The sequence below is a fragment of the Nymphalis io genome, chromosome 5 (assembly GCF_905147045.1).
Source record: "Nymphalis io chromosome 5, ilAglIoxx1.1, whole genome shotgun sequence".
Taxonomy (NCBI): Eukaryota; Metazoa; Arthropoda; class Insecta; order Lepidoptera; family Nymphalidae; genus Nymphalis; species Nymphalis io.
The window spans coordinates 13,503,914-13,648,092 of record NC_065892.1 but is presented as its reverse complement, the minus strand read 5'-3'; the positions used below and the strand labels follow the sequence as shown (position 1 = coordinate 13,648,092).

Sequence of the window (144,179 nt, the reverse complement as noted above, 5' to 3'; positions counted from 1 at the left end):
TATTAAAAATAACACTGTCGAACTGTATTAAATTCTGCAAAGCTTAATTAATCCAGCCACGTGACTAAACTGCAATACCGTGTTTATTATACAATTACGCGATGGAAAAAATTCGTTCGTAGGATACATCGTATTGTCAATGTAACTAGCACAAGTAAAACGAAAGTTATCCGTTGTTCTACTTTTTTGACAATCTTTACGTATAATAATATATAGGAATTTTTTTTAATAAATAGGCTAGCGCTTGACTGTTATCAAACCTGATGGAAAGTGAAGATACAGTCTAAGATGGAGCGCGAGTGGATATAAGTATTACAAAACTAGTAAATTAACAAACAGTAAATAGTATTGTTGTGTTCCGGTTGGAAGGATGAGTAAGCCATTATAACTATAAGCACGATAGACAATATATTAGTTACCAAGGTTGGTGACGCTGAGGTCGGTGCTGACCACTTACCACCAGGTGGCCCCGCTTACCATTAGGTGGTCCATCTGCCCGTCCAGTTACCTATATTATAAAAAAAACTTTCGTCCTGACTGACTATCAAATTATTTCATATTTTTTAACATAAATACTGCATGAGATATAAACTGAATTAATGAAAAATAAAATAAACAAAGGTTCGACCAATAAAATGGTTACAGTGACTCATCTAAGATTTAAATAAATTTAAATTTTTTGTATAATAAAATGGTTACAGTGACTCATCTAAGATTTAAATAAATTTAAATTTTTTGTATACATTTAAGTGATGTATCTTCCATAAAAAGTTTTAGTGTATCTGTTATAGTTTGGGTAGCGTCCAAATGGAGAGCGCCTGGCCCGATAATATTCTGTCGATTACATGGATATAATATGCTATATTTCAAACAATATGCAATATGATGTCCTCCTGAACGATTTTAACCGCGGCGACTATTCCCGAGGGATCAACATGTACAATGTGCGCCCCAACTAGGAAAATCCCAGGTTCAATTTCAAGGGCTTTATGTGATTTCTAAGGCATATGAAATATGAAGAATTCAAAATTTTTGGAGGCTACTGAGATAATAACTTCTTATTAGCCCAGAATTGATCCTTTTAAAACTATAATATAAAATCATATTAATATTAAACAGAAAAATGAATAAAACTTATTTTTATTATTATGATATTACACGCAGACATCCTCTTAAATAAAAAAAGAACTCTTGGAACCTCAAAACGTTCATATCACAAAGCTTGCACTCACAAATCACAAACTCCTAAAAAGGTAAATGATAAAATGTTCATATAAAAGATATATAGGACACTTATAAAGTAAAGCATTAAATACCGAATTAAATACAGTAAAGAAAGTTTATTCACGGATTTAATCACTTATCCATGAGTAATCGATTTCAATCAAAGTGATTCAAGTTTCACCGAGCCTGAGATGCTTTTGAATGGAGACAATACGTTTTGTAATAGCGTTAGTGCTCCAATTCACAAAAGCATTCGTGCTTCGTCTTAGATGTCAGAGCAATAAACGTAAAATAAACTACATTTAATGCTCCAAGGGTACCGACCCTTTTTATTATATAATTTATATCTTCATATACTTTGTGTCCGTAATTGGTGTTTCCATTTCGTTCCTTTAGTAATCTTTATCAAATACTAATATTACAAAGAAATAAGATTAGATTTCTCGTATGTTGCCTTTAGATATTACTGACCAAATAAAAAAAAACTATATTCAAATCTTTTCTTTTTAGATGGAAGCTCTTTCTATTTATTTCCATTATAATTAATCTTTTTTTTTCATTTTTACTCTGATTTTCTCATATTTAAAGATATTACCTTGTCAATCGTAGCTTTATTTTATTTCATACATTTGTCATGTGTCTTTAGAACTTATACTACTCAACGCAGCTACAAAATTTAACAAAGCCTTCATTGATTTGCAAACAATAGACGACCATTAATTATATCAAGCTGAAAGAAACCGTCTTGCTGAAATATGGTGCGGTAATATATTTGGAAGTCTGTGCCTCTCACTTGCACGTAATACATTTTTGTACTTAAAAGTACAAAAATAAGTATAAATACTGTGTCTTACTTGCACGTATCCAATTTAAAAGTAGTACTTTTTTTCTTTACTAACAATTTAACATATAATAGAATAAATAATAGCAGTCTGAAGTTGATACACTTCGAGAAAAAGACAAAACATACTTGGCGGTATTCTATGGCGTAACAATACGAAGTATTGTTGTGTTTTGGTTGGAAGGATGAGTGAGTGAGTGATCAGTGTACTAAAGGCACAAGGGCTATAGCATATTATTGTTTAACTTTGGTGGCGCGTTGGCGATGTTAGGAAAGTTTAATATTATTTACAGCACCAATAGCCCAGTAATGGGACATTTGCAGGCTATTACTTTTATGGGTGGTAAAGTTTCAACTATACTTATTTCAATTTATTCTGCATGAAAATTAACTTTTCTTTTTTCACATATAGTATCGAATAGACGTGCCTTATCTTTTAATATTTTATTACAAATAACTTCGAGTGTAATATTTTAACAATTTAATTGATCTTTTTTGACTTAAATATTATATATACAAGTTCTTTATCCCTAATTATTATTCTGGTCCATGGAGCGTTTATTCATAGAAAACGCTTAGTCATAAACTTATTATTTATCCAGAATAGTCTGATTTCAAGCAAGAATGTTGAATTGAAACAAAACTTTAATTACAATGCGGAACTGCGGAAAGTATGACGTAGCGTGAATCTGTATGAAAACATCACTAATTAGGCTAAATGAACTCATTAGTTTGATATTCGCTTGGTGCAGTTTTCATCTGTGAACTTTTTAAAATTTCAATGTTTTATGATTTAACTGGTACCAGTCGTGATTTCGATTAAAGAAATTCTTAAGTGTGTCACGAGCGCAATGGTATGGTAGTTATTATTGTTAAGACTTTGTGGAAGCTCATCTTGATTGTATTCACTCAACCAGCTATTCCTTCAAGAATCTATATTGCTAAGTTCTGTTCCAATAATGGTGAAAAGTGAGAACCAGTGCATTGTTCTAAAGGGTGGCAGAGAGCTGCAAGGCTTCTGATGCTGCAGGTGTATATAGCCGGTGGTAGTCACTTTCCAGTACTTTTCCAGGCTCGTGAGGCGAATAACATCTGCGCCGAATAATTCATAATACTTCATGGCGACCACGATCGCTCTGACAAGAGTGTCACGACGAAGAAGAAGTCACTTTCCAATATGTGTTCCTCTTACATAAAAAAATAAATAAATTACAAAGATAAGACACTAGAGACACCTTAGATCGTTGGTCGATTGACGATTTTGCAAGAAATATTTTATACATAATTTTTCGAATATCATTGGACGGTAGTCATTTAACATTTGCTTATTAGCTATATTTATATGTTTCATATTGAAACTGTAAAGCTTATTAGCTATATTTATATGTTTCATATTGTAACGTTACATATATTAAACATTGCACTCATATTCGTTTTTCAATTAATTATCAATTTCAAAAGACCAAATACATATAATATCATTACAGCTGATTTGAGGCGTATGCGAAAGCTAATAATATTAATAAAACAAAACATTTAATAAGCATGATTAGTTTGCCTTACCCTGTTTATTATGATGAGGGCTGATTACGTCTGTCGATCACTTATTTGCGTTCGTGCTACGTTTTTACGACCGCCCAAGTGTCAATCGATATTCTTGTACAAACGTGTTTGGAACACATCAATGGCGGCCTTGGATCATGAACCAGTCTGAATCATCATAAATATATACAAATATGTATGTACTGTATGAAATGTTTGTCATAGTAAATAAGGGATAATTAATTATTTATTAGTGACACGCGGTCCATGAGTGTTGGAAAAAATGTCGCTATCTTTATAAGATAAATTTTAAAAACCTTTTTTAAAAACAAACTTTTTATTTCAAGGCGGATATCGTGGAGGTCTATAGTAATTATCAAGACAAATCTAATAAGTCAAACACGGTGAAAATATATCGAGTATATAATTAAGGAGTGCTTATTGCATACAAATTAGTAATTTTAGCCCATGCAAAGCTACGTCTTCACTACAAGAAACTTCCAAGCGTGTTTTTGATTTAATACACGCACACAAGGTTACCACCACCGATAAACATTGGCACTGTGCAATACACCACTAACATATTTAGCATCGTAAAATTCATAATACACTAAATATTCGTTGGGAATATTATAAGTTATTAGTCATAAAATATTTGATTGTGTGTGTGATGTGATTAAATTAACAAATCTAATAGAATTGTTAATTACACACCATCGAACATAATGTTAGTTTTGTTCGTTAATATAATTTGAATCATAAATGATTCAATATGATTGGCAATATGATTCGAATTAGAGTTTCTATTCTATTTATGTTTCTCTTCTCATTGGTATGGAGCATATCGTGTAAATCCTTACTTAGGTAAATAGTCCATATACATAATTTTTTACTTGGTGGTAGGGCTTTGTGCAAGCCCCTCTGTGTAGATACTACCCTCTCATAACATATACTACAGCAATACGTAGTATAGTTGTGTTCTGGTTAGAACGGTGAGTGAGCCAGTTTAACTATAGACACAAATACGTACTACGAACGTAACAGCTTAGTTCTAAAGGTTGGTAGCGCATTGGTGATATAAGGAATGGTTAATATTTCCAACGGTGCAAATGTATATGGTCGGTGGTAATCATCAGATGGCCCATCTGCCCACCCACCTACCTGTATTATAAAGAATAAATAGAAAAATAACTCATCACACATGAAGGATTCCTCACGATGTTTTTTTCTCGTGAACCACGAGATTTAATATAAACAAATTATTATCGTGAAAACTTAGTCACGCTTGTACGGATTTAAACTCGCAATTTTCAGTTTAATGAAATATAAAGAAAGCTACGCTCTCCATAATAATCTAAGAAATTAACTTATGTTAAAAAGTATATTCTAAATGCTCTATAAGTCTGTTACGATTCTACTGTAGATAGTACTACGGTTTTTAAGACGGGAAAACTGTATTGTATTAAAAAACTCAAAGCTTTAGTAATACAGACGCCAATCTTAATTCTTAAAGCGCCTTGTTCGCGCTAGCCGTAGGGTGCAGATCCAAGACCCGCTGAATTGCAGTTTTTGATATAATATTCAAATTCAGATTATATTGATATAAAATTCCAATTCTAAGTCGTCTATCTATACGCTCGTTCAGTAGAAATATCTCCAATAATAAATAATAATTTCAGTTTATTTCTTATTTCACATGAATATGTTGCTCTCATGCATCCTAAGACACCCAGGAAGTAGTGCTAACCAGCTATGACGGCTGATATGAAGGTGGGGTCACTTTTATAATCATTGTCATGATCATGTCGAACCCGTCGGTTTTAGTGGGTAAAAAATGAGTCCTTGATTACCTAGAGCCGCAAAGAATCCCCAGCATTTAATGCATGGCCAAAACATGTCAAAAGCAGCAACCGGTAAATAATGAAACTTCTTCAATGATTTTATTTACCTTAACTCATCAGTCACGTGTGGATCAAATCTGACGAATGAATATTATATGTATAATATATGTTATTTATAAAAAAATATATTTGTCTCTTATTTTTATATAAGTTATCACATTATCATTTTATTATGTTCCATTTTTGTATCATTACAATACAAAACCCACTTCGCGCGACACCGATTCGCACTTAACCAATTTATTTATTTCAATCTCAAGTTAATATTATGGCAGAGCGCGGTTTGAAGGGTGAACTATAAAATAAATTTAATAAATATAATAATTCCAACTTTTACAATGTATTGAAAAATATTCATAGGGTTATATATCGTTTCGTTATTTTCATCGTCAGCAAATAGTGTGGTTGGAATATGTATTCGTCTGATTCAAGATGAACCCGCTTGAACCTGGAGCTGAAAATTTCATTGAGGACATTCAAGTACTTGAATCTTATAATACATAAGTAAGATCGGGACTACTCAAAACTGCTTTGGGAGTTGGTTAAATAGATATTTCTGAATGTAGACTACAATATAGACTTTAATCTATTTAAATGATATATGGACCTCTTGGATTAATTTAATTTAATAAGGCTATCAACCCAAATAAGAGTGATAACATTTGCTATGTAATATCGATCTGTAGTATTTTTTTCAGTTGAGTTAACGACACCATGTATTGCTTACAATACTTTAGAAACCATCAATCCATGACTGATGGTTTCTATTTCATATTGTTTAAAAAAAAACTCGGTAATATCATTTTTAGCACGTAAAAAATGAACGCATCGTTAAGAAAGGAAGTTAGTGGTCGAACACGAGGTGAATTATAAACAAATATTAATCAAACACACGCACTAAACCTCAGGAGGGTTTCCCCGGATTTGGATCGCAATTTTCGGTTATTCTTCCTGACCTGGGCAATGTTGAGTTATATAACAGTTTTTAAAATAAATTGAACAATACGTAATCCTAATTTATAATTATAACGAACGATAATTCAATATAAATATTAATGCAAGCCATTTACGCTTATTGTGTAGACGCCTAACGGATAATATTACACTATATTTTACTTTTCTAATAGTATTATATTTTACAAGCTGCCCGCCCCGACTTCATACGTGTAAAATAAGGATTTCATCCCGTGCATTTTTAATAAATGAGGTATAAACATTCGCCAATCGATCTATTCGGCAATACAGTTAAGTGCTAAGGGCATATATATATGCATGAAGCTCAGTAAAACAAGCCTTCGTGGGACCTCTAATTATAAAAAAATAAAATGAAATATTGCCTATTTCACTCGCCGGTACTGTCCAGTACCTGTAAGTGAAAGGTTTTTTAAAATCGTCTTAGTAGGTTTTGAATTTATCCATTACAAACCAACATACAAATCAAATTTTACCTCTTTAAAATATTAGTAGATATACGCTTATTATATATAAGTGTACTTCACATTAATGAATATATTATTAAGAATACTTCAACTTTCTATTCAATGCGAACATTTGCATTCGGAATTCATAATCATAATAACTTTCTTAAAAACTTTAGCTACTTCAGGAAAATATTTCCTGCATTTTATTAAAGCATATATTTATTTTCAATTCTTAACGAATCCTCGTTAAAATCTCGACTTACACTTGAAATGTTTTTATCCTTGATGGAACGGAAGGTGATTTTTTTACGTGGCGCCCATTTGACTCAACATTGTTTAAAAATTAAGTACAATTCGGCTGTGATTTTGACTCGAAATCAGACTAGATAGTAAAATTGTATTATAAATTTATGAATTTACAAGATATTTTATATTTTTTATTTTAAAATTTACTGGAATAAAATTTCAAATAAATTATAAATTGTTTAATTTTTGACTTTGGAACTATAATTAATTTTAACTGGAGAGTAAAAACCTTTTTGTATCTATCTTGACGCAGTGATTAGAAGACGAATTAAAGGGACGAACTAAATCTCTTTAGAGGTAACATCAAAGTATAAATGTATGAGAAAATGATGATGATTTTAAATACACGTTTTAAAGGCTAACTATCTCAAGGCTTTGTCTTTGTTAGAAAATAAACAGCAAAGCTATTTTCTATAGCAAATAACTCATGCTCGATACGCTTGTAAAATGTTGAAAACTGACTTATCACCTGATATGCTATTTTGAAGCTTATATCTTTTAAATATTTTTATAATTGTATTCAATGTTGCATATCAATACATAGGTTATAATATAGGTCACTTTCTGACATTTCACGATCTAGTTCAGTTTAGTTTAGTTAGTTAGTTAGTTTAGTTAAGTGGTCTTACATATTTGGTTTTAATTTCTTAAAGATTAGCTCCACTGATTTTTTTATAGCATATGGGCCACCTGATGGTTTTGGCTTCCAACACCCATAGACATTGACATCGTTAGAAATGTTAATAAACTAACCTTGGGAACTAAGATGTTATGTCCCTTGTGCCTGTAATTACACTGTAATGTACCTGTGAGTGTAATTACAGTACAAGGCAAAACAGCAATACTTGGTATTGACCAAGTATTGCTGTTTTGCGGTAGAATGTTTGATCAGTGGTTGGTATCTACCCAGACGAGCTTGCACAAAGCTCTACCACCAGTAACCTTCTTCCTTCATACCAAATTTTATGAAAATCAGTTCAGTGGTTTCGTTTCGGACAGTTACTATCGAATTTAAAGTATATTTATTAAAACTTATATATGAAAATCATTTAAATATGTTTTTTAATTTTTTATATCTTATGCTTTTTTATCTATAACTACTGGTAGTATTGTAATTAATTAAAATAGTGGTGCAGTAAGTATGGAGTTAATATGTATAGAGTTACATATTTTTCTTTATCTAAGAAGATTTGTAAGGTAATTGTCTAACAAACTACCCAAAATAAGGGGTAAAATTAAGGTCAAACGTATTTTATGTAGACAAGGCAGCATAGCTAAGGTCAAAAGCACCTCTGGCAAGATTTGTACTTTTGCTACCCAAGGTACTAATTTTCTAGGAAGAGAAACGGCACAATCACTTTATAATTATAAAAATTTGATAGAAGTTCAGTACCGTTTTATCGATCACCATCAAAGTTGTAACTCATCACTAGATGGCGCTAATGCGTATACACTTTTTACCGCTTAACCGAGATCAACCAAAAGAACAATTTATACAAGATCGTTGCTTGTAGCTGACATATAATAGCTGTGTAATAGTGTGAACGTGACTTTACAAAGGAACGTGTCACATTCGCTTCGCTTCATTTGGCGTCGTCGATTCCTAAATGTTTGTGACAGCGTAACGATTTGTTTGAAGCCAAAACTATTATACGTCTAAGTTAGGAAGATGATTGTTGCGATCGGTTTGACAAATTACTTTTCGAATTCTTTTACTGTCAAAGAACGTCTAAATCGGAGAAAAATTTAAAGGAGAAAATATTTTCGTGTTTTCTTTTAATAATAATTTCATTTAAAATATATTTTAATTTTGATAAATATATCACACTGGTTGCCCGTCCCGACTACTTATAATGAGACAATTTTTAGAAGTATATATTTGACAACTCGTTACGAGGTTCCCAGAAATTAAAATTGGTTAAATGCTTACTCCTAACCCGCTCAAACAAGTTTACCTGCAACAAGGTAAGAAACTAAAATATTCCCGTTCTCGTTTACGGCGCTAACTTAAGCTAACGCTAATGTGCGTCACACTTTGAAGTGAATTAAATCAAAGAACAAGTTACATCGTTAACTAGCGATAAACTATTTTGTACAGTTATTTTAATGATCATTAAATTATTATAAAAAATATATCTGATGAGTGGGTGGTACCTACCCAGACGAGCTTGCACAAAACTCTACGACGAGCTTGCACTAAACTTATCCGTGTAGTGACGGAGAAAGAATACATTTCACTGCCCCTCTCTTTCCCATGGGTGTCGTAAGAGGCGACTAAGGGATATCTGAGCGACCATCTGCTCATCTTGTGGTAGGATGTTAAACATCCGCCTGGCTTGTTACCACCGTACGCATGGTGAAAAACTCGTGAAGTGGCTTGCAGCCGCGTTTCGAGGTCAGCCAGCGTACAGCCAGAGCCCGAGCGAGTATTGCCGCGATGGGTGTTGGTCCAATGGAGACGGCTGTTGAACCAATGCCGGGGGAAACTGTATTGACCTGCCGGACAGGGAGACCCGAAGAAACGGCTGTTCCGCTGGCCACCCGTGGCATAGTACAGGGGCCCGAGCGTGCCTAACCAGCTCGCGAGGCTGCCCCACCAGGCCACGCATAATCTCGGGGTGGACCGTCGTGCCGGTTGGTAACCGGAAGGTGGGGTCCCGGCGGCCACTTCCGGGGGGGTTCGGGGGCCCTTCCGTCCGGCGGGTCAGTGTATTTTTCCTTTTGGCAACCACTTGGGGAAACACGCCTCCACACTTTGCCCATCCCCATCGTGGCAATACGTCACTCGCTTCACGTCTCTTTTCCATTTTTTTTCCCAAATGGTAGCGCAACAAAACAGAAATAACGGTCGTACAGCGGTGCACACCCCCACCATACCCTCGCTGTTTGAGGTCGAGTTCTCTAACATCCGTGGACTCCACACTAACCTCAACGCTGTCCACCACCATCTCGAGACAGCACGGCCAGCAATGTTGTTTCTCACGGAGACACAAATACTCCGTCCTGCCGATACCAGCTACCTTAATTATCCCGGCTACACGCTTGAAGAATCCTTCAAAGCGAAAGCCGGAGTATGCTTGTTCGTCAGGACGGATGTTTGCTGTCACCGACTGCGCTGCTTGGAGGACCCCTCCTTCTCCATGTTGGTGGTACGTGTGGACCTGGTTCGTTAGAGTCGAGTCTAAGTGTGCCTCTACAGAACCCACAATGGTGACTTGGAGACAAGCCGATTATTTGACCATCTTAGTCGGGTGGCAGATGCTGCGCAAGAGCAATTTCCTAACGCGGAATTGGTGTTTTTGGGGGATTTTAATGCTCACCACGAATCATGGTTGAAATCCCTCAAAACTGCTGAAAGGACAGCTCATGCTTTTACTCTCACACATGACTTGACCCAACTGGTTGATCAGCCCACCAGGATCCCAGACATTGATGGGCAAGCACCTTCTCTACTGGACCTTATGCTGACTTCTCCCCGGTGGAATATCAGATTGGGGTTCAGGCTCCTCTTGGCTCTTCGGATCACAGCATTATATCTACCAGAGTGCCACAGACCAAGCTTATTCTACCGAATAATTTTCATTGACCGTGTTTTTTTACAAATGAGTTCGCCAATCGGTGTGTAATTTGTCGAGACACGAAGTTAACTGGCGACTCAGATGCGATTCCTTTGAGCCCTGACAGTTCCATTTAGTTATCACGAAATGACAGCTATTCAGCGCTTTTAGCTTGAAATCTAAGGTGAAATAGAAATAATCTTAAATTAATTAATTGTCGTTGAATGAAACGCAATTAGTCACATATTCATGTGTCGTGTAACATTAATCCTTAATCAAACCGTTCTTACTTTGACATCTTTAACCTAAGAATAAGAAAACAGTTAGAAATGATATATTTTAATCAGCAATGCTATTTTGTAAGAACTCACTTCTTTATTCTCCCAGAAAATGTTGACCGCTGACTTGTGCTGATATACTATTTTAATGGCTGTATTCTTGAAATGTTTTGATTATTATGGTCATTGTCGCATATCACTTTTTGACATTTCAAGACGGATTTCTGTGATGAATTTCGAGTTTTCTCTTACAGAATATCTTGTTCACTCGAGCTTTTTTTATAATGTAGGTTGGCGGACAAGCATATGGGCCACCTGATGGTAAGTGGTCACCAACGCCCATAGGCATTGGCATTGTAAGAAATGTTAACTATCGCTTACATCGCCAACGCGCCACCAACCTTGGGAACTAAGATGTTATGTCCCTTGTACCTGTAGTTACACTGACTCACTCACCCTTCAAACCGGAACGCAACAATATCAAGTACTGCTGTTTTGCGGTAGAATATCAGATGAGTGGATGGTACCTACCCAGACGGGCTTGCACAAAGCCCTACCACCAGTAGCTTACAGCTAATTAAAGAAAATAATGTAAAAAAAATATTTAATTAGAATAAATTAAATAATAATATTACAAAATCATTGCACTAACATCGCATCACGTTACACTGAAATTTTCTTTTACTTAAATTATTTTAATTGCCTTGCTATAGATATTTCCTTATTTCTGACTCGATTACTCCTAAAGCTTTCTTTTCTGGAAGGCTTTTTTATATTCACTTTCACGAATTTCTAAGTCGTCTCATTAGAAAAAATTCAGTTAGGATTATATTTTATGCTCGGAATTAATTGAGCGTACTCAATATTGGTAATATTTTTATTATATTATTTTAAAAAAACAGTAGTAGACAATTTTTTACCTGATGACAAGTGTTAACCTTTGCCAAAGGTCACTGGCACTGCAGGAAGTTTAACCCGCTTCATTCAGTCATCATAATCTCTATCTCTCTCATCTACCTACTTTGTATTATCGCCTCACAGTCGAATAAATGGGCAGTCCACCAAGAGGACTCCGCACAAATTCCTACCACTATTAAAAATAACCTTTTCCTTTTCTAGATGACACATCTATTTGTCTGTTCTGTTCTAAGTTCTAATCCATCCCGTATTAACAGAAATCTAGATAAAACAACATAATTTGAATATACGTTTGTAATAGAAGCTGATTTACGTACGTAACATAAACTTGATTTATTTTATTATTATTTTTGTTTACAATTACAAGTGATTTAAAAATTATCGATTGTTCTTTTTTTAATATGGAGAACGTGACGTCATACTTCATTATTCGCCCATAAGACTAGTAGAACTAATCTCAGTCATCATATACAGGATTGTAGCATGAGAGCCTATTTGAATAAAGAATTTTCGATATATTTTTTTTTTACCTTTGTTCAAGATTTATATGCACTGACGGATTTAAAAGGCCAATATCCGCTTGCGCACACAAACATATTAAAATACTTGAAATAACAGACAAATGAATATTTGCGACCCGAAAATTATGAAAATTTACAAGTTATAGGTATTTAAATGTAAAATTTATATTTTACTACGAATACTTATTTTTATTTTATGAAATTATTCAAATTTTTTATTTATTAAAAAAAATTCTACATGTTTCTGGAACATACCAGAATATGAATGTTCTCAATTAATGTTTGGAACAAAAAATGGGAGCATTGCCTAACTGCCGATTTCACAGTGTAGTGGACAGTTGTATCGGAGCCAGAATTACACATTTGGAAATAGCTAGTACGTAACATCTGTGCCAAAACAAAACAAAATATCCCGCGATCTTCCATTAAATCTACGTGTTCGTAAAGCTGGAACAACACGTCTCTTAATAAAATATATAATGTTAATTCGCATTTCACAAAAAATAAACTCACGCACTCGGCGCTTAAGTGTTAACTTATTGAAATATAAGTCTAATTTAAGTTAAGCGTTCAGCTCTTCGGGGTTCAATATAATATCAATTGAGCAGAACTAATTAATGTTATATTATGTTATTCTTAATCGCTTGCCGTGAAAACCTTGTTATTGCAGACACAGATACACACGTTAAACTTATAACAATCCCCTTTTGTACCAATAGTTAATAAATTAAAATATAAAAGAGTATAGTGAAAAATAATATGGTTTATTTTGAATATATTTAAAAATAATAATAAAAATAAAAGACACCGACGAGGTGTAAGCAATAAGTTATATAGCAAGTTTCTCGGTCTACCCACTAACCAATCAAAACGCCAGAAACTCATGTTGCCTGAAGCTCTCAATATTATCACAAATAATAATATATTTTTTTATATATATGTCCGGGATGGCAAATGACTACTCCACCTGATGGTAAGTGGTACTAGAGTCCAAACGCGACGACGGCCAGTACAGTCGGGAAGAATGTTCTGTACTAGCCGTCACCGCCTTGCCGGCCCGCAAGATGCCTCTTCACGCCTCGTTTGAAGGAACCCGGGTTGTAAGAGGAGGGGAACACGTGAGCTGGTAAGGAATTCCATTTTTTGGTAGTGCGACAAAGAAAGGAGTTGCCAAATTTCTTTGTGCGCGATGGAATTGATGTCACAGTTAGGCGGTGACATCAAGAACCAACTCGCGTGGACTTAAGAAGGAAGGGGGAAGCAGGAATTAGAGAGAATAATTCCTCAGAGCACTCGCCGTGATACAGTCGATAGGAAGCGCTCAGTGCTGCTATCTCGCGACGCAATTGTAAAGGTTCAAGGGTGTTTGTGACCTTTACGTCGCCAATAATGCGTACTGCACGTCACTGCAACCGGTCCAAGGCCTCCAGTAGGTATTTAGCGGAGCCATTCCAAAGGTGCGAACAATATTCAACGCAAGACCGTACCTGTGTTTTGTATAACAGGCACAGTTGTTGTGGCGTGAAAAAACGCCGCACCTTGTTCAGAACTCCGAGTTTCCGTGAAGCTGTTTTTATAATAGCCTCGATGTAATCCCTTGGACTAAGGTCGCAGCGAACGTCCATCCCCAGCATGGCGATTTTGCTTTGTATCATCAGCGGTGTGCCACAGAGGGAGGGATGAGGGTAAAATGGTGACTTTTTCACTGTGAGAGCGCACACCTGTGTTTTCTTGGCATTAAACTCAACAAGATTATCAGAACCCCATTTGGCGATGAGCTCTAATGTCCTATCGAGCTCAATCAAGTTTTCACAAATAATTAAATTAAATATACATAGCAGAATAATAATAAATAAAAATTAAAATGTAACGGAATATGACCAAATTAATAAATAATTCTGTTAAAAAAATCATTCAAGGTGACAATTTATTTTACATTTTATTTCTTTTAATGGCAAAAGAAATAAATAAATATCCTGCAAAAAAAAACTTCAAACAACGCTTTGTATACAGTTATGTTATATCCACATGACGATAGCAGTTGTTTTGAAAGTGAAATTGAGGGTAGCTTTAAGTTCATTAGTAATTTAATCTACACAATACCAACCCCTTTAATATATCTAATGATATATTATCGTTTCAAGTTAGGTGACGCTTGACTTTGAAATAGATCTATCACTTTTAAATTTAAATCGATTTTAATAAAAGTTAATACGACTTAGTAGACATTACAGTTTGAAAACAACAGAAATATGCTTTAATATGAATTTTACCTTTAAATGTTTATAATTAATTTTAATTATTTTTGTATTACTAATATTTTACTATTATTTGCTCTATGTCAATATGTTGTGTTACTATGGAAACTTTAGTTTATTTTTTATATGTTTTTACTATCTATAATAATAGTGATAATAATATGACTGCCTCGTTGGTCTAGTGGCTTGATGTAAGGCCGTAGATCCGGAGGTCCTGGATTCAATTCCCAGATCGGGCCAATAAAAAACTATTGGGTTTTTCTGTCAGAAAATTCTCAGTAGCAGCCCGGAGTCTGGAAGTTGGAAGTGTGTACACTCCCGTGCCTCGGAAAGCACGTTAAGCCGTTTTTCCTGTGCCTGAACTCTATCCGGTCGGATAGCCGTCCCATCGGATTATGAGAGTTAGGGAATAGAGAGTGCACCTGTGTTTGCGCACACACTTGTGCACTATAATATCTCCTGCGTGGCTAATCTCTCTTGAGATTAGCCAACCACGCAGGAGCCACACACACGACCGTCTGATCCCAAACTAAGCAGAGCTTGTACTATGGAAACCAGACAACTGATATACATATGCTACTTTTATTTTGTAAATACATACTTATACAGATAATTACACCCAGACTCAGGACAAACAGACATGTTCGTGCAAACAAATGTCTGTCCTAGGTGGGAATCGAACTCACAACCTTCGGCGTGAAAGGCAATCTACCAATCACGCCAACCAACTCGTCATAGCAATTTTTTTTTTTTTATAGAATAGGAAGGTGGACGAGCATATGGGCCACCTGATGGATAGTGGTCACCAAACGCCCTTAGACATTGGCATTGTAAGAAATGTCAACCATCACTTATAGCCAATGCGCCACCAACCTTGAGAACTAAGATTTTATGTCCCTTGTGCCTGTAATTACACTGGCTCACTCACCCTTCAAACAGGAACACAACAATATCAAGTACTGCTGTTTTGCGGTAGAATATCTGATAAGTGGGTGGTACCTACCCAGACGAGCTTGCACAAAGCCCTACCACCAGTAAATGTTTTGAATATAATATTCACGCAGACTCAAATAAGCCATTCGGCAATTTAATCGGTTGTTTCCGCCAAATACCTACGAAATGAAACATAAAACGGAGCATTATTAAAAGTACGTGTTATGTTGTTTCTTTATTATGTATACAAGCTTATAAGCATACAATTTCATACTATACAAAGTAAGAGGAATCATAAAAATCACGCGGATAAAAATGAACCAACCAACTAGTTTACATTGAAGACAATGATAAAAATAAATACATGATTTTTTTTTTATTTCAACTGCAAATGTATCAAATCGCTATGATGATACATAAATTACTAAAGCTATTTTCGAGGTGATCACATCACTTACAATCCGGTGTCCAATTTTCTCGTCAGTGTTCCTAATTAATAACAATATAAAAAACAAATCACCGTTATTAACAACAAAATACAAATAACTCTACACCCAATAATAGTTAATAAAAGATTAAATTCTATTCACATCCGCTGGTTTTGGATTAATAAGACATTTGTTTTCATTGATAGAAATAAATACTCCAATGTATTCATGATCGAAACAAGCTGGATCCGAGTATCTGCTAGTCGGAATGTTTACACAAATCACGGTTTATTTCTATAATTCTACGTTAGTTGTAGGCGTATAACGATTCCGTAAGTCTGATTTGTGTCGATTTCAAACAATAATATATTTCGTACGGATGATTCATTGAACCATTGAGAGACCGATTTATAGCCCGTTTCAATGAGCGATTTTAAAACGATTTTTTTTTTCTAAATAACACGAAAATAATCGAGTATCAAGATTGCTTCCGCTATAATTTAATTTAACATTGAAATATATTTCAAATATTTAGTAATTCTATTTTATTTATGACTATTTTCTATTTACTTAAAATACGTCAGTTAGATTGTAAATTATAACGTGTTTTGTGAATTATAATTTCAAATATTATGAATGCAATGATAATAATATATTTTTTTATAGAAGAGGAAGGCAGACGAGCATTTGGGCCACCTGATGGTAAGTGATCACCAACGCTCTTAGACATTGGCATTGTAAGAAATGTCAACCATCGCTTACATATCCAATGCGCCACCAACCTTGGGAACTAAGATTTTATGTCCCTTGTGCCTGTAATTACACTGGCTCACTCACCCTTCAAACCGGAACACAACAATATCAAGTATTGCTGTTTTGCGGTTTTAGTTACTGATTATAGAAATATTAAACAATTAAATTGCGTTTAATTTACCGTAAAGTTTATTATCATTATCACATCGCGGAGATTTAAGCAGAAATTAATAAGGTAAATCCCCGAAGCATCTATTGCACCAAATATTGATACTGTAAAGTCATAACGACATTTTCCTATCTTATAAAGCTGACTCTCATAAAACAAACTATAAGAACTGAAAAGTATCATCAAATCTCAACAATAGTTTTAGTATTATTGAGCAAAAGAATAAACTTTTTTGGCATAATAGCAATATATAAAAGGCTTGAATATACAATAATGTGCAATGGTTACAAGAATGTTAGCAGCATTTCCCCTTTGAATCGCAATAAATTTTCTCTATTTAATTTATATTAGTATGATTCGACAAATACTTATTCGAAGCTTAATATATAATAAATAATACGCGAAACTGACCCGAAAATTATAATTGTTTGTTTAAAGTCTTGCTCATGCTACGCGAACGTTTCCTAACGTTTTCACAATAAATAGGTCAATGACTTGAAAATACATGACGCAAGAAAATTAAGGATTATTAAAAAATAAAACTTTGTTTTCAATAATCGATATAGTAGACGTGTAAATTAAAAATTGAAAACGAAACGATTTTATTCTCTGGAAAAAATATAATATACTGTTAATCACAAGGCTAGCACCTAAGACCTTTACGTCTCATCTTACGGACAAAGTTCTTGTTCCACCACGCTGATGCATGTGTCAATACAAATATGGTAGAATTTCATCTAACACGTGCAGGTTTTCTTACGATGTTTTCGCTTTATCTATCAAGCAAGAAATTAATTATAAATACAAACTAAACAAATGAAAACTCTAGAGAAATCTCGCTTGGGTTTGAACAGACAATCTTAGGTAATGATTCGTCTACATTATCCAGTGAGTCAACTCGGGTATTTCTAAGATTTATTTAATTAATTTACAATATAAAAAGGTCTTAATATTGATGAAATACCGTATCTTAAAGAAAACAGTAGCAGCCAGTGAATGTCCCACTGCTGGGCTAAGGCCTCCTCTCCCTTTTCGAGCAGAATATTAAGAGCTTATTCCTTTATTTAAAGAAAGACTTCAAATATAATACACTAAAGCATATCAATTACCACCATCATTGGTATCCACCGCCCATAGACATTGTATAAGAAATATTTACTTATTTTTATTTTGGACAACCAACAGAAGGTACATTAGATAGACAGTTAAATAGAGATTGAAAAGGTTTTTTGACAAATGTTCTATTAATTATAGGTAATCACTTAATTCGTAAAAGCATCACATTACACATAGTCATCAAATAACGTTAATAGTTAAAAATTACAAGTCCATAAAAATACAAATACATTAACATCATTAAAATTATTAAAAATATTTTGAAATTATTAGTAAATTTACGATTGAATATTTATATGAACTTACATAATAATTTAGAGAACAAAATAAAAAAAATTTATACAACAAAAAAAATGTCATAATGTCATTAACCATACCTTACAGGGCCAACGCGCCACCATCCTTGAGAACGAACATGTTATGTAGTTAAACTGGCTCACACACTACTCCAACCGGAACACATCACATACAAAAACAGTACAACACGACATACGAGGTATTGTTGTTTGACGGTTGTATAAAAATACATAAACCTGTCCAATTCTTACATTTAGAATTCATTGATTTGGTCACCTGACAAAATATAACAGTCGTCTATAATATCAGAGATATAATTGCTGAGTGGGAAGTATTAAGGATACCAGTAAAATTTTATGACGCTGTTAAATTGTACAGAAATATAATTTACATCGTTAACGCCATTGTTTCCATTCAAAATAAACACAAATACTATATTTAGTTACAGGAATGTCACATCAATCAAAACAAATCGATATATTTAGCATCCAGTAGTGAAACTGATTTTAAATAAATTTGGTGGTGTTTTTAAAAAGAGAACATTCAATCACACAAATTGATGTAAACTACTCACTCTAATACTCTTGAAAATTCAAATAACACAATTGACAACAATAAACAAATCACAAATCGCGCCAATAATGAATTAATTACTTTATCTTTCTGTCCACAAACAAAATGGCGGTTTTAAAACAGCGTGCGGTTTTTTTTTTTTTAAGAACGCTATTGTCGTGGTCAAGGTATCTCCTAACTATACACATTATTTTGAAGAAAGCTCGTACAAGAACATTAGAATCGTAATTTTACAATTACAATTATCTGTGACATAATAGTATCGCTTGCCTATTATACATATATGCAATTACTAACTATTTGAACCGAAGTTCAGAACATAAGTTCTTCACTGTTCTTATAATTGTTTACTATTTTTGATTGTAATACATATTAAGTAATTATAAATTGTTAAATTAGTCTTGTTACTTCACGTCATTAGTGGAATAAATATTTGATCAATGTTTTAATTTTATGTTCATTTTTAAATTGTATCTTGTTTTGTTTTTGTAAAAAAAAATACTGGATGAGAATGTAGATTACACAAAGAAGAAATGGCAAAAACCTAAGCAGTGACGTTTCCATCAATTCAATTACATACACAATACCTACATCTTGCTTGAAAAACGACTAATACTATTTCCCAACTTTTTATCATGTATCATTATTTATCAAGGAATACGCTTTAATAAATATATATTTTAACTTGAGATTTAAATTGATTAGCATATAAAGCGGATTTGCGTGATGAGTAGTCTATCCGTGATGTTAGACGAAAAGTAAATTATATCACATCATAAACCAAATATGAACAAAAAAATTATGTTAAATTTTTGCTACCGAAAGACGAAAATCAACAAACACACTATGCTGCTTATAATATTATTAAGTAGTAACTTGTAACAGCTTTTTTGGTAAACTCAGATGTGACATGTTCAGAAAATATTCTAGCGCGAGTTGATGGCATGTTTAGCTGAAAGTCATTGGACATGAAGCCGAGATGGGCCAGTGGAACGCGTGAATCTTAACCGATGAACGTGGCTTCAAACCTGGGCAAGCACCACTGAATTTTCATGTACTTAATTTGTGATTATAATTCATCTCGTGCTTTACGGTGAAGGAAAACATCGTGAGGAAACCTGCATGTGTCTAATTTCACTGAAATTCGGCCACATATGTATTCCACCAACTCGCATTATAGCAGCGTGGTGGAATAAGCTCCAAAACCTTCTCCTCTAAAAGGAAAAGGAGGCCTTAGCCCAGCAGTGGGACATTCACATGCTGTTACTGTACTGTACATTGGACACATACTGGTGATAGAGCTTTGTGCAAGCTCGTCTGGGTAGGTACCACCCACTCATCAGATATTCTACCGCAAACCAGCAGTACTTGTTATTGTTGTGTTCCGGTTTGTAGGATGAGTGAGCCAGTGTAATTACAGGCACAAGGGACATAAAATCTTAGTTCCCAAGGTTGGTGGCGCATTGGCTATGTAAGCGATGGTTGACATTTCTTACAATGCCAATGTCTAAGGGCGTTTGGTGACCACTTACCATCAGGTGGCCCATATGCTCGTCCGCCTTCCTATTCTATAAAAAAAATAATTTTTATTCACCGCGCACGAGTCTTAAATAAAAAACGTACGAGTAAATTAAATAATTGAAATACCAATGTTACATCTCCAGATTTGTACTAGCGATCTATAATATATATATTAGTTAAAAGATAAAAATCAACGACGGGTATTGCGTTTATGATCGATAAGGAACACGATGTAAAATGTTTTATTACCCGACTCGCACAGGAAGACAAATAAATGATGTCATTTTGGTAACTTTTATTGTTTTTACACAGCGTTGCTTGAATTAAATATTTTTACACTCATGTGGAAACATGGATTCAAATCTTTTTATTACGAAGTCACGTGTAAGATATTTTAACTTATCTTTATATTTGTAATTCTTCTAAGCTCCTACTAAGCGGCTGGACCGATTTTGATGCAATTTTTTGTATAAGTTTGAGTAGGCACCTTGATTGCTTAGGTTTGCAAAAAATAATCTAAAACGTGTTGTTTTGTATGAACATCATAAAGAGATCACATATTTACTAGTAATTCAGTCTTATCCTACGGCCTGAATTATGTTCTATCTACATGAATTTCTCTAAAAAAAACAGAATTTGTTGTTACTATTATTACATGGATTTGTTCATATGTGGTTGAAAATGTCGGTAATAATCTCTGTTATGGTTAGAGCTTGTTACGTGGTGGTGGATCATATTTATTGATTTTATTATTATATTACTTTTAATCCTAATTAATATTATAAATTTAAAGGTAATTCTGTCTATTTGCTTGCTTGTCGCGATTTTACTTCTTAACTACTCAACCGAACATCACGAAATTTCACCTATTATCTACTTTACACCTTCACCTACTATGTCTCTCAACATTTGCGACAGTAGTATAATAATTGTAAAATTTTCACGAGTGGGATAGTCAGTGATTACGGAATAACACTGCAGAAAACAATCCTGTATATTAAACGTCGAGAATTTTTAATGAAACCTATTTTTTTAATCGTTTTTTTTTTTACTTTCTTTTTGTCCTAGAAATGCTCAGAAGAATAATGCACCCTTTCATTGTCATGTTGAATGCACAGCAATTAATGTTTTCATGAAACGCAAATTGTAGATTTTGGTTTGTTTTTTCTAGGGAATTCTTAGAAATATACCGAATATATGAGAATAGTGCTCACTCGATGTTCGTAGGTATTCAGAGAACATCACCCGTTCACCTTGGAATGATTCGTTGTTATATATTAATAGTACATTCTGTTATTTTAACCTGTTTATCCCGGAATAAGGGTGTATTCAGATTGTATCAAAACACATGAGATGCCTACATTAGATACAATATTTATTAACATAATATTTGTATAGAGCTCCTTAACCGCAAGGTCTATTAAATTATACGGCTGTTGGTCCCGAGTCGGGTCAATAAAGGTTATCGGATTTTTCATCAGAATTCCTCGATAACTGATAGTGTTTACTCTTTATACACCCTGTCTCGTGAATTCTCACCAGTATCGGATTACCGTCTCTCTCATCTCTATCTCATTATGAGAGTGTTTGCGCAAACACTTATGCCCTTTAATATTTCCTGCTCATTTGGAGAGTCGCTAGATTATTTTCATCATCATATATAAAGACATTAAACTTAATTATATGTCGAAATAATTATTGCTTTACAAATATGTAACGATTTCAAAGATGGTCATTATGTCACATTTTCAGGGTTGTGCCTAGACACTGACTTTGACTTCAATCATGCTATTTCCAGCCCGCTCCCAGTAATGTTTCACAATGAGCTTATTATCACATAAAACTGTGTTTCATTTCAAATTGCGTTTTCTTCCGAATTATTATACTTCAGAATTACTTATAGGATTCTTCTTTTAATTTAAAATTAATTCCGTCGTTATATTTAATGTAATTTCGAATTTGCTAAAAAATTAAAATCTAACTTGGAAGATAAGGTTGCATTCATTGCAAAGTTTTAACTTCGACTTGGTTAGCTAAAGCCGGATTCACACGAGTCCATAATAGCTCGAACTAAATATATGCATAGTGATATCAACATATCAAATAAATGAGAAATTAAAAGGCTTTAAAAACAACTAGAGAGCTTTTACTAGTTATTTTTTATAAACACCTAAATACTGATACACTACTTCTTTTGTGGAATGAATAGAAGAAGTAAAGTAGGAGAAAGAGTTTAGAAATTAAGATTTTTTTTAAAACAAGTTTTTTTTATAATATAGGCAGGCTAAAGAGATCTTTTATTTAGTACATAACATATATATAGCGAAATGAACTTCGTTCTAAGCGATCCCACGACGAATCTTTTTTTTTCAATATATGACAATGTCTCAAACATAGTTAATACGATATTAATAATACCTCGGTTCCAGACAAAGGATATTGCATGGAAAACCTTGCTTTGGAAACGGCTGATAATTTAATGGTCGTAAATTTCCCAATTTACTATCCAGTCAAAGGCTAAATTATACTAAACTCTCTTAGTGAATTACTCGGCTAATAAAATGAAAGGCATTCATTATTTTTTTCGTGGTAAGAATATTTAATCTTTATTTTTTACGTAATAAAGTCAAATTTGCGTTAATTAAATGTGAATTTTATTTTGTTCGATATAAAATAATTATAATCTAATTAATGACATATTTTATCATATTCTTAAATTGATTTAACTATTTCGGATTTACAAAAGGTGGGCAAACTTTCTACATTAGTACTTAGTACTGTATTGTTCGGGCAATTCAATGTCCCCGCACTGTTTATTATTCTGCTTAATAATTATAATGTTTTGTTTAACACGTGTCGATTTTCTTCTATTAGCAGACATTTTACCCTTTTCGCGGAGCCATGACATGAATCGTCATGAAGGAACTGTATTATTAGACCGGCTCAACCCCTAAACCGGCTTACTATGTAGAAACGGTCCTCCCAATGTGCAGTCTACAACGAGTTTTATTTATAGAACGCGACGTGAAAACTTTGAAAGCGTGATGCAGAATAGTCTTTATTTAAAAAAAAATAGATTGTGATATATTTGTTTAAAGAAGTAGTTGCTAAATTAACATTATAATTTTTTCTTAGCGACTTATAAATGTTATAATTTGTTTCTAGTAATTACAATTCTAAAGATTAGTTTTTTAATTAAGTAATATATGCAATGTAGAACACTTTTAATTACGATTATTTAAATATTAGTGTCGATAGCTTTTTATTACAAAGATAATTATAACTATGTCAACTGCTTTATGTATTTTCCGTGGCACGGAATTTCCAACTTCGAAACTACTGTATTTTTTAAATCAAAATGCCCAATGTTTTTCTACTGGACAGAAACGGGGTTTATATAATATCTAGGACATTGGTATCTGCGGCCTTATAAACTAGCTCTTTTATAGTTGTCATTAGGATCGTGTTTGAGCTCATTGGAATGATCTCAATGAATAAGTAATAGATACATATGTATATATAATTATACTATAAGTTATATAATATAATAAAACATGCTTAAAAAGTAACATAACATATACATTATAATATATGTACTTTTTACGTATATTTTCCGATGACTTTTTTTTCTATAAATACTTCTAAAGAACCTTGTGTCATACAACACAAGTAATGAGCTTTATAAGGAGGTCTATTAGCTGAGCTCCTTTGAGGCGATAATCAAAGAGTGTGAGTGCAAATCGGACTTTGTTATTTTTAATTTCAACTTCTTATTTATAAGCGAGACGAGTTTTAACTGGGTGGGAAAATTGTGTGAGCCCGTCTGGGTAATCACCCACTCATCAGATATTGTACCGCTAAACAGCAATACTTAGTACTTCCGGTTTGAAGGGCAATTGTTGTAATTACAGGCCAGTGTAGCTGTAGGACATAACATATTAATTCCCAAGATTGGTGGCACATTAGCGATGTATGGAATGGTTAATATTTCTTATCTCGCCAATGTTTATGGCGGTGGTAATCTCTTAGCATCATATGGCCCATTTGCCAGTCCTCGTATATTATATAGTATTTCCATTAATTATCAGATGAACTATCTTTTGAAGTTTTATTTAAATAAAAATGTCAAAATAAATTAGTGACATTTATAAAGACTTATTTGTAGACAGCAACGTTTTCATTTACAAAGGGACGACGACAAGATTCAGCTGATACTTAATTTCAATAAATCAAATTGCAGATGATTTGATTCCATTTCAAGTCTTTGCACATCGCCTTGAAAAAAAAAGTAGAGAATCATTCGGGCAAGGCCCTCGTAAAAATGCTTTTTAATATAATTATTAACGAAGCTGTCCTGTTTTAACGAGATTTTTTCATGGTTGGCATTTAAAAAGCTTAGCTAATTTTAGTGGACGAACAATTTACGGTTGCCTCTAAATGTAAATTTTATCACAGTTACCTAATGTTTAAGAACAGTTTACTTCACTTACTTTATAATATTTATATGCTTAGATATTCTTTTTTCGTTTTTATTCAATGTATTTTCTTGTTTAATAGGTACCCCGAAAATAAATAGTAGTTTTGGGACCTACCTTAGCTCCGCGAGTGCCCGAGCGGGACCTTTTACTCTCTACCACATTTTTTGTCTAAGATTCTAAATTATATTGTGTTGTATATTTTTTTAGTTTCTTAATTATTAAAATTAAGTATAAAACATTTTCATTCAAAGTATTAACTTATTGAAATCCAGACAAAGCTAATTATGATCATTTACTGTATATAATAAATTTATAATGCAAAAGATAAATGTAAATAATTGCAGAATAAGTTTTGACAATATATATAAATTCACTTATGAGAAATACCTATATATATTGTGTGCATAATATAACCGTTAACAATGTTTGTATCGGTTAAAAAAGTCGTAAATTGCATACGTACATATTTTGGTGGAAGCAGTCACACTTTCAACGAAGCAATTTAATGAATCAACGTAGAAAGCAAATAAATTGAGCTTCCGTAACGTTTCGTCTGGCTTTTAATTGTATTGATTTATCACTACTTGGACCACACTGGTTACTTCATTGTCAGTACTTTGTTTTAATTTAATTTATATGTTTGTTGATCAAAGTATTCTTGTAATTAAATTGACCCGTACCGTAACAGCCTGTGAATGTCCCACTGCTGGGCTAAAGGCCTCCTCTCCTCTTTTTGAGGAGAAGGTTTGGAGCTTATTCCACCACGCTGCTCCAATGCGGGTTGGTAGAATTCACATGTGGCAGAACTTCAGTGAAATTAGACACATGCAGGTTTCCTCACGATGTTTTCCTTCACCGTAAAGCACGAGATGAATTATAATCACAAATTAAGCACATGAAAATTCAGTGGTGCTTGCCCGGGTTTGAACCAACGATCATCGGTTAAGATTCACGCGTTCTTACCACAGGGCCATCTCGGCCAATTAAATTGACCAACTGCCAGAATTTCAGCAAATTCAATTCAACTTGCTATAAGAATTTAATCAGAAATTAGTTTGTCCTGGTGTTATCGACATAGCTAGCACAGATAAAAGATTGAAATAGTAGTTGCTTGCCGATTACCGTGAAAGCAGACAATTTATATAGTGGAAATCACGGATATATGGTGTACTCCTATGGACCCATAATCTAAAGGTGACAGGATTCGACTGGACACTGAAATTATTTTTCCTGTTATCTATGCTTACTATGATTTTTAATTTGAAACAAACTTTGACAACAGTTTAATTGTTACACAACCTTCGACACAAAACCCAATGTCTTCAGTACAAGCACCTGAAGGTGCAAGGTTAACACTAATACGATTTTCATATTTACATGTTTTTAATTTGTGTTTATAATTCATCTCGTGCTTGACGGTGAAGGAAAATATCTTGAGGAAACCTACGTGTGTCTTATTTCACTGAAATTTTGCCACGTGTATTCCCCCAACACGCATTGGAGCAGCGTGATGGAATAAGCTCCAAATCCTTCTCCTCAAAAAAGGAGTGGAGGCCTTAGCCCAATAGTGGCACATTCACAGGCTGTTACTTAATTTTAACTTTAGAAGTATGTCGACCAGAAGACGAAGTATTACCATGAACCACTACCTATATATTTGTCCACATAATATAGTATTACATAAGCTTACATAAAATATTTATGTAATAAAGTACAACATAAATTATAGTTTAGTTATATTTATATAAAAAAATAAAAAACAATATCTCAAAATATAATATATTTTTGTCTATCTACCTTTGTATTTAATAACTAAAGCTAATTTATATAAAAATCAGCGCACTAAAATATTATAAATAGTACAGGAAAAGGCCAAAATATAGTTTAATCATTAACGATTCAAATAAAGAAAACAATAAATATAAAGCAATTCGCTACAAATCTCGCAAACACAGAACACATAGACGGTTAAAGTCGAAAAATAATTAATAGGATAAAGTAAATAACGACCGAAAAATCGTTCAGTCAAGGAATAACAATTAAAACGAAAATAACTCACGCCGAAAACTCATCCACTTGAAACGATGTGAAATCGGTGCGATATAGCTCGTTACGTTTATATTCTTTACTTTTGAATAAATAATATATATAATATGAACTAAAGTTTTTATATTATATATAGACGTATAAGAATTATTTGTCAAAAATATTATAAATTTTACGGATTACGATACAAAAACTAAATATTGTCTCATAATTTCGTCTGTTTTCCTATTGGTTAACAAACAATTATATCAGCGTGATGTTTGATCTGAGCTTAGAGCATAAAACATGCAACATAGACGATATATTTATGATATTTATGACCTCTGTATCAATAACAATGGGAACATAGTTTTCCAAAGAAAGTTTTTAAATAGTTTTAGTTCATATTTCGAAATGTTTCAACATCAATTCTCAAAATGAAGCCAATCAGAAGATCTAATCATGACATGATGAGTAATTAAAGTCTCCATAAAACATTATCACGTTAAAATCGTAATTGTTTATAGATATAAGACTAATATTTATTTGCATATAAATTACTGTGGCGATTTCTTTGTTTAAGAACAGAAGTAATAAATTATCGAATGGGCAACGAACTTTGACTCTGATTTATCCTTGTATAAAAGTATCTATAAAAATTCGGAATTATTGCCATGCGGTTTGAATTAAGAATAATAAATTCTATGTTCTAATCCTAATCTCTGGCAAATGGTTATTAGTCTATATAACACACAAATCCTTTAAGGAAATGCCGTATATCATTTCTTTCCTAGTAGATCGTCTAGTAAATCTTGATTGCTCATATTAGCGTCTCCTAGAAAATTTGTTTTAGATTCGATACGAGAATTTTTTCTACTGGAGAGAGAACGTTTTCTAGCTACTGGTACTGTTTCAGTGAAAACCTGCTCAGTTAACATTTTAAAATTATTATTCAATTCTGTTAATGTCTCAGTTGGAATATCTCCGCTTCCATTTACGAACTGATTCAGTTTATCCACAGCTTGGAGTTGTTCTACTAATTTGTCGCCTGCGTACTTAGACTGACTAAATTGTTTCATATGAACATCAATAACTTTGCTGCTTTTCTCAATATCTTGTATAATATCTTTGCAATATTTTTCGATAGGTTTTGTTGCTGTCTTCTTATCAACGATACTTATCTCACGCTTTAGATGTACTTTATCGCCTTCATCGCCAGTACTGTAATTGTTTCCTGTATCAGAATATGAATTATCATAAAAGGAAACTGTAGAATTCCTCCTTCCTCTAGACTTTGGTCTTTCTATTGCAACTTCTTCAACAATTTGTTCTTCAATCGATTCCTCAGTAGACATTCTCCTTATAGCACTTGATTTCCTTGAACAAGGTTCTTCGTTATTCTTTATTTTGTTCATAAGATCCAGTTTCATAGCTTCCATTCTCTTTTGCATTTCCTCTGGTGTAGAATTTTTTAAGTTATCGTCAATGATTGTTAAATCAGCCATGCCGTCTTGTACGGTTTTTGCAAGTTCTATAATTCCATCGGAACTTTTAGAACCTTTTCTCATTGGATTAGGTGTAGTACGAGTACTTGTTGAAGAACGACTTGAAATGTATCTTGAGCGTGGTTCAGTAGAAGAACTAGTGTCTTCCTCGTGAGACAACGAACTACTGACATTACGTGAGTTTTCACATAACTTGGCAAGAATATTTTGTTCCGTTTGAATTATCTGAAAGATTATGTAACATAAAATTATAACAGAGGTTTTCTTATATAATAAGAATAAAATAAAATAAATTAAGATTTATTCTTATTAATAAAATTTTAGAAACAAAGCCAAGTAAATACCACTCTTGATTAATTTTAAAGAGTTTAATCAGTACTCAATGCAGGGCAGACATTTATATTCATTTTAATTTCATCTTACGCATGCAGACTTCCTCACGATGTTCTGCCTTTATCATTTCGAAAAATATATGTGGTTCATTTATGAATACGAAAATATTAACATGAAAAACACCAAGTTTCATTATTTGTTAATTAAATTTTCATACATTAGCTCTTTCATCATTTCGATGTGTCGCCTCTTTTCCTGTCTTACTAACAGGACGAGCTAAATTCATAAGCGATGGCACTTTAGTCGGTGATTTACCACCTCTACTGGCCGCAGTGCTGAGCATTTTTTCTTTTATCTGAAAAAGACTTAATTAAATTAAAATCATAAATATTATAAGTTTGAAAAATATTCATTGCTAATAATACTCATAAGATGTCAATATGCGTAAATCAGATTCAGTTTTAAGAACTGTAGTGGGAATATCAAAAAGATTATGGTTTTTAGGTAATCGATAACATTTCTCTCGTACATAAATACATATGTATGGAGGAGAAAAAACAGGGTTCTATGAAAATACGGTAAAAAGTTCAGGTGGTTTTAAGCAAAACAAAAACCTTTACTGAATATTCTCTGAGTATATTTTCACTGCCCAGTTTAAGAAGTATATTAGTAATATATATGATGTATGCATGTATTAACTTAACTTAACATTTATATGTTAAGTTAAAATCAAGTAACTAGTGTTACCATAAGTCTCTATTGTCATTGATCTCTAAGCTATAATTAAATATAGACCGCATTACAAAGTGAATATTTTTAAGTTTTTACTTTGTATGAAAAATAAGTATATTGTGTATATGTATAGTTTTTGCCCTAAAACAAGTTCGAAAAAAACGTAAACTTGCGTGACATCAAACGATTTGTTAAAAAAAAACTTATTTGATCTGTATTTCAAGCACAAACAAAGTCAGAAGAATTAACCCCAAATATATTTTTGGATCAAGATTGGTTGTTTGCTAGAAGTGACACCATGTTTCAGAATAAAGAAGTTATAAGCAGATTTTTAAATTTTTAAGACAACACTTTTTATCGGCAACAAGGTGTTAGATTCTTTAATAAAATCTCATCGACATTGTACTTATAACTTCGATGATAAAAAGGCGTCGTCGGTCTTCATGCGGGATATACTAAATTTAAAAATAAATACATTTCAAGCTTTATCCGTATCGAAACGCAAGTATTGAATTTCACTTCGGTTCTTTTTGCGAAATTGTACATTTTGGATTGTTAGTACCTTAACATTGGATTCTTTTTTGTAAAATTATTATGTGAAGCCGAAGCCGTGATGGCCCAGTGGTAAGAGCGCGTGAATCTTAACCGATGATCGTGGGTTCGAACCTGGGCAAGCACCACTGAATTTTCATGTACTTAATTTGTGATTATAATTCACCTCATGCATGACGGTGAAGGAAAACATCGTGAGGAAACCTGCATGTCTAATTTCAGTGAAATTCTGCCACATGTGTATTTCACCAACCCGCATTGAGCAGCCTAGTGGAATAATCTCCAAAACCTTCTCCTCAAAAAGGGATAAGAGCTTTAGCCCAGTAGTGGGACAATTTCGTGTTTAAAATGTGTATCGTTGTTCTGTGTATATATTTAGTATTCATAATCTAAAGTGCCTTCATATCGATTACAGTTACATTATCGCTTCCTACCTCTATAATAGTGGACAGCTTATCAGCATTGGTGATAGCTAGATCCAAGTCGTGTCTCGTGTCTTTATGTTTGTTTATCTCAGCTTGTAACTGGTGCTTGAAGTTCTTAGCCTCTAACGCTATTCTTCTTTGCAGCATGCTTATAGTTTCGTTCTGTTGCTGGACTTTCGCTGTTAAATCTGTTACTTGGGCTTGCAGTTTCTCGCGATCAAGAAGATTTCTAGAAAACAAAGTGTAATTTACAAAAAAAACTTATGTTGTTGGTTAAATTTCGTGACTAACGGTTGAACAACGTGCACACTTTGTTCAACCTATGATTATTACGATTTTCTTAGCAATAGAATTATTGTCAGACAATTACATTGAGCAAATATTACGGTGACCAACAAGCCCAATAAAATAAAGCATTGCTGTTGGGCTGCCGTTGCAGTGTAGTGCATTTGAGATGTTTGTGTTTACATCGATTGCTATACTGACATTATTGAAAGCGAATTATTGTACCGGATCCACGGTAGCACCGATAGTATTCTAAATGTGTTCGCTGAAAAGTTGAACTTTCCTATTTATATTACAGTATTTTATACTTACATTACATAATTATTAAGGTTAAGTAATTTGCCAACAACCGTTGGACCATGCATATAGTAGGCGTCCAAAACAAATTAACTTGAATCTTTATTTAAAATAAAATATGAACCTACAATTATACTGCAAATACTTAATTTACTAACGTAAAATACTTACCTGTCCTTACTCAAATCTAATAAATGCTGGTGGTCATCTCTCAGCTGTTGCAGCTGTATGTCTTTCTCTTTTAACTTCATCGACGCTTCCTTGAACTGCTGCTTCAGTTGCTTATATTTACTTTGCTGTATCCTCATCTCTTCATTGTGAGAGTTTAGCACCTGAGGTAGTTCTGCGTTGGAGTTTTCATATCTGATGAAGTTTTGTAACGTATACGTATAACATTTTCGTAATCTTATATTGTTGTGATTTGCAATACATTTAAATGTCGCATTAAATTTGTCAAAGCCAAGCAAGTTATCCAAACCGGTATAGTTACAAACAATTTATCGTATATTATAATAAGTCATGAATTTAGAAAATATTTCGATGAGCATTCAAAGCTTTTACCCACTCTTACATAAAAAAAACTTAAACGGACAGTACGGTCAGTAAGAAAAACGGCAATGTTTAGAATAAATGTTTTTTCATCTTTTTCTTATTTTAAAAACATCGCGTGAACACTGACATTTTATTTTCCCACGAAGAAAACAGAATATATAATTTTATTATTATTAAATTTTCAAAAATTATGAGTCAAGGTTATGTGATTTCTGAATTTTTAGTATAATAATCGCCGTTAGGCTCTTATGGACTATAAGAGACCTTTGATCCTTATAAAATTCGAACGGAATACAAATGAGGTTTAATAAAAAATGTCGACGCTTTAGCCCTGTAACTATTTAAATAAAACCCTTCCAGCATCCTCTCAAAACACCAGCTTATATATACTGTTTCATTTTTATTTTTAATTCATAACGTTTATTTACTATGTTACCTTATATATATTATATTAAGTAAGTAAAATTAATAATCTATTTCAATCGCAAGTTCATTATAAACATAAATATTACCTCTGTAGGGCTATTTCCTGTTTCTTTTGTAACGCACGAAGCACTTTGTTCTCATTACTTAGTTCCTATAACATACAACAAAAATACATTATAACGCTTTTTTAACAATGCATATTTTTTGTAGAAACTTAACTACAATATATTAAAAAAAATCATCCTGAATTATAATAATTTGTTACAGTTAAATAATTATATTTCACGATATAACCACAAAAACTAATTTAGTAAATTTCATTACCGAGTTACTCGTTATATATTAATCGATGTAATAATATAAGTTGGATAAATATAATTACGTTTTGTAAAATGAAATATATGAGTTTTTTATTCTATTCACCAGTTACTGCACAGTCGAACAGCAGTACTTTACATATATGTATATATATATATATGTTTATATATATATATATATATATATATATATATATGTTTATATATATATATACATAAAAAATCCGGGCTTGAAACCACGATCATCGGTTAAAATTCACGCGTTCTTACCACAGTGCCATCTCGGCTATACGCTACGGTGAGTAAGCCAGTGTAATTTTAGGGACAAGATGCATAACATGTTAGATGCCATGACTGGCAGCGAGTTGACTTTGTAAAAAGTAGTTTATATTTCTTGTCTGTCTATGGGCGAAATTGACCACATATCATCATGTAGACCTTTAGCTTGTTTGCCTATCTAAAATAATTAAACAATCATTTGAATACATTTCTTAATAAAACATTTATTTTTTAATTTAAATTCCTTTTGTAAAAGTAACGTCTATTATTTCCTCCAATAAGGTAAAAATAAAACAAAATGATTCGAATAAGCCGCTATGAAAACTAATTGGTTTAATAAGTTATACTAATAATGTTATTTGATACGAATAGAGCCTTACTTGTAAATGATAATGGGCGTCAGCAAGTTGGTTTTGTAATTGTTTGACTCTGTGCGTCTTTGCTGATAATACACGTTGGGTTACATATTTATCCCCCTTGTTAATAGATTGATTCGACATATCCAGTATTGGGTTCAGGCGTTTGCGTTTGTTAAGCAAATTGAGTCGAGAGTTGCTGCTGTACACGCTCTCTAGGGAATTTCTGTAATGAAAATTATCATTTATCGTGTAATCGTTAGATAACGTTCAAGCTAGTTTCAAGTATTTAGGTCGCGTCAAATAGCTTAATTAAAATAGCATGGAACTCCTATCATAATAGTGTATAACTTTATTTATTGTCTGTGAAATTTTTACTCTTTAAGATCATTTCCTAGGATTAAAAACATATTTTCAAGTAGCACAATATAATCGTGTAGTATGTTATATTTGTAAGCCAGAGTTTAGTCTCTGGGGCAAATTGTTATGTCCTGAGCTTAACCTTCTCACCATAATACAAACCTATATATATAGTTATTTGTAGCGATGGGTAACCCTGTTGGCGAGTCTCAACTCTAGCATTGGAACTAAATATACGTAGCAGTGGAACTAAATATACGTGAAAAGTAGATACGTATGATGACATAAATGAGAAAGTGTTGAATATGAATATAAATACAAATATGCGCAACCAACTTGTATTATTTAAAAAAAACAATCCAAAAAATATTTTTTTACTGGATCAAATAATCATTACCGAGCGTCAAATATTAAACCATCAATTTATCTACTTGTAATCATAACATGTAAGGGAAAACACTAATGGATAGATAATAGGAGTTATCAATATTTATATTTTCTGAAATGTGAGTTTTATTTTTAAATTAGAACAAACCTCTGGTCCCTACGTTTTTCTTCCGGCACGAGACTCAACACTGACATTATTTATACTAAAAAAAAAAATCCATTTTCTAAAAGAAAATAGACGTTCTCAAAATTGTTATAAATATTTCTACGATGTGTTGTGGGCTGTTGCTATGACAACCGAGTCGTAATCGATACCGTGTTCAAGTTATGCATACTCTTTGGATTTAATAGAAAAAAAGTCGACCATTTTTTTGCGAATTAGTATTTAATAACTTTATATCAACAAATAAATTATTTCAATTCTGGGTGGGTAACACCCACTCATCAGTTATTCTGCTGCTACGCAGCAATACTTATCGTTCCAAAACGTTTCATTCATCGGTTTGCAAACGTTACTACGTTACAAAGTAAATCCGTTACTTTTACAAAGATAATTTTATTCATCAAAATATTATTGTACTCTTAATAGACTGATAAATTTTATTAAAATATACTTAAATACATTAAATCATACCAAAATACTTTATTCAACTATTCTCATGCGAGCAAGTAGATTCTACCGACAAGAAACTCAGTAATTACTCATTTTCAACAATAAAGTTATAAGATAATTACAGGCACAAGGGACATAAAATCTTAGTTCCCAAGGTTGGTGGCGCATTGGCTATAAGCGATGGTTGACATTTCTTACAATGCCAATGTCTAAGGGCGTTTGGTGACCACTTACCATCAGGTGGCCCATATGCTCGTCCACCTTCCCATTCTATAAAAAAAAAAAAAAGATAGTTAAATACAATTAAATTATTATTTATCTTGCATGATCTTTTATAATATTACTATATTTTATAGAGTCAATTCTAAATAATTTTACTTTATATTCTCGAATGAACTTTGGGTTTAAGGTCCGTCGATGTCAAGCAGTCGCAGAAGTTTTAAAATAAAATGGGTAAATAAAACAATGTTAAAATAAAATATAATATACTTAATCAACAGTAACTGTACATAGTACCAACATACATTTATTTACATTTTTTATATATTTTCACAGATATTTAATTTTTTATTATCTATTTTTTTTTTTGGGCAAAATGTAGCAACATCGATGGCTACGAAGAATAAAGAAAAAGTAACAATTTTTTTTATATATATTTTTAAAACTAAAAACGTTAAACGTCTTTTAAAACAAAAATAACGAGGTAGTACAATATATCAACGACAATATATATCGTTATATATCCGCTATGTTCGTAAAGCTATATGCCTTCTTGCTCCAATAGTACGTACGTTGCAACGCTGCAACCTCCGCGTTGAGCGATCTAGATTGTCGGTTTTGTTTTGGGAACACAATGCTGTTTCCAATTGTCCATAGGTTTAGACATGACCAAAACCACTATGGTATGCACTATGGTAACCACTGAGGCATAGATGCCTATCCCTAAGCGAAATACTACTTGCAAATGGAGAGGAATGTCGATGACATAGGGGTGTACTCTTATGGCAGATAGTTTTACGATGGAAGAATGATAAAGTTTCCAAAAAAAGCAGCAACAGATGCACAGAACTCATTAGATGCAACATAGTGGACACGCACCTTTAGAAAGTGAAATTCGAATGTCATAAATAAACTTTTTGTAATGTCATACGTAATATACAATTATACATTATATATTGTATAAATAGATATATACACGTCATAATGTCTTGTCTATTAAAAAAATAAATCTATGAAAATATTACTGATTTTAATTAATGTTATTTGCTTTATTTTTTCCAATACATATTTTACCACTCCCACATATGGTTGATTAATTCCAGATTTAAATTTCTCTCTAAACGATATATCACGTACACGTACATTTACGTTATATTGGATTCTTTGATTCGCATTTTTTTAAAACAGATCCAAGGTTTATAATAAGTGAAATTTGTTTAAGGTCGCTAACCATGACAACACAATATATAAACTGGAACTTTTTTTGCTACCATAAAACCGATCAATTAAGATTAAAAAGAACACAAATCGACGTACTAGTATAGTAATCGCTCATTAACATCCCACAACTGACGAAAGTCCCTCTCCTTCTAAAGAAGAAGAGTTAGGGCATTACCCGACATGTGCAGATCTCCTCGAGATGTATAACCTTCACCACCGAACATGAGCTTAATTGAATCGTGTTGAGCAGAAATATTCCACACACACAGAAGCACTCATACATTTAAAAGATACATTTATATAGTTAAAATAACCATGTTACATAATGTTATAAAATGTTTTTTAAATAATTAGTGTTTCTGTTGGTTGGGAACATTTCTGCACAACACCGAGTATATTACACTTGTATGGCTACAGCTTTATGGACGATAAATTGTGTTCCAATCATAAAACTTTTTGGAAACTTGATCTGTAATGTATATACATTTTCGTTTTAACGTTTTGAATAACAAAAACTATATAAAAATTTGGTCAACATTCATCTCAATACAATTTTCTACAACATTTGATCCAATCAAAATTTTAAATAATTTATATTATATAATTATAATTTAGATGTTTAAAAAAACAGTTTAGATACACATATAGAATTTTTTCGTGTTTTTTATTTCGTAAAGAAAACTAGTCTGTTATGTAAGCGAAATCAAAACATGGGTACAATATTTTTTATAGTTATTCAATATGCATCTGAAGCTTTGAACAAATTTCACCCCGTGAAATAAGTTTTAGATAAAACATACATATAAGTAAAAACGATCGAGTTGGTGCCAAAAACAATCACTATAAATTATTTTTAAGGAACAATTGGATCAAACATTGGACTAAATATTTGCTCAAAATATTTTTCAAACGTTTTCATACTTTCGGTACACTATCTCTATTTTGTTTCTCCCACAGCCTATAATACAATGAAGATTTATTATTCATAAGGTCTGCATGTTTTCCTCTCTCGGATATTGAGCCATTCTCTAGAACAAATATTTCGTCAGCATCTGCAACGGTCGAGAGCCGGTGGGCGATACATATTGATGTCCTGCCGACTGTGGCCGCTTTTAGGGCTTGAAGGATCGCCTGAAATTTGTATAAAAAAATACTTTTTAAAAAGTGATGAGGAGATTCTTAATTGGTTGTTATTATATAATATGTTTAATATATTATTTTGATTACTAAGATTTTATGTGATAGAAAAAAAAAATCTAAGGAATAAAGATAAAATAAATCTGGTAATCTAGTATCGAATAACATCGATTATTTCGGAGGTAAAAAACATTTCGTCACTAGTCATGCGACACGCGAGTATTGCCAGACGTTTTTTACGTTTGTTAAATAGTTTTTGCAACACAGATACATTTTCATATTGCATAGATAGATATCGAAGTATCGGAGGGAGTGCTCATTTGTGTAAATTTTTGAAAGGAAACTTATCTGCTCTACGACCGCATTCCTCAAATGGAAATGAAGTCAGTTTTCTTTTACACTTAATAGGCAATTGTTTGACCGTCGACTTGCCCGATCTGAAGCATCGACACGGTCCAAGGTGTAGCACGCTTGTCTAAAAGAAATCTGTTCACTCTGGATTTAAAGACACCAACGTCGGACCTATCAGGAAATGCGGACTCGGGCAAAGCATTCCACAGTTTCGCAGCGCGAATGATGAATGTGGATCCAAAGCGCCTCGTAAGCAGGTCGCGTTTGCCTAGGCGGTCGATAGTAAAAGGGGGCGGAAGGAATCGGTTGGAAGGTCACGCACGTGCTCGGTGAGCGAGTCGAGGCTGGAGGTGGCCTCGTCGAACACGACGACGGGCGCGTCCTTGAGGATGGCGCGCGCGATGGCCACGCGCTGCTTCTCGCCGCCCGACAGCTTCAGGCCGCGCTCGCCCACCTGCGTCGCGTAGCCCTGCGCGGTGACAACATTTCGAAATTTAAAAGTGCTCATATAAAAAATACCCATCCTTTATTTTCATAATCTGAGCTTAAATAAAAATTTATATGTGTAAATTTGGAGAATAAAAATAAAAACTAAAAAAATGTGCGATGACGTCACATAAAAGGTTGAATGAGGTAGTGGTCTTTGCCCAACTTGCATTAGAAATAATTAATAAACGTGAAAAAATTGACAACTTCACTAATGTATTTTTACTGTAAACTCAAATACGACTGCTTTTATTTTTATCAAGTATCTATCCGGTATATTTAGAGATACAAATCACGATAAACCATATGATGAGAACTAAAAATTTAAGATGGCGCCAAATTCACAAGACAAATTAAATGACAACTGTATACATATATATAAATATGTTGAAAAAGTGAAATGTCAATTTCGGGCATGCTCGACTTCGACATAGACGTAAAAAGTAGTTCTTGCAGTGCCAATATTATTTTTTATGGTGAATGACCATTTACCATATGACAAAATGGACCTCTACCTTTATATAACATATGTTTTTTTTTTTTCAAAACATGTTTTGCTAGATACAACTCTCTTAATATGTTGTAAACATTTTTCTAATATTTTCGGTACTAAAAACAAGCTCTTAAATACTATAATATTATTCAACTCGTATATACCTTCGGCCAAGTGACGACAGATTCATGCAATTCGGCCATTTTGCTAGCCTTGTACACCTCCTCTTCGCTCTTGGAAAGATCTCCGTAATGCAGATTGTGTAGTATTGTGTCGTGAAATAAAACACAGTCCTGAAATTATGTATTTAGTATATAGAAAATAATAATAAACTGCTTTATATATATATAAAGCAATGCAGTATTATCATTGTGGTCATTAGTAAAACAAATGTTACATAGTGCTTCAATGTGTTATTAACGTCGGTCCCACCGCTGGACAAATGCCTTAAAATAATGCTTGCCCAGGTTGTAACCCATAACCAATATTGGAGTAAAAATTCAAACACTTAAAATATATTTCAAAAGATTTATTAATAAAGTTTAATTAATAAAAATTAAATTAATTATCTCAGTTAGTTATTAATTTTTAAAATTTATTTGTAAGTAACGCACAAAGTACACAACTGTTTCGTACGAAAGTCTGCCTTCAAATGATCATTGTGACCTTAAATTTATAATTTTATGAGACCTGATTAGGGGGCGGAGCTACTGAGTTTAATGATTCTATTTTGAATAAAGTATTTTGTTTTGATTTGATTTTACAATAAATATCGTTTCTAGAACAGAGATATTATCGAGTAAATAGAGTTTTACGTTTTTTTAAATTTAGTTATACATACTTGTGGTACAATAGCGATGGCCTTTCTCAGACTAGCAAGGTCTACGTCTTTGATATCTTGCCCCCCGATCTTGATGTGTCCGGATTGAGGCTCGAAGAATCTGAATAGGAGACGCACCATCGTCGATTTGCTAAAAATGTTTAATAATATATTATTAAAGCACTTAATGCTGAATGTTCTAGAACATTCGTAGATAGGAAAAAGTTACATCTAAACGAACAATAATTAGCAAATACTACTTTATGTAAAACTGTTGTTCATATATACCAAATGTATATAACACTAATATCGTCATCAAAGAAAAAATATTCAAAAACATCTTTCGCCTATTGTTTTCGGAAGCTTGGTTTTTAAGAATCAATGAGAATGACACAGAATAATTATAATTATTTATATTGAAGCATAGTAATGCTATGCTTTAACAATATAAAAAGGGCACTTTAACATTTCAGTTTTTAACCTCTCTGCGACTGCCTCTTTAGTCTAATACTAGCTGGGGTAAATTAAAAAATTCCTGGGTTCAAAATCCAGCTGGTTGGGCTTGTGCCGTCAGCACATCGCCTTTTTAGTTGTAATCCATATTTGGCATGATGACGTAATCATAACAATTTTAGCGTGTAGGAGGCTATCTTGAGATACTGAGGCGTATATTATTCACAGACGGATTCAGGTATGAGGCTAGCCAATAGTCAAAGACCGAAGAAAATATATATTTTTATTTAAGACACGTCACAATTGTTTGAGTACCCTGTACGACTGAATCACATCACATGATGACGGCACAGGCTAATAATACGTTATTAGGTATTGTGTCAAAAAAATCTCAGTAGCCGCTTGGATTTTTTTATTATAATACGACTGGCAAATGAGTCAACTGGTGGTAAGTGGTCACCACCACCCATAGACATTGGAACATTAAAAAATGTTAAATTAGATTAGATTGTCAATGTCAACTTGGGAACTAAGATAGCATGTTATTTGTGCCCGTTGTTACACTGGCTCACTAACCCTTTAAACTCAAACAAAACAATACTAAATATTGCATTTTGGCTGTAGATTATATATTGTACATAAACGGGCTCGCACAATGCACTACCAAGGTATTTTTTTTTATTGAATAGGTAGGCGGACTAGAATATGGGCCACCTGATGGTAAATGGTCACCAACGCCCATACACATCGGCATTGTAAGAAATGTTAACCATCGCTTACATCACCAATGCGCCACCAACCTTGGGAACTACGATGTTATGTCCCATGTGCCTGTAATTACACTGGCTCACTCAACCTTCAAACCGGAACACAACAATACCAAGTACTGCTGTTTTGCGGTAGAATATCTGATGAGTGGGTGGTACCTACCCAGACGAGCACAAAGCCTTACAACCAGTCGCCAGCACTGTTTAAATTCCCGTGCTTCGAAAAGAACATAACACCGCTTGAACTATATCCGGTAGTTGTAAGCAGTTTGCTCACAAGCTCCGCAATAGAATATCTCATACTAAATTAGCTAATTTTTTGGTCGACACTATTATAATAATAATATCCTGGGACTTTATTCACACACGGCCATCTGATCCCAAATTAAGCAGAGCTCGTACTATGGAAACCAGACAACTGATATACTACATATACTACTTTTCTTTCGTAAATACATACTTATATAGATTATTACACCCAGACTCAGGACAAATAGCCATGTTCATGCAGACAAATGTCTGTCCTGGGTGAGAATCGAACCCACAACCTTTGGCATGAATGGCAGTTTTTACCGTACAGTGACAGTGAAAGAATACATTTCACTGCCCCTCTCGTTCCCATGGGTGTCGTAAGAGGCGACTAAGGGATATCTGAGCGACCATCAGCTCATCTGGTGGTAGGATGTTAAACATCCGCCTGGCTTGTTACCACCGTACGCATGGTGAAAAACTCGTGAAGTGGCTTGCAGCCGCGTTTCGAGATCAGCCAGCGTACAGCCAGTGCCCGAGCGAGTATTGCCGCGATGGGTGTTGGTCCAATGGAGACGGTTGTTGAACCAATGCCGGGGGAAACTGTATTGACCTGCCGGACAGGGAGACCCGAAGAAAAGGCTGTTCCGCTGGCCGCCCGTGGCATAGTACAGGGGCCCGAGCGTGCCTAACCAGCTCGCGAGGCTGCCCCACCAGGCCACGCATAATCTCGGGGTGGACCGTCGTGCCGGTTGGTGACCGGAAGGTGGGGTCCCGGCGGCCACTTCCGGGGGGGTTTGGGGGCCCTTCCGCCCGGCGGGTCAGTGTATTTTTCCTTTTGGCAACCACTTGGGGAAACACGCCTCCACACTTTGCCCATCCCTATCGTGGCAATACGTCGCTCGCTTCACGTCTCTTTTCCATTTTTTTTTCCCAAATGATAGCGCAACAAAACAGAAATAACGGTCGTAACGCGCAAGAGCAATTTCCTAAAGCGGAATTGGTGTTTTTAGGGGATTTTACTCATGGATGATGCTCACCACGATTCATCGTTGAAATCCCTCAAAACTGATCATACTGGAAGGACTGCTCATGCTTTTGCTCTCACACATGATTTGACCCAACTGGTTGATCAGCCCACCAGGATCCCAGACATTGATTGGCAAGCACCTTCTCTACTGGACCTTCTGCTGACTTCTCACCCGGTGGAATATCAGGTTGTGGTTCAGGCTCCTCTTGCCTCTTCGGATCACAGCCTTATATCTACCAGAGTGCCAAGCTGCCGCCACTAGCGGTATGCAAACGTCGCGTTTGGCACTATAAGTCGGCAGATTGGGACGCTATGCGCGATTACTATGCGTCGGTTCCTTGGAAGGAACATTGCTTCAGTGGGAATGACCCGACAGCTAGTGCCGCTGCTGTTGCTGACGAGATCATGTTGGGAATGGAATACTACATTCCTAGCTCAGATCTCGTCAGTAGGGGTACGCGTAACCGTTGGTTCACTCGTGAATGTGCCGATGCTGTATCATCTAAGCAGGCGGCATATCGCAAGTGGATCAACGGCTGCATTAGCGGGGCATCTAACATTGACTTACTGAAAGCAAACTACAATAAAAATTCCAAGTCCTGTAGAAAGGCATACACGAGAGCGGATGCAAAGCGCATTGTACAGATTGGTCATGACCTTGCTTCGCATCCTAGGGGCTCCCGTAGCTTCTGGCGTCTGACCAAGTCTGTGCAAAACAATTTCTGCCAACCTTCGCTGCCACCGCTCAGAAATCCGGACGGATCGCTAGCTTACAGTCCGCAAGAGCAAGCTGATCTCCTGGCTAAACTCTTTGCCGATAATCGATGATTGTAGTGCGCTGCCACCTACAATACCTTCATGTGGCCATACGATGCCTGACATCAAAATCAGGCAACGTGATGTGCGTGCGGAGCTGCAATCACTTGATGTACGGAAAGCTAGCGGTCCCGATGTAATACCAGCCATAGTGCTGAAAAAGTGCGCAGCGGAGCTGTCTCCTGTGTTAACGCGCCTGTTCCAACTTTCTCTTTCTTCCTTGGCTTGGAGAAGAGCTAATGTGCAAGCGCTTCCCAAAAAAGGGGATCGGTCTGACCCGGCAAATTATCGGCCAATTGCTATCACCTCAGTACTTTGTAAGGTGATGGAACGGATTTTAAACAACCAACTGATCCATTACCTAGAAGATCACTGTCTAATTAATGATCGTCAGTACGGGTTTCGACCAAAACGGTCCACAGGTGATCTTCTAGCGTACGTAACGCACCTCTGGGGTGAAGCTATCGACAAGCATGGAGAATCGTTGGCTGTCAGCCTCGATATCTCCAAGGCTTTCGACAGTATCTGGCACAGAAATCTTCTCTCCAAGCTACCGGCATATGATCTGCCTGCTCAGCTATGCACTGGATTGCCAGCTTCCTACACAAGCGTAGCCTTCGTGTTTTAGTTGATGGTTGCGCTTTACAATTCTATGTAGTGAATGCTGGGATCCCCCAGGGATCTGTGCTATCTCCCACACTCTTTCTTTTGCATATCAATGATATGCTCTCCCTTGGGAACATACATTGCTATGCAGATGATAGTACAGTGCATGGTGGATACCACGGACGCGCAGTGGCTGGGCGGGCGGAAACTGAGGAGAGGCGGGAGAATCTTGTCATTGAACTCGATAGGACGTTAGAGCTCATCGCCAAATGGGGTTCTGATAATCTTGTTGAGTTTAATGCCAAGAAAACACAGGTATGCGCTCTCACAGCGAAAAAGCCACCATTTTACTCTCATCCCTCCCTCTATGGCACACCGCTGATGATACAAAGCAAAATCGCCATGCTGGGGATGGACGTTCGCTGCGACCTTAGTCCAAGGGATTAATTCGAGGCTATGATAAAAACAGTTTCACGGAAACTCGGAGTTCTGAACAAGGTGCGGCGTTTTTTCACGCCACAACAACTGTGCCTGTTATACAAATCACAGGTACGGTCTTGCGTTGAATATTGCTCGCACCTTTGGGATGGCTCCGCTAAATACCTACTGGAGGCCTTGGACCGGTTGCAGCGACGTGCAATATGCATTATTGGCGACGTAAAGGTCACAAACACCCTTGAACCTTTACAATTGCGTCGTGAGATAGCAGCACTGAGCGCTTTCTATCGACTGTATCACGGCGAGTGCTCTGAGGAATTATTCTCTCTAATTCCTGCTTCCCCCTTCCTTCTTAAGCTAGTGCAGAACGTTTTTCCCGTCTGTTCTGGCCGTCGTCGCGTTTGGACTCTACTACCACTTACTATCAGGTGGAGTAGAGTCATTTGCACTCCCGGCGAATATAAAAAAAAAGGCAAGTAACTACCAACCACGCCAACCGGCTCGTCAAATTTATTATCAATATCCAACTCACCCACTTCCCGATCCTCCAACAATTCCTATCTTCTTACCCGCCGGTATACTGAAGGTCAGGTTGTTCAGAATCGGTTTTCCATTTATATATTTGAAGCTGACATCTTTAAACTCAATGGAAGCGGTTTTCGCGTCCACGTTAAGCTTCGGGGCTCGGTCTTTTTCCTGCAAAGTATGAAATAATTTTATATTTTAGAAACTAAATAGTCATTAGAATTTTTAAAGTATTATTTATATCAATTAATTAATATGATTAAAATAATAATGTCCTCCAGACCGATTGCAGCCACGGCGGCCAATCTCAAGAGAGATTAGCCAACTATGCAGGAGATATTTTAGTGCACAAATGTGTGCGCGAACACAGGTGCACTCTCTATTCCCTAACTCTCATAACACACGACTGGAAATAGTTCAGGCGCAGGAACAACGGCTTTACGTGCTTTCCGAGGCACGGGAGTGTCCACACTTCTGACTTCCAATGTCCGGGCTGCTACTGAGAATTTTCTGACAGAAAAACCCAATAACTTTTTATTGGCCCGATCTGGGAATTGAACCCAGGACCTCCGGGCCTGCGGCCTTACATCAAGCCACTAGACCAACGAGGCAGTCAGTTAATATGATTAATATTATTTCAATATACTATGTTAATAATTCGATCATCCGAACCGAACCGAAACAGAATGTGAATGTCCCACTGCTGGGCTAAAGGCCACCTCTCCTCATTTAGAGGAGAAGGTTCTTCGATCATTAAAAAATAATTTTGATACCACATAAAATTAACAAGTTTTTATAAAGGTTAAAAACAATCATTTACTTTATATAAAGAAACTTCTTCGATAAAGTAAATGCTGTGTTTTTATTCCAAAAGATCTGGACGTGATATTTTATTTCATGTATCACAAACTTAAAATGAACGGCCCGTACCGCGACGGAGGAGGTGAGCGTCATGAGCGTGAACATGGTGTGCATGTCCTGCAGCGCCTGCCGCACCTCGCGGTACACCGAGCCCAGGAAGCCCAGCGGCACCGACAGCTGGAACACCAGCGCGTTCACCATCACCAGGTCACCCACCGACATGCCACCTGCGGACACGCAAAACCTTACTTTTATTCATTATAAGCAGGCAGGCGAGATAGGCCACCCGATGGTTAGTGCTCATCTCCGATCGCAAGAGCTTAATGTTGAACATTTTTCATATTGTCGATATGATACCAACCGAGGGATGTAGTAATGAGTAGGCAATACTAGTACGAGCCCAAGCGGGATTGTACAAAGCTATCAGTTCACAGGTTCAGGGCCAGCCAACTTTTCTCATATATTATAATTTTAGTGTGTGTTCTCACTCTGCTTTAGTTATACTCTTTTATAAGCTATGGTAATCTTCCGTTAACTTTGTTTTATAGAATAGGTTGGCGGACGAGCATATGGGCCACCTGATGGTAAGTGGTCACCAACGCCCATAGACATTGGCATTGTAAGAAATGTTAACCATCGCTTAAATCACCAATGCGCCACCAACCTTGGGAACTAAGATGTTATGTCCCTTGTGCCTATAATTACATTGGCTCACTCACCCTTACACTTACTTACAATGTATTATATACTTTATATTAAAGTCTATTTATATATATATCGGCTTATCTACAATAAACTAAGTATTAAATTAAAAAGTAGTACAGTAACAGCCTGTGAATGTGCCACTGCTGGGCTTAGGCCTCCTCTCCCTTTTTCGAGAAGGTATGGAGCTTATTCCACCACGCTGCTCCAATGCGGCTTGATGGAATACACATGTGGCAGAATTTCCATGAAATCAGACACATGCAGGTTTCGTCACAATGTTTTCCTTCACCGTCAAGCACGAGATGAATTATAAACACAAATTAAGCACATGAAAATTCAGTGTTGCTTGCCCGGGTTTGAACCCACGATTATCGGTTAAGATTCACGCATTTTAACCACTAGGCCATCTCGGCTATTTAAAAAATAAATGTGAAAAATACAAACTAACCAAACGTTTTAATTTTATACAATGTTATAGTATGAGCTTACAGGCAGGCGTCTCATGTGATGGAAAGTGACTACCACTGCCCATGGACATTGCATCACCGGAGGGTTTTCAGGTGTGTTGCCGGCCTTTTAGGATTGAGTATGCTCTTTTTTTGAACATTCCTATGTTATATCAGATCGGAGAACCCACTGGCAAAAGCTATTATATTGTAGGCTAGTTATTATGTTCTAAATACTATTGTTACAATGTTTTCGTTACCTTGAGCGATTTTATTGGCCGCCATTATCATTATAAAGCTGAGTCCCGTACTGAATATAGCGTGTTGGCCGAAGTTCAGTAATGCCAAACTAGACGCTGTTTTCAGAGATGCATCCTCGTACTTTTTCAAACTCTCATCGTACTTCTTCAGTTCGTAAGCTTCGTTATTGAAATACTGGAAAAAATAATAACAATGTCAAATCAGATTACTTCCTATTAGGATAAAAATATTAAACATGTAAAAAAACAACTTGAAATCAATCGTTGTAATCACCAACAAATTATTATAACGTCAAATAACAATACGTCAAATTTGATTCCAGTTGGTAGTACCGCAACGGTACGGAATTCGAGCACAAGCGGAGCGCACGGGGGGGGGGGGGGTGATATATAGACACGACCCGCAACCTCTGAGGCGAACTAAAGCCAGCTAACGCTGTGGTTTTAGAGGGTCTCAATCATTGTTACAGGTAAGTGGACGGGCTAATGGGTCACCTGATGTTAAGTGGTCACCACCGCCCAGGTATTGGCTACGTAAGAAACATAAACCACTTCTCACACCCGAACACTCACCCTTCAAACCGGAACGCAACAATACTATGTATCCACCCAAAAGAGCTTGCACAAAGCCCTCCCACCTAGTAAGCGCATATAGCCCGGTCCCCACGTCGGCCCGGTTACCTGTCCGGTTTCCACTGCGGAAACAATAAGTACCTTGACGGTCTCGTAGTTGATGAGCGAGTCGACGGCCTTGTTCCCGGCCTCGTTCTCCGCGCGGTTCATGTGCACGCGGAACTGCGTGCGCCACTGCGTCACGCCCAGCGTGAACGCCGCGTACACCAGCACGCAGCTCACCGACACGCCTGCGGGGGAGGGGGGACTACGTCAACGACGCCGGGGCCTCTTCTTTCGAATGTCAAATCAGTAATGTCAGAAAGGGACAAATATGTGTTTAACTAAACAGTCGCCAAACAACGTTAGAGAGAATTGCTAAGATCTACTTAAAATACAAATTAAACGAGTTGAAATTTAATAAAGATAAACACTTTAGTATATCTATTTAAACATAAGATTTTTGCTTATTTTATCTAACAAATGTGTATGGAATTATTTAACTATAAATAATATTATTTTCATAACATATAACATATTGAAATTGTAATCATTAAATATATTCCAAAAAAGAAAATATGTTTTACTTCATGTGATATATAACACAAACCTGCAAAGGCGAGTCCTCCCTTGATACCCAGAATCATGGATACCAGAGTCAATTCAAATATGGTGGGCACGATATTGAACACCATGGCCGATAACACGAAGTTTATTGCTCTAGAACCTCGGTCTATAGTCTGAAATATAATTTAAAAAAAAAACTATACAATAAACAGAATAAATATCCATACTGACCATATTTATAAACTAATCGAATTAGACTATACTGAAAGGCTTGCTATCTCTTTTTATCTTACACGTAAGAAAGTAAGAGTAATATTTTTGTACAAACTAGTTTAGTTGGTTGTATGGCTTTTTGCAAGCCTATCTGGATAGGTTTTTTTTATAGAATAGGAAGGCGGACGAGCATATGGGCCACCTGATGGTAAGTGGTCACCAAGCGCCCTTAGATATTGGCATTGTAAGAAATGTCACTTACATAACCAATGCGCCACCAACCTTGGGAACTAAGATTTTATGTCCCTTGTGCCTGTAATTAGGTATCACCCACCCATCATATATTCCACCCACCAAGCAGCAATGCTTTGTATTTAATAGATTGAGCCAATGTAACTACAGTCACAAAGGACATAACATCTAGGTGCCCAAGGTTGGTGGCACATTGGCGATGTAAGAAACAGTTTTTTTTTTCTTATAATGCTAGTGTTTATGGATGGTAGTGACCACTTTACATCAGGTGGCCCACTTGCAAGTCTGCATAAATAATACAATAAAAAAATGTTATTAGGATACACTAATTTATACACTAATTTAATATGATTTTTGCAATTATTTATTCACTTTAAATGTTATATTAGCAACCAATTTATAATTTCAATGTCTAAAGTTTATATAAGGTATCACAATATCACAAACTGAATGATGTAATTTTAATTATTTATGATTAAGTCATTGTCATAGTCATCATCATCATTATTCAATTAAATTATCTAGTATTATATTTAAAGCTAAATAGTTTGTTTGAGCGCGCTTTTCTCTGGATGTACATTCCATGCCCGTTTATTAAGAATAATACTAAGAAAAGTCATAAACTATAGAAGATCTCGCTATAACCAATGGGGGGTCGTAACATTTAACGCGAGGTAAACCGCGTGCAGTAGCTAGTTAATACTTAGTCATAGGATATACAATACCTTAGATAAAGCACCAGTCTGCCTGCCTAAATGAAAACTGAGATCCAAGTTGTGTAGATGTGTGAATACATTGCAGGCTAACTTCCTTATCGAATGCTGAGCGACTTTCGCAAACACCGCATTCCTCAATTCATTGAAACCTGCAGCTGTGGCTCGAGCTATGCCATCTGAAAATAATAACAGATGTTTGTTTAACCTATAGGCGTATAGACGTATCAGTTGGTCGATGTGAGCGGATGTCCTCACAATCAGACATTATCTGTGGGCGATATGAGGGTACGGGTAACAGATAACATATCCAGAATCACTCAAACGATTTGCTAATCACTTTTAACACAATTATAATAACGAGTCGTAAGACAGTTTCTAGACATGTTGTCTATACGGCGGCTAGCACTGAAGTGTCATGTCGCCAACTGTCGCCAACTCGCACAGACCCATCTAGACTCCGTCGAAGCGTTACGAAGCACTGACAACGCTTGCGGCTCATTGACAAAACAACTCCCGTATTGTTGACATCACCGACAAATCTATCTTCTTCTTCTTCTTGTGCCTCTCTACTACTGGAGGTTGGCCGTCAACTCAGCGAATTTTTCGCGGTCTCGCGCCAAGCGAAAAATTTTTTCCACGCTGGTGATCTTCGTCCATTCACGGATGTTGCGCAACCAGGACTTTTTTCTTCTTCCAGCGCGTCGTTTGCCCTCTACTTTGCCCATCATTATAATTTGGAGCAGTTGGTATCGCTCGTGTCTCAAGGCGTGGCGCAAATACTCGGTTTTTCTCTTCTTGACGGTTTGCAGTAACTTTCGGCTACTGGCGACGCGCTGGAGTACTCTCACGTTTGAAATTTTCTGTGTCCAGCTAATACGGAGTATTCTGCGGTAACACCACATTTCAAAAGCTTCTAGACGTTTCTGGGTGTCAGCTTGCAAAGTCCATGCTTCACTACCGTATAACACTACTAGCCAGACATAGCAATGGAGTATTCTTATTCTGAGCTTTATGGATAGTTTACGACTGCACAAAACCTTCTCCAACCTTTTAAGGCTTGCTCGGGCAATTTCAATCAGGGTGTGAATTTCTTGCCTACAGTCCCGTTCTTCATTTACCCAAGCACCGAGGTATTTGTACATACGCACCCGTTCTAGGTATTTACCTTCCACCTGAATTTTCGGCTTTAGATCCTTATCCGCCGACACCACCAGAAACTTGGTCTTGCTAATATTCATGCTTAACCCTGCCTTCACACTGCACTCGTTAACCCTGTTTACCAATGTCCGTAAGTCGTTTTCTGAAGAGGCTATAAGTACGGTATCATAGGCGTATCGTAGGTTATTCACGACTTGACTGTTAATCTTGACGCCTACCTCTAACCCCTCCAGAGCTTCAGATATTACAGCTTCCGAGTAATGTTAAAAAGCAGGAGAGACAATATACACAATTGACGGACACCACGGCGAATTTCAATTTGATCGGTCTCCGAATGCTCAACTCTCACAGTTGTTTAACCGACAAATCTATGGCAGTTGTTTATTATTCAAAAGTTATTACGGACAACTTTTTAGGAAACTTTCACGGCCAATGTCAAATTGAAACTAAGCTGTATGCAGCAAAAAATTGACAAATATACATTTTCGAGTACAACGACGCGATTAACGTGTAACGGTGAATGCGACTGTGTATACGTACGCACCAGCAAGGAGGGTCAAAATATCAAAATTACTTAATAGAATTTTATTGTTATTTAGAAGTTTATTGATAATATAGTAACTACATTGTCTAACTATTTCATTGGCAATGCTGGACACAATAAATTAAAAAACAAAGTTATGCTTTTTTTTAAATAAAAAATCTACAAGTAACTTAATTTTTTTATAGAGGTCCGGCGAGAAGAGCAATCAAATACAGTTGATTATTATTTTACATGCTGTTTTTGAATTTATTATATACAATTAATGATTTTATTCTCATTTATTATATTCCTGTATGTACCATGTTGTGAAGCATACGGACGAAATATGTTTGGCTGCGTATTCGGGTAGATGGCAGTGACAGTGTTATCATATGTAAGTACTGACACTTCTTTGATAAGTATATACTTACACACTAGAGATACTCAATAAAATTATTCTAATATTATAAAGAGATAAGTGGTGTTTATTTGTTTTTTTTTCCGGTGATAGATAAGCGTGTAACCATTTTACTGCTTGGAATAAGTGAACAAAATACCGACAACTTTATATGTAAATATGAAGTTTCTGACATTTGAGTTACATTTAAAACATTTTACTCGGTTTTAGTAATGAAAAAAAAAATGTTACATTTATTTCCTTACATTAATTTGCTTTTCACTTCATATATTTTTTTAAAACAGTAAAAATTTTTTTGACGTAATCGATAAGCGCAAGTCACGATGCAAACTAATAAGCCAGTGCAAGAAGATATTGAAATCAACAGACCAGTTAAAATTTTCTACGCAAATGGCACATAGCAGGCACAGGTACAGGGTACAGGGTACATACTTGGATAGGTACTACCCACATATAACATATTATACTACCAATAAGCAATGCGTATTATTGTTGCCTTTCGGTTTGAAGAGTTGGTGAACCAGTGTGATAACAAGCCAAAGGCCTAGTGGCGCATTGGCGATGTAAGGAATGGTTAAAAAATGCTTAGGGCGCCAATATCTATGGGCCATGGTGACCACTTATCATCAGGTGGCGCATTTGCCCATCCGCCTACAAAAACTAAAATATAAACTTTGAACATTTTGATTAAGTCAGGTGCTAAAGAGGTATTAAAACAATATTCTATACTTACAGCCCACTAATAAGCTAAAGGCAGATGTACCCAAAGCCTGAGGCACAGTTGCCATCCCTAATAAAGCGTCACCAGCTGGTGATGTCGTCAAATGATTTACTTCATCCACGGCAAATTTGAATAAAAATGGCACTGATACGTTCATCACTTTTGCGCCGAATAGGAGTGAAAGGGACAGCATGACTCTTTTTCTTATCATTTCATTGTCCTGAAACATATTTTAATATAACATTATAACAAGTCAACAATGGCATGCTTTGTAAAAGAAAAATGTATTCTTCTATCTATATACACTATTTCATGATTATATTTGTTTGCACAAATAAAGCAAATATAGAAATGACTAATACCACAAATAGTGTTGTAATAGTTACCAAGGTTACCTCCCTTGTGATTTAATAACTATAAAGCAAAAGAAAGATAATTTTTATATTGTCAGCCCTATGTAGTTATTGCAATTTATCTCTTTTGCATTATTTGTTTCATATATAACACAATACCATGGAAAATTTGAGTTATTCAAATTACAGGCAATATTACTAAATTACCCATTTCCTTAAGCTAATTAAGGAAATGTCACCTTTGCAGATGCAGCCTTTTTTGAGTTTATATTAAATATTTATTACCTTAGGCCAGACATATGCCAACATGCCCCTAAACATGTCAGTCCCAGTAACCGGCTTCGCACCACCCAGGCTAATATCTTCTCGATCCAAAACAGATGCACCTGGGTGAAAGCAGTCTCTCTTTTGGATCCCTAGGACGGGGAGACCATATCAGGATATTTTCAGGATAAGGGTTAATAAATGAATGGAAAAGGTGCAAGCGGACAAATCATTGCAGGAGAGACTGCATCAACCAGGCATAAATAAAAACAAAACAAGTAACAAATTAATTACAAATAATATGCAAAACACATATACAGTTCAATGAAAGAAATGGAAATTTATTAATTACAAAAAATATGCAAATATAAATGTGCATATGTATTATAGTAAAATTTGTTTCATTATTTAAGTAAGCATTCAGTTCACAATGGATAATTAAAATTGTGATACTATAAAATCTAAATTAATGTAAAAATACTATAAGTGTACTATAGGAACAACAAACAAAGTAAAGATAAGCATAAGGTAGAATGGAACTTAACTATAAATTTAGTTAAGTTAAAAATGTAATCTCACAAATGTCAAAACATATCATTCTTATAGAAGTCCACAAGTCGTTAGAAAAAATTTAATGGATAAGGAGACAGAAATTATTTTAAATAGTCATGATATGATGCATCATTAGCAATTTCAAACCATGATAATATTGAGAAAAACACTGTACAGGATTATATTTAAAAGACCAAAGTTCAATTTCATCTTTACCAATCTTTTTTTGTTATTGTAACAATTTTGTTTACTTTTTTTTTAATCCAAGTACTTTCTTGAATTTTTAAGTGTAATATTGATAAACAGTAACTCAAGGTCAACATTTAATTACGCAATGCTATGTAAAATCAAAGGTAATTTTTTTATAACAAACAAATTGATACTCAAGGGTGTTATATATTTACTAAATTACTTACCAACTGGAATTTTTCCAGTCTTCGGTTTATTAGACAAAACTGCCGCTAAAACATTTTTCGCGGAATCTGGGCCACCAGGGTTGCTTGGTGGGGAAGAAGAGTAACACTAAAGAAGAAGAAAAAAAGATTGGGATAATGAAAGAAAAATTGATTTGATTATAAAATAACTAAGCTCCAGAATATTATCATACCCTGAAATAGCTCGTAGTCGCACATTGTTTACAAATTATATTAAAATGAGGCTTATTAAGAATCACTGATTTATTATTCGAAAATGTATTCGCAAATTTAACATAATTTTTTAATATTTTATTAAATTTATTATTAGTCAATAGCGCTGCGGCCATTGTCACTCGACCTTCGACGGATGACAAATGTCAATAAATGTGTGTTTAAATTTTGACTACTGTGACAAATTAAATGTCACAAAACAGAGAATGTTGCCTGTTTTTTAACGTGTTGTCGTAATTCTTCTACTTTGTGTTCATTTCCAAAAAGTGTAAAATACATTTAATTAATATGAGGTAATGGCTTAAAATTATGGTATTTATTATTTTAATAAAACGGATAAAATTTAAAGCCATAATGTTGTGGTGTATTTATGGCCCAGCCAAATTTATATATTATATTTAAAAATCAAAAAAAAACACTCTTATGGTAATGACGTACTTGTTAGGATAATAGCTCGTGTGTAATTGAATACATAATATCAATATGTATTATTTAAATAGGGTTATTATATGACTGTAGTGTAGAAATCTTACAGAAATAAGGGTAAAAAACTAAAGTGATTCTAAGAAAATTTCTAACATTTAATAAACTTCTCTAATATTTTAACATATTGACACATAAGATCTATACAATTCTCCAAAATAAAACATTTACTAAAATTGTTTAATGTACTAAGAGCAGCTTGAATATTTACTAGTCTATCATTGACCATTGGCTTTATAAATTCTATTAGGACTCTATCGTTAGAACAAATAGCAGCGGAATATATTAATCTACTTATATCTACATTTTTGTCATAATAATATTTAATGACCATTAATAATCCATAAAAATTAAAACTTAAACCTCTAAAATCAATATACAATTCTTTATTCAGACCATGGTTATTGATAAATGCTAATTGATCACTAGAAAGTTTTATACCAACTGCGTTCAAAAAAATATTAACTTTATCAAACTGAAACGATACAAAATCAATGTCATTTGAAGGTAAATAAAAACCATATTCTGTGATCAATTTTAAGTTATGACTGTCTCCATAACATATAAAAACTTGTGTATATGGATCAAAGTTATTTTTTGTATATATTGAAAATCTGACTTCAGAAAATATACTCTCATCTATTTTAGTAACAGGCATAACACCTACTTCTTTATTTATCAAGAGCTTTGTTTCATTTCTCGCATTTGGACTGTGGTTTATCATATCTAAATATGGACATAAAGAGATTTTTGTATTATCATTAATTAGAGATAAAATGGAATTATTAATATTTTGTAAGTCAATCACTTTTGTTAAATCCATATAAACACATCTTGTATTTACAGTAAAATAGGCCCATTCATAATTAGATATTGAATAATAGGATCTAAAATTTTCAACCGTATTACACAAGGTATTTTTTAAAATCTCATCAAAAATATGAAATGAATGTTCAATTATAGCTCTTTGCTTTGTAATCACAGATAGTATTTCGTCGTCAATATGTTTTTTTATCTCAATTGGCAAAAAATATGGTACTGTATATACTTTTGGCAAGCTCTCTAAATAAATGTACCATTTACATTCACATCCTTGAGATTTTAAATATACTAGATAAAATGCCATAAGTGATTGAAATGACACTTTGTAATTGTATTTTAGTAAACAGGGAATTTTGTTCTCTAAAAAAATACTACAAAATACAACATCCATTAACAAGCTAGTTACATTAATAGTTAAATTTAGTGGTAGGTTCATTAGCTCTTCTCCCGCCATTATTTTCTTTTTGGTTAGAATTCCCCGACCGGTGTCTGAGAAAACGGCCAATACCAGTTTCTTATTATAGCGAACTCCATGCTTCTTCAGCCATGAACTTAGTAATATTAAATCCTTTTCGTTATTGCAGGAATAAAAATTGAGCAAATTCTTGTGGCGCCTCTGCCGTTGTGTTCTTCCCATCTTGTTTATAATAAAAGATATATATAATTCTATGTTAATTGACTTTTACTTGTTTTCGTCATTACTGTTGCTTCAGTCATTGTTAAACAATGAGCATAAGACGCAGTTAAAGATGTGTTTTTCCATTTTATTTTAAATTTTGGCTTAATGGTGTAAAAATCCAAAATTTTAATGAAGAAGTCTTATTCTAATAGAAATTAATTTAAAAAACATTCAGGAATACACGTGACAGTGACAATAAACATGGCATTTGACATGTGGCTGTTAATCGATATTCAATAGTTAATAGATGATAAATAGTACGGTAAATATTATTAGGTCATGTATATATGTTAAGCAAAAGTGACAAACAACTTAGTTTCTCTGTCTACGATTGCTTCAATTTTTTTCAGGTTGCGTCGGATTTAATGTTAGTTGGAATTAATTTTTTAAGCAGACTCTTGCGCACTATATGTCCTGCTATTAGTTGATGAATCATCCTATCTAATTATCATCTTCATTTTTGACGTATAAGCCAATTTTCCTTTTGGTTTCGTCTTTTATGTATCAATTTAATTAGCTTAAAGAATTGTACATAATAAGCTGACAATATATAACATTTGACAGGATAAAAGAATAGTATAATTTCTTCATAAATTATACGTCAATTGGCATCATATTTTAACGATATACATACAGTTGATCTATTCCAACAATAAATTTTGTAAATAATCTATAAATAATATGTTGTGACCAAATTTCTCAATACCTATTAAATAGAATATTTTGTGGTTATGGATTTTGTAAGGATTATTTAATATACACAAATTCAATGTTACGAATATTAAAAATGATAACATATTCTCCATTCTCTGGAATCTGGATACAACACAATATACTCATGACACAATATGAAATAAGGGAGGGTATTACATGAAAATAATACTTTAAATGGCTTTATTTATTGGAATTTTTATAAATTTAATTAATAGAACAATTTGAAGAATTTTGGAAGGTGGATGTCTAACTTTGTCTCTTTAATTCCACTTCACATTATAATTTGTTGTATTAGCGCGTTGAACGTTCCTTCAAATTTCACCCTTTAACTTAAGCAGCGCCATCTAATTTTGAGGGTCATTTTTATACTCAAAGATACTTCTCCTTACCTCTCATCTATTCTATCTACACTCCATATTAAAGTTTTAACCAACTTAACTGATCTGTCAGTAGTGTCAATTTAAAAATTAACGGTTATCATTAGTTTTCAAAAGCTTATTATTCAACTGTTTTCTTTTTGCTTATTTAATTGAACTCTGTGTTCCAAATTATAGTTATTTTTGCATCATTTGTTTAAAATAATGTCTCAACAGCAGACGAAAAATTGTATAACGCTTCGAGGTTCAGCACAAATATTGTGCGAATATTTAAGTACGTTATTTTTGTGTTTATTGAACAATAGATAAACAATGAATTAATAATTTGTGGTATAATTAATTAATAATGATAATGTCTATATTTGTTTGCAGATTTTGCTATAAATTCAGTACTATTTCAACGAGGCTTATATCCACCTGAAACGTTTAAAGCCGCACAACAATATGGAATTACCTTACTCCTCTCTGAAGATCCGCAAATCAAGAATTTCCTTACAAATCTATTAACTCAAAGTGAAGGTAAATTTATGATTTCAGTAATATATAAGTATATATAAGCTACATCATGTTATCCATTATTTCTTGTACATCCTTCAGATTATTTATCATATTTTATTTTTTATATATACCTGCAATTACATCATTTACTAATAAAACATGACTGTAACTCAGTTTCAAACAATAATTATATTATGTGTGTATAGTAAACATTGAATGTTTATTGTTTACAGAATGGATATTAAACAAAAAAGTAAGTAAACTCTCTCTAGTAATACTTAATGTAGCCAACAAAGAAATTTTGGAATGTTGGGATTTCAATGTTCAATATGAAGAAGGTGATGTGGCATTATCGAAGGAAAAAAATGAGACAGTTGGTAGTAAAGATTTGAAGAAAATACAACAGGAAATAAGAGATGTGATGTTGCAAGTTGCTGCCACTATATCTTATTTACCATTTCTAGATTGTAGATGTTCATTTGATGTTCTAGTACATGCTAAAACTGACTGTGATATACCAGAGAAATGGGCAGAGGCTGAGCCTGTAACTATAGTTAACGCTCAAAATGTACAATTAAAAACATTTTCTACGAGTCTACATAAAATGGAAACAGTAGTTAGTTATAAACTTGTTGATTAAGTATTAGAGTATAGCATTCCGTAATTTAATTTTGCTAGTTTTATTTATATATAATTATTTGTATTTGTAGTTTGATTGGATTACATATTATTTTTGGGTTTTAAACAATTTTGAATAATTTTTAAAAGATTTTGCATAAAGTATGAATAGTAAATAAAAAGATATATAAACCTTATAATAAACTTATGTTGCATCAGAATTTCTAACTAACCCTCATGATGCTCAAGGTGCTTTGCTAATAATGATGCACACCCGAGTCTGTGTTGGGAATATTATAAAAATAAGATAAGTATAATTCTAGCCTAAATATTATATAAACAGATGACTATAAGGATGTGTGGTATTATATGCAAGCCTTTTGAGTGCTATGAGTTTAATTATCTAATTCGAAAACTTACCTGAAAATGATAGTATTTTTTTATGTCTTGTTTATAATTTGTATTTTTAGGTTTTTTTTTTTACGTATTTGGTTTACAATTTGTTTAGAAATGGGGGTTTTTATTTGTTTTTTAATAGTATTGTAATTTTTTAGGGTTAAAATGTGTTTTAAGTGTAGCTAGCAATTTTCACGTGTAAATTAGATTAGTACATTTTCATTAAAAATATTGGCATTTTCTGTATTACAACTGCTTGCAATAATTACATATTTTATATATTGAGGTATTATTGTAATTGGAGAAATTTTTTACCAATGCATATTGGTGATGCAAATGTCACTGATTTATATTTTTGGAGTCACAGCTTTCAGCTCAGTTTTTATACATACATTTTAAATTACTTCTTTTATATGTGGTTTGTTTGTTTTTAATACTGGTGTATATATAATACATTGCACTACATATATATCTAAAGAATATTGGTTGAATACACTTTTCTGATCAATCATTTGATTGAGTTGAATCCTAAATAATCAAGAACAGAATTTTTGATGAAAAAAGTCATGTTTTTACTACCAAAGAATTTTTCCTTGATTGGTTGAATACTTGGAATTATGTGTATGTATTACACACATACAAACTGTTAATACATTATGTGAACTGAATGCATTATATTCGGTTTTTAACGATAATCATATAGCGCGGCAGCTGCAACTGTCGAAACATCCGAACAAGATTAAAAAGAACTATGATCACAGTAAAAATTAAATGTCATTCATACATTTTCTTCTTGTCTGTATTGATTGGAGTGTTTTTTTTTTGTTTTCATAAATTTGAATTAGACTAGGTAATCGATTATTCTGTAATATTAACTGTCCTTTCGTTACAAGCATTTAATATCTAGACATTTTTTCTTAAAACATTACTCGGCAAAGTAAAATAATTGTTAAAAAATATGTATATATATATATGTTTCTAACTTTAATGCGTTAACAGTGTATTCTTATATTTTCGCAAAATAACCCCGATTTTATTTTTGGTTACTAATGCTATCGATCAGTTTCTACTGGACGCTTTATAGTTGGAGAATTGACTACTGTTAAATGGAAAATCTATCACATTTATATTTATCAGCATTCTACTCTTTGCACCTTAGTAATTTTTTTTAATATGAATCGTCTAGATATAATGTGAATGGTTTTAAATATATAAGATTATAATTTAGTTATTATTTATGAACTGTGATAGTACAATAAGCGTAATGATTTAGATTTTGTAATTCATTTTGTAGAAGTTATTTTACCTAACTAACTTTTAATATTGATTGCAAGGTTAATGGTCATATCAAAATATAGTTTGATATAAATGTCTTATTATTTATTAGTTACGAATTTCTGTACCCTAGTATATAATTGATCAAGTAGTTATGACAATACATCAAACTGGCTAAGCGAACCGACTTCACACTGATTCTAAGTTTGCAGCGCTATTCTGTCTGATTTTTGTATCCAACTCTTGAAATGTTAAAAATATTATATAATTATCATAGTCAATGTAGCGTATCCCGCGTGATTTGAACAGCGTGATCGAAGTTTTACCATCGTGTGAGTTACACAGTTTGTTCTTACAGGATAGTTCTCCTGTTTTTTTTTGTGAATATAGTTATATATACAACAACAATTTCAAGAGTTTCTCTACTTGTAGTTAGAACCGATGCCTGTTTATAAAAAAAAGCTTATAAGGTCGCAATACCATCCAAACATCCAATATTCTACCGCGGTACAACAATATGACTGCATTATTTACAACAATATTTTAATTAATATAGTGTTTTAGTGATTATAGTATTCTTGCGTTCCGGTTTAGAGGGTGAGTTAGTATTATAAAAGTCACAAGGCATATAACATCTTAGTTACCAAGGCTGGTGGCGTATTGGCGATGTATTGATACATGATGATGGTTAATAATTCTGAAATTGCCAATGTCTATGGGCGGTGGTGACCATGTATCGTCAGGTAGCCCATTTGCCACTCTGCTTTCTTTTTAAATCAAAAAGCTCTTATCTGGGAGTTGACAGTGTTTATAATTATGTACCTTGGATAGAACGTGAGGTCGTTTGTTCTACGCCTGAATTCTTTCCCGTCGTGTCGGGAATAGAAATAGCGGTTGTACGCACATACTTGTGCACGATAATATGTGCTTCGCAGTTGGCTAGTCTCTTTTGAGAATGGAGTATCTACTTCCATGCTTGCGGGTGAGGACGAAGTATTGCAGGAGGTGATCAGATTTTTTTTTGCAATAAAAATGGAATAAAAAGTTTTAACTCTTTTTCATTCATATTTATTATAACAAAGCACTTACGAAATAGCCTTTAAGAGTACAATAAATAATGTTTTTTCAGCAAATAATACTGTACAAAAATTGTTAATACAACTTAACATTTTAATGATGCGATAAGCCTTAATTATAAGGGGGTCCTAATTTACTGTTTCCTTAATAAGCCTCTATAAAGAATAAATTACCTAGGGAATAGTGTTAAAGATGCTGTGCTATACTGCCCAAAGCGTTTCCTTTCATCAATAATTTCGATAGACTTCTGTAACTCCTAAATTCTAAAAATACAGATTACATTTGAAATATGGTAAAGTGAACCAATTCATTTATTATTTCTACAGGTTATTAAAGTCTTGGTTATTAAAATAGTCTATAATAATTAATCATTATTTATACCTAAGATTAATTCCCGTGCATTTTGATACAATATATATAGAAAATTGATGTGTTAAGTTTTTTTTTTTAAATTTGTGTATATGGGATTTAATTTAAAAAGCAGATTATGAAATATTAAATCCTGTACATATACGCAACTACACAATAATATATTTTTATATACAGACACAAGTATAAAGTTAATTTCTAATTAATTTGTATAAAACTAAACAATAAAATCTTAGTCGAAGAAACAAATTGCAAAAATAATAAATTTAAACTAATTAAAACTAAAAAGTGTTAGTTAAAAATCAATATTGTTTTATACAAATTAATTTTAAATAAATACATAAATGTACTGTCTTTTGCCAAATTTCCCTAAATAAAAAACATTAAGCAGATCTCCCATCTTCATCGAAAGGCCACAAATCAAGGCACTATCAGCCTAACCTTTTTTTCATAGTTTAATACATTCCAAATTATTTTTAAAATTTTAAATGACTAAAGCGTTTTGACTTATACTGAGTGTTGTAATAAATTTAACATGTATTGTCAGCCTCAAAAAGTTGTATATACAAAAAGTCACTATGATATGACAATCTAATATCAAATTTTTTTTTCAAAATATTAAGACAAACAAAACATTTTTTTTTTTAATAAAAATATATATTTCGAGAGCAGTATAGTAGTATATTTAGAGTTCGAGCATCGGTTTTGATACACAACACTAACGGCAAAAATCGTATTATATCTTCAATCCCAATTTTACACCTTCAACCTGCGTCCAAATAACGAAACGAAACTGTCACACCATTACTAAACACAATTCGTTTCTTAAAAAATTCGAATAATAAAAATTATTATACCTCGATATTTGATTACAATTGACAAAAAATGCTTGAAGTATGTAGATTGATTCAATTGTTTTTTTATTTCGGCGGTAAGGCGAAGGTCCTTGGTATATGATTACATACCATCCAGTGCAGATGGAATAGAGTATTTGGTTTTTCTTGGTACATCTATATGTATATTTTTTAAATAAATAAAATAATGTCTGTCTTCTTGAGGCTCACTACATGACAAATGAAAACCAAATCATATTTTGTTATCAGAACTGGATGTAACTTGAATTTTATAGTTATATATACAATAAGTTAAAAAATCGTATACTTTTAACTTTTACTTATTTCTCTGAATATAAAGCTTAAAGATACTAAAAATGCGGGAATGCTTTACAGTTTAACTACTAGACATTAACCAGGTCGTTTCTTTCGTCGGTTCGCTTTTTGTCATTTACCAAAGTCGCTCTCCCAAACCTGGAAATAATAAGAAAAATATTTGTGGTGAACTAAAACAACACCAAATAAAAAAAAGAAACATTGCATCAGAATTCCAATTTGTATTTAATATTATTTACATTTAATGAAAAATGGTCAGTATAAGCCATTTTATTATAAAGTTTAGATTCTTGAGGTAACTTTGTAACGTTACCTCAAGAAAGTTGTACGTTTAAAAATAAATGACAAGAGAATTGGCGCCAAAAACATTTTAACCATTGAAATCTTATTATTATTTTAGATTATGAAATGCATATAAATATATATTTTTTTCATGCATGGTTATTTGCTAGTTATCTCACAACAAATACTTACAAAGTTTTATTGATTGCGAACCCATACACAATCCAAGCATGCTTCCCAAAACATTAGTGTAAGTGATGAAGCATTAGTATTATGATGTTAGATAAATGAAAAAATGTAACTTTAAAGAATAATATTTCAATGAAAAAAAATATGGAAAAGTGGGTTACATTTTTCCACGTGATGAAATGAGTGCGGGCAGCGAAGATTTAGGTGAACAACAAGAAAAAAATTTTGAATAAAAATACATACCATTTTCCGTTTATTCCACAGTATTTTCAATTTCTAAGGATTAAGGAGAGTGCAAATGAAAAAAACAAAATAAATTATCGCCTCTCTGTTAATTCCAACACTCATTCTTTTATTGTGATTTTGGTATATTTATTACATTAAATAACACTGCGCCTTAGTATTTGTTGTGAGACTACAAATTCGTAAGGAAAAGTGACGTCAAAACTGCATAAATTACCTATTGCCGCAACTAGGCTTCGTTTCAAAATTTGATAGAATTTTCTAGAACAGTATGACGTCACTTAACCTTAATGTAATGCCCTATAATCCTCAAACTGAATTAAAATAAATAGTCCCTTTTTCTAGTTTAATTACATAATATAAATAATGAACTTAAACAAGAACTTTATACAAAATGAATTAATTAACTATAAAAACCGTGTAATGCATAAATATGTTCGGTCCCACATAGCGAGTTGACTTGACGTAAGTACATATTTAATATCTGAAAGTTAACAGAAAAAAAACATTTCGCTATATCCACAACCATCCTTCCAATTTTCCACACTCGTATTAAAATTATACATACATTTATTTATATAGTCCTATCTAGGGTTTATGTATTAAAACTGCTATTTGACTAGGTGGAGTAAAACGATTTTCTGTGATTTTTTTTAATGGCTCTTCTTTTGTTTCTACTTCGCTATATTAAAAATATAAAATAAATAGTTCTTACTGAGGTCGATACGTCCTGAGAACTTTTTATCACTTTCATATCGAGTCGGGGTTTCTATTCATTAATATCTTGGTGGTATTCAATTTCTCTAAAATTAATACTGTGACAAAAAGGTAACAAGTCCGTTATCAACTGATTTACTAGTCTATGGTTTCGGTCAAATTTTAAATGATAAACGAGTGGGTACTTCTTTCATTAAAGGGTAATTAAAAATCTTATCCTAATAGATATGTACAAAACTTGCAAGTCTCTTTATCAGAATAATATTACCTACTATAATGAGTTATCAAACCTTAAGAGTTAATAACAATAAAAAAATCGCAAAATTACAAATATGTGTAAAATATTTACAACTTTGAGTATAGAACGAAACAGTTTTTTCTTTTAAATTAATATAATCGGGTCATTTAAGGTTTGCGAATTTTTCTCTTAATAAATAAAAATCATAAAGTCTATTTCATTTGCCTATTTTTTATCAAAATCAGTTTAGTAATAATTTAGTATTTGTGCTAGTAAAGATACTTAAAAATATAATCTCACTGGGCCAGCTATTTATATACAACATATAAAAAATTCTAATGTAATTTAAAGCTTTCGCTAAAAAGTTTATTTATCAGTGACAAAAGAATGTTGAACGCATTAGTAATGGAACCTGCATGTCTTCTCGTCATAAGCGCGAGACGCATGAGATTCAAAAAGAAAAAAAAAAGAAAAATGGCCATTCAAACAGCTGGCCCTAATAACAAACGTTGCAACTTTAAAAACGCTCTAATATATTGAAGCATTTCGCTATTTTAGCTACAAAAGTCTGTGGACTAAGAAAATATTATACTAATGCAATAAATAAAATTACTTTTTAATAGAATAGGAATAAAAGTGACTGGAAATAATTGCGTGACAGGAATATATTCTAAGTCCAACAGTGAGCAGTCATAGACATATATCACGGAATGTACAATGCGTATACTATTTTCGGACCAGAAAGGAGTGAACCAATTAGCTGTCTAGGATCTTTCTTTCGCGCGATTTTCTAACATTATTTATCTATCACATGCTATATGTCTATGACGCGGCGTGTCCGAACGGTGCTAAAATTTAAAATTGGAACGAGGTGGGTAATGCGCCGGCGCTACGCTGGCTAACAGTAGTAGGACGTTGAGAGGCCCAGTTTGCATGTGTAGGAATGATACATACTGCTCCTATTCGATACGTCCTTGTTTTCGCACCGTTGCCCATTGAAGCCTTCCGGACATCTGGAAATAAGAAATATTAATTAACAATCAACAATTGTTCCTATTTTAACTGAAATAGGACTTATTTTATAACTTCATTGAAAATATTTTTATGCTTACTTGCAAGCTTGTTCCTGAACAACTTCAAAAAATAAACAAGTGCCTCCGTTGAGACAGTAGGAGGCTGGATCGGGCATTGGACATGGGGCACCGGGTGCTGTAAATGAATTGATAATAATGTACCATTAATTTTTGTAGCAAGCCATGTATGACTTGAAATCAAATATAAATAAGAATTTCGAAATCTGTACATATTTATTGTATAAAGAATTTTAGGCATTATAAGCATATTCTATTTCCTGTTCTGTATATGTATAAACAACCAATTTTATACATTAATTTCAAATCGGACTGGTAGATCTGAGATTTACATCTTGAACAGTCTTTATATTATTATACATACAAACATTAGTACACTAGGAAAACACAGGCTAGGCTTTGACAGCGTGGAATTCAGTTGTGTCGAAAATCCTTTGAAATCTGCCATTTTAAATTACATAATATATAGGCATCAATAAATGAATGAATTATAAATATAAAATATTTAAATTATTATATTGCAGCGGTAGTATATAATAAAATAAGATGGTTGTTTTGCTTTTGGTAGCTCGCAAATAGCGTAAAATATTAACGTAAAAAGAGACAGTTCTTTTGAAATCACAGATAGACATTTCAATTATATTTATTTGTATTGATATATTACAAGAGAAATATTGCCCTCTAACGTCACATTTTGTCACACTTCACCGGTCTTCGGTGTAAAGTTCCGTCGACAAAAACGAATAGTGCCGATATGTATTAGAATACCTCATGTAATGTATATTCATCATGGGTAACTCATTCTATCGGCCTTTATTTCATTGTTTATTAACATTCTCGGAATATTCTGTGAACTGTTCCCGTATGTCAGTAAAATGAACCGGTATTTAGAGTTGGTAACAATAGCACATGATACCTTCTGGTTTCTAGTTACTACTAAAAGCTGTTACGACAGCTACTTCAGTTTTTATAGTGCAATAGGTTTTTTGCATAAGCATTTTAATTAGTTATTTTATTTAATGCTTAATTTAAGTAAAATATTTTATGCTCAAGCTGTGTAATACAATATTAAATTTCATACATTCGGAATTTTCTTAAATTTCAAAATTTTTAATTAAATATAAAGAACAAATTTCTCACGTCCTTTCTAGAATCGTCGATTAAAAACTGAGTATACTTTAGTGTTAAATATTGTAAGAATAAATGAATGCAAACATAACTGTATGAAAACATAACAGTATCTATTACCTATTAGATATTGAGACAGATAAATGTTGCTTACGTGTATCTGGAGCTGCTGTGACTTGGGGTAAGACGCTGACATTAGCACTTGCTATCGCTGGCGGACCTACTGCGCCTTGGGCCCTACACTCGTACGTCGCGGCGTCATCACGACGCGCGTGCCTTATCACTAGTACTGATCGCCTCCTGAAACAGAACCCATGATATAAATTTCACTATTTGCATACGATGGGCCAAAATGTTTCAATAGATATTGCTACTATTACTATCAAAACTATTTGGTCAAAACTGAAATTGTAATAATATATTACCACTTACACATACATACATTGGTCCATAAAATTGGCGCCGTCAGAAATATGAACCATTTCTTGCGCTAAAAACCTTTGTAACTAAGATGTTATGTCTGCCTGTAGTTTCACTAGCTAACTCATCTTTCAAACCGAAACACAACCATACTAGGTATTTATTGTTTAGCGGTAGAATATCTGGTGAGTGGGTGGTACCTATCCAGATGGGCTTGCACAAAGCCCTAAAGTAACAGCCTGTAAATGTCCCACTGCTGGGCTAAGGCCTCCTCTCCCTATTTGAGGAGAAGGTTTGGAGCTTATTCCACCACGCTGCTCCAATGCGGGTTGGTGGAATACACATGTGGCAGAATTTCGATGAAATTAGACACATGCAGGTTTCCTCACGATGTTTTCCTTCACCGAAAAGCACGAGATGAATTATGAACAGAAATTAAGCACATGAAAATTCAGAGGTGCTTGCCCGGATTTGAACCCACGTTCATCGGTTAAGATTCACGCGTTCTTACCACTGGGCCATCTCGAAATCACAAAGCCCTACCACCAAGCAAATAATATAATTTCTTACACAATCAAAACTTATTTTCAATACGAAAACTAACAGCTAATAAGCAATTGTTACTTCATTCTCAAATTATCAAACAAACACAGTGTGTTATTTGTTTCTGTTAAATTACTAATCAGAACTCAGACATCTGGTGATGTTGTTTAATACGTAGTGCTTCATCAGCAAACGACCCGTGAAATAGCCGTTCGTATCACTTCATTATAATTATCCCATACAATTATCGTTTCGCTCTACCCCTTTATGAATAAGGACCATTTTGTCTCCAGAAAGATCTATATCACCTTAGGTCAATGACAGTCTGTGTCTGCTATTAATGCAACGTAATCTGTTTGCTGTAATTGACCGTTGCACATTCCTAATATAAGCAACATATGAACATTGCCCCATTGTTAGTATTGCACCACGACAATTTCGTTTTAGATCAAGATCAGCGGCTTATTATAGACAAATGAATTAGGTCATTATAATAGATATCACGGAATTATGTGCAATTTTTCGTAGAAAACTGCTTGCTCTAGATTATTTTATGAATTTACTACTAAAACGTGATTCATTTTCAGATGAGCAAAAATTTTTGTAATGAAATTCGGTAATATTGGTAGTTTAAGAGAGAAAAGATGTTTACGTTAAAGTGGAAACTTTCTCTATTCAAGTAGACTCATAAAACACTTTTGGTTCGTCTTGTTAAAGGAATAAATTTAATTTACATAGGAGGATGATTGTTATTGTACCCAGTTCTCGAATTTATTTTCTTCGTATAATAGATAAGTACTGATTTTCTAATATCATACTTCAAATTCGATTATGGTGCCTATATGATTCTAACGTCATCAAACTTATCTAATAACTTTGCATTTTCTGAGTCATTATTTTTTTTGAAACTGTTATTTCACTTAAGATAACTTCATTCATTATGAAGTATCAGAACATACGTAGACTACGATCGATCGATTCTAGCGATTTGTCAGTTTAAGTGTGACACATAATTATTAGACTTAAGTGAGTTGGTTACCTGTAATTTTGCACCCGGAATCTTCTTAAAGCGATATCGGCAACAGGCTTGCCGTCCTTGTACCAAGATATATGTGGTGGTGGACGGGCGCTCGCTCGACATTCGAGCCGCACCCGTTTTCCCTGCAGCGCCAGCACCGACTGCATTGGTTCTATCCTTGCTGGACTACCTGTTAAAAGATAATTTTGGCTTAGTTTAAAGAATCCTAAATTCAACTTAATTGTAGCGATGACAAGGGACGATGCTTATCAAGCCTGATGGTATGAAGTCGCTGGTATATATTTTCGTGCTTCGAATAATGAAACAGTATGTGTAATGTAGTATATGATACGACTACTTCGTCTTTATGTGATTAAAATCTGTGTTTTAGGTGACTTGTATTAATAAATTAGTTTGTCTTAAATGTTACGTTTTATACGATTATTTACCCGATTTCTCGGAAAACATTTCAGAAGAAAAAGTCGGTTTATTTATCACTTTCAGTGTGTACCCATTGTTTACCTTCACTTGCCAAAATCGAAATGCCGCCACTAAATCTAAAGAAAATATACTACAATGCGTAGTACGAGAAAATTTCCACTTTCGTTTCTCACCTCGCACTTAAAACGAGTCGCCTTCAAAAGTCCCGAACTAAAAATAAATCCCTGTCATTAGGCCAATGGCCTTATTATTTCATCTGACGAGTAACATATGTAAGAACCGAAATAACCTGTATTATCTAAGCAGGAGTCATTGGACAGGCCATCCTGGGCGACAAAAATTTTGGCTTCGTTTCAGTTTGTGGAAACGAAGAAAATTATCGAGTTTTAATTAATCGATATATATATTTGATAGTATCTAGATTAAAATTTAATTTTTATTGTGTCACTAACTTGAAGGATTTTAAGACGCTATTGATGTTTTTGTTGTTTAACAATTTTGCTTGATACAAGCATATTGTGTATAATACCAACTTAACTCTTTAATTTCCCATAGAACTAGATTTTAGACAGGTAACTATTAATACTCATTTTTAAATTGAATTAATTGTAGCTGTCGCTTGGTCAGTGCACTTGGCGCCAATAGCATTTTTTATTACGTTATAAATTTTATTCAGAAGAAAATAATCATTACGTTTAAGCTCTTAAAAATTAATATAACATATACAGTACATAATATGAACAGTAAAATAAATCGTTTTTTGGTCATCATCTATTGTATTATAGAGTTGTCAGAAAAAAGAAACAATTAAAACATTTTAATTTATGCTTATCGTTTACTTTTAAATAATTTTTAAATATTTTACCAAATGAATAAATAATTAATTTATTTAGAATTCACGAATCTCTTGTTATTGGAATGATAATATTTCTCACGCATTTCAATTCATGAAAAGTTAGCTAACTCATAGATTACACTCACATAAAGAGAGTTAAAGGTCAAAATAGTTAGTTCAATGCCAATTATTTGACGTAAGCCCATTGAGGCTGTACTACGATACGTCCATTCATAACTACCTCTAAAGCAGAATTTCTTCCCTTGCCAATACTATCGCCTACGTATGACGTAGATAAAAATATGAATGAAATTCCGTAATCGTTTTGGTATAAGAAATACTGAGGCGTTGAAAGTTTTGCGTGTTTTATGTGCTCCGGAAACAACGTATACAAATATTAATATAACGTATGTCTGAACATAAGTATTTCAAGTGAGATGTATATTAAGCATCTTTATCTTCAAATAGCAACACGAGGATACAAGTGAAATAGGAAAAATATGACAATTATTGTAAGAAAAAATCGGGATCTTAAACGTGTGAAATATCCCCTAAAATAAAAATGACTAAAAGTTTATCCAATTGTGCAATAAATTTTGCCAGAAAATTAAGCTTATTAGTCAATCGAAGTTGACATTTTCATTTGTAAAATTTAAGTACTTCTTCATTACGCACGGGCGATCGGTTTCATCATGCAGTGAAAATTTTACTCACAATTTTTGGAAGCCAATTATCTCGCAGTTGTCATCAGGCAACTCGTCACGCCATTATAAATAGATGCTACATCCTGAGCGGAAACCAAATTGGTACGAGCAGGTAACCTGGACGACGTCCAAGATCATTCGTAACACGATTAAGGACTGGCGACTGTCATTCAGAGATTCGATATTTTCGGTGAAGTTTTAGAATAATTGCTGTGAGTACGTTCACTAATTGCGTACATCAATTTATGTGGCGACGAACTCTTGGTAATGTATGATGAGAAATTGATTATGTCATTGGAACTGACGTATAAGCTTTGCTTTCGTACATAATAAAAAATAAACTTTTCCGACTATCTGACTGAGCTACAATTAAATTAGTGAAGTTTACTAATGAACTATGATTAATAAAACAAAATGCTGAATCATTAGACTTTACATTATGTATTGTCTTCTATTATGATATACTTTTAAAAAAATATTTAAGTTATTTACATTACTATTATTCCAAGTTTAAATTCGCCCGTTTTTTTTTCCTTAAAATTCGAAAACTTTTTTTTAGTGCACATCCATGGGGCAGAACTTTATTAGTAATTGTATATACATCGTAATATATAGTAATCATAAATAAAAGTTTAGCATTATTTATGTGTACTAATAATTTCAGAGAGGTTTTTTTAATCGACTACATACTGTAACGCAGTAAAATGTTCGTAGTAGTCTGACTTCAAAGTCAGAATAAATTTTGGTCGCTTTAATTATAAGAAGGTGATTTTAATTTTTTTTAAGCAATAACTTGATATTATATTTTAATTTTGATAATTATATATTCTTACGTTTTCATGCTACTAACCCAAATTACATTTACACTAGACGTAATCTTTATAGTTATGCTAATTATTGCATTAAAATTTACTCGAAATAACTTTAAGCAGTCAATGGTTTATGATTAAAAAACCGAAGACAATTGAAAATTTTTAATAAAATAAACATTTGTTTCTTACTCACAATTCATAGAGTATTTTTTATAATTATCAAGATATATTAAATATTTATATTTTAAAGAAACATAATTTTAATTTTTGTCCATGAATAATATTTAACTTGTTACGTTAAATAAAACCAAATTAACTTGGCTTATTAGTTTTGGCTGTAATATTAAGTACAGATTTAAGAACCGGTAAAAAGTCAATATTTATTCTATTATATGGATATTACGAGTACGAGTATATTATACATACATACTATCAAAATTTTAAATTCGATTATGTATATTCTAAAGGTCAGCGATTATTAATTCTCTATTTGTCACCTTTATATTTTTTACTGAACAATGTGCTTCGTCTATTATATATATATTTTTAATCGGGTCCCTTTAACCCGCGACATAGCAGTACAGAGCATTGATAGATACATATGCATAGAGCTAAATTATTTTGAAATTTTTCCATATGTAATTATTTTAGTACACGTTTCTATGCCATGTTTATGAACGATAAAGAGGTGATTAGAAACTATATAGAGGTTATCGTGGCTCAAAACGTAGATGGCGCTAGTGAGTCGAAATATAAATATATCCCAGTAGCAATTAAAGACAGGCGGTCGGGAAGATTGAAAATAAACTATCGTTACTCGCTTCGTTTGAACATTTGTTGCTATAAGAAGTGTCTATTGTTTACGATCTTTAAATGAAAATAAATTGTATCAAATAAGTGGATTTCTTTTTTGATCTTTGGTTTAATAAGTCTGTAATAACTTTAAGCATAGACAAGGCCATATAAATGTACGATTTGATTAATATCATAGACACTATAGTTCATTTCCAAAAATGTTAAAATTGCCTAAACTTTGTTCGGGTATAAGTTTACTAATAAGTTTTAATGTTATTTTATCGGTCTTTTTTTCAATAGACGATAAATGATTTGATATTGGGGTAAAATTATTATTAGTTACTATTTAATAAAATATGTAGGCAAATCAAGAACAAAACGTCAACGAGCTATTTTATTTCTATTTATAATAATGTCACTGACAGATGTTTGATGATATTTAAAATGTTTGTATGCTAATATCATGTTATTTCATAAATCTCTTAATTTTTCACTCTGCGAATGATGGACAGAAGCAAGCATATTTCATAACGGAGTTCAGGTGAATTTTCCTCGACTTTCCTTGCAATAAGAGACCTTAGTCCGACCTGAATCATGTGTTAGTATCTTGGTTTCCATATAAGTAATAAATTTTTCGACAAGTGTAAAATTAGAACCTCGAGTCATGATTGCAAACCAAAATCAACATTTTGATATTTTTAAAATTTGAAACATTCGTATTAGCTACAAGTACTTATTAAATCACAATACACTGACTAATAAATCAAAGGAATCGTTCCCAAAAACCATAATAAAGACAGCCGATCCGAAATCGCGGATCGCGTACAAAGACCGATTAAAAGCCGTACGCCGGTCGAGGCTGAGCGCTGGACCAGTTTGTTTACGCTACGTAGTAGCGGGTCGCGGGTCTCGGGGGGAATTCTACTACTACGCCCGATGGTTTCGTTTTTTTACCGCATTCGGGTTACCTTTTGATTCGCTCACTTTTTTCGTTATCGCCCAGTTTGGTGCTGGCGACTCCATAAACAGTTATACTTGAGAGGCAACCCCGCTGAATTGTTTTTAAACGACGTTGGCTGCGCGGTGTGCGTGCACAGACGTGTATAATGCGTTCGGGGAAATCAGGTGCGGTTCACTTAATCCGATATTTGTGTCTGTATTGATACATAATTTCGGGATCAATTTTAGGGTACTGTGCTTGGGAAACCACATACAAAGCATTTAGTCTTTTGTGCAATTTAGTTTTCAATAATGTATAAATATGTAAAATTAGTAAATATAACAAATATATATTTTAGTTCATTGTATATGAGCTTCATGTTTGTGTTCATTTTCTATTAAAATAAATTATAGCAGTTTAGTTCGTGAGTTTTTATCTCGTATTTTTCACACATATTATTATATACATTTTATTATTTCTAATCCCGATTTCCATGGTTGTGCCGTTTATACTTAAATCAATTGGGGAGCCTGTAATTCAGTCCATAAGAAAATGTTGATGTTTTAACACCTCGCTTATATAATTCCACTGGTGAAACTAATCACCAGACTAGTCACCACACCAGAGGATTGGTTTATTTTTCGCCTAGAGAATCGGAATAACGATTCAAGTATTCTTCTTAAAACTAAACACGGTACGATTTGTGCAAGTTATTTCTGATTTTCATGTAGATGGTGGTGGTGATCTGGTGGAAGAGCTTTGTGCAAGCTCGTCTGGATAGGTACCACCCACTCATCAGATATTCTACCGCAAAACAGCAGCACTTGGTATTGTTGTGTTCCGGTTTAAAGGGTGTGTGAGCCAGTATAATTACAGGCACAAGGGACATAACATCTTAATTCCCAAGGTTGGTGGCGCATTGGTGATGTAAGCCATGGTTAAAATTTCTTACAATGCCAATGTCTATGGGCGTTGGGATAACCATTTACCATCAGGTGGCCCATATGCTCATCCGCCTTCCTATTCTATAAAAAAAAAGATATACTTAATTAAATCCATAATGTAAATATTTTTCAGATTAATTAATAGTTAAAAAGCATTGTATTCCGATGAATTCAGAAGTTCTCATACAATTTCTAGCGTTTTCACTAATCCTTTTCAAGTGATATCCTTGATGTAGCTCTAAAATAAAATAAATACTTAAGTGTAAGTATTTTAAGGTCTACAGAACTATATAACAATTTTCACAACAACCTACAAGGAATTTGATTTTGAATTTCGCCGCACGTTAATCATGCGAGCGGTCTGCAGTCGGCAAAATCAATACGATCTTTTGTTCGTCCCCACATGGCTCGCTACGATAAGCGCATCGCAATATCCCATTCCGTCTGAAGACAGTAAAAGTAACCATTTATTTGTTTTTCTCTTTTCTGTTATGTCTAAATTCAGACTTTCCTTATTCCACGTAGTCATGACGATAAAAAAAGTTTACGTTTGCAGTATTAACTCAACGTTGCAAGTATTAATGAAAATTTTAGATTTACTTAAAACATTTAAATAACTTAAAGTTTTTATTTTCGAGTTACTGATTTTTATAAAAATAATAAAAGATTCATAGAAAGCATTTCTTTTCGTTTTGAAAGTAACTTATAACCCAATTTATTTATGGAGAAAATCCCGATACTTAAGCTTACAATTTAATTAATAATAAATGCCTTTATATATATAACAATAATTTCTTTTTCGTTTGCAAATGTTTCTCCAATGCATTAAGCTTCTCACTTTTACATTAAATTAAAAACATATTTCAACTGCTTTTGCATGTAAATGTGCATTCTTCGCATGGTCTTGCGAATTCAAAGAGACAATTATGACCTATCAAATTTAGTATGAAACGTGAAACATTCAATGTTAACTGCTGGCTTCGGGCTGTGTTTAAATATTTATAGGGCATGCGTGGTAGCGATCTTTGAAATAATTCGATTAGAGATGTAAAAAAATATATTAAAAAGTTCAAGCACCTAAATGCGAAGGAGAATAAATTAGCTTCAAATACTCCTAGTGTTATTTGTTTTTTTTTTCGTATATGTATAAAACTTTCGTTGAAAGGATGGAGAAATAATTGTTTGGCAAACCGAAAAATGTCTGGCAGATGTTGATGGATTTTTTTTAATTCGAGTTTAGATCGTGATTCAGGTGGCATTATGCACAGAAATTGGATTCCAGTAATTTTTCGAAAAAGTTGCGTGATAGACGGGACGATAGCCGTTTTAGGAAATATTTTAAGAGTTCGATGACTTTTGTTTAGAGGTCGTGGCCGTTGCTATGCCCACTTTTACAGGATGAAACTCATTTAAGAAAATTATAAATGATACGGTCAATCTGTCGTTACACAAAAAAAAAATAAGTGTCAAAATTAGGCGGAGATAACATAGTTTATTACCATAGGTGTTGATTACCAAGCGTAACACAATATTTCAATAAAATAATAGGTACATATTCAATCAACCATTGTCTATATTGAAAAGAGAAACACGTTGTCACCTGGACTTTTTTAATGAAATACAATCCACGACGCCGGTAAGTGCTATTAACGTTTATTTATACTTATAAAACGTACAAGATCGTAATGATTTTCGTCTGGGCGTACGAAAATTACCGACAAATAAGAGATGTTTCTGTTAATCAGGTATGATATTAGTCTATTTGCTACGTAAATGTAACGGTATTTGGTACAAAGGGATCCTTTGAAGAATTTCGATCGCTATAACACAGACATCAATACTGTAAGTAACAATTGCGTGTTGTATTATAACAAATTTAAAATGGAGCTATTCAAATGATGTCACCTGTAAACAAACATAAGGCGGCGAAGAAATCAAAAGGACCGAAGTATTTTCAAAGCATACAGCAACAATTGTTACTGAAAGACAATTTTATACACAACTTAAGCCTATTTGCCCAGCGATTGATCACAAAACGAAAGCTACCGTTTGTTTAATTTCCCGATACTAAAATGGATTGGGCATATTATAATAAGCGAGATGATGATATAGATGAAGCAGAAGAAAGAGAGGGATAGAATATAGAAACACTTGAGACCACAGCGGTCCGTGATGAAAGAACGAGCGGAATACCAATGAGGTGGTGTGACAATGCTAAGGAATCCACACAACAAGTGGGTTAAAAGGTGACTCTTACATGTATTACTGTAATTAGAGGTATGTTGGCATAATGCAAATGGAGATGGCGATTCCATTATGCGAAGAGGAATTTTCGAATAAATATCGACAATGGAATGCAATCCAATTCATTGTACTGTTAGATGCACTCATGATCACTAGGCTCTGGCATTGTACGATTTTGTGATATTGATATTTAGTATATATATATCTTATGAGTAATGTGTTTGTTCAAATTATTTTAATTTTATATTATGTTCTCAATGTTCAATTTTATTAAAAAAAATTAAAAATACAAATAATATATTATTTTGTGATTTATAAAATAAATTCTGTTATCTAAACCAGTAAGTAAAATAAACGGTATAAAAGGTTGTTTGATATAAAAAACTAAAAATAAACTTTACTTTCTAGTCGAAAAAAAAAATATATCAAAGAAATAATCTACTGCAAATTCTAATTAAAGCATATCCTTTAATCACATTTAAATGTAGACGGTTCCTTTAAATTCGGCCCACATGCGGTGGCGGCATTTGTCGCTGGTCTTAAATCGATACGATCGCTTTAATTGTGGTCCGATTAACGTCGATTATGGTCTTCGCAAAAACAAACGAAAACTGTGCAATTAGAACCCTCCGTCTGTTACCGTTCGGAAATATTTTAATTAGTAAGTCAATGTGACTGCAAGAAATACGTGGTAAAAGTTAAGCTGAGTGTGCTATTTGCTGAATTGAAATCATGGTAATAGCTGGCAATTTGGAATATATTTTAATACTAAAACTAACATCAAATACATTGTTTTTTTGGTATGATTACCAAAGCGTTTTACTGTGACAATATTGTAACTGAACCGTTTTATCAGCTACCGTTTTATAAGCCTGCGCTCAATAGGTCTTGGATTCGATAAAAACTAAAGGACTGAACTGTTTTCCTTTTTTAACTTAAAGATTAAACTATAGAAATGTTTAAAAAGTACACCTTCATACATAGAATATTCATATACAGACAAATGAAATCGTGATTCAGATTTGTTTCAGATCTTTGAGTTTGGTTTTTTTTTAATTGGATTTGATAACGGTAATCGTTTTAAAGGATAACGAAATGTATCCAGTTTCACGAATAGAACAAAACGATTTTCAATGAATATTTAGGCGTTGTGTGTTCCTCAACATTTTATCAAAGTTCGCGCCGACGCAGTGACGTTGATGATCTTAGGTGCATAGCTTCATGCATACATAGGAATTTATCGACGACACCGAAGCGTTGCGAATCGAATACAAAGTCAGATGAAAACGAAAGCCTAATACGAACGGCATACAAACATCGACTACTGCAATTTGTGATGTCAACTGCATCTGCGTGTTAATGACTATGAAGGTCATTTTTATGATTTAGATTTTAATTATTTCATTGTCATTTAGAAATGCTTTCGTGGGTCATTATATGGTTATTTCTCCAGATTTCTATGATTCTATATACATTATCATGGATATCTCTTAGATAGGACCGTTAGGTTTATTCAGTGAACATTATATAGCAGTTCATATAAGTCCATAAATTTTGGTCTATCAAGTAGTTTCTATTTACTAGTAAATTGATCGTAACATTAACAATACATTTGACGTGCTTTATCATATTTTATGACGTCATAATTTGTTAAATATCTGTTATAACTTCTTTTAAATTCACACCATTGAACACTATTTTGAAATAAATCAGTCTTCAGTTCAGATTGCAAATGGTCAAAAGGAGGTTAATTGCAATTTATATAACCTCTTTTACTTTCAGAGTCTAACCAATCTGGGTTGTTTTCTAAATTCAAATGATTTTGTTCTCAATATATTCTTTCTATGCTAATATAATTAATAAGGTAATATATAAAATATCTATAATTCAATACCTAAGTGGCACCATGTATTACTATACTCGGTAGTTTATCTTTAATGAAATATCCTACATATTTAGTTTTTTAAAATAATAAACTTTATATATAAAGAAGGATTACTTTGCATCATTAAAAATGATCATATACATATATTAATAACAGTTTTAAGTACCTACTAACACAAACAAAACGTTTTATCCTAAGCATGATATCTCCGAACTCTTAAATCAAAGATTAGGATCTTTGGGAGCAGACAAAACAAAACATGCAAAAAGCAATGGACAATAAAATTAAGATACTGTTAACGCAAAAAGAAATCAGCTAGCCTTGTCGGCAGCGCCGCCATCCGAAAACTTAGGAATTTTTAGGGTAATAAATTATAGTTTTCATCAAAACTGTTTGTTTAATTAAGCGTATTATCAAATACTAATTAATGTATTATTCCGTGCGATTAAAATAAATATATTAAAATTTTTAATACATTTATTATTATTTTTATGGTTTTACATATCATAACGTATTGAAATATACTAATGTATATTGTATTTTTCAATACATATTAATAGGTAAAGATTAAAATTTTCAGTGAAGGTGTGTAATTTTATAAAAATAATAGGGTCGCGCAAATCAACAGAATGCAAATTTTTCCAACCCGAAAAATTTAAACTTTCGCCGGCTTTTTTCGACATCTCATTGTTTTTGCGGAGCATTTACGGAATTCAACCATTTACATAAATACCGAGGTCTTTGTACAGCGTCGCAGGCGCCGACGACCGATGGGTCGCATTCACACGGTGCCTTGGAAATGGTGATCACGTTTACTTTTAGGGTCCTCTCAGGCATCCCACCTTGTCACTCGTAAACTAAGTCAACGTGGACTCTACGGGGGCATTAGCTGAACGCACTCGCGTCAATATTATAATATTTAATCTGTAATTCTCTTCATGATCAATTCAAATTCAAATAAAACAATTTTCAAAAACAAGAAAATGTCTCTCGAGGATCGAAATATTATTTCTTCAAGTACATTCTTTCAAGTACTTTTCGAATCGGAAAGATTCGTGATTGAACTATAAGTACAATAGTGTTGTGTAGTTCAATTAAAGCTATAGTACTGGCACGAATATCAGTAGTTACACTTTTTCACCAATTATTACTATATATATAATAAATTTGTAATTATAATTCATCTCGTGCTTTACGGTGAAGGAAAACATCGTGAGGAAACCTGCATGTGTCTAATTTCATCGAAATTCTGCCACATGTGTATTCTACCAACCCGCACTGGAGCAGCGTGGTGGAATAAGCTCCAAACCTTCTCCTCAAAAAAGAAAAAAAAAGGGAGAGGAGGCCTTAGCCCAGCAGTGGGACATTTACAGGCTGTTACTGTTACTGTTTATAGTAATAATTGGTTGTTATTATTTATGTATTATATAGTATTTTATCAATAACAAGCCTAATTTAAGGATCTTTTTATGAGAATATAAATTTATTAATCGGTTAGCCATGCATTTTTTATGGTATAGGGTTAACCTGATGTTATGTGATCACCACCGCCCATAGACATTTGAGCTATAAGAAATAATAATCTTCCTTACATCGCCAATGAGCAAACCTTGGGAACTAAGATGTTATGTCCCTTGTGCCTGTAATTACACTGGCTCCCTTAGTAAAACTAGTCACTATATTTTGTATATGTATGTGTGTTTTATAGGTACTCTAAACAAAAATCTAATTGGATGTGTTTCTGTAATCTCAATACAATCGATACCGATCTCTGGAAGGAGCCCGCATGGGTCATTAATCTTGCCAGCCATGGCGCCATTTTTTCACTGACCCTAACACCCCGAGGTCTAATATAAAAATGATATATTAAATCCGTCTGTCCATCGTCTCTCGCGTATTAGATAATATATTTTCACATATGATGGAATAGTTACCAAAATTAGTTTTTAGTTTTTTAGAAATATTGTGAATAAAATATTAAATGTATGTACTATAACATGTTTGACGTTCTTCGATATTTCATACTATGAATGCATTAAAATGATATGCTAATTATATTGTAAGGTAATAAAGAAATGATTCCAGTATTTTTTTTTACATTTGTTTAAATTATTATGTAAATAGTAATCTTAATTCATCATTAAATCGTATATTTCATTAAAATGTACATTTGATATCGATACGTTATCAATCAAAACTGAAATATATAATTTATTCAATTAGGAGCTTCAACTTTAGAATCAACTTTTATAATATTAAATATTAAGTTCACCGGAATGTAGACGAGAAGAACCGGTAAGAAACTCCGTAGTTACTGTTTTTTGACGAATAAATTACACAGGTACGTTAATTTAATTTAATTGTTTCTATGATAGCAGTAATAGGTATAGTCATTATATTGTACATACTTTCAATTAAAGCTCAAACAATATATTCTCTAAGCAAACGCCACGGAACAAGCAAGTAGCTTAGACGTAAAAAATAAATGCCTCCAGAAAGCGATGCTACTATAAAGAATGAGCCGCAAAAACCATTGCAAATTCCTTAATAAATCTGGACACGTAAACTATGCCTTCGGTCCTTGTGTTAAAGGCTTTAGCACCAGAAAATAGGATTTTATATTTGGTAATTAGATTCTGACAGGTTGAAAACTGTAAAGGAGCCGACTGTCAAAAACTCGGCGCCAGTGCAAACGCGTCGTAAATAAAACATAACGTATAACAATAAAAATGTGATATTTTTGATTTAGCACAGTTTGGCTTATACCCTTTCTAGATTTTAAAATGTTTTGAAGTTTTAAAGGTACATGGCTGTCGAATATTAATCCAGTTTAAAGGGATTATCTTAAACTTTTAAAGTATTAAACAATTGTTTTAAAAAGTATATTATTATTATTTGTTATGTTACATGAAACAAAAAGTTACATGTAAACATTATTAAAGTAAGAAAATGTCCCAAAACTATGAAACCCTCGTTTTACTTTTAGAGAAACACTTCTCTAAATGTTAATAACCTGCGTCTTATACCCTTTGCTTAATCGTATATCGTATCCACTATTCCAACTCGTTTATTTTTTTGTTTTTATAAATATTTTTCACGTATTTTATTTTTAAAAGATTTACACATTCTGGCGCGTCTAGACGGCTGTAAATTCAATAGTATATTTTTTATATTACTATGGATTATGTTTCTCACTGCTTTGACATAATTTTAGTGATCCTGTTTAAGAACTCATAAATATTAGAGAACACGACACATAAAGACGGTCACATATTAAAGGTAATTATTGTTTACTAGTATTCACCCGCGTCTTAAAGAAGGGGGAGGTGGATCAGTTGTTAGGAAAATGTATGTTCCTCTTTGTGATTCAAGCTTTCTTTATACCAAATTTTATCAAAATTGATTTAGTGGTTCAGCTGTGAATGGATAACAGATAAACATAGTTAAATTGGTATTTATAAAAATAGTACAGATTATTTTGGTTTCACTTTCAATATTTATCGTGTATGAATTTATTTAATGTTATTAATAAACTGTTCGCCGTACATCTTATCAGTTTTTATTCTTATAATAAAAATCTTTAAAATTAATTCCTTACTAAAGTTTTAAACCCATAAGCGGAGACTCCTATTACTGGTCCTTCGCCTGTCCCTCTGTTAGGTTAGGTCTTTAGAAGTTGGCCAGTTAAAGTTTTCACAGAATCCTCCTTTACCACAACAACTAAAAAACAAATATAAAATAATATTAAACCAAAGTTGGTACGGAGCCTCTAATCCGATTTATACTTGGCTTGTTTTTTATATTCCTAAGCCTAGGCTAAATATAAAAATAGAACTTTTCACTTTGATTATTGTAAAGTTTCGAAATTATAAATACCAAAAATAATTTTATTCGTTAATCATGTTCTTGCGTCTGAATATTTCGATCAGATTTATCTTCTGACTAAATATATATTTTTATAACCACTAATCCTTAATAATCGAGAGTATGCACTTGCTCTTACATTTGGCACAGTAGCAGCTTCATATCGTTGTATTGAAGCGTGAATTTGAAGACGCTTTATTATTACGTAAAGTATGATTCACGTGAACGAAATATTTAAACTGGATGCCGCCGGCGCATTATGATAAGTTTACTCATATTTACATCTGAGAGAAATAGTGACTAACCACCACGGCTAAGCTTCAATTAATTGATAAGAATTGCTTAATTTTATCTTCAATCATCTGTAGCTATTCGTTTTTTTTCAACACGAAAAAACCACATTGATCTATTATAGTATGTTTCTGATGGCTTTATTACAATAGGGACGTATAACGCAATAGCATCTAAATTGTTGGTCATTGAGTCATAAGAGCTGTTAATGATTCCAAGTAACGTCAACTTTGAAAAATTTAAGGGATGTATCTGTTGAGTTTGAAAGGTGCCATGTAGATACATATCAACTTATGGATAAGTGCAACACGCGATTATCTAATACATGTAAAGTAGCAGTAAAATAAAACGATTTTTTTAAGGTTTATTTTCGTTTTAATAATATGCACTTGCACATTACTTTCTTTAAGAAAAGATAATAATGGATAATATGTATGTAATAAAGTCCATATATTTATAATTCGTAGAATTATAAATCATCGTACTAATATCACATATGAAGGTCTTCATATTTTAAAGTATGAGAATAGTTACAATATCTGCCAAAACGTATATTTTTACGTGAAAACGAAAACAGTCATAACTTAGCATTAAACTAATCCACTCACAGAAGATATAAAATTTCAATAACACTGCAAGGAGAATAAATATATTAATTAATTCGTATTACTCATTTATATTTTCGAAAATAGCAACTATTTAAGCGGAGTAAATGCGTCAAATGGCGTGACAATATATATTTACTGTAGGTGATACCGTTTTCCCCTAGTAGGACTTAATGCATACCCGCCTTGGGACCATTCATAAGCTTATATATTCGTCAGTCGTATGTATTATATATGCAGCAGTATGTAATATGTATTATGAAATAAGTAAGCCAGTCTAATTACAAGTACAAGAGACATAGAAGTAGACACACTGTTTTAAGAAATTGTTTTTCACTGTTTTAAAAAAGTGCCAACGACGATGACTATTTACCATCAGATGATTAAGATAGACATAATTAAGGAAAGCGATACACATGTTTAGATGTCATTTGCCACTTTTACTATCTCTTACAGCAGGTTCTACAAAATCCTTCCTCTAATAAAACGGAAAAGTGGCAAAAACAATGCAAATGCATGAAAAGTATTCTAACCAAAAATTATGAATAGTAATAACGAGTTCTACGAGGTACGCAAACACTATATAAGATCTAGACTGTAATATATATAACTAGATCCAAATTATTCTTTTATATTATTAGTAAAATGCTGACGAGCAATACAACCAATTATTTGGCAGTAGTGAGCTTATTGGAGTAAGAGAAATTAGCAACTTAATGCCGTGGAAAAAAAGCAATTTCTTTCAACTATTTAAGTGTTGATGATGTGATAAGCCTTCATACTGAAACTAAATAATATTTGCTGTTTAGTATTTGAAGAACTGGCGATTGGATATATATAACTGTACAGATACACAGATGGGATTGCACTTCGGTCTTAGTAAATTCCTTTAATGTCTATTTCGTTCTATTACGATTGACTTTAAGTTAATACCAAATGAAATAGCTCTAATACCTCTAGCTTTAATAGTAACAAATAATCAAAGAAAATAAATACAGCTATGACAAGTTCTTAAATTGGACGTGTTATTTTCAAATAATTTCCAATCTCTTTAAATTTTATCTTTAAGCCGTTTTGTTAAGAATCGTTAATGCTTACATTATTATGTATTTTAAAATCTCATTCACTGTTTTCCGTTCCGAGTCACTCATATCCGTCGAATAGCTTAAGTCGCGTAGAAAATATATTTTTAGACATTGCTTCTTTTTACGTCTCGACGAGGTATTTTCGTTGCAAACGTTTCGAGACAAATGGAGAAAACACGGAATTCAGCGCTGCTCTCAGATTAATTTCTATTTTGCTCAATAATAAACGGTATCGAGTTTAATTTCGTGTTCGTAATTTGAACATAAAAAGCGTTTTACATAATTAAAAAACTTTGTATAACATATAATATGATAGATGACATGATACCAAATTTGAAGGTATGACGATATGATATAATTGATATGACGGACTCTCATTTTCAATGTTGTTAAACATACGTTCTATATTTTATGTGAATTTACCATGTCAAATTATCTAGTGTAGTCAAAATATGTATATTATTTTAACGTTTATTAAATGCAAGATTTACTTTTACCTAAGTTCTTCATTCTCTTTCACTATTATTTCCTCTGCTCAAATTATCTTCTACAACTTTAATTTCTAAAAATACATTTGGAGGTAATGTTTTTAATTATTTATTTTATTAAGATGGCCCATTGGACAGAACACGTGGATATATATTATCTGAAAATAAAGTGCTAATCCAAGCAATCATTCTAAGTAGCATAGCAACACATACCTGAGGTGTTTTTTCCAGATATATGAAAAACGTATACTGTATTTATTTTTACATCAATAATATACTATTAAAATGAACCTAATTGTTTACAAAGTACAGTTTTAATTGCATCTATTTAATAGCGTCACATCTTATCCTCATTTTGATTCCGCTGAGAGTATTTATTTTTACGCAATCCGAGAAATTGGGATAAATGTGCCGACAACGTAAAAAGCTTATAATTTGTCGTGTAAGTTGTATAACCGTGACATATACAGCTGACAAGAGCCTCTTGACCCGAAATTTTATACGATTCGAAGAATCACTACTGAAAAAGATTAAACATTTTATTCGAAAAGACTAAAATGGGATGATTTGATAGTGCATTAAATGTGCGCGCACGTCGCATACTTAATTATGTAGTTTAATTATTTTTAATGTTAAATTACGGGTGTTGACTCGTTCAATTAAATTTCATCTCACGACTTGTCAATGAAATTAAGATGAATTTGCGTATACATGGAGATTATTTTTAACTGATGTTGACATTCAAGTAAACAATTATTTCAATAATACATGACGTTGAAAACTTAATTTGTGTTTGTACGATTCATCTCAAACATCAAAAGGTAACATTTTTGATAAAAAATAAATATTTTAGTTGATATGCAAAGGTTTCCGGTGTTTTAAAATTAAAGCGATCCAACTCATCTAGAGTCTGGATTAAGGGATATTTTCAATACCTACTACGCAGAAGCCTAGCCTAGTCTTGACGACGTCGTCGCCAGAGTAATTTTTAATACTATATGTATGAGCAATAGATTTCCCAAGAATGTTTAGTCTGCTAAATACTTTATTGCAATATCATATACTAAAGTGCGCCAAACTTAAATAAGATCAGACTATGCTGATAACGATTACCCGCGCATAAAAATAAAAGAGAATTTGGGCTCTAAAGTTATCTTTCATAGAAGAATCTTAACACGCCGATTATATATTATTACATACATATTTCTATTTATGTGTATATAAAAATATTCATTTTAATAAGATTTTTAAAAGCAGTAAGGTAATCTCCAATCAAGTTAAAGTTAAAAAAAATTTGAAAATAGAATTATTGATAAGGTTTACCAAGAAATTTCTCAAAAGGGAGGGGAGGCCTTAGCCCAGCAGTGGGACATTAACAGGCTGTTACTATTACCAAGAAATGTGGCTCTTATTGATAATCAACTCAAGATTGGAATTATATAAAAACGCGGCCAATTGTATCCAAAAAAGTATTCAATTAAGATTATGATTAAAAAATAAACAAGATCTCGTACCACAATAAACTAAATTAAGAAAACAATTTAAGGTCAACTGTATATGCGGAACTGGTGACACTATGTCATGATACATCATACGTTTACACCTGCATTACTGATCACCAGGGCCTAATTCCATGGAATCTGGCATAAAATAACAACTAAAAACAGAATTACGTCTGAAATAAAATGTATGTACTAAACGCGAGCACATAACACCTGATTCCGGCACTGAAATCTAGGCAGATGTTAATGTCTGACGCATTATCGAACAAACACGTAATACTTAAGTGGTGTTCCTGAAAACCGTCTGTAAGGGGACACCCACTCGTCCCCATTTGTATGAAAGCATGTAATGTCTCAATCCGAATACGTGCTATGGGAAAAAAGAAAGAGATGAGGTACAGTCAACAGAATAATTTATATACAAGTTTTATTTTGATATTTGCAAGCTAGCTCAAATTTAAATATTTTTCAGTTTTTAATGTTATATTAATTAAATTAATTGCAGTATTATTTGTTAAGAGATAATTTTACATGGGAATTATTCAAATTTTTTTAGCATTCATTAGTTGTGTTGAAATTCGCTACAAATGTGCCTTAAGTATTTATATTGATAATAAAATCATGATATTCAAAAAGTCATGATATTTTGTTTTTTTGTTATGAAATGATTTAAATTTTATAAATATTAAGAGAAGACTATTATAATTAAACTCGATAAAGTTATTTTATTATAATAAAAATTCATAATAATATCTTTCATTTTTATTTATACACTATAAACATTAAAAAATGTAAAAATATGACAAATATGTAAAACACTAAAAGAAGTATGATATTATAAGTAAATATTTAACAACCACATATTGATATAAGGGATTATATTATTGTAACAGCCTGTAAATGTCCCACTGCTGGGCTAAGGCCTCCTCTCCCTTTTGGAAGAAAAGATACGGAGCTTATTCCACCACACTGCTCCAATGCGGGTTGGTGCAATACACATGTGGCAGAATTTCAGTAAAATTCGGCACATGCAGGTTTCGTCACGATGTTTTCCTTCACCGTATAGCACGAGATGAATTATAATCAGCACCTGAAAATTCAGTGGTGCATGCCCGGGTTGGAATCCACGATCATCGGTAAAATTCACGCGTTCTTACCACTGGGACATCTCGGCTTCTTCTTTTCAAAATCTATTATATTTTAAAATCAAACGTTACAACAGTTATCTCGTTTGTGGTCAACTGTTGTTCAAATGAAAATATAGCAAAGGAAACATCGTAAACGTTACGAAATTATGTTACGCATCCTCTTTAATATTATGTGGTGTCGAAACATTCAGTTCTATAAAGATAAAAATATAACGGCCTTACTTATAAGCGTTGATTGGCTGTTTAATACAATAAAACATGAATTTCTCTTTTTCTGTCATTATTTATTTGACATCCGAAAGAAGAAGACACAGCATTGTTTATCAAATCCCCCGCTAAACGACGTTTATAGTTGGCCGTATATCGTTCGGTGAGAGTGCCTTATTAACACGTTGTTGTAACGAGTCGATAGCGTTTTATTGTATTTAATTATTGGTTAAGTACTTTTTCAATTATATAATAATGTCTTTTAACTAACGAATTAGTTTTTCCCTTGGAAGAGATATTTCCATTGAACAGTTAGACCCTACTTTCGTATTGATTATTTCGCTTTTTTTTAATATAAAACTCTCTCTCCTTATTATCTTTGCGAATAATTGACACTAATAGTTTGATTTGATAAAAAAGACGTTATTTTGCTGTCCATATCGATGTCGACGAAAATTATGACTATTTTCTCGTGAGGCTTCCAGTTTTATCATATCATATAGCTTAGTAATGTATTGAACATCCCCCAAAAATGATTAGGGAAAAAATGTAGGCTAACATAGCCTTAATTATAACATTACGAGTCATGTTTTGTAATAAATAAAGTCAAGTCAAGTCATTAAAATATTTTAGTATTGTAAGCAAAGCTTAAAACGATAGTTTTTATCGAGTAGATAATAAATTGAACTCTTCGAATCATACAAAAAAAATCTACAATTAAATTTATACAAAAATAAAATCTATGAAGTTATTTACAAGCAGCATCGCCATTTAGTTATATGAAAACAATATGATGACAATTTTAACATTCAATCTAGCTCAGCTGCTGACGGTACGCGGCGCGCCGTCTCGCCTCGCTATTTCTAGCGCGCCCGCCCAACCAAGTTTATTGACTCGAGTCGACTCCTCTACCCGGATTTACCACATACTTCAGTTTCATATCGATACTTTGAATGAAAAGCGATGATGAATGATTCTGTGCCGGCCGTCACGTGTCAAAATAGTTTGTATTTCAATTGTATTTCATCAGTTCGGTAAAGATTATAAAACCGAGAGACACATGTTTCGTTTTTAACTTCCTTATGTCTACGTGTATCTGGTGTGTCAATGGTTAGAAATATTGGCGATAGTTGTCGTATTGTCAAATACAACTTGTAATGTCATGTAGAAATGTTTAAGAGAGTTGATGAATTTTCAATTTATTTTAAGTACTTTTTATTTTTTAATTTTTTTTTTGTCAAAAATATTAGCGATTCATTTATAATACATTTTGATAGTAACTTTACTAGCATATGACACTCAGATTTCAGATTAAATTACAATTGCTACACAATCATGTCATTTGCAAACTTTCACTTTGACGTTAAAATAATAAAATAGTAAAAAAAACTAGTATTATTGTGGCATTGTCGAAATAATCTTTGTCTATTAGGTGAAAGCTAATAAAAAAGATAATTGTTAGTCATATTTGACAGCTTACTTCATTTTCGATTTAGCGAGAAGTAAATTTTCGAATTGTTAAGTTTATGGCCATCATACGATGTTACCGGGCTGTTTGTATAAAACAAATATGTTTGAAAAAATTTTTATTAATAAAATCACCAAGTACCGACAGCAAAAATAATACATCTAGTTTTCCAGTTGGTTTGTACCTTTAATTATATAAAAAGTTGTGCTCCAATATTATATTATGTTTTTTTATATACGCTTTATCAGTATCTACATGCATGTATAGAAATATGTCTATAAGATATGGACTTAGATGGTGAACAAACATTACACCTTGTAATCTGATATAAAAAAGCGGCACGTGGTTTTTTTAAAAGGAAGTTGTAGTAAAACACAGATTTTAATATACTGTTACAGAATTTACTTTTAAGTTTTTCTCTAAGTTATTATAGTATGTATTTAAATATGTATTTAAACAGTCTTTATTTATATATTACTTGTTCCTATTGCTGTAATCTTTTAAAATTTCTTTTTATGATGCTGACGTTACATTGCGTCATCATATAGTAACATTTAAATATGTATAATTTGATTTGGTTAGCACTTGTGAATCACTTACTTATAAGTTTTTTTTATATAGTATTGGTAGGCGGTTGAGCATATGGGCCACCTGAGGGTAAGTGGTCACCAACGCGCATTGATATTGTAATGTTAACCATCGCTTACATCGCCAATTCACAACCAACTTTAGGAATTAAGATGTTATGTCCCTTGTGCCTGTAATTACACTGGCTCACTCACCTTCAAACCGAAACACAACAATACCAAGTACTGCTGTTTTGCGGTAGAATGTCTAATGAGTGGGTGGGGTAACCTACCCAGAAGAGCTTGCACGAAGCCTTACATCATGTTAAATGACGTCTACTTAATCTTAACATCGACCAGTGATCGCGGAATGTGGTTGCTATTGAGAAAAAACTGCTAAGGAAACTTAAAAGGGTACTCTTCTAAACCTTATTTAGTTCAAATGGCGTTAATGTATAGTTTTATGATCTTGCCAGCAAAATTAACTGCTCACTTCGCAATCCCTTAGAATCAATAATATATCCAATACTTTAATCTTGATCAAGTATCATAATATTGAGTAATGTAATAAATCGGATATATAAATGATTATATTGTAACTATCTACAAAATAAACAAAGCTAGGTCGGTCTAAAAGTCCAATTAAGTACCGTTTACACCGCGTCGGTTGCGCACGCGCCGGCAGATGCGCGCGCCATCTGCCGCGAGATCCCGTTTTTACCTTTAATTCGTTTGTTTTGCCCTTGGAAATAATTATGTACGGACAGCGGGTTTGACTGTGAACTTTATAAACGAAATGTACAAGATTAAAATGTTTTAATTTGTTCAAAAGTATTTTTAAGTAAGACTTTAATGCTAAAGTATTACTTGAAAAATACTTCGCATCAATTAACATTTTTTGAAAAAAAAAAGTTACTTTTGTTTATATTATAAATATACGCATATATGTATTTTTTTCCCTTAAATCCCATAATTTAATTGCATATGTCCTTATCTAGGTTATATCGATGTTACTATAATATACTATAATTACGACTGAATCCATTGAAGTGGTTTAGGCATGGTAAGAAAATGCATTCAATATTAATTTCGCATTATTAATAATATATATAATAAAATGCAAATACTATAAAATAACTTCTAAATAAAATGTTCACTTGTATAAAATACACTTTATATTTAGTTTTAATAAATAATTTAATAACAACGCTCGTTGATAATCCCGTTGTCTGTACATGTAGCAAGGTGTCTGCCGGCGTGTCTAGCATTGGATGAAATTAACAGTCTGAACCGCTTACATATAGCGCTCTGATATTATGCAAGCTAACTTATAAATGTCACTTATGTTTAATGGAATTATTAATATTGTTTACTTTTTTAAAATGTAACGTAAATATTTGCTCACAACCATGCAGTCTTAAAGTAAAAAGATACACATATACTAGTGGATATCGAATACATTCGTTGCGTTCACTTTAAGGATTATATATTATTTATTTATAAGATAATACGCGCCATACTAATTATCCAAAACAACTGCGCCACCGTACACGTACAATACGCCAAAGTTCACTCAAAAATACTTTGAAGAGGCTACTTCTACCGTATTTATTTCGACTTTTATACAAATACTAGTAATCAACCTCGTTTTTCGCTATATTCAGAAGTTAGGCATATAAAATTGGTCTATGTGACTTTTGGGTTTAAGCTTCTTTAATAACAAATTTTATCAATATATTTTCAGTGGTTTAGCCGTGAAAGCATACCACATAGATTAACTTTTTCATTAATAATATTACTATAGACTAAATTTGCTACCAATAGCGATATATGTACGCGTAGAGCAAGGTGTCTCCGCCGCGTCTAGTTCAAAGAAATAATGTTAGCCAGATTATAATCATTAACACGGATACTTGCGTCTTTTATTTCTTCAGTATATAATTAATGCTATATCGGGTCGTGTATACGAGTTAAATGAAGGGCATGGGATACAGTAAAGGTTAATAAATAACTTTAAGAAATCGTTTATATGTAATTTTAAGACGAAACCTGAATAATTAGAAAAGCACTTAATATAGATTTAAATTGTCCCGCACTGATATTCACAGGGTATTTTTATTACTATTATTATTATAAAAATATTAATAATAGTAATAAAAAGATTTATTAATACAATAATATTGAACTGTATTCCTAGAAACAATACGATTACTAAATGTCGACGTCGTCAAACGAAATAACGAAAATGTTAAATGTTATCTAATGATGACATATATATATTTACTGAAGCCTATAATTATATGAAGCCGAGATGGCCCAGTGGTAAGAACGCGTGAATCTTAACCGATGATCGTGGGTTCAAACCCGGGCAAGCACCACTGAATTTTCATGTGCTTAATTTGTGATTATAATTCATCTCGTGCTTTACGGTGAAGGAAAACATCGTGAGGAAACCTGCATGTGTCTAATTTCACTGAAATTCTGCCACATGTGTATTCCACCAACCCGCATCGGAGCAGCGTGGTGGAATAAGCTCCAAAACCTTCTCCTCAAAATGAGGAGAGGAGGCCTTTAGTCCAGCAGTGGGACATTCACAGGCTGTTTCGGATTTCGGATATATTTACTGCATTATTCAGTCTTTTACTCGAAGGCATTATATATTGTTTTTGCTATATGAAGGGCAATAAAAAACATATATAAATAAACTCCCTTCAGAGGAGCTTAACTAGCGTAATAGTATAAACTTATAAATAATATTAAAAGTGCTGTTAAAACTTGAGTGTGCTCATGAGTTTGTACTTCAGGTTTGTTTATGTTACACGAGAGAGCGATCGCGGAAGCATTTTATTACTTTTGTTTTAATTATAAATATGAAAAATAATCAAAAAATAGGAGAATTTAAATAAAATAGTGAGCTTATTTTTAAAAAGAGGCTCTACGAGATCAATTCAAAGCTAGGCTGGAAGATCAAAGTGCGTTTCACATCTGTATTGCATTAGTGACGTCAAGAATGATTGATATAAATGAAGGCAAATATACAAAGAATTTAGAGAATCTATTACATAAATATAATATAAATATATATATATATATATATATATATATATATTATTAATAAATAATTATAAATATGTTTGTAGCCTCAACGGCTATACTAATAGTCATACACTTCTTGATACTGTTGAAAGGCTTATTTAGGTTCAACATTAAGTTTTGTCTTATTTGACAAGATCGAATTTAATATCAAGTATGAAAGTCATTTAAATAGCCGGCTGTATTGCATGTGTTTCCCATAATGTGCTATTCAAATGGATCGTTTGTGAAATAAACTTCCAGCTTTTAGGATCTTTTGTATTATATTTCTGTCAGCCAGGCCAAGGCCTTCCCTCACCGTAGCATGCGAAAGCGATCCCGTGGCGCTCCTCGTTAAGACGGAAACCGTACCGCTGATTTTTTAGTGGGTATTCCGATGTTCGGGGCTCACTCTTGGACACCGGCGAGCCCGACATACCTCCCCACTGTTCCTGTGGGGGAAACGCATAACGCGTTCCTCCAGCGTTAAAAAAAAGGCCAAGGCCTTCCCGCCAACGCCGTCACCATGAAAAGGCATTAACTGAGTTAATTAGTGTTAACAACCGGTGCAAGCGGTTTTTGTCCGCCATTGTTTCAGCCTGTCTCGCTCGGTTCCCACGTCCCGTGCGACGTTACACATTAAATATTTTTTATGTTAATCTCATTTTTTGTTTATCTATTTTTTTTTCTCGTTTGAAAAGGCCGCGAGGAAAATGTGATGCCGATGATGTATAGACTTGTATAATATTTTCTTCATATGTTTTATTCGAAATAATAATATTATAAATGTAATGAAAATATTATTATTGTAATGTTTAAATAGTATAAATGTTATTGTAATGTTATTTGACGGGCCGGTTGGTGTGGTTAGTAGATATATGCCTTCTGGGTTCGATTCCCACCCAGGACAGACATTTATGTGCGTGAACATGTATGATTGTCCTGAGTCTGGGTGTAATTATCTATATAAGATTGTATTTACAAAAGAAAAATAGTATATGTAGGTCAATTGTCTGGTTTCCATAGCACAAGCTCTGCTTAGTTCAGGATCAGATGGCCGTGTGTGAATAATGTCCCAGGATATTACGTATCAATTTATGTTTTCTTAAGATAATATAATTATGTTTAGTGTAGCAGTCTTCATTTTAGTTTTGATTAAATCAAATTAGTGTCACTTGGTCTGAAAGTGTGGCCGATAATTTTATTGTTTTCTATAAGTACATATAAATTTCCATATAAAAAATGAAATTTCTGTAAAAGAGTTTATTGAACGGTCAACATTATTTTCCATTGCTAAAAAGTAAATAACTCTTTTGGGTTCTTTAGCGAGAAATAAAGAAATGGACTTAGGACCTTTTTGATTTAGATTTTAATTGCATCAACATGAGTTTATATTTAAACTATTTACTTAGTTATTTCCAGTTACATTAATTAAATCATTATATTGTCCCTTTTCAACAGCATAACATTACATAAAATCTTAATTAACGGTTTCAATGCACCGTATTTATTTTACATAAGCAAGATGAGCCGTCTCGTTCCTTCTGCCTATGTCTTGTCTCACTCTTGAGGTGTAGAATTATTTTCTAGTTCGCGTATTTAGGCGCGGACGTTACTAGATTAGCTTCGAGGCAGGTCAAGGGCGAAGCTTGTATGTTGTTGCCAACAAATACTTACCGCTAATACGTTATGATGCATTCGACTGTTTCAAAATAATCATATTTTTGGTTTTTTTTTTTTTTTTTTTTAATTCGATATAATTTTAAAATATATTATTATTATTTAACTTAACTTTAATTAATCAGCCAACTTTTACTGTATTTTCATGATTTTTTTTTTTTATTTAATTAAGATGGAATGGTGAATTTAGTTATACACAAGTTTTTTGTTCTCAAGTAGATGACTGTAATGTGTCTTATTGAGAATAAATGTCTTTAAATTTAAACCTTTAAAATATATTGTGTTTTATGTTTTATTCCAGATTGATTAGGTAAACGAAAATGTCCATATTTTTTAGAAGGTAACATTATTGGTTAGAATTAAAAGAGACGCCACATAAAAACCATGACTCGACCAACAGGTGATAGACTATTTGAGTTGAATAATATAATTAATAACCAATGTAACAAACTTGGTAATGTTAAACGTGTTACGTATTTTATAAAAAAAAACTTTCCGTTCATAGTTCATCATATATTGGTCGGATTGCAATGGCAAATTAGCAAAACTATGTTAAAATATACCTTGGATCAATAAGTTTAGTTGATCACTTTATATTAAAAAAAAAAAAACTTTCCCAAAAAAAGTAAAAATCTTTTAAAAAAGGTAAAAATATATTAATTAAAAAAATGTTTACCGTGCGGGAGTATATAATTTGATAGACTGAATAGTGATTGGTCGGTAACGATGACGTAATATACGACCAAAAGCGTTACGTATTTAGTAAGATTAGTTAATGTGACGTCAGGTTAATCATTTCACAAATTGAAGATATTGATTCAAACATACTACCCGCGGCTATTTAATCCAGTTTACGACGTTTTTATCGCATACCTTTGTCGTTTAATGCGTAACTTATTGAAAGTATTAAATAGCTCATTAATATATATGACTTTTAGAAATAAACTGTAATAAAATTATCGTTTACATACTATGCAAATTTTATTCGAATGAAGTAATCATAAGTCGAATATAAATTACCTGGAACAGTTTTTTGTAATTAAATAATAATTGATTTTATTTTATTGTTACAACATAATATCGAATGTAACTGACCATTAAGGACTGTGTATCGTTTATCTTATAGCTTTTATATATTGTATGTCTTTTGATGTTTATTTCTGAATATTGGTTACTATTTTAAAGTATAGTCCGTTAATATCCGACACAGGTTATTTTAACGAAAATCTTGGACTTATTTCACCATCGCTAATCCAACGCACACACATGCACATGCACTCACAATATTTTCTTTCTCTATTTACAGTAACAGACTTTTAATGTCCCACTCCTGGGACCTGCCTCCACTCCCTTTTGAGGAGAAGGTTTGGAGCTTATTCCACCACCATGCTCCAATGCGGATTGGTAGAATACACATGTGACAGAATTTCAACGAAATTAGACAGTTTTCTTCACGAAGTTTTCTTTCAACCCCAAGCACCTGATGATTTTATAAATACAAATTAAGCAAATAAAAATTCAGTGGTGCTTGCCCGGGTTCGAACCCACGATCATCGGTTAAGATTCACGTGTTCTAACCACTAGGCCATCTCGGCTTGTCTTTTTCTATTTAGAAATATCTATTTAGAAATTAAGTATAACATTGAAGTTCGGAAGCTTGCGCGGATTTGAACTCGAATGACTTTGGTTATGTTCTAAGTTTTCTATCCACTGGCCGATCTCTGCTCTCTTATATCATATCATCTATCATATCAAGTTTCCGAGCCATGTGACAGGGATGCTAATGAAGTAATTAGTGCATACTTAAATCTCTGTTTCTGTAACTTAATCCTTATTGTTCCATGTTACGGGTAGTGTGTCTTGCTGCGAGTAAGTTAGTTGAAATTGTACTTGATATATATTATTTATATTATAATATACCGTTTATCCGACCGAATAATATAATCGAGGAATATAATCAGCCTCTATGCCTAGCGTTTGTGGACTACGAAAAAGCCTTCGATACCATCGAGACCTGGGCTGTTCTGGAATCCATGCAGAGATGCCTAATTGACTGTCGGTATGTCCAGGTGGTGAAGTGTTTGTACGAAGCCGCAATCATGACCGTCCAAGTACAAGATCAGAGCACAAGACCAATCCAATTGCATCGCGGGGTAAGACAGGGAGATGTAATATCACCGAAACTCTTTACCAATGCATTGGAGGACGTCTTCAAGACGCTCGATTGGAACGGACGTGGCATTAATATAAATGGCCAACACATTACACATCTGCGATTTGCCGACGACATTGTCATCATGGCGGAGACTCTGCAGGATTTAGAAGAGATGCTAAACAGCCTGAGCGATTCTTCAAGACAAGTAGGTCTCGGGATGAACATTGAAAAGACCAAAATTATGGCAAACCGTCATGTATCCCCGAGACCAGTGGTCGTAAATGGCTCTCCACTTGAAGTTGTGCAGGAATATATCTACCTGGGCCAAACTATACAACTTGGCCGGCACAACTTTGAGAAGGAGGCTAAAAGAAGAATACGTTTGGGCTGTGCGGCATTCGGGAGGTTACGTCATATTTTTGAATAGTCGATCCCACAGTCGCTTAAGACCAGGGTCTTCAATCAGTGCGTCCTACCCGTAATGACTTACGGTGCCGAAACGTGGACACTTACCGTAGGACTGGTCCACCAATTTAGGGTCGCTCAGCGAGCAATGGAACGCGCGATGCTTGGGGTTTCTCTGGCAGATAGAATCCGAAATGAGGACATTCGCCAGAGAACTAAAGTCACCGACATCGCGCTTAGAATTAGCTCGCTGAAGTGGAAGTGGGCTGGTCATGTCTCCAGGCGCATTGATGGCCGATGGAGCCGACACGTGTTGGAGTGGAGACCACGCTTAGGCAAACGTAGTGTAGGACGCCCTGTGGCAAGATGGGCGGACGATTTAAAAAAGGTGGCAGGTTCGGGATGGATGCGGACTGCCCAAGATCGGGATGGTTGGCGTTCTATGGGGGAGGCTTTCGTCCAGCAGTGGACGGCAAAAGGCTGAAAAAAAAAATACCGTTTATCTGTTATAAATAAAAAGGGCTTAAGAAAACAGCACACAAAAATATGTACGATAATTCAGAAAATAAATGAAGATTCATGTATTGGCTAAAGATCGGTGTCGAGGCTGAAGAATGAATGGAGTTACTGTCTGAGTTAAATACTCATTGGTCTCTTGAATGCAAATCAGATAGAATAAAAATTGTCAAATAAATACCACTCATCAATTATTTCGCCAAATATAAATATAAAACTGCAATACTGCCTATAATAGTAGGTTTGTGTTGACGCCAACATAAAATAAATAGTCTAACCATCAGGTGCCTTATCCAATAGCACGTCTCTCTTTCTATTATAATTAGAAAAAAGAGACTGCATGAGAAAACAGGATAACTTATCTGCCGTTCTAGATATTTAAAAAACGGTATTGGTCTATCCTCTGGTGTGCACATGGTCTTGAAACGAAAGGGTTTCCAAAGTTCTAATGGAAAGAAAAGTTTAATTTGCCATCGCTTAGCTAATAGTTATAATACCGATAATCCATCATTGGAAATGTATTTCCAATTCGAAGTAGCTTAGTGAAAAAAAAAGGTCTAATTAATTTGGTTTTCCATCAAAGTTCAGCGACCTACCGCTTACAATTTTAATGCCTATCATAAAACGTCCTCGGCGAGACTGATTAAAGACGCAATACGCGTTTAACGGCCCCAGTGGAGACGACCGATATATTTTCGTTTATTTTGCCTCACTTGCGTAAATTTCAACACAAATCCGTCTATAATGGCCTGCCCGTTTGATGGTTAAATGAACACACCCCGAAATAAAACTTCATGACGCTATTATAGAACGAACGTTTTGGACTTCGGATATGGAGTCCCCTCCGTGTAAACATTCTCAGTCATTGTCATACAAATAAACTCTGTGTAATTTGACATGACTTTCTTCAAATTAGTCCTTAATTCTGTCGTTTTATACAATATTATTTTATTTATCTTCTTAATTTTTAATAGTGCCAGCGTCTTGGCTACAATGCCACAGGACAATCTTTTAGACGGCGTGTTTTTGCTTTAAATTTGTAAAGTGTGTTTTGTTCTTTTTATTTTAATTCTGTATTTTATAAAAATGTCTGTACATAATTTATAAAATTATAATTATTGTCTCTTCTCTTAATATAATATTTTTTTTTAATAGATTTAATCTTATGTAGCCAGAAAGTGTGGCGCTTTAATTATGTCCTATAATATTATATACTGCTATTAATAATGCAATACCATACAAAATAATCCTGTTCCAAAACTCTAGATACGCGGGGAAGAAGTTTTAAAATTATAATATATAATAGAAGAATCTGAAAAAATCGCTTTCAACATTTTATATCTTATTTCAAGGATAATTTCTACAAAGAACAGAAGTGTTATGACACGATAATGATTAAGACATTGATTAGGGTGACGATTAAATATATATTTTTTATAGTATAGGTAGGTGGACAAGCATATGGGCCACCTCATGGTAAGTGGTCACCAACGCCCATTGACATTAGCATTGTAAGAAATGTTAACCATCGCTTACATCTCCAATACGCCACCTTGGGAAGTAAGATGTTATGTCCCTTTTGTCTGTAATTACACTAGCTCACTCTTCAAACTGGAACACAACAATACCAAGTACTGCTGTTTTGCGGTATAATATCTGATGAGTGGGTGGTAACTACCTAGACGAGCTTGCACAAAGCCCTACCACCGGTAAGAAACTAGCTTATGCGTGGTATGGGTTAAAAAACCTCTTTAATATTATTTGTAAATTATTATCCGATAGAACTTCCGATAACATATTCATTTGTTATCTGATTCCGATATCCAAGTTCATTTTACGATCCATTTTTATTGATACATATACTAATTGCCGTGGCGTTCTGTTAAACGGTATAAAAGGTGATATGCTGCAGTGCCATCTAGTGATGAGTTACGCTAAAGTGGATAGTATAAAGTATTATACATAGCATTTCCATGAAACAATACATATGCGCCAACTTTCATGTTATTTGTCCCAACGGTTTCAAAGTTGATTTAGCTTTTTTTAATATAAAAAATAGGCGGGCAGAAAAGTGTTCAACATCGCCCATATACATTGCCAATGCGCCATCAACCTTAGGAACTAAGATGTTATATCCTTTGTGCTCATTCAGCCTTTAAATCAGAACACAGTAACAGTAACAGCCTTTGAATGTTCCACTGCTGAGCTAAGGCCTTTTCTCCTTTTTTTGAGAAGGTACGGAGCTTATTCCACCACGCTGCTCCAATGCGGTTTGGTGGAATACGAATGTGGCAGAGTTTTAGTGAAATTAGACACATGCAGGTTTACTCACGATGTTTTCCTTCACCGTATAGCACGAGATGAATTATAATCACAAATTAAGCACACGAAAATTCAGTGCTTCCCGGGTTTAAACCCACGATCGTCGGTTAAGATTCACGCGTTCTTACCACTGGGCCATCTCGGCTATTTCGGAATATTTAATTGAAATTGAATATTATCGGAACACAACAATACCAATAAGTGTAGCTGTTTGGCGTTAGAATATCTGATAACTGGTACCTACCCTTGGCTTGCACAGAGCCCACAACCAAGACTCTCAAACAGATATACCATCATACATATACATATAAAATAGTAACGTGATCAGGAGGAGAAAATTTTCAGACATTCTAAATATACTTAAGCTCATAATGAAAATCAAAATTATTACAGTCATTAAAATAACATAAATTATGTAATATTACTTTACGAACCATCTTAAATAAAGACGCCCCCGACGGTCCCGAATGGGGTTTTAAAGATGGTTTGATTGATCGTAATATTTTATTATGTAATGAAAGTAATAATATTTTAATAAGCTACTCGTATATGGTCGTGTTGATTTATAGTTTTTCGATATGACAGCATTTGGTTGTTATTGAAATATCAAGATTATAACAAAACTATATGTTTTTTTTTAATGTCATGGTGAATTATTAGTTCGCACAAAATATAGAACATGTTGAAACTTGCTAGTGGCGTTTAGGTATCACAACACAATAGCTTAAAGATCTTGTAAGCCGGTGTCTTTTGGCTAGGATTGGGTAGGATAAAAACATATTGTAATTTTATAGAAGGTAACTTAATTGATTTATTTTTACCAAATGTAAATGTTGCAAGAATCGACTTTGATAAATTTATGAACGTCAAATAGCAGTGATAAAATGGCGCAAATAATTTCTAATTAGAAATTATATAGTACAGTTGAAACATTTGTAGCTTGGAGTTATAGTGCAAAATCCTTTCTAAAATATTAATAAAATAATACCCCTAAGTGCCTCCATTCGGGGTCATCAGGAGCTGGTTGCTTATTTATCAGAGAATTGGGACGCCGATTCAATTTGGAAATGTTTCATTCCTGCCACTATTCCATTCGGTCAAGATTTCTGCAGTAAATATCTTTAATTTTTCTTTAAGTCCTCAGTGTTAAAAAATGTTTATAAATATTCTTAATAAAGCAATAGCAATGAATAAGATAATTTAGAATTATTATTTATCAATAATTAATAATTACGTCCTAAGTACGCATGTTTCAGCCGCCCCTTATAATCGCTTCGTTAGTGATGTGTGTAAACACTCGATAATTTCAAGTGGAGCTACGAGTTGATGACAGTTATCGATAACTTTTTACGATGTACTTAAAAGCGTTTTGAATGAAGGTTAACATTATTTTGTGTGTACTATATTTAATACTGACATTTAGTATAAAAGTTACTGTTATGTGTTTTTTTTTCGTATATGTTTTAATTAATAGTATTTTATTATATTACCTAAAAGAAAAAGATTATTTACAAGTTTGACGTTGTTTAAAAATGAAAGTCATTTTAAACAATGTCACTCCATAATTAACATTTCAATTACCATATAAATCTTGATCAAAGTCGTTAAAACATTTGCACCTTTAACGTAAGGAAATTATAAATAAATCGAAATCTTCCGCTCAACGTATAAACACATTGACACGTATAGAAATAAACCAACTTCTTCAGGAACATTTTTTGTGACAAACAAATTTATGAAAAAATTTGAAGTTTATTGAGCATTTCAGTCATTTTTTTACCTGAGCTTATGAATATTTATTTAACCTATAATGTTTGGTAATTAAATAACAATAGAAAAAAATGTTAGGAACATCCAAATTCAAATATGTCTCACTCAAATTTGCAATAATGATTATGGTCGAATTTCAACTACTGAGCGAAGCATAGTATTTATAAAAGTTATTATTTTAATAATAATCTAGATAATGTATTTAATTACAATAACACACATTGCGTACGGTAGCCCTACAAAGCATTCCGATAATTGTAGCCGTTTTATGTAATCGACAAATAAACAAGCTGAACGCTATTAATTTTAATCATCCCACACAGATGGGTTCCTGCGTTGGTCTTCGAGTAATCCCATAAAATGCGGAGCGAAGCCACAAACAAGAAACAATAATTAACCTATATTTAGCAAATCAATCTACCTTTCATTCTAGAAATAGTAAAGACGGCATAAATAGTAATTTTTATACATTACCAAACGTACATAAGAGCTATTTATTTTAAGATATGCAAGCGAGGGAATTGGAATTGCACCTGTGGCACACATTTGTTTATTATAATATCTCCAAGTAGCAATACCAAGTGATGTTTTGTACCGTTTATAAGGGTGAGTGAGAAAGTGTAACTACAGGCACATGGACAGAACACCTTAGTTCAAAAGGTTGGTGGCACATTGGAGATGTAAGGGATGGTTATCTTACAATGCCACGTTGTTGTATACTTACCATTTGTCCACTTACCAGTCTATCTACCAGTACAATAAAAAAAACAACGTTGAGAATTGCCGCCGTTGTCGAATTCGAGGAGGAAAACAATATATTATTGCAAATACGTCTATTACAATGACTATCTTTATTATAAATAAATTATTATAGCGCTCTATATGAGGACTATTGACGTACACAGTTTATAATTATTGAAAGAGTATAATTATTTCTAAAAAACGCCGATTCTGATTGTAAGTAAAATCAAGTAACGCTCACTGAAGCTAGACAACAGTTTTTTATGAGAAATAAAATGAATGTTTTCTTCACCATACAGTTCTGACACCCTAGACATATATGAATATATTTTTTTATCATGTTTAAGGCATATTATTTTCTGCCATTAAATATTTTAGCATGATATAAAGAACTACGCTTATGAATTATAGTTCTCACAGAAATTATATTTAGAAATAAACAATTTCGCCTTACGTATAAAATATATATTTAGTTTCCAAAGTAAATATTAATCCTAACCATACTTTTATTGCAGTGCAAACTGATTTCCACGTCTTAATCAGAAACGTTTCATTTCACAATCCGCAAGCAAACGATATTTTGCAACTGGAAATCTTTGGAAACATTCCAATATTATCATATAAAAAAGATTGCCTGTTCTTTAAAAAAAATATTTTTTGTAACAATCTGAATAGATCAAATACTTATTTTCGTATTTGGATTAATATATGGACAAACAAAACGAAACTTTGATTTCCTAAAAGATAAAAATTCTCCACAAGACAAGTATTTATAGTAACATAGTAACAGCCTGTAAATGTCCCACTGCTGGGCTAAGGCCTCCTCTCCCTATTTGAGGAGAAGGTTTGGAGCTTATTCCACCACGCTGCTCCAATGCGGGTTGGTGGAATACACATGTGGCAGAATTTCGATGAAATTAGACACATGCAGGTTTCCTCACGATGTTTTCCTTCACCGAAAAGCACGAGATGAATTATAAACAGAAATTAAGCACATGAAAATTCAGAGGTGCTTGCCCGGGTTTGAACCCACGTTCATCGGTTAAGATTCACGCGTTCTTACCACTGGGCCATCTCGACTTAGACATTTAAGTATTTATCAAAAGTAAATTATTGTATATAAATATTTATATATCTTTAGGAATAACATAACTTACACAGGTGTTTGTTTAGTAAAATTAAATATCGTTATAATTAATGAACGCGGCTTATTTATGTCGTAAAATTAATCGATTTATCGATAACGTTTTGACATCTCTAGCAGGTGCCATGTAACTGCGATATCTGTAGCGCCGTTTTATTAAAGGCGTAAAGGCAGATGGTAACCTGATGATCACGTACATGCAAACATTGCTATTGGTAAAAACATTTCAAGACATCGAGAATTGGACGTTACTATTTTATTAATTTACTATGTAATTACATTTGATTATGTGTTTGTTTTGTCCAACAGTGTTACTAGTAAGATCTCTCATGAAATTTTGTAAACCGACTTATGGTGATTGTTATTTATATATAACCATTGTAGTACTTCCTACTACTTACTACTTTCTGACATTTTATGATTGTGTCAGATTAATCTACGCTCTGCTTCGAGGTAGTTCTTAATGAAGGGCTACAGGACTATTCTTGCGCAAAATGAAGAGTTTTGCTGCTTGAGATGATGATATTCTGCTATGATCTATGTAGATGCTTGCGTAGAGCCCTACACGTATGACCGTCATGTTATGACTGCTTGCTTGTTTGTGTTTTTTTTTTGAGTTTTTTACTACAGTTCGGAAATGTGGCGAGCCAGTCAGGCGTTACTAATGACTACGGCGCTTGCCGTCGATTCGTTAACGCCTTGTATTTTATTATTGTAGCTTAAATTAAGTTCGGTTCGGTTTTGATATAAGTATTATATATATATATATATATATATATATATATATATATATATATATATATATATATATATATGACTGCCTCGTTGGTCTAGTGGCTTGATGTAAGGCCGTAGACCCGGAGGTCCTGGGTTCAATTCCCAGATCGGGCCAATAAAAAACTATTGGGTTTTTCTGTCAGAAAATTCTCAGTAGCAGCCCGGAGTCTGGAAGTTGGAAGTGTGTACACTCCCGTGCCTCGGAAAGCACGTAAAGCCGTTTTTCCTGTGCCTGAACTCTTTCCGGTCGTGTCGAATAGCCGTCCCATCGGATTTTGAGAGTTAGGGAATAGAGAGTGCACCTGTGTTTGCGCACACACTTGTGCACTATAATATCTCCTGCGTAGTTGGCTAATCTCTCTTGTGATTAGCCGCCGTGGCCGAAATCGGTCTGAAGGACATTATATATATGTATATATATGTAGCCATATCAATACTGGTGTCATAAAGTACCAAGACTGCTATTGTTACATAAAATATCAAATCGAATCTCGAATAAATCCAATAATTATTGTTTCAGAAATCTACGTAATTAAAATATAAATTTATTTTTACAAAAATAAAATAAAACCGATTTGAAAAAAAATGTCTCAATTAACTTTTTAACATAACTTACAAACACCTATCACCACCACAATACTAAAACACAAACTAAACAAACGCAAAAAAAAAAAACAATATCGGTTCAGTAACAAAAACAATATACCCGAAGTGAGAAGCTCTTTTGAACCTGTTTTAAAGTCGGTTAAAAATATTGATGATAATTAAGAATCTTTATAATAACTTGTAAACATGCTTAAACATGTATTTCTGAAATATACAAAACAATTATTATAATGGATTATCTTTCTATAAGATAATCCATTATAATATATTCGCATTAAATTATCTCATAAATTATTCTCACTTTTTTGCAATTGTCTCAGGTCACACTTGAGTTCTCAAGATGTCGGCGGGTCGATTAATTAATTTCTAATCCTATCCACAGTCGGTAGGAACGAAATCGATAGTCGATGCGGTGGACCGTGGCGCATCACTTTTTGTATCTTTTGCTATGAAACAGCGAGAGCAAGCTTTCGCCTTTCGGTGTAGGCTATACATTGCATGATATTGTAATAACTTATTAGATAAAAGAGTTTTTATTTTATTTGAAGACAATTACAAATTAAAATAAATAAATAAAGTAAAAAGGTATCTTTTTTAATTTACTTAAAAATAAAGCTGAATAACTAAACCATATTTTTACACTCGGCTATATAATATATAATAAAAATAAACGTCGTTCGTGTACTTGAAAATTTCTAAGAAATCTTTAAGGAAAACTCATTTAAATGATCCGTTGAAGACTATTTTATGTACATTTAAGTTTTATATCTAGTTCACGATCAATTTTATTTATTTCAATTAATTCAATTTGCTTATCGCAATTTAATGCACAATTTTATTAATGTTTTATTTGTTTTCAACTTTAATTTAAAAACTAACATGTTAATAACTTGTAATTAATCAATAAACACCGGTACAAATATTTCCTCTTAGAAAAACCTTCTAAATTTTGAAGCATTTGTTGTTTCGAGAAAATAGTCACATGAAAGAAATATAATTTCAAAGGTCTAATAGGTACTTGGTGAAGGTTCCAAGTTCGATTCTGACCAAGTTTGTTTTCTCATAATACAATATTAAAAAAAATAATAATAAATTATAACATTAATGATTTCCCAAAACATTGTGAATGAAAATATAAAATGGGATTAGAAAAATCCCATTATTTGTATATTTCGAGAGGAATATAAAAAAAAAGTGTCAATAAACAATAAGTGTCCATCTCATTACTAATCCTTCCATACATATTATCTCTGTAACCTTATACACTAGTTCAAAGTAAACAACGACTTCTCCAAATCTCCAAGGCGACTTCAACTAGCCCTGAGTACGTAGGTGATGAGTTACGCCTCTCTATAAATACAGACATACACGTATCCAGTCTATAATTAACCCTCACTCATTGGAATGAGTAACCGAGCTATTGTTAACTCACTTGTCAAATGAAATCGCCAAGACTGTTTGTTAGCTTCGAAACAATAATATGAAGTTACTTAGGCTTTCAAGTAAATTTTTGTAATCGAAAATAAAACATCAGTCGAGCTTTTATGGTTAGATAAAACCGAGAGCGTACGTGGTGATGAAAAGAGATATTATTTGATTGCTAAGGTTTTGGAGGCTGGATTTCAGTAACGATATGAACCCTATGTTGACAAAAGTCCAAGTAAACACCGCTAACGCTTTCCTTGATTATGTTTGTCTGAATCGAATGCAATTCTGCCGCATGCATATCCTGAAGTAAAGCGGTGTATTAGAAGGTTTCTCCTTAAAATGATTCTATTTACCGATCACAAGACTATTTATGGGTTTTTTTAATTGTTTGTACAAACGTCAAAATATGATTGTCATTTTAATAGGCAAAGTTGAAATATTTATCGCCTTAAAAGGATTAATTAGTAATCATATTAAATTAGTTTGATCAAATCAGTCAATTTGTTTCATCAAATTATTTTTTCTTCAAGGTCGGTTTTTTTGTTTTTGATTTTTTCAAACATAGCACAACAGGTGCTAAGGTCTACAGGGCTTTTTGTAACAGGTTTCTCGTCAAGATCAAGGTTTGAAGGATCGCGTAGTTCCCAAATATGCTGTAGTGGATATACTGCATTCTGGATTACAACCTAAAAATGGCGATCCATAATAGAGATAACCGGATTATGGCAATCCCTTCAAGGAACTCAACTGGCACACGTTACTAGTCAATGAAGAATTAATCTAGACTGTACGAATTTATATTGCAAATGAATATGTCTATCATTTTTTTAATCCTGTAACATAGGTAGTGATGCTGCCTGGTAATAAACATCATCATTATTACCATCCCGTTCACGTCCACTGGACTGGCCATTGGGGAGGCATTTCCCAATGGGACGCCACTGAGCATATACATGCCGTCATATTGAAATAACATTAATATAAATTAAAGATAGGTATATCAAATTCTTCTACTATAGTCTAAGTGCTAGTAATTTCTAACATAATCACTAATCGTTTAGCTTCAAAATAATATTGATCACACAAACTCGTAAAATCCGAAGTGGTAGTCATTTTATAAGAAATGTGTGTGTGCCAATATTCAATCAACAACTATACGATATCTATACCAAAAGTAATCGAAATAGATAAAATGGTCTGTTCGTTAAAATATTATGGTGGCAGATAGAAATAAAAGAATTGTAATGTTCAAATTTAATTACTATGTGAACTTTCATAATATTCATACTAAATTATTGTTATGAAGAAAGTCGCGAGCACTTGCGCACTGCTCTGACCTGGTATGAGATGGACTTTGACATACTAAATGTTCGACCGATCTGTTAAATTAAATAATTGACCTGACATAATTTTATCCCAATGTCGGTACATAGAATAAACTATAAGCTAACAATTTCATCGGATGGCGGAATGAATTAAACATATATGATAGACGATGCCGCGTGTTACATTAAGTTCATAAAATATAGAGTAATAAGTCGTTTAACACGAAAGGTGTTGAAAGCGGCTAGGTTAACAAGGTAATGGGTAAATTACAAATAATGTATTTAATCGGTCGACGGATATGTCAAGGATATATAGGTCGAGTGGCTTAGAAGGGAATTTTAATTGACCGCACAATTTTCGTGCTGATTTTTAATGGAACTGATCACACATTTTATAATCCAAAGAAAATGTGTATCATTTGTGATGTATCGGTGTTCTATTGTCCTATTTATATTATTTAACTTGATGTTTTCATTGAAACGACAGAAACGTAACTTAAAGTCATTATTTATGCGGTGTTTTGACTTTGTAATGATTTGAATGCTAAGTCTATTAATATAATCGATATCTTCTTATAGTGTGAACTTGGAACAAAAACATTATGAATTCAATTGAAAGACAACGTGATTTGCAGATTTAATATATATATATATTAATATAATATATATATTATATATTATATATATATATATATATATATATATATATTTTCGAGTAAAATTCAAAATAATTATATTTTTACTCAAGTAGGCTTTACTGGTGGTAGAGCTTTGTGCAAGCTCGTCTGGAGAAGTACCAACCACTCATCAGATATTCTACCGCAAAACAGCAGTACTTGGTATTGTTGTGTTCCGGTTTGAAGGGTGAGTGAGCCAGTGTAATTACAGGTACAAGGGACATAACATCTTAGTTCCCAAGATTGGTGCCGTATTGATGATGTAAGCGATGGTTAACATTTCTTACAATGCTAATGTATGCTATGGGCGTTGGTAACCACTTACCATCAGGTGGCCCATATGCTCGTCCGCCTTCCTATTCTATAAAAAAAGTTTTTATAAGCATTTTTGATTCGTCATTGTATAAGATTACATTAAAGCTTGCTCCAGTTCGAAATGTAGATTATATCAAAAATAATTTATAACTCGGTAGTTATGTGATTGTTTTTACTTCTATGGTTACAAAAACTTCAAATCAAATGTGTGGTTAATATCCAAGTGTCAAATGAATTAGGATATTGGTATTAAAAATAAATATATAAAGTAAATAGTTCAATGGAAACTAAATTACTCAATAATTTTTGATAACTAAACCTCGCTGATCATTTGTTAATAGTACGAAATATAGTTATAGTTTCAATTGACAAGGTTAAATAAATCATAAAATAATTTCGAATATTAAGAAATAAATAAATATTAAAAAATACTTCGTTCAAGTTGTCGAATGCGAAAGTCAGTATTTCCCTATTAAATGGTAGTTTCGATTCTTAGGCTTAGGGTGTAAAAAGAACAAAAAACGAGGTATTACTTATAAATCTTTTTGAATTCCCTTTACTGTTACTCCAAGGTCTTAGTGTTAAAAATGAAATTTAATTTTCGAATAGTGTTGTTTTTTTTTTTGAGTCGTACATAGTCGTGAGATTATGTAAGTATAAACAGAACGAGGCTGCACACTGTACGGTTCTGTCCCAAATGGCTATCAAAGATCGTTCTCACGTTGCTGAATCATAAAGTGATCGGCTCATATTGAGTATGACTGTCTTCTGATTTATTGTTACATCGTATGATTTGTATACCGTTTATATTCAGATGATGTAGAGCGAGTAATAATTCGTATATTTAGAAATAGATTTTGTAGTATTAACGCTTGTTATTTCGCCTAGACTTTAGCAGGGAATATACTTTTTTTTTCGTTGCTTTTGCGAAGTAACTCTGACAGGACTTAAGTATCATAAGATTATTTTTATAAAAATAATGAATATAACATCAAATTAGTAGTTTTAAGTACTTTATTTGAAGTGACTTTAACTCACTCGAAATTAAGATCAATAAATGGTATTTATGTAGAACGTGTGTCACGCCAAAAAGGTTTTTACGTATTAAAGAGATACTGACATATGGTACACTTCTTGTAAAATGGGCCACCTGATGCTTATTGGAAACATTGCTCTTTGGCGTTTCTAATGAGTTGTTAATCATAATATATAAGCCGCTTAATCTTCTATATAACGGGCCGGTTGGCGTGGTTGGTAGATACTTGCCTTTCACGCCGAAGGTTGCGAGTTCGATTCCCACCCAGGACAGACATTTGTGTGCAGGCACATATCTGTTTGTTCTGAGTCTGGATATAATTATCTATATAAGTATGAATTTACAAAAAAAAAAAAAACAAAATAGTATATGTAATATATCAGTTGTCTGGTTTCCATACAACTAGCTCTACTAGTTTGGGATCAGATGGCCGTGTTTGCCCAGGATATTATTATAACAAATTTTGTACTGAATATTGTTGTTGAGTTGGAAGTTCGTAATAGTTTGTGTTGGCACTTTTTGGTATATAACTGTTACTGAATATACATCGATATGATCAATGTATGTCAAATACGATATATATTCAGTAAGAGATGATATTTCAAAAAGGCTATTTGTGAGTGACATACAATCGTGTACAAGTATGAGTGCCATCATATTTCCACGCTCTATTCTCTCACTCTCTGGCTTGAATTCAAGACCTCTATACCTACGGCCTTGTTAGCTAATTATTAAACAAATGTGGTTCGAAAATCGTAAAAGATAATAGTTAACAAAAAAAAACCATTGCAAACAATATCGTGCATTAGCAAATATATAATTCAAACATTTAACAAAAGTAACTGATTTTGACATAAATCATATTTAATGCTAAATGTCGTAAATCAGTAATCATCATGAAATATATATATATATATCTATGTATTAAGTGTATGTATTTTTGAATTCTTAGAAAACGGCGCACGGCGTCGTGGCGCCAACATTCCGAGTATTAGTCAAATAAACAAATGATGTTCAGGATACAGAACTATTATCTACAATATCCAAGTATACAAGTTCCATTAGTGGGACAATCTATGACGTCAGAATCAGATCTACTTGAGAATAACATGACTTGAGTGTTTATTTTACAGAACGATAAGTAACCGAAGAATTTTCGATTTATTATTAAAAATAATTTAAAAAATCGCATTTTTTTTAATTGTCGTCACAAATAGTCGATCGTGTACAACTATCGAGAATGTTTGTATGCATATACCATAATGATTATTAAAACAAATAGTGGTGTGATAGCTAATTGTTTAAAAAGAAAACTCATTCCATAGTGAATACAATGATATATTCACGTCTGACTCATGCAGGTTTCCTCAGAACATCTTCACATCATCTTTCACAGTAGCAGCGTGATGGAATTTCTTCCAAAGGTTTCCCTCTAAAGGAGAGTAGGCGTTAGAAGGGGCATTTACTTAATATTAATGTACTTTTACTTTAGATACTTTTTTACTAGTTTCAATTAAGATGTGAAACGTGTTAAGTGTAAACGTAATACCGTATCGACCTTGGAAGAGTCGAAAACAAATCTGAAATGTATAGACGTACGCGAGCTTCGTGGAATCCACCGGCTCACAATACGTTGACCTATGTTGTTTACATTATGTAAATAAAAATTGCATATAAACTAAATTTTTCGCAGCTCTCTAGAAAATTTACAACCGTCTACATATATTTACATGAATATTTTATTTTCAAGGTGTTTTCGTTGTAGATAGAAAATTTCTTTGATAATACGTTGTTTACGAAATTATAATATATATTTTTGTTACGATTGTTTCGTTTTATTGAATAAACTTAGTTTATTTTATGTCTCTTATAATATTATATATATTATCTCGTTGAACTTTTAGAAACATCGTAAATAATTTCAGAAACTAAAAATTTTCGCATTCACGAAATAGAATTTTCTTTTTATCTTCTTATATATTATTGTAATCTAAAATCTATTATTAAGGAGGACAAATTGGAAAAAAAAACGCCAAAGGGAATAACAAAAGGATACTATATTGTATTTTTATAGTAGTTCAAAAATGAATAATTCTATTAAATAAAATAGCAAAAATATATTTTTTATGTAAATGGTGAGATCATCATTCAGGTCTATATTTGACTAATCCTCTTAAAACATAACAATAATAATTCTGCTAATGTTTTCATCTCAAAACGGAAACCAGTCTAGGTTTATGCGCAAAAGTCTTTTCGCACATATTTCTCGGTATGGATGAAATGTTGTCAGTTTGTTTACTACGCCAGAGTCTAGACAAGGGCGTTGTTTAGTCTAGACTTGAAAGGTACACCGGAAGCGATGAAATTAAATATCAACGCTTGCAATTTCACATGACAACGGTATCAAAATTAGTGCATCCGGTACGTATTCAATATTGAAACAATTTTTATACCTCTGGGTATATTTTTATATACCTGGATGTTCCACGTCGCGACTCAAAAGTTTTGTAGGTGCACTTTATATTTTTTAGTACTTAACGTTCCATTTGGAAGTTATTGTACTGGATCAAAATTTGTTGTAGGAATATCCTATTGTGTTTTTATGCATGTATATTCGTGTACTTCTTTCTTCGCTATAAGCTTCTGTTTTATTTAATTTCTATAGAACAATTAATTGTTGTCATTAATTCCGAACCAATTTAATTCGATGAATAATTGAAAAAGATATGATATATACTGTGTAACTATATATTGTAGTGTTGTAAATAACAGTCAAATGTTTGAAAAACTTACTTTAATAAAACTTAGGAAGAATTTATTTATGAAAGCATTGAAAAAAGTATTTAATTTTTTAAGCACTACATTTTGTAATTGCATATATATTGTCTTTAAATTACAATTATGTTAAAATTGCGTTCTCTTTTTATATATATAGGCTAGCGCTTGACTGTTATCACGCCTGATGGAAAGTGAAGGTAAAGTCGTAAGGTGGAGCGCGCTTGCCTGGAAGATGCCTATCACTCTTAACTTGAAGGTACCCATATTGTAGGTGGTGGGGAAAACGGAGGTCGGGAGGGTATTCCTGACTTGAGCGGTGCGTATCAGAAACGAGTAAGCAAATCGTTTCGTAGGTGTCTTAAAAACGTCAACTACGTACGGGTGGAGATTTTTATGATGCCTCGCAGTTCTGTGGTAAAAAGGTGACGGGGGAACCAAATTAAATCTCATCTTAAGTTAAGAACTAAAGCGGTAGACGTTTCTTTCTTTCAAGACGTCTCTATTCAAATACTCCCGTTGTTTAGTGGTTAGCTAACAAGGCTGTGGATTTCGATATATTAATATAGCTGTTGGGTTTTATATCAATTCTTAGCAGCTCGAAATAGTTAGTTAACAAGGTTTATATTTTTTTTTGTAAAATACCTAAAACTCATTGTTTTGTTGTCCTGAATTATGAGTGGATAGATTTGATCTCCCGATAATAATTCGGGCGTAGTTTTAAAATTTATTCTAAGCCTAAACATTGGATATTTCCATTATGCACTGATTTTTACAAGCATACTGTTTGTTACTATACAAATTGTAACTGTATACAATAATTGATCTCGTAGTCGACGGTTAAGGAAAAATATCGGGAGGAAAAGTGCATGTGTCGGAAAAATTGTGATATTATGTATAATGACATTAATTGTAATGAGTGTTGTGGATTATGCGTCGCTATGGTCTTAATTAGGGCAAACGTGGTCACCAATGCCCATTGAAATTGGCGCTGTAAGAAATATTAATGATACCTTACGTCGCCAATGCGCCACCAAACTTGGGACATAAGAAATTATGTTTGTTGTGCCTGTAGATACACTAGCTCGCTCAACCTTCAAATGAGAACACAGAAATACTAAGTATTGCTGTTATATTTGATGAGTGGGTCTTTGATGAGTGATGAGTGTGTCCCTTTGTCTCAGAAACTAAGTAAAACATGAACATTGCCAATCAATGCTAACTTCTACACCTTTTGCTGATAATGAAAATTTATCGTCAAAAACACAATAACTTTATTGACCCGATCTTGGATTTGAACCCTGAGCCTCGGCGTTTGCGGCCTTATAAGCTAGCTAGATCAACGAACAGTCGCAGTCGACACAAAAATAGATCAATCAAAATAAAACCCTGGTTTTTCCTTAACACTCAAGACGACTTATAGGCACAACGCGGGCAACGTAGTAAGAAATATTGTTGCAAATACAAAGTTGTAAATATATAAATATTAACGAGTTATTGAGAAACCACGATTTTTTACCCAAGTGTCAGTTTCTTATTGCATGGGCCATACTCTACGTGGCATGGCCGAGGTCAAGACATATTAGGTTATGACCAGGCTATGTGACGCGCCTGCGCAATGAAGCTCACATCTAGGCTAAGGGGAAGTCTTTGTATTTACTACTTATCAAGTATACTTTTAACGTCTTTACTATATAATGTTTTGAATTGTTGAATTTGTTTAAATTGTTAAATATTCTTAATATTAAACGTTCTATTCATACATCAGATAATGTTTGCTTGTTTGTTGATATTTTATATATAATGTATTACATGAAGAGTAAATATGCATAATGAATTCAAGTTTAACTATCACAGAAACGTACAACCACTTATTAATACAATTTGATTATATATAGACGCGTTAACATGCATTTTATATCGGTATCAAATAATTTTAGTTTAAAATAACTCTTTATTCAAAAAGGCGCTCACAGGCAATTCTGAATGAAATTAGAAATATTTTATCATGATTCTAAGTAAAGTTGGACAATAATTATTCCGTAAGAATATACTCGAATCGCATCGTGAAGTTTCAAAGAGTGTTAAAGAGTGAGTGTGTGTTGTGTTTGAAAGATAAATGCATCAACACAGCGTTGGTTATCATCATTTAACGAGTGATATAATGACTTAGAATATATATTAGGTGTCCCTGTAGTTCTTGCAACAAGCCCTACCAACAAGTATTGCTACGTGCAATTGCGATCGAAACTGTTGCCTGTACTTGAATAAATCTGTTTTATGAATAAATTTGTTTTACGCTATGGCATAGAAGTATGTATGGAACAAGCATATATAATCCAAATGCGGGCGAAACCGCGAAACGGGCTTTATCTACGTAATAAACAAATATATTTGGGTATATAAATTATTCTATAAGGCATTTCTATTATTTTAATGTAATCTTGTAAAGGACTTTTCTGTTTATAGTATTAAATTGACAAAAGTGCGTAAATGTCCCGCTTGGCTCGACATATCAGGGTTAGAGATAAGTGTCTTTCTATAGATTTGCATACATTTTTCCAAATTTTCCAATATTTTTTTTTTTAAATATGTCAAAATCAAGACTATCTACTCGACACATCGTTATATTCACAGTTCCTTATGTTTCAGAATTAGGGTTAGCTTTGTTTTCACTCTTTGATTAGATGATCTGCCTCTGCCAGTTTCTGCTCAATGCGTCCTTTACAACCGTTTGACTTTTGGCTGACGTTGAGTCTTTGGCTGTATCGGTCCATCTTATTGATGCACTGTTCTCATTTTTCTTCCGCTTTCTCACATACGATCACTTTTTCCAAACCTCCATCCCCTCGAAGAATTCTTCGATAGCATATTATGGTATGCGACAGCTTTATAAATAAACAAAAAAATTATATCTCACAATTTCACAGCAATAAATGTTTAATATTTTAATAAAATATCAATATTAATCCTTATATGAATAGCACAAAGAAGGTACGCTATGCAGAATTATTACTCCGTATTCTATCTATAAGGCAAGGTATTTATACTTTAGTCATATCTTTCCCGAGTTCCCAACGATATTTTCTCACACAACATGACATAATATACAAAACATCTTATTGTTTAATTATATTTTATGTATTTTTAAATAATGTAGTTAGTGATAATAATTTACTAAAAAAAATTGAAAGTCGTGGTCCCACTGATAAAGAAAAAATTCCTGATGAGATAGTATCATGTGATTTTTTCCACTAGTTTTTAGATTGTTTATCAAGGACTCAATATGAAATCAAAATATACTTTATTCAAGAAGCACTTTTGAATCGTCATTTTATATGATTATAAATAATCAAATTTCTACATATCACACACACACACCCACACATGCACACGAACAAACGACCATGAATTTTCTCGTTTCCGCTTTTTAAACCTACTTAGTTCTATTTTAATTTTTATTGTTCTATTGCTTAGTATGTTTTAATAACATTCCCATAAATATTTTCATGATATTTTTATTTTTGAGTGCTGTATGTTTTTTTTTTAATTTTTTACGTGTACTTCGTATATCCTAACTAATAACGTAAATAAAGTTTAACCAAAATTTACTTGTATACATATACATACATATGTACATGAGATAATAAACATTTAAATTAATGTATCCTGTATGATAATTAACGAATACTAACTTCAAGTTCATTTATCGTGTATATAATCTTGTAAAGTATATTATGTCTTATTTATTAATACTTTTTTTACATGAGCTTTAATTTTAAATATTATAATGTTACACTTAAACATCTGGCTATAATCAAATTCATAGGAAATATGTCGTCGATCGTATAATTTTAATTAAGTAACTTGTAAAGATTCTGTTAAGGGTTCACAATTCAAGCCGATTATTTCCCAGTTAATGGGTGCTTTAGATAATAGACTTTTGAACTAGTAATAGAGGTTCAGCGATCAATGATTGAGAGTAATGCTTATTTACTGTTTAATGGTTTGCGGTTCTTCTTAGATTAATGGATTCTACAATTACATGATAATGATAATATTTCTTGGAATAAACATACGCATTATATTTATATGATGTAGGAATAAAGAAAGAACTGTCCCATTGCTGGGCTAAATCCTCCTCCAAGCTTCAGGAGAAGGTTTCTTTTATTCCACCACGCTCTTTCAGTTCAGACTAGGTTAGGGTAGGCCGGTTGAATTACATGTGATATTGCATTTATAAATAAAATATTTGCGCGTTAAAGCGGGTATAAGTCAAAAACGCTCTGTTTTAAATTTGAACCTACGTTATCTGGTTCAGGTCTACCTGTCCTATCTACTGGACCATTTCGGCTTTAAATTTTATAGATAATAATAATAATAAAAACATTGTTCAACAATAACGACATAGTATAATAATGACTTAGTACAAACAAGACGACCAGCTACTGAGATGTAAGATATATTACTCTCATCTCTCTTACAAAGTTAGTAATTACCTGACGACGATATATCACAAATTAGTCTACTGGAATCAATTCAATTTGCATTATTTGAAAGGCTCAGACTTAACTTGGATTAGTTGCGTGTGACTGGCGACTTGATACCTTAACTTGTAGGTCAAACGGAATCTACCCAAATGATTTAACAGCATTTTGTTTAAAAATAAATAAAGATTACCTCTTTGGCTTAGTGCTTAGCTTATAGGATACAGGATCGAGGTCTTCGATTCAAATCGTCGTTAAGGTCACTAAAGTGTTGATGAGCTTTTCTGTGCTGAAATTTTCGGCAATATCTCGAAGTTGGCAGTGGTTGGCGTGGTTGGTGGATGCTTGCATTTCACGCCGAAGGTTGTGGGTTCGATTCCCACCCAGGACAGATATTTGTGTGCATGAACATGTCTTTTTATCCTGAGTCTGGGTGTAATTATCTATATAAGTATGTATTTACAAAAGAAAAATAGTATATATAGTATATCAGTTGTCTGGTTTCCATAGTACGAGCTCTGTACGAGCTTAATTTGGGATCAGATGGCCGTTCGTGAAAAAAAAATCCATCCCAGAAATAGCGCTTGAGATCTCTTACTGATCTCGGATCGCATCGAATTATGAGCTTGAGGGATTAGAGGCTGCACCTGTAATTGTGCACTTGTGCGCTATAATGTCACTTGTGCTGGCTTGGCTGGTCTTCTTTGACAATTTCTATTATAGCCCGCCTGACCAATGCGACAAGAGGTCGTCATCAAAATAAATATGTACATTACACTTTTAATTTCTTACAAACGGGTGAGATATTCTATATACCATTTATGTGCGGTTTAAATTTTTATCTTATATTATCTCTATTATCATCATCAGCTAGTTGCTTTTCGGACATATCATCACTTACACGGTTTAACTCTTTGATTGACTCTTCTTTAGTCTATTATTTTTCTTGAAATTTGACATTTATCTTCTATCCGAACTTCTTACCGATACATCTTAAATAATAAAAACAACAAAAAATAAAAATATTTTTATATTGTTGTAAAATTTAAGTTTACTAAAATAACGATAATTTTTTTATTAATTAAGGTTATTACTTTAAAACAGCCCTTTATTTCGACCTTGGCTTTAAACCCCGGACCTTTCTAAGCACCACTAGACCTCTCCACATACGGCTCAATAATCGTTATCATCTAATATGGCTATAGCATCTTTTTATACTAGTGTTCTGCCATACATTCGATCCCAGCCCGTTACAGGCCGACAAAGTTACAAATACATGTGAAATTATTAAATATCAACCTTAATGAAATGACATAAGGTTCAAATTTAAAAAATATTAAAAATTAAAGTATTTGTGGTACAAGAACAGTTCGTTTTTAGGTTGTACGAAGCATCGAAGCCTGCCTCTGGTGATTATATGACGAGGAAATTGTATAGGACTGAATACTAATGACATAGAATAATAATGATTTGACAGTCTCTTAGCTCTAGTGGCCACCGTGTAGGTCTATAAGGTCTACTACTCTTATTAAAAAGTTGGAATCGTTACAGTCGATAGATAGAAAAGAGAAAAATAGAGTTTTATACTCTGTCGGCACGTGTGTTTGCACGTACAACTACACTACAATACCTTCGCGCAGATGCCAAATCTTCGAGATTGACAGTCGTAATTCGAATTCGCGAAGGACAATATTATTTATTTTACATAAAGAGATGTGATACAAGTATATAATCTCGTTGTCCCAGTTAGTGTTCCGGAAGGTCTATATGATATATAGATAACACTACAGCGATAGCATAATAATCTTTAATTATTTGCAACAATGTCCATTATGCTTTGAAGAAAAAATCTATAATATTACCATAACGATTTCGACTGTCCCTCGAAAAGTATTTTAATTTTCGAAGTATGTATTCTATGAGTCCAAATTATTACCATTAAATTAAAAACAATCAAGCATTTTTGGATATATTTTTAGAACAATTGTGATTTCGTTTTTTTATGTTTGATTTTATTGTAATAACCAACCCGCATTGTAGTGGTGTGGTGAATTAATCTTGAAAGTTCAAGCATTCCACTTAAGATGAGACTTAACTTAAATCTGTCAATGTTCATTGACAAATTTGTTTTGCTTGAAGAAACATAAATATTTAAAAAAAAAATATTTTTAATAATATAAAATAATTATATATTTAATTTAATTAAAAATGTTTTTTTTAATAATAAATCTAGTAACTCGTAGAACATTTTATTGACAGCATTAGTGGAAAATTTATTTTATACCGATAAATTAAAAACATATTTATAATTCAATTTATTCTAAGAGCTTCGAAAAGCTCCGATAAATAAAAAAATAGGTTAACTTTTAAAAACTTATCACGTTATATATATATATATATATATATATATATATCAGCTTGAATTTGTCAACAGTATCTCTTAAATTGACATAACGTTACTTAAATTTTAAATTATCTTTTATTAAGCTTATTTTCTTATAAAATATTCAATAGATATATTCGCTTAAAATAGTAAACATAATAAAAAGCAAGGAAGTCACCGATTCTTTCTGAGTTCTGACATATTTATATTCAATTCTTCGTAAAAGCCGTTCAGTTTTTCAAATGAATTAAAGAGGTGGATCGTCGACGTATTTTATATTACGTATTAAAACCGTCTGAATACGAGGCGTGCTACTAAACTTTTTTCTTTAATATTGTCCAAAAGGAACCGTCGTGTCGAGTGATATGCGACACATGGTGCCCTCGCAGCGAAACGTCACAATCGTCACGACAATAGGCACCGCAAAATAAACTCTAACAGGTGAATTACAAGGTCGATAAACGTTTGGCAGCAACACCGGTCTCTGAACTCTGAAAATAATATTTCAGTTTGGGCCACTGGCGTTACGTAACCAATGTTATAATTATAAAGTTAGGACGCGTTTGTAAGGAGAAGATGGCGATTCCAACTTTGGGGAATTGACTGGTTAAGTGGTTTCTTTGCAGTTGATATTACGTTTTTGCAATAGTTCATATAAAATTAATTCGAAATTCCTGTACGTTAAGAAGACATTCATATCTTTCATAGATTTTCATATAATTCATATGAAAAATCATATTTTTTCAAGGGAAGTACGTCAGGAGGATTCACAAGGAATGTGTGTTGAATTTGGATTCAAAATGAATGTATGTAATAATGAGTTTTAATTCGTAAATATTAAGTGTTTGGAGATGATACCAGTTAGAATACATTGATCGTTAGTCTTTTAACATCTAAGTTATTCAAGTACTTTGTATACGCCCTAACATAACATCAACATTTCTAAAGGTTACTAAGTATCTGGCATGATTTAATTTTAGATATTCATATCAATATGTCATTAAATATACGAATGTTTTATTTTAACAAAAACAGGACACTTGATTGGAATTATGGCATCAAATGTTATAAGTTGAGTTCAAGTATCGCTCTAAACTTGTTTATGAAGCATCCTTGTCCTCAGCGCGGAACACAAGACGGGTTAAATATTTAATTATCGTAATCGCACTGTTCAAAGACTGGATGATCTATGATAGCGCCATACATACAGACGTAATGACATTAATTTTCGAATCAATAGAAAAACATCGAGTCCTGTTATGGTGATGGCGCCATTCAGCCCGATCTGGCGGTGTCGATCTATGTGCTACGTGCCATGGCTGTTATATGTACATTTATACATATGTATTGTGTATTTAATTTGATTTGAAATTGTATATATCATCAAAAGCGTAACAGATTCACTATCCGTAATATTTAACGCTTAATTTCTATATGTGATTATTTTTGAGGAGTACGTTTTATTCGACAGGTTCTTAAGATATGTCATGTTCCGCTACTATACTTAAACAAGGAAGGAGGGGGGGAACTTTTTTGAGCAGGTTTTACTTACATCATTACTTTTCTCCAATTTCCTCGCGATATTTTCATTTACTTGCCCGAGCACGAGATAAATTATGCAAATCAAAATTCAGTGTTTGGCCGGGTTTGAACCAGCAATCTACGGTTAAGATTATCTTTTACAAAGAAGTTATATACATATGTCAGATAAAATAAATATAAAATATACTTTATTTAAGTAGGTCTTAATTGGTGGTAGTCCTTTGTGCGAGCCTGTGTAGGTTAGTTCTTAAGGTAAGTGGCTCATAGGCGATGTAAGGAACGGTTAATATTTCTAACAGCGCCAATGTCTATGGGCAGTGGTGACCACTTACCAACAGTGGCCTATATGCCGTCTACCTATTTCATAAAAGAGAGGTCATTTTCGAAGATTAAATAGATTTAGTTAGAAATGTAGATACTACAAGAAACAATCGCCATTAAACTCAAATTAACTAAATATAATCCTTATTTACAATTAATTGCATAAGTTTATTGTTATTTCGGAAGTACAAATGGTCCTAAGGTGGTTGTATCCTATATATATATCATTCATTCGATTAAGTTCAGTGAAGCTGAGTTATAGCGCGCGCGCACGCAAAGGCTTCTGAATTAGAAAAAGCAAATAATTTCATATTTTATATCATATCACACTAAACCGCCTACATTCAAAATGATTTAAAATATGAATAATATTACACATTAAAATATGCTAAAAAACTTCATAAAAATCTTTCATACAAAAATTATACTTTTGCTATAATTTATACAGAGTGAATAGTTTTTCTTTAAGTTAAAAATTAAAATGCAGTAAAATTAAATATCGGTTCGTGCTTCGGTCACTTTTAATGTTTTACATGTTCATAAAACATTTTTCGTATCTCTTAAATTTATCAGTGACATATCGAAGCGAAGTTAATATCGACCTTTAATCAAATTGGAAGTGATCCCGACGTTTTGCGGTACTTTCTTTTAACATTATATTCGGTAGACATTTTCACTTATTCGACCGCACCTACCAATTAATTCTAAATGTCATATGAATTGGGTTTTTTTACGCTTGGCGTAATTTAAAAGGGCACGGTGATAAGCGGAGCGGTTGACTCTTGACCTTATCTATTAGCAACCAGACAGGACTGGAGAGAGTTCCCGAGGATTAACAGCTTTAGTTTTTTTTTCGCAAAGTTTGATATTCGCCGCCATTGGGCCGCTACTGAGAATAAAACCTCAGGTCTTTTGATCTGCAGCCTTTATAAGACAGTTACCAGATCCACGAGTCAGTCACTCATCATCGACATCGTCGAAAAAAGAATAAATTTTCGTAATTTCGTAACGTCTTAATATACAAAGAATTATTTTTTACTTGTTTTGTTTAAATTATTACAATACAGAAAACACAATTGAAATTTTTTTTTGTTTTTTTTTTATATATGTTTCATAAGTATAAGCGAAGTGTTTAATTATTAAATTATTACCTATAAGCTCAAAAATGGTTCACGCTGTCGCCTATCACTTATAATTGTGCCCTCGACATTTGCAAGTGGTAAATTTTACCGAAATCGCCATTGTCGGTCACAAGTTACACAATATGGCGTCCGTGGGTTATCATTTGCGTTCATTAAATTTATAAACGGGAATTAGAGTGATAAAGAATATTCCTTAACGATATTGTGTATTGAGAACTAACTTATGCTTAAATGATGACATGACTGATTGACCTGATTACTGTTTCTTTTTAATTAGGCTAAGCGATGTTTTTTATATAAGGGTGTGTTTGCAGCGAGTCGAATAAATTATACTTTAATCAATTTAATGATATTATATTATACACAAAAAAAAAATGCTTTTTTCGTTTGTATTCCATGCGTCTAATAAATATTTATGTAATTGTCTTGAAAAATCCGACTATAATTGCTGCCACTCGCGTGAAGGTTGATGTTTAAATCAATCCATAATAGATGGCGCGCAAACTGTGTTTGATTGGCTAATATAAATAACTAAATAAACATTAGTTAGAGAATAAATAAATGTTATAATAATAATGTTAATATTTAGACATATTATTTATTTATTTAATAAATCTTGCACGCTAGTTTTTCATAACACACGTCTTATTTATACTTGCATTGAAAATGATAACTATTGATTTGTAAAAATACTTGGTGGTAAGGCTTTGTGTTTACGGGCTTGCCATTTGGTTAGGTACCACCCACTCATAAGATATGTGCTGAGCTTATATTTCGTTGGAAATGTCAAATTGTATAAACTTGTGGATGTACAAAATCACAACAATAACAGTTGGTTATTTTCTAACTACTGCAAATAAAATAAAAATTGTAGTTTAATTAATATTAACAAAAAATATCTGAAGCTTATAACATAAAATGTACAAGGAAAATTGTATGAAAACTAACATCGATAAGTAAATAGTCGACATCGTTCGCCTTGCAAGCCTTACCGTGTGAAAGGCCCTTACAGCCTCATTACGTATGGGTGGCCGCTAATGTCAGTCTACCTACCGCAGGATAACGGCTGGTGATTGTACATATATCGCGATTATTATCAATTTATTGATATTTATCACGTTTTCTTAATTATAGTACCGGGGTTTGAAAGAACTTCTCGACTTCGATTTCGACATACTTTCATACGAGATTTTGGAAAAAGTTTTTTTTTTTTTTGCTTTCAGTACTTAATAAATAAAAAAATTTGTAAATGTGTTGACAACGGTATCGTGATAATATTCTTCGCGCTGTCATTTTAAGTAGGTAGAAAACATTTTTCTTAACATCTGACACGATAAAAAGGAATGGTAGAGTCAAAATCATGATTTTAATTTTACGGTAGACCAGTAAATACGTCAGCCACCCTGACGGTCATTTACTGTGACCCGTACGTTATATATAACACTAATACTTTCAATGTTTTGGGAATTAAAATACTAAGTCCTTCATGCTTATAATTATATTAACTCACTCACCGTTCAAACTGAAGCACAGTATTATTATAATATTAGATGGAATACATTTTCTCCCATTTAATCGACTTGAGCTCATCGGAAAAGAGAGTGCACTTGTGTTTGCAGACACATTTAATGCACTATAATATGTCCTGCTGAAATGGCTAGTCATCTATAAATTTTTCGTCCCGTGATCAAAATCTGTCAAGGTGGCTTCATCATCAGACGAGCTTGCACGATACCCTGTCACCATTAAATGTAATAGCAATCTGAAATTCGCTATATTACCGATTCTTATAATGTTCCTATGCAGACTGCTGACTTCTGAAGTCAGTAGTCTGATTTTTTTTAAATAATAATGGAATTATATCCTATAAGTAATTATCTCTTGTAAATGTATACACATTAAATTAGTTCTACTTAGTTCTGTTTCCAATAAGACCATGCATTAATACTAAAATCTTGTGAAGAGGAAATGGCTAATTAGCCATGAAACTTTTACTACGCACTTATTAGTTCAAAGCATTTTTCTGTAATATTTTCTTATAACAAAAAATATATAATTCACACATTCATTTTTAAATGAAGAAATCATTTATGTAAAAATCTACGAGAACATTTATTTGTATAATAAAACCTAATAAAAATTACTACTAACTTAAAGTCTACGAAATTGAAAATGTTTATTTTCAATTTTCGACTCACACAAAACTAAATTCTTGGTTGATGGTTTCTATCTAGAATACAATACAATCCGAATCCGTAGTAGCTTTAAATTTAACTTGATAAATGACGATTCGGAAGTGCTTATAAGAGTCTACTTGAATAAAATATGACATCATTTTGAACACAAATAGCTACTCCATCATTAGTAATATATATATAGTGACGCCCGCGGCTTCGCTTGCGTATGTAAGGGAAAGGGGTCACTGGTTTTAGATACACTTTTATGTACCTCTGTCAACGTATATGCAGAAGTTCGCGATGAACGTTTGATTAATTACGACGTGAAAGCTTAACAAACATACAAATAAACTCACTTTTGCATTCACTTTTCGATTTATAATATTAGTTAGCATTATAAAAAGAAGTACAGTAACATTCCCAGATTCTCCAGGTTAGTAGATATATATATGGCAGAATAATATCCGGCACATATAAGTAAAAAAAAAATATCATTTTTGAGCAAAGGTCCCGGTCATAATTTTCCTTATAACTAAAGGTTTAGTACAAGAAAACTCAATGACTCACCTCTATGAGGCAAACAAGCTGATGAAAATGTATATATTCGTTATTAACTATATGTACCCTTTATTAAAAAGTTACATTGTTATGTAATTAAAGATGAAAGTTAAGTAAACTTTACAAATATCACGATTTTTGACATTTAAGGATTTCAGCATAATTTGCACTTGCCACAACTCCATTCGCTTATTTTTAATTTTGATTTATATATTCAAGTTCTTATTTATATATTCGAGAAATAATAATAATAAAATTATTTAAAAAACTGACGTTGTATTTGTATGTTTATGTATTTCTGTAACAAATATACACATCCGAAGAATGTTTTGCAAAAGAGATACTCTCATCACGCTGTTTGTTTATATGTATATTTTTTAATATTTTAAAAAGATTAGCAAAAGGAAATATGGTAAGTGGTCCCTTACGCCCATGTACACTGGATAACACACCACTCCTTATACTACGAAATAGTTGTGAGCAATAAAAAAAATAGCAATTAAGTTAATCAAGGGCAACAGGGCGCTTAGTCTTTGGAGATTAAATAATATTAAACTAAATAAAAAACACTCCTAGCATCGTCAATGCGTCGACAACCTTGATATGTAAAATGTTATATCCCTGGTGCCTTTACACTTGCTCACTATTATATTGATGTCTGGTAGTCGAATAATAAATTTGTTATATAAATATTCTATAGGAAAAATCTAATTAAAATATTTATTTATAAGATAGTGCCATTTATAATGTTGCTTATAAAATTTAGTATTTAACGTTCGTGTAATGTAATAAATCAATCCTATGTAGAATGCCTTTATCCCAACGTCTCCGACGGTTGGCACGGCAACGAGATCTTAATTTAAAGAATTGCATTTTACCGGAACATTATTTACTTGACGTGACTCAAATGTTTATTCATAGCACCGGGCTAGACGTAGGAAATTGCTAGTCGACTAATAAGAAAATTCAACCCATCTTGTCTGGGTGGAATAGTTTATTTTCGTATTTTTTGTCATGGAAAACCTTTTTGGTCCCAACCCGTACAATATATTTGTCCTGTCTGTTAATAGTACTAAAATACACTTATCGACTGATCCATCGCATCACATCAATACTTTATAATGCTGTCTTCCAAATTGAAGGCTTAGTTAGCCAGTGTACAGGCACAAGACACTTTACATTTTATATTTTCAGGTTGGCGCACGTCGACAGTGGCTTGTTTACTTTTCAAAAGTAAATAAAAAGAAAATATACTTATTATGATTACTAGCTGTGCCGAGATGTCCTAGTAGCTACAAAATCTTAACCGAAGATTGTGGGTTCAAATCCGAGTAAGCACCGCTGAATTATAATGTGCTTAATTTGTGTTTTAAATTCATGAAACCTGCGTGTGTTGGATGAAAATCTGACACATGTGTATCCACCACGCGTTAGAGCAGCGAGATGGAATAAGTTCCTAGGTTTTTCCTCAAACGGACAAGAGCCCAGCAGTGGAACATTAACAGGCAACATTTTTTACATGCATGTAATATGGACAATCTTAATATCAATACTAATATATAAAATAGAAGTGTTTATTTAATTTCATGACGTAACAGAATTGAATTAGATAAATACAGGTAATATAAAAATACTTTTGTTAATTTTATACATACAATATAGGTTATTTTATTATTTATATTGTAATAAATCTCATTACTAATTTTCGACGGATGTTATAATAAAATATAAATACTGTAATGAGGTCGTTCTTTAAATGAATGGTCGTTCTTTTAATGAATGGAAAACAACGGATGATTTTTTATAGTCATAGATCTACAGCTAGTATCAATATACTGTATCAGTATGTACATATATAACCAATTCAAAACCCGGATCGCACTATTAAAAAGTATTGTAATTAAAAAGTTTTACTATTAATAGCTAGGATGGAGAAATTTGGTAGTGTTGAATTCCCGTGTCTCGGAAGGTTGTTAAACCGTTGATCTTGCGCCTCATCCCACTTTGATTGCCGACTAAAGAGTGACCTTTTGTTTGCACATGTCTTGTACTCAGGCTGCTTGTCTGTGTCTGGCGTGGTCGCATAAATTATGTAGCAGATAGTTATATACTACAATTAAATAGTATATTATTTCCTGTCCTTAGAGCTACTAGACCATAATACATAAAATCCACTGTAACCTTGATTATGTAAAACCTGTCTGCGTAATAATAATGGTAAATAATTTGTTTGAAACAAAAAACAACTTTAACAATGGCTATGCTACTTATGCTTTGACATAATTTATCTGATCATATACTAAAAATTAAATATAATTTTCTGAAATTCCACTAGTAGTACAAGTCAAGGAAGTCCCAAGTTAATAATTCCTTACATAATATATATTTAATTGTTATAAATGACATTTAGTACCATGTAATTATGTGAAATATTTAAATAATAATTTTATTTTTATTATATAATTGTTATTTAAGATTGATTTTGCAAGAAGTGCGGATGAAAATTTCAGAAAATATAATATTAGAAGCGCACTTGTTAATTTATCTGCAAGCAATGATTTTTGCGTATGTTCGCGTAGTCTATTTACTATAAATTTAAGCGAAATGCTTATCTCGCATATTATAATAATTAAATAGGCCGCAATTTGGATTTATGCGAGTTAACGTTTAACCGTTTACACGCACGCGCTTATACGTGCAAACGGGTTTGTATAAGCTCGACGTGATACTCAAGCATGTAGCGGAGCTTTAATCGTAACACAAAAATACCAATCCGACGTTAGTGTCGGCCGAGAATTCCACGCGGCGAATATATGAGAATTCATAAATTAATGACCCATACAAAAAACTATTTTAACTAAATTTCATCGCTGTTATATAATTTCAACATCCAGTTGTGAAATGTTTAACTTTAATTATAAATCTAATGTTGTTTATTGAAACGCTTGGATTTTTTCAAATAATTATTCAATTTTTGTCAAATATATAATGCATGTACTACTGTTATTTAGTTTCATAATTCACTTACGACGATATTTAAAGTCTATTAAGAAAAATGAGTTTTTCAAACTGTAAAGCAGAATCCAACTGTGTTCGATATTCAACTCGTTTGTTTGAAATCATTCAGCCGTTCTGGTTGGACTATTTCTGATTCTCATATTAACCGAAGATTTTTTTTAAATGACCATTCATCTATATTAATTGGTTAAATTTATATTTTGATATTGCATAGTTTGCATTTCGAAATAATATAAAAGTAAAAACGTAGTAATTAAACCTTACCCAAACCCAAGATACTTTCTCAGAAGAATAAACTTTATTTAAAATTCTTTCTAAAGTCATCATCAATATGAAATGTCAATTAGATGGTGAAATAAAAAAAAGTTTATTCTATTTTAAACTAAACTAAAACTTCATCTAATTTTCCCTCCGATTCGATTTCAAGCACTCGTACAAAACACATAATTAACCAGAAGCAATGAATCGAGACTGTTATGTCGTGCGGATGCACGCGTTAATCACAAGGACGATCCGATACTCCACTCCAGCCATTGTTCAACGCCAACCATCGATGTCGAATGAAATGGACATAGGTTAGACGATAAATAAAACCTACATTACATTAAAAATTGAAGGATTGGAATCGATTGGTATATATACTTCAAATAGACCCAAAACAGAAGATTCTAAATCAACTCAACGTGATAGCTACAGTATAAGATAGTTATAAGCATACTAAAACTTACAATTTTGTAATATGTAATTAATGAAAATAACGCAACTTTCATTATCAAAGACTAAAGAAATAATTGTGTAAGTTGATGCTATATAAAATATTATAACAACGTACGTTAATATTTCTAATAGGACAGTAAAGTCGACAGAGCGCGTCGAGTATAATGGTGAGCCGGCAACCCGTAACGCCGCCATTATGAAATAAAAGCTTTTAATAAGACGCCGTGTGACTTCTCGAATGAAGGTCGACCGCACCCATGGAGATGTTTGTATTGTCGCAATTATTAGAGATAGAACCACTAGCAAATCAAAATGATAATGTTATTCCTAGTTGAAATAATGTGTAAATAATAGTTCGCTTGAATCAATTATTGTAGTAATTTCTAAGTGAAAGGGTAGACGAACAAGCTGTGAATGCGCGAATCTTGTACGAAAATTTAAACACAGGTCAAAAAGAAAATTGGATTTGTGACTTGATTTTAAAAGTGAACGTCCTTATTTTTATTTTTAGCTTAAAATAAAAAAATAGACCAAATAATAATTGAATAAGTTGAAAAGTGACGTAGAGATGATTAAAATTCAAATCAGTAATGTTTTTTCTATTGCCTATTATCAAGTCAGTGATGACTAATCCGCAAATTAGTAATACCAAAGTTTATTGACTCGCGTATTAAATGCCACTAGACGACTTGACGAACTATTATATTATTCGATAGACAACAATGCTAAGAATTCAAACATCGTAAACACATCCGATAATGTTTATAGTGAAGCCGAAAAAAATACAAACAAAGATGAAATCGAAAGGTATCTTTGATGAGTACTCGATGCGTAAAATTTTGATAAACTGTGTAACCGGCCTGTAGATACTGAGAAAGATTTAGAAGGCAATAATGAGAGAAAGAACATTAACAAAGGAAAAACGACGGATAACATCCAGATAGATAAACATTTTGAACAACCGAACGCTGAACGTAAACATCGCGGCAAGCGCCACTCTCCTACCGAAAACAGTTCGCTTATGAGTAATTAAGCTTTAGAGAAATTTACAGGTCAGAAAAATAACGAACTGCGATGACCCTGGATCATGTACATTAAAATCATGTAAGTATATATGGTAGTTACTTTAATTTTAATTCTGCTTCATTTTAGAGTTTCAAATACGAATATTTTGGTAATGATGATAGTTAACTATTAGGAAAAAAATATTTGCTTGATTTGATCAAACCCATCTATCACATTGGTTTCGCGGATTGCGGAGGCGTTTTGATAGGATCGGATCCGTAGTTGGTGACGTCATGACACGCTCCAGTTCATACCTGTCGGTGCCTGTCTGTCAAATGTAGCGTAACGTCTCTTACGTGAACCCTGCGCTCGGTTTTTTTTACACTTGTTCCGATATTTCCGGATCGCCTTAATTTTCTACATCTGGTAATATGTCATGATCAAATCGTCTTTTTAAGAAATTTTATTTTTTGAAGTAACGTATTTACTTTTTAAATATAGTTAAAACCACATGAATTACATATATAAGCCGAGATGGCGCAGTGTTAAGAACGCGTGAATCTTAACCGATGATCGTGGGTTTGAACCCGGGCAAGCACCACTGAATTTTCATGTGCTTAATTTGTGATTATAATTCATCTCGTGCTTTACGGTGAAGGAAAACATCGTGAGGAAACCTGCATGTGTCTAATTTCACTGAAATTCTGCCACATGTGTATTCTACCAACCCGCATTGGAGCAGCGTGGTGGAATAAGCTCCAACTCTTCTCCTCAAAAAGAGGAGAGGAGGCCTTTAGCCCAGCACTGGGACATTCCCAGGCTGTTACGGAATTACATATAGTTAAACCTACGTTAAATTATTATAAGATGATTTGTACTCGAAAACTCGGTGTTTATAAATAAAATTTAAGGCCGACAATTATAAACACGTTAATAACTCAACAGTTAATTTTTTGCTTACGTATTACAATTTTGGTACGAGTAATTTTCATAATTTATTCTTAATATCTCTTCTCAATGAATTTCTTTGATATTTGCGACCTTACGGTATATTTGTTTTTGCTTTGCAAAATTACAATTACAGTTTATTTCTTAATAGTCATGAATGTTTCGCGAAATATAATTATTTTCACGGGTTCAAAGCTCTTGACCTTGCGTGGTCTTTAATCTGCTTTGCCCAAAACATTAGCCAATTTATTATTCTATGAATAACAGAAGCTTGGCATATATAAACAATACCTTCTATGACATTATTATATAATATGTATCGTGTAAATAGCGTTATAGTTAAAGTTATTGTATTCTGAATGATTTAACGAAAGACGCATAGTAACGTTACGATCTCATTTGAAAGGAATTATATGTTTCCTTATGCTTCTGACCGCTTATGAAGGGTGCATAAATGATATCGAGCAAAATGCACACATTTAGTGGCTATGTTTTGCTACAGTGGCCACGCTCGACTATTTACACTGCACCTAAAATGGATTCCTAATGGCTACTTGTTCGTACGATACACCTGCCATAGAATATTTGTTAGCAGTTAAAATTATTGGTGTCTTTAACCATAATGATATGTTACGCATTGTGCGGCGTTCTTTAGTTACAAATCTTAGTTTAAACATTAATATAATGTTTATCGTGCAGAGTTTTTCTATTTTATAATAAATAAATATAATTTCGTTATCAATGTCTATGATCGCGAAACCGAATAATTGTCTAAATTAAAGTATACACAGATACATAACTTATAAATATTTTATGTTAATGAGGTATTTAAACTAATCATGCAGCAGCATAGAAGTTGATGTACAATCGAACCTCGAGGAACCCAGTGACAAACGATACCTTCACGTGTTCGCATTCGAAGAGTTCAACTTCCATGCACTTAGAAAACACAAAGCACTCACTGTAACCAGCCTTGTAGACCGCGCGGATCCTCCTAATCAATTTGCCAGTCCTTCTGAGAGGGGGCCCTAACGCCACGGCGGCGTGGCCTCTCCTCTCCGCGAACACGATATAGTTCTTACGATTCTGTAGGGGCACTTCGAAACGTCCCGCACACTCGAGGGCCTCCTGCGGCAGCTTGAGGCGAATAATAGCATCCTCGCGGGGCCAGCGGCCCTGGCGGTGGAAGACACGGCGCACCTGCACGGTTGCGGCGTCCCTGGCCAGCGACTGCACGCGCACCTCGAAGGCGGCGGGGGCTCGGTAGGCGCGCCAGGCGACGTCCGCCCGCTCGCAGTAGAGGCGGCGCGGCGCCGCCAGGCTGCCAGCGAGGCACAGCAGGGCCCAGCAAAACGCCGCGCGCCCGCACGTCTTCATCGCGCCATCGCAGCGCTCGCGCGTCGCTCACTCGTGCGACCCTCGCACGTCGGCAGCCGGGGCGCGACTGGACCCGCCGCTGATTCACGCCCCGCCTACACCGAAATAGTCGCGACTCGCGGTACTGTGCAGTGTGCGGGCAGCGGGCACGCGCCGATTTATCTCGTGAGATGATTAATTTGCGAGCTCTCGATTGTAATTAGCGGTGGGTTAGCGCCTGATCGGGGTGCGCTCTGCGGGTGCGGGGCCTTTATCCGTTACGAGTTACGAGACGTTTAACGATAGTTGATATCGTACTAGATGTTTTTATTCGCGCGTAGTTATGTTTAATTTATGGCGTACCTATATTTATACCATTGAAGCGGGGCTTGTGTTACGATATATTTTATATTTACATTATTTATTGATTAAATATTACATAAAGTGTTGAAAAAATATATATATATTTAATGAAAGTTTTTAAATTAGAACATCGTTTATACTGAATAAATACTATTATTTCCTTGTAACCTGTTTGTAAGAAAATTATAAATAGCAGTTTATTTTTGTACATTAATATATTAATAAATACAAATGCATTATAAGTATATTATTAAAAAAAAATTATAACGTATCGAACTGCGGTTTAATTAATATATGAGCAATGAATCTGCGCTATCCAGATCCGGGTTGGCAGTTCTAAGAAGGAATATTTAGAAGCTTATCTATTTTAAGTGAGATTGATGAGTTTCAATCTTTCGAAAATAACTTGGAAAAGTTATAAGTACTACGATGATTTAAAATAACATCCAAGATAATAATTTTACACACAGTTGCTATGATTTTGTAATTGAATTTTAAAATATAATAATTATTTCCATAAATGTATTTTTTATTAAATAGACTTAATAGATATGACATAATTAATAGAATTGCGTTTCATGTTATATTCGAGTTTTTATTGTTATGATATAAGTGACCATAGATTAGCAGGAAATGATTAAATAATTAAAATATATAAATTTTAGTTGTATGTCACGTTAAGTATGTTGTTGTATGACTTAAGATAGTTCTTGTTTTAATTGTATTAAAGTAAATTTTTTATCGTTACGGCATAAGACTCAGACGTCGTAGCGAAGGTTTTCGTGTAACTTTCTCGCGTAGCTGCGTCTACGGAACGTAGCGCGTAGAGTTGTAGCCTTTTAAGTTTTTAAAGTTATTTTTATATTAATTTGAACATGATCACATAAATGATATAAGTATTGGTAACAGCCTGTTAATGTCCCACTGCTGGGCTAAGGCCTCTTCTCCCTTTTGAGGAGAAGGTTTGGAGCTTATTCCACCACGCTGCTCCAATGCGGGTTGGTAGAATACACATGTGGCAGAATTTCAATGAAATTAGACACATGCAGGTTTCCTCACGATGTTTTCCTTCACCGCTAAGCACGAGATGAATTATAAACACAAATTAAGCACATGAAAATTCAGTGGTGCTTGCCCGGTTTTGAACCCACGATCATCGGTTAAGATTCACGCGTTCTTACCACTAGGCCATCTCGGCTTTTCTTATTTATCAATCCACCAATTTCGTTCTTAAAATAAATTCGAAATAACAAATGCAGGTAAAAAAAATAAAGGTAAAATGTAGCTGCACCAATAAAAATATTCTATGTGTAATTAAAATTTAACAGTTAAACAATAGTGTTTATTCCAATGCCGTAATAGTAATAATGGTCATCATTTCATCATGAAACGGAAGCTAGTTAAATTTAACTTAATCTTATAGAACTTCTATACGCAATGTAAATGTAGGCTACCTACCTACTACAGAGAAGTTTTTTTTTCATTATTTTGCATTTTCCAAGTTTAAGTTTTTTATATCTTCGAGTTACATAATTAAAATATTTACATATGCTATAAATACCTACCAACCCGCAATGGAGCAGCGTGGTAGAATATGCGCCAAAACCTCCTCAAAAGGGAGAGGAGGGCTTAGCCCTGCAGTGGGACATTAACAGACTATTATTTACTGCTATAAATACATGAGTACAGAGAATCATCATCGTCACTCTTTTGTCGTCCACTGCTAGACATAGGCCTCTCCAATGTCACGCCACTGAGCTCGATCGAGTACAGAGAATAATTAAATAAATTTACGTTTATTTACATTCACAGATTAGAGCCAGCATATTAATATTCTAATAACATCGACATGTTTTATCAACTGAGCAATTGCCTTTAAAAAGAGAGCGATATGAAATTAAACATCCCCTCCGACTTCAACGGCGTCCTAAGCCGAGGTCCGGCCTCACAGGACGTTTAGGACGTCCGTTTCTCTTGAGCCCCTTATGTGGCTCCGAACATCCGGCTTGAGATCAACTCGCCCATCCCGCCCGTTGACGCTGTAGATGACACTAGGGCTAACAGCAATACACAATCCGAAAAAAAAAAACTTAAATAAATTAGTAATAACTTAAATTTTCGACACTACAAAGTGAATATGTCATTGACTAAAATATTTTCTATCAACTTCCTCTAGATATTTTTATATTTGCTGCCTAAGAACAATTACTGGTGGTAGGGCTTTGTACTGGTGGTAGGGCTTTGTACTGGTGGTAGGGCTTTACTGGTGGTAGGGCTTTGTGCAAGCTCGTCTGGGTAGGTACCACCCACTCATCAGATATTCTACCGCAAAACAGCAATACTTGATATTGTTGTGTTCCGGTTTGAAGGGTGAGTGAGCCAGTGTAATTACAGGCACAAGGGACATAAAATCTTAGTTCCCAAGGTTGGTGGCGCATTGGATATGTAAGCGATGGTTGACATTTCTTACAATGCCAATGTCTAAGAGCGTTGGTGACCACTTACCATCAGGTGGCCCATATGCTCGTCCGCCTTCCTTTACTATAAAAAAAAAAAAAAAATTGAAGTTTATTTTACAAACCACAAATAAACTTTAATAATAACTATTCAACTGCTCAATAGTATAAAATACTATTGAGTACTGATAATGTTTAATTTATCTTGTACTAGTTTTCGCCCGCTGTTTGGCATGCCTTAGGGGTTAGATATGAAAAGTAGCCTATAGAATTTATCCTTCCTTGCTTGCTTCATACTAAATTTCATCAAAACCGTTTCAGTGTTTTAGACGTGAAAGCGTAACAAACAGATAGTTTTACTTATTCTTTAATATATTTCATATTCAGCATTTCAATCCAACGACAAAATGACTAATCTAACCAACTTATATGTTGAATTATATATAATATATAAGTAAGTTGTATAAATCTATTCAATCGATATCCATATAAAACAAACTTTTCCCACCAGTGCTATTTGACCAATGTTAATAAACAATTATATTGTTTAGAAAGTAAAAACAATTATTCAAATAGTATACATGTTTTGGAAAATACAAATGTGCTTAGATTTCTATAACTAAAATTTGTTTACGAGTAATCTTTCTTAAAATACACAGGTATATCGAGAGTATCCCACAGTATCCGTTGTTAAGTTCAAAACTATTGAACTTAAAATGGTTCCGTATACATATTTAATGGTTTATTTTATATTTGTAAAATAATATCACTCAAGTTTCATAAATTAAACTTACGATAACGATATATATGCTTATATCATCTTATATAGTACTTTTGACGAGCCGGTTGGCGTGGTTGGTAGATACTTGCCTTTTCACGCCGAAGGTTGTGGGTTCGATTCCCACCCAGGACAGACATTTGTGTGCATGAACATGTCTGTTTGTCCTGAGTCTGGGTGTAATTTTCTATATAAGTATGTATTTACAAAAGAAAAGTAGTATATGTAGTATATCAGTTGTCTGGATTCCATAGCACAAGCTTTGTACAAGCTTAATTTTGGATCAGATGGCCGTGTGTGAAAAATGTCCCAGGATATTATTATTATTATTATTATATAGTCATGTATATATATTTATACATGTAATAACTTTTACATATAATTTTTTTTTTATAAAAAATGTTAACAAACAAGATTTGATATGACTAGATAGATATTAAAGGAAATAAATAAAAATATTAAAGAAATAATAGTATATTATATAAAAAATTACAGAACTCTAATGAGCGTAGAACCTAACGGTCAACGCCAATTTGGTGCACATCCGGACTACAAGTAGAAAAAAACAAACAAAAATATAAGCGGAAAGGCAGCCTTTACCGACACCCTTAAATACGTTACTCAGTGCAGGTAGCGCCCATTCATACTTCGCTATGAATGAACAGTGTGAGAAACATTTTTTATACAGAAGTAAACAAAAGATTTGGCTAAAGATAAGTAAATTTGCACGCAATATTTAACCTTATAGCATATCATATTTAAGGTCGAAATAGCTTTAAGCATTTTGTTAGTTCGGCAAATTTGTGTCATCAGGTGTAAATCATTGGACGCACGTGCATTCAGACGGCCAGTCGCACCGCCACGTAATAAAGATTGAATGATTTTTTTTATGCATTAGTCATAGATCTTGTAGTATTTGGTTAAAATATTTGTGAGTTATTTCAAAAGTAACATTTTATACTTCAAATAGATAGATAATATATTCGTTACGTTATTTATATATTATTGTGTTGTAGCTTAATTTTATTTGGGGTTAGTTTTGTTTGGTTATATATTTATGTAAAATAAAATAAAATAATTAATTACTGTAAATCAGGGGATCTCTTTGACTTTGTCACTACAAGAATTTTTAGCAGTAGGCTTTGTGCAAGCTCGTCTGGGTGGATACCATCCCCCCATCATATATTCTACCGCAAAACAGCAGTACTTGGTATTGTTGTGTTTCAGTTTGAAGGGTGAGTGAGCCAGTGTAATTACAGGTACAAGGGACATAATATCTTAGTTCCCTAGGTTGGTGGCGCATTGGCGATGAAAGCGATGGTTAACATTTCTTACAATGCCAATGTCTGTGGGCGTTAATGACCACTTACCATCAGGTGGCCCATATGCTCGTCCGCCTACCTATTCTATAAAAAAAATAAGTCCCACAGTTGACATCGTCAATGCTCCAATTTACTAAGAGCCTACTTTCAAGAAAGTATATTTTTATTGAGAAATGTTTACATTATTTTTTAATTAATTTGAGAATTTTACATTATAAAAAAAATACTTTTAAATTTAGTGTGTCGGATATATTTATATGAAAGTTATAAATGCTAGAAATATTGCGTAAAAATTGGATAGCAAGCATGGGACGTCGATATCGGCGTACTTGATAATTTTATTAATTAGAATATATTTGCAAAGCAGTACAAAATAAAATGGTGGTAAAAATATTAGCAGAATTTCCTTCTTAAATCGCATTTTTAATTCCCTGGAGGAATAGGTTCATCTGAAAACAAAACTTTAAGACAGTCTAGATGCATACTTAATTGTATTCGTACGATATCGGGCGAGTTGTACAAAGTTAGCCCATAGTTGGCCTGTACAAACTGACGCTAGACACTAGAGCCGAACAAACAAAATCACGACATTGGAACGAATATAGTAACACTTTCACCTGTTTTAATAAAAAAAACAACGATTATTTAAAAAAATATTATCTAAGCAACAAAAAAATTGCCTAAGCTAAAGGTTTTGTAATATTGAGTCAATGTGTTTAAGACCTTTTGTTGTTAACACGCTTAAGTAATTAGTTGAAATGTATTGTAATGTAGAGATATTTATTTTCATTCGAACATTTCGCAGTTTCGCTCTTTGAAATTGGAAATAATTAATATCACAGTACAGTACAGTAACAGCCTGTGAATGTCCCACTGCTGGGCTAAGGCCTCCTCTCCCTTTTTGAGGAGAAGGTATGGAGCTTATTCCACCACGCTACTCCATTGCGGGTTGGGTTTATCACAGGATTATACATATTTATTTTATAAGCTTAAGAATCAACGATTCATTGGTTCATGAATAATTTTTTTTTGGTGCTTGCCTGGGACAAAACACTTCACTATTGGTGAAGTATTCGTTAATACCGCTGCAATCCAAATGTAAGTTTACAAATAATAAATATGCATAAATTACTTAACAATACTTATTTATAAATACATATAAACGTGTATAATATAAACGATCATCGATACGGGAGCGTAATAATTGTCAACTTCCAAACTCCGATTTGCTATTGAGAATTTTTGATAACTTTTTTATATCAAATAGGTATATATCAATGGGCCACCTGATAGCTAGTGGTCATCTTCCATAGACATTGGCATTGTAAAATATATTAACCATCCCTTATATCGCGAATGTGTAACCTTGGAAATTAAGATGTTACTTTATTTTTCTTTTGTCTATAGTTGCACTGGCTTACTCACCCTTCAAACCGGAAAACAACAAAATTGTATAATTACTGTTTGGCGGTAGGATATGACTTATGCTTGTATTGACCTTAGATTTAAAGAGCGAAAAGTTCCTCTTCGTGCAGCCTTTTGTGCTTGTCACAAGACCATCGTGGTATTTATTTTAAATATATATAAACTTAAAAAAAAAACTTTTTGTTATTTTTTTATCTGTTTCATTTTTCTACCTTTACAATTGTGGGTAGGTACTAAAATTTTTAATACAAAAGAATTGCTTATCAGTGTAACAGATGTATCGGACTGATGAAAAATATGTAAAAGAGATTTTTTTTTATTTGGGTAGATACCAACCACACGTATGTTCAGGTTTGAAAAGTGAGTGAGCCAGTGTAACAACAGAAACGAGTGACCTAACAGGAATGGTTAGGTTAGTTTCTTACGGTTTTTTATACATTTCTTACGGCGCCAATATCTATGGGCGCTGGTGAGTGGTGACTACCTAACAGGTGGCCCATTTGCCCGTCCGTTTTATAAAAATCAAAATCTATTACGGCTCATAAACCATGTTGAAAATTGTTAATAGAATTTAGAAATCTTATTAAATACATAAATTAAAATAAATAACTCACTAGGTTAGATAATATTTTATTTATAACTCATATTACACCTTATATGACATCATGGTGACTCTATGTTCACAACTATGTGACGCGTTCAGTTAATAAAAAAATGTTAATATTTGAAACAAAAAATAAAAATGTAACAAAATTAATTTAAAAGGGAATTTTTAATGCTGCACAATGATGTCTTCATCGCATTTCTGTGTAATTATGTGATTTTAGGTCACTAGGTGAATGTTGCTCTACTTTGATATTTTTGAAATATTATACGAAATCGGACATTTCGACAAAAATTTTTTTTTTCAAATGCCTCAACTCAAATGAACTTAGCTTGTACATAATTTTGAGAATTTAAAAGATTTTAATTCAATTAAAATAAATAAAAAAAATATTATTACCGTGCACTTTTTTACATAACAACTACAATAAAATTTTATAGAATGATTTAAATGTGATTCGAAATGTTTAAAAAATGTACTTTTTGAATTAAATGGCTTTAACTATTCAGAATGAAATTTAAATTTTTTAAAACGATCGCAATATGAAATATATAATAGACAAATTAAACGAAGTAAATCATGAAAAATATATCGCTAGTAAATATTTTAAAAAGTGGAGCGATTTAATCGTCCAGTGGACCACACTCCCGTCGGCGGACACCGGCCACCCTCGTTGCCTTGTTTCTTGTTAAGTATGTAATTGTCAAAATTGTCATAATTTCAGCTCGACGTACGACGCCGATATTTATCTGCTCGATAATGATTATTATTGATGTATACGATTTATAAGTGATGTTTGCGAGCCGCTTGCACATTCGAATATTGGGTGAGTAATCTTTTAACGGTATTGATTTATAAGGAATGGAGGTATCAATGTACAATTTTACGTCTACATTGACACACTACAAATCTGTCAGATTGTGGATTAGGCTAATAGACAATTGGAAGGCAGACGAGCGAAGAGGACACGTAACGGTAAGATGTTATCGCCTCTCAAAGCAACGATCTAACCTCTCTTTACAGGATTTTCCACAGCTGTTTTTGGTATGAGAAGAGTTCGAACGTAGTCCGCCATCTAGCCCAAGCGGGTTGAAAATGGCAGAAGTTTGTGAACAAAAACTTCAAATTTTCTAGAACATTCAGACAAGCAAGTTTCCTCGCGATGCTTCACTTCTCTCCGACTTAAACTTTAAAGTCAGCGAAAAATTATCAATTAATACGAACGTAACATCAAAAAAGGTGCTATTTATATTGTGTTTTGCGTTGCAGTCCAGCAGTCTCCACATCGGACTATACGATATTAAAATATTCTATATCTAGAAATAAAATTTACTTCAAAAAGTCATCATAAAAAATAGCTGAACTGAAGGGTTTTTGTCATGAGCCGATATGATCTGTAAAACATTAAATACAACTTAATTTATATAAGAAACATTTATATTCTGCTGACGATATTTTCCCTGTCTATTTATAATAATATGCATTGTTATAATAGTTACTTTGATAATAAATAATCCTATATTTCTATTACGGACATATATCAATAAACTAACTGTGCGCTGCGATTAGTCCTGTTAAATAAAGGATGGCCATGCCCGTAATGATTAAAATTTTAAAATATATACTAAAATTATAAATACGTAATGCCTACCTTTCACAGCTAAACCACTGAACCGATTTTGATAACATATGAAGAAAGTTTGAACCCCAAGGAAGGACATAGGCTACTTTATACTATACCTAACACCGGTCCACTCCCCAAAAAACAAGTAATTTACATAACTAATTAATTTAGTTATAAGCATCTCTATAGGTAAAACGTCTATTGTATGTATGTGTGTATGTATGCGCCACAAAGGTAAGATCATGTAAGACGTAACGGCGAACGGCAACGGCTCTCATGCCGCCGTTCTCAAATCCCTTTGCTATGTTTATACCATACACTTTACTTTTTACTAAGATCATAAAGTATGTGTAGTCGAACTGTTAATAACTTATAAACGTTATTTTTTCATACATTCTTCTAAGGTAGCTCGAAGCAAGTTAGCTCAATTCGCTTATAGAAATTTGTACTGCAAGAAATATAAACCTCAATTATGTAATCTATCTTTGTAATTCATCTCGTGCTCGGCGGTGAATGAAAACTATCGTGAGTAAGCCTGCATGTAACATCGTGGTGAATTAAGCTCTAAACCTTCTTCTCAAAAGGAGATCTCACTGGAGGCGTACATCACTCACCTTAACTCATTAACTAAATCTTATCGATATTTTGGTTACCGTTCCTGGTTAGGTTAGGTTAGGTTCTACTTTTTAGAGTCGTAGCTTGAAGTTATAAAAAGGCTTGCTAACGCAAAAATATTTTTTTAAATTTAATAATTCCGTTTTATCGCGTCAAACATACTCTCTAGTTTTATATTATTAGTCGATTACAACTCTAAATGTCGACGTCATGAAATTTATTTTTATAATATTGATAATTTTGAACTATTTATTATATTTAGAGGTCAATAAACTTTGTATATAAATAATACTCGTTTGCTTTACGCGGAAATTCTGGATTCTCTGGTTGGCTTATATATTTGGTTTATATATATATATTGTCACCTTCGACATGTGGTTGTACATTACTCAATGGTTGGTTGAAATTCTGAAAATCACAGGTTCAAATCTGGACATCGAAAAGTTTTCACTTGTTTGACTTGTGTGTTTTTTATTAATCTCACCCTTGGCGTAATAAATGCAATAATTACATATATATTGTTAAGTATTGGCATAGCGTGCGAAAAAGTCTCCAAAACTTTAAAAGAACTAGTAGATCCCACTGGATAATATCATATTTAAATGTGACAAACACAGTGATGTATATAGTGAAATAATGTTTATAACAATTATAAGACAAAGTAAATAAATTGACTCATTTTAATTAAATAAACAAAGAACAGATAATACACGTTATTATCCTTTAGGAATATAATTTGATTTGAATGTTTAGTTAGTAGCCTTGACTTTAATATATAACTTAAATTATATATAACACTGTGTAGAGGAAATATTTCTTTGTTTATTTTAAAATTTGAAATTTGTTACAAATTAAAACACGCGTTTTTAAATTATGTATGGCCTATAATATGTGTCTACTAGAAGTCAAATCGACGCGATGGTACAAAATCGTTATTTATTCATCATTCTAAGTAATATTATAAGTGCATACACGTTGTCGGGGATACAGAAAAAGATACAGGAGGCTAATTCTACTAATCTATAACGATTAAGATACGTTCCCGATTCAATTCCAATCCAACTTTGACTGTTCTATATTTATTCGGATCGAAACGAAACCAATCTTAATTTGTTAACTTTTATGCCAATAGTTGATAATGATATTAAGAATAGGAACACGGATAAACGGCAATGATTACGCTTCGATTCGAATGCGATAAAGTGACAATTTATTAATAGAATTAATACCATACCCACAGGATACCTAACGCCCGACTTCTCTCCACGCGGGCAAAGCGTGCAAAACTACTAACATTTACAAAGTGTCAAATCGATACGGTAATAAGGATTATATTCGTGGATTTGTTTATATACTGGCTTTCATATTTACAAATAAAGCTAATAAAGCGTGTATATAAAATACCAGTCGTTACAAAGCCCATAATATACGTTAAAGAACAGAATTATTAAAGCAATAATCTAGTATATTCCACGGATACCAACTATACTTGAAGACGAATTCTGAGAGCACTAGACGTCACGTGATATAAATATTTCGTAGCGAATTATTAGATATACAAATCTGGGGTCACATCAATCAAAATTTAATGAATTTGTCAAAGAAAATTCCAGTCGCCTGACTGTCTGTTATGCTTTCACGACTAAACTACTGAATCTAGTGAATTTGGCTCTGAAGCAAGCTATGCCCTAAGAAAGGATATAGGCTACTATAGCTACAAGTGAAAATAAGGTATAAACATTTTTTTATAGAATAGGAAGGCGGACGAGCATATGGGCCACCTGACGGTAAGTGGTCACCAACGCCCATAGACATTGGCATTGTAAGAGATGTTAACCATTGCTTACATCACCAATGCGCCACCAACCTTAGGAACTAAGATATTATGTCACTTGTGCCTGTAATTCCACTGGCTCACTCATCCTTTAAACCGGAACACAACAATACCAAGTACTGCTGTTTTGCGGTAGAATATCTGATGAGTGAGTGGTACCTATCCAGACGAGCTTGCACAAAGCTCTACCACCAGTGAAAGCAAAATATAATGCTTCTGTACAGCTTAATCAAATTAACATTGTAAAAATATAAGTATAATATATAAGAACTAATAATCGTTCTCCAGACTGATATCGGCCACGGCATCCAGTCTCAAGAGAGATAAGCCAACTGCGCAGGAGATGTTATAGTGCACAAGTGTGTGCGCAAACACAAGTGCACTCTATTCCCTAACTCTCATAATCCGATGGGACGGCAATCCGACACGACCGTAAAGAGATCAAGCGCAGGACCGACTTTACGTGCTTTCCGAGGCACGGGAATGTACACACTTCTGACTTAAGAACCCATATGTGAAGCATATTCAAAACAACAGTATAAAACGTAAGTAAGTTTTCCGCTACACATTAAAAATTTTCTTAATCATCGCGATTCAAGACGTATCCAAAAGAAATGTTCATTCTAAAATTTCACGCTACACCTACGTGCGGTGTCGGGTGGGTAGGTCGAGTGTGGTTATTCTCTTTCGCGCCTGCTAGTAAATATAACTCCGACGATACTAACACTACCGTTGTAACTCGTTAAACTAGCATAGTTTGATTCGACTCGACTTCGAGTTAACATTAATACTAAATCGATAATGATAGTGGGATTTGTCAAAACTATATATTTGTTTTTTTATTAGTTGAACTGGTATATAACCAGTCTCTTGTGGGTATGGGTATTTTTAAATGCAATTAAGATTTTTAGAAACAATTTTAACTGCACGTAGTTCTAAACAACTCGAAAGTTTTCATTTTAACAATTTATACAATGTCTTCAATATTTATTGTCACGATATTCGCTTTAAGCGTCTGGATTGGAGTGTGATTTCATTTAGTTTTAAGTAGGATTCGTCAGAATGGTGTGCGTCTTGTATATCGTGTCGCATTGTTTTACTTATTAAAATCACATTCATGTATGTAAATACACACTCATGTCTGTATGGAAGCCACACCACACCACATTTCTACAATCACAGAAAACATTAAAAAAATAATAATTGTAAAATTAAAAAAAATCATCAATAAACGCTTGTGTGTCGGAGGACTTTATAAAGCTAATGACTACTTTGATGATAACACAACTTGGGAATAAAACGATCGCCTCCAGGCCTTTTCATATAGAAGTACGAATACTTGCATTGTTAATAATTGTTTTAAGATACAATACAATGTTTTAATCATATATCCATTTTACTGGTGGTAGGGCTTTGTGCAAGCTTGTCTGGGTAGGTACCACCCACTCATCACATATTCTACCGCAAAACAGCAGTACATGATATTGTTGTGTTCCGGTTTGAAGGCACAAGGGATATAGCATCTTAGTTCCCAAGGTTGGTGGCGCATTGGCTATATAAGCGATGGTTGACATTACTTACAATGCCAATGTCTAAGGGCGTTGGTGACCACTTACCATCAGGTGGCTCATATGTTCGTCCGCCTTCCTATTCTATAAAAAAAAAATTGATTCTATATAGCTGATAGCTGCTTTTAAATGATGACATGGCTTTTTTATGTAATGGAACCTGAATATTAGCGACTGATATGCCGCTAGTTATACGCGCTTGAAGTGACAATGTTTTGAGAATTCAGCTCAAATGGTTGGGGCTCAGTATAATATGAGTACTCTCACCTTTATCTCGTGACACTGACGCATCGCAACAACGCAACGTATTTAACTGCTATTTAGACCAATTTCGATTTAAACAGACAATAACATTAACAATTTCCAATCAATATTGACTTATATGCCGACTCATAACATTGGAATTAGTTTATTTGTAGTCTAAATAGAACGTTACGCTATAAGTCTTAAGTGCTATATTTGTGTTTTCGTTATAAATTGTATTCCCGCTGAAGGCAAACATTATGATGTAACTCATATAAATTGGTAATGTAAATCTATGTGTATACTAATATCACAAAGGCGAAACTTTAACCTCTTTTAAAATTAAATTAATTTTCCTTTATTTAATAAACGACGAGCCGGTTGGCGTGGTTGGTAAGATCTTTCACGCCGAAGGTTTTGG

At 33.1% G+C, this 144,179-nt stretch overlaps 5 protein-coding genes across 9 annotated transcripts; 1 reads left to right on the top strand and 4 right to left on the bottom strand.

Moving 5' to 3' along the window:
- Window positions 1-26,802: 26,802 nt before the first annotated feature.
- Window positions 26,803-34,096, bottom strand: LOC126768645 (filamin-A-interacting protein 1). The gene is made up of 7 exons (XM_050486870.1): window positions 34,015-34,096; window positions 33,144-33,345; window positions 32,254-32,318; window positions 31,361-31,552; window positions 30,617-30,836; window positions 29,116-29,253; window positions 26,803-28,790 (listed from the first exon to the last, which is right to left on the bottom strand). The coding sequence occupies exons 1-7, from the start codon at window positions 34,059-34,061 to the stop codon at window positions 27,840-27,842; spliced, it is 1,815 nt and encodes a 604-aa protein (XP_050342827.1). The 5' UTR covers window positions 34,062-34,096; the 3' UTR covers window positions 26,803-27,839.
- Window positions 34,097-34,971: 875 nt separating this feature from the next.
- Window positions 34,972-53,495, bottom strand: LOC126768636 (iron-sulfur clusters transporter ABCB7, mitochondrial). 4 transcript variants are annotated; one of them, XM_050486850.1, is made up of 14 exons: window positions 53,319-53,495; window positions 53,128-53,233; window positions 52,181-52,311; window positions 51,555-51,762; window positions 48,732-48,898; window positions 47,585-47,714; window positions 47,077-47,225; window positions 46,363-46,537; window positions 45,021-45,178; window positions 44,098-44,261; window positions 39,228-39,357; window positions 38,551-38,679; window positions 37,730-37,876; window positions 34,972-37,050 (listed from the first exon to the last, which is right to left on the bottom strand). In XM_050486850.1, exons 1-14 carry the CDS (start codon window positions 53,472-53,474, stop codon window positions 36,835-36,837), a joined length of 2,166 nt encoding a protein of 721 aa, XP_050342807.1. In that variant the 5' UTR covers window positions 53,475-53,495; the 3' UTR covers window positions 34,972-36,834. The 4 variants fall into 4 exon arrangements, with proteins under 4 accessions (XP_050342807.1, XP_050342808.1, XP_050342809.1 ...); XM_050486851.1 differs by having other exon boundaries at window positions 52,181-52,257; XM_050486852.1 differs by lacking the exon at window positions 53,319-53,495 and having other exon boundaries at window positions 52,181-52,403; window positions 53,128-53,223.
- A 430-nt stretch (window positions 53,496-53,925) lies between these two features.
- LOC126768663 (SET domain-containing protein 4) lies at window positions 53,926-55,515 on the bottom strand. Its single transcript, XM_050486895.1, has one exon. It carries the CDS (start codon window positions 55,298-55,300, stop codon window positions 53,933-53,935), a length of 1,368 nt encoding a protein of 455 aa, XP_050342852.1. The 5' UTR covers window positions 55,301-55,515; the 3' UTR covers window positions 53,926-53,932.
- Window positions 55,516-56,520: 1,005 nt separating this feature from the next.
- Window positions 56,521-57,896, top strand: LOC126768719 (mitotic spindle assembly checkpoint protein MAD2A). The gene is made up of 3 exons (XM_050486993.1): window positions 56,521-56,707; window positions 56,806-56,952; window positions 57,165-57,896. The coding sequence occupies exons 1-3, from the start codon at window positions 56,638-56,640 to the stop codon at window positions 57,569-57,571; spliced, it is 624 nt and encodes a 207-aa protein (XP_050342950.1). The 5' UTR covers window positions 56,521-56,637; the 3' UTR covers window positions 57,572-57,896.
- Window positions 57,897-61,721: 3,825 nt separating this feature from the next.
- Window positions 61,722-131,000, bottom strand: LOC126768690 (protein vein). 2 transcript variants are annotated; one of them, XM_050486950.1, is made up of 6 exons: window positions 130,533-131,000; window positions 67,726-67,894; window positions 65,878-66,023; window positions 64,617-64,713; window positions 64,459-64,517; window positions 61,722-61,973 (listed from the first exon to the last, which is right to left on the bottom strand). In XM_050486950.1, the coding sequence occupies exons 1-6, from the start codon at window positions 130,945-130,947 to the stop codon at window positions 61,951-61,953; spliced, it is 909 nt and encodes a 302-aa protein (XP_050342907.1). In that variant the 5' UTR covers window positions 130,948-131,000; the 3' UTR covers window positions 61,722-61,950. The 2 variants fall into 2 exon arrangements, with proteins under 2 accessions (XP_050342907.1, XP_050342905.1); XM_050486948.1 differs by lacking the exon at window positions 61,722-61,973 and having other exon boundaries at window positions 62,620-64,517.
- Window positions 131,001-144,179: the final 13,179 nt, after the last annotated feature.

Excerpts from the sequence above, each read along its gene's own strand:
- LOC126768645 (XM_050486870.1), bottom strand. The coding sequence starts at position 34,061 with ATGTCAGTGTTGAGTCTCGTGCCGGAAGAAAAACGTAGGGACCAGAG. Across the intron at positions 33,346-34,014 it reads GAAAAACGTAGGGACCAGAG|AAATTCCCTAGAGAGCGTGT; the intron begins GTTTGTTCTAAT and ends TTTTCATTACAG. Across the intron at positions 31,553-32,253 it reads CAGGAAATAGCCCTACAGAG|ATATGAAAACTCCAACGCAG; the intron begins GTAATATTTATG and ends AAACTTCATCAG.
- LOC126768690 (XM_050486948.1), bottom strand. The coding sequence starts at position 130,947 with ATGAAGACGTGCGGGCGCGCGGCGTTTTGCTGGGCCCTGCTGTGCCTC. Across the intron at positions 66,024-67,725 it reads TTCCGGGTGCAAAATTACAG|GAGGCGATCAGTACTAGTGA; the intron begins GTAACCAACTCA and ends GTTCTGTTTCAG. Across the intron at positions 64,518-64,616 it reads GTTCAGGAACAAGCTTGCAA|ATGTCCGGAAGGCTTCAATG; the intron begins GTAAGCATAAAA and ends TCTTATTTCCAG.
- LOC126768719 (XM_050486993.1), top strand. The coding sequence starts at position 56,638 with ATGTCTCAACAGCAGACGAAAAATTGTATAACGCTTCGAGGTTCAGCA. Across the intron at positions 56,708-56,805 it reads AATATTGTGCGAATATTTAA|ATTTTGCTATAAATTCAGTA; the intron begins GTACGTTATTTT and ends ATTTGTTTGCAG. Across the intron at positions 56,953-57,164 it reads TCTATTAACTCAAAGTGAAG|AATGGATATTAAACAAAAAA; the intron begins GTAAATTTATGA and ends TATTGTTTACAG.
- LOC126768636 (XM_050486850.1), bottom strand. The coding sequence starts at position 53,474 with ATGGCCGCAGCGCTATTGACTAATAATAAATTTAATAAAATATTAAAA. Across the intron at positions 48,899-51,554 it reads CTTTAGCTTATTAGTGGGCT|ATGGCATAGCTCGAGCCACA; the intron begins GTAAGTATAGAA and ends TATTATTTTCAG. Across the intron at positions 46,538-47,076 it reads TCAACTACGAGACCGTCAAG|TATTTCAATAACGAAGCTTA; the intron begins GTACTTATTGTT and ends TATTTTTTCCAG.
- LOC126768663 (XM_050486895.1), bottom strand. The coding sequence starts at position 55,300 with ATGGGAAGAACACAACGGCAGAGGCGCCACAAGAATTTGCTCAATTTT.